The 142169-nt window shown below is 50.2% G+C and overlaps 1 protein-coding gene and 2 long non-coding RNA genes across 4 annotated transcripts; 1 reads left to right on the top strand and 2 right to left on the bottom strand.

The window, feature by feature from the left end:
• Positions 1-38625: 38625 nt before the first annotated feature.
• On the top strand, positions 38626-136059 carry BMP7 (bone morphogenetic protein 7). Of its 2 annotated transcripts, XM_024239121.3 has the most exons (7): positions 38626-39589; positions 76922-77114; positions 103329-103477; positions 122497-122694; positions 131509-131585; positions 133240-133350; positions 135444-136059. In XM_024239121.3, exons 1-7 carry the CDS (start codon positions 39172-39174, stop codon positions 135591-135593), a joined length of 1296 nt encoding a protein of 431 aa, XP_024094889.1. In that variant the 5' UTR covers positions 38626-39171; the 3' UTR covers positions 135594-136059. The 2 variants fall into 2 exon arrangements, with proteins under 2 accessions (XP_024094889.1, XP_054397863.1); XM_054541888.2 differs by lacking the exon at positions 122497-122694 and having other exon boundaries at positions 39032-39589.
• LOC129052162 (uncharacterized) lies at positions 89970-92487 on the bottom strand. Its single transcript, XR_008517035.1, has 3 exons — positions 91606-92487; positions 90886-91029; positions 89970-90392 (listed from the first exon to the last, which is right to left on the bottom strand). It is a non-coding gene; the product is annotated as an uncharacterized LOC129052162 (long non-coding RNA).
• LOC129052163 (uncharacterized) lies at positions 125714-127497 on the bottom strand. Its single transcript, XR_008517037.1, has 3 exons — positions 127204-127497; positions 126499-126583; positions 125714-126372 (listed from the first exon to the last, which is right to left on the bottom strand). It is a non-coding gene; the product is annotated as an uncharacterized LOC129052163 (long non-coding RNA).
• Positions 136060-142169: the final 6110 nt, after the last annotated feature.

Here is a 142169-nt window from a genome sequence, read left to right as displayed (position 1 = left end):
TGGGACATCTCTACATCTGTTCTACATTGAACCAGGGAGCAGTGGGATGTGGGTCAGAAAGCTGGGCTCCAGTGACCAACTGCCTGGGTTCATTTCTGGCCGCAGCACTTGGTAGATCTGTGACCTTGGGCAAGTTCTTCAGGTTCCCTCTGTGTCAGTTTCCACATTTGTAAAATGGGGATAATAGGAGTACCCATCTCGTTGGGGTATTGCCCAGATTAAATGAGGTCACACATGTCAAGCACTCAGACCCCCTGCAGGATACAGCCTGGATGAAGGCAGAGGTCACTAAACCCTTCGGCAGCTGATGAAGCAGGAACCATTAGGATGCCCATTAGCAGATGAGGAAATGAAAGAAGCTTGCCAAAGTACTCAGCTGGTAAGCATACGGGGCCTCAGAGGAGACCCATCCTGCCCTCCAGAAGCTTTCAGTTCAGCCTGAAAGAGGAGACAATTGCACAGATAATGATGCTATGCAGTGCACTTTACAAAAACGTCAAACGCAGACAAGGTGCTTCAATTCCACCACTCAGATCTCTTTTCTTACAGGACCAGCTCCAGGGCCTATATACCCCAGTCACAAACCTGTACTCTGTGACTTCCAAACGCCTTGAACCAACTCACCTGCCATTTCAAGGGAATCTTCGGTTATGCAAGGACGTGGGCTGGGATGGGACCTCAGTGTCATGTGGTGTTCAACATTTTACACAAATAGCAGGATTTTTGAAGAGTGTTCTGTGAATAGAAAAAGCTTCAATAATATATATCACAAACCGGTAGCATTCCCAGTGATGGTTGAGGGTGGGCATGCTATTCCAATTAATTAACAGGCTAAATTCATGATGGGACTTATTAGTGCCCTGTAGCAAATGTCCATGCATTGACTGCATATTTCTGCTGTAAGAGTGCTGAGCCTGGGGACCCAGGACACAGACACTGTGGCTCCCATGAGCTTCCTATTCCTTAAGCCAAACTACTCCTTGCAAGACGAGGCTGTTTGCTGCAACCTCACCTAAGGGAAGCTCCATTCCTTGCATAACAAGATGAAACTTGCCTTAGATTGAAGGCCCATTAGGGATAGTCATTAACTGGTCCTTGCTTTGAACCTTGCCAATGGTGGTAAATATTCTTTAAAACGGGCTGAGCAGGCAGGCATTTCATTGGGGTGGGCCCTGTTTGAGGAATTAAGTCATCGACTAACAGAGTCTGCAGATAACTTCACGGTGACTTCCAAGGAGCAGGCCAAGGTCTGGTAGCCTCTTTAGTGCTCAAGGTCACCCATGGCTATGAGCATCAGTGGTAGACTTAGGCTGTGTACTGGGGAGAGAAGGTAAAGATTTGCAATAGTAGTCAATGTTAATGAGTACTCCCTATGGGCCAGGCACACGTGCATGACTTAAACTCTTCATAAATAGGAATTATTATTATTAGTTTTGAGATGAAGTCTCACTCTGTCATTCAGGCTGGAGTGCAGAGGTGCCATCTCAGCTCACTGCAACCTCCGCCTCCCATGTTCAAGTGATTCTTGTGCCTCAGCCTCCTGAGTAGCTGGGATTACAGGCGCCTGCCACCACATCTGGCTAATTTTTGTATTTTTAGTAGAAATGGGGTTTCACAATATTGGCCAGGCTGGTTTTGAACTCCTGACCTCAAGCGATCTGCCCACCTCTGCCTCCCAAAGTGCTGGGATTATAGGCATGAGCCACCTTGCCCGACCATGAGTAGGAATTATTATCCCCATTTATGGAAAAAAGTCTGAGTCTCAGAGAGGTTAAGAAATCTGCTTAGGTCACGCAGCTGGAATACTTGATGTCTGATGTTTATGATGTCTTGGATGTCTGGCTCTAGATTGTACACTCAGATTCAACTTGTCTGCAAGTCTCCCTCAAGAGAGAAGACAGGCTCTACAGAGAAGAAGAGGGGGAAGAATGTAAGGGGAGAGGAGGAGAGGAAGAAGAAAGAGTAGCAGGTGTCAGGGAGCAAATTTGGGCAGCTGTGATGATTTGCCCCAGGTCCCCCAAAGGAGCCTGACCTGTTGGGCAGGAGGGCCAGCTCACAGCCATCTGCAGAACACCAAGGGCAAATCTAGGAGGTGTGGCTACTGGAGCAACTTCAAAAGCAGCTATGTGTATTTTGCCTTTGGGTATGAGTGAGACTCTAGGTTGCAAGTGACAGAAAACCTAATCAAACCAGCTCAACAGAAAAATAAACATTAGCTCATGTAACTGAAATGTGCAGAGTTGGTGGCTTCATTCAGGCAAGGCTGTGTCCAGGTGTTCAAACAGTGCCTTTCTCTGTGTTGTCTCCTTTCTCAGGCAGGCACTCTCCCAGAAAGATGGTGGTCTGGAGCTCCAGGTATGTTCAAATCTCATAGTAACCCCAGCAGAGAGAATTGCCTCTCACAAGACTTCCGAAAGGAATTCTGGGACTGAGTGGTATTGACTCTGATGAACTTGGCCTGGGTCAGGTGTCCATCCTTGAGCCATCGTTGACCCATGCTTGTCCATCCCTGCTCATGGGGGTGGGAGGATGCGATACTCTGTGCCCGGTTCACCCGTGGACAGAGCCAGGCTCAGCCCCACCAGACTATGTGGAGAGAGTTGCAGGGTTGGGTGGGGGTCTCTGTATTCGCCTACTTGGGCTGCTGTAGCAAAATACCGCAAACTGGGTTGCGTAAACAACAGAAATGTATATTTTCACCATTCTGGAGGCTGGAGGTCCAAGATCCAGGTGTCAAGATGGTCAGGTTCTGGCGCAGGCCCTCTTCCTGGCTTACAGACAAGCCGCCTTCTCACTGTGGCTCACACAGCCTTTCTCGGTGCGCACGGAGGTAGGGCATCAATGAGCAAACGCTCTGGTCGGTGTCCCTTCTAAGAAGAGCACCACTTCCACCACATCAGACCAGGGTCTCATGGCATCTAACCCTGGTCACCCCCCAAAAGCTTCATCTCCAAATCCCATCACACTGGGGGTACAAGCATTCAGTCTATAGTCTCTGAGGAGAAGTCCTAGAAGAAAGAAAAGATTAACATCCTGAGAAGAGAAGATAAAACCATCAAACGTCCTGTACAAAGATCTTTCTTAGAAATCTCTCATAGTGTTCCCCTTCTCCCTTTCTGTTGTCATGGCAGTGGCCCGAGGGGCTTTGGCTGTCACCCCTTCAACAGCTCCCTTGCTTGCAGCCCCGTGGCATCCTATGGGCAGAATGCTCTTCTTAAGAGGCTATTCAGGTGTGGTTCCCCCCTTTTAGCAATGTTTTCTTCCAGGGTTATAGAGTAACGCATGACATATTGGAAAATATAGAGAAAAAAATTGCCCACAATCTCACACTTGGAGGAAGCCATATTTCCCTCTAGCGCTTTTAAATGCACTATAGATATTTTTATACAATTGAGCTCATTGTACTCATAGAATTGTATGTGTTGCTGCTTCACTTAAGTGGAGTAAACTTTTCCCTGCATCATTAAAATACCTTTGTAAAGACACAAAACCATGGTGGCCAAGGGCATGAGGCTGCGAGTCTTGTGCCTCACACCATAGCCAGGAGATCTGGTCACAGGGATAGGCAGCTGTACCAGGACCACGGTGGGAAAGCACACTGGGAAAAAGCAGTTCCCCTGATGAAGAGAGTGGGTCTGTTTTACAGACAAAAGAATACATGTTTGTACTTAACCTTCTTCCCGCAGGCCTACCTCCATATCCAGCTTCCTGCCGCCTGGCCAGAAGACACAGTGCGCACTCAGCCTCTCCCACTGTGTCCCCGGCTGCCCCATCCCTGTATTTCTCCAAAGCTGGGATCATTGTGATGCCCTGTGTTTCCTGGCTGGGAGCAATCTCACACCTTCTCCTCTCTTCCTACAGACATCATGTATGGTGAGGACTGCCTGTCTCAGGGCTATCTAGGCCCAGTCCTGTCTTCCCCCAGGGCTGTTCCTTACGCAGTGGTTACTTAATAAGAATCTATGGGGGTGGGCACTGCTGTGGGCTGGGGATGCCATGGACAGCCAACAGGCATGGTCCTGCTCTCCTGAAGTTACAGTCTCGAGAATCAGCCTGTATTAGTCTGTTCTTATGCTGCTAATAAAAACATACACAAGACTGGGTAATTTTTTTTTTGGAGATGGGGTTTTACTCTTGTTGCCCAGGCTGGAGTGCAATGCGTGATCTTGGCTCACTGCAACCTCCGAGTCCTGGGTTTGAGTGATTCTCCTGACTTAGCCTCCAGAATAGCTGGGATTACAGGCATGCGCCACCTCACCCGGGTAATTTTGTATTTTTAGTAGAGATGGGGTTTCACCATGTTGGTCAGGCTTGAACTCCTGACCTCAGGTGATCCACCCACCTCAGCCTCCTAAAGTGCTGGGATTACAGGCGTGAGACATCACGCCCGGCCGAGACTGGGTAACTTATAAAGAAAAGAGGTTTAATTGACCCTCAGTTCAGCATGTCTGGGAAGGCCTCAGGAAACTTACAATCATGGCGGAAGGGGAAGCAAACACGTACTTCTTCACACAGCAGCAGCAAGGAGAAGTGCTGAGCAAAAGGGGGGAAAGCCCCTTATAAAGCCATCAGCTCTTATGAGAACTCACTCACTATCATGAGAACAGCATGAGGGTAACCACCCCCACAATTCAATTACCTCCCACCAGGTCCCTCCCAGGATACATAGGGATTATGGGAACTATTAATTATCTTAATACAATTCAACATGAGATTTGGGTGGGGACACAGCCAAACCATATCACAACCACACAAATAACAATGTGACCGGTGCCCTAAACCTTGAGGGCATCCCTTGAGGAATTCCCCCTTGGGGAATCAGGGATGGCTCCATGGAGGAGGTGATGTCTGAGCTGAAGTCTGACAGATGAGAAGTTACCTGGTCTGAGTGGCAGAGAAGAGAGTTCCAGGCAAAAGGGACTGCAGGTGCGGATGTTCCAAGGAAGCATGGTGACCTCAGAAGTGGGTGAGGCTGGACAGCAGAGGGGTATCGGGAACAGGACAGGAAATGGGGAGAGGAGGCTGGAAAGGACCGTGGAGTGGAGCAAGTAGCACCTGCAGGACTGGTGCGGGTGTTGGTCCTTGTCTAAGAGCAATCATGAGGTGGGGGTTGAAATGACCAGTATGCCTCAGGCATCAATAGTGGATGGCAGTGGATCAGAGCTTAGAAAATAGAAGCTACTCTAGGTACTCCAAGTTTGTAGGGTTTAATCGAGGAATTGGGGGCTTTTGCAGGAGCAAAGGTAGTGAAGGATGGAGATGTTGCCAGGAAAGATCATGGTCTGCTTCACAGAGGGCTCAAGAAGAAGCTCCGGGTGTGTGGTTGTCAGGAGATCACTGGGAAGCCCCTGGGAATCCTCAGGTCTCCCGCGCCTGGCTGCAGCTGCCTCGGAGATCAGCGGCTCCTTCTTTTCTTCCACTGTCCAGGTTTCTCACAAGAACCTCTCCTTGCAAAAACTGACCTGAAGCCCATGAAAGAAGGATCCTTGGAAACACAGATCCTGCCCCTGCAAAGCCACTTTAGCTGGACATGGACGCAAAGAGCGCCCCAGACATTCTGTGTGCATGGTGTGTGGTTCACAGTAGGTGGTTTGGAATCTGACGATTTGGGTTCACATCTTGCTACTAACACTTTTGAGATATGGGACTTAAAGCACGTTATTTATCGTATGGGTCTCAGTTTCCTCTTCTGTACCATCTGCCATGGGTTGGTTAAGAAGCTGAAATGGGCCGGGCGCGGTGGCTCACGCCTGTAATCCCAGCACTTTGGGAGGCTGAGGGGGGTGGATCACCTGAGGTCAGGAGTTTGAGACCAGCTTTGCCAACATGGTGAAACCTCATCTCTACTAAATATACAAAATTTAGCCTGGCATGGTGGCGGGCGCCTGTAATCCCAGCTACTCGGGAGGCTGAGGCAGGAGAATCGCTTGAACCTGGGAGGCGGAGGTTGCAGTGAGCCGAGATTGTGCCATTGCACTCTAGCCTGGGAGGCAGAGCGAGACTCCATCTCAAAAAAAAAAAAAAAAAAAAGGCCAGGCACGGTGGCTCATGCCTGTAATCCCAGCACTTTGGGAGGCCGGGGCGGGCAGATCACAAGGTCAGGAGAATGAGACCATCCTGGCTAACATGGTGAAACCCCATCTCTACTAAAAATACAAAAAATTAGCCGGGCGTGGTGGCGGGCGCCTGTAGTCCCAGCTACTTGGGAGGCTGAGGCAGGAGAATCACTTGAACCCAGGGAGGTGGAGGTTGTAGTGAGTTGAGATCATGCCCCTGCACTCCAGCCTGGGTGACAGAGTGAGAATCCATCTCAAAAAAAAAAAAAAAAAAAGTTGAAGACCAAAAAAAGGAAATAATAATAAAAAAAGCAAGGCGAAATTCATATAACATATAATTAACCACTTTAAAATGTACAATTCAGTGGCTTTTAATATATTCTCGCTGTGCATGCATCACCACTCTGCAGTCCCAGAACACCTTCATCACCCCAAACAGAAGCTCTGCACCTGTTACCTAGTCAGTCCTCATCTCTCTCCCACCAGCCCCTGGCAATGACTCATCTTTCTGTCTCTTTGGATTTGCCTATTCTGGACATTGCGTATCAAGGAAATCATAACAGTGTGTGATTTTTGTGTCCACCTTCTCTCAATTAGCATGTTTACAAAGTTTATCCATATTGCATCATGTATTCGAACTTCATTCCTTTCACGGCTGAATAATATTCCGTTGCCTGGCTATGCCACAATTGTTTATCTATTCATTTCTGGATGGACATTTGGGTTGTTTCTACCTTTTGGCTATTAAAAATAACGCTACCATGAACATTTGTGTACAGATATATGTCTGGGCCCCTGTTTTCCATTCTGTTTGTTATATACCTAGGAGTGGAATTACTGGGTCATGTCATAACTGTTTAACCTTTTGAGGAACTGTCAAATTGTTCTGATGAATTCTTTTTATTTTTATTGTATTATACTTTATTGTTTTGAGACAACGTCTTACTCTGTCACCCAGGCTGGAGTGCAGTGGCATGCTTATGGCTCACTGCAGCCTCAACCTCCCAGGCTCAAGCGATCCTCCCACTTCAGCCTCCCTAGTAGCTGGAACTATAGGCATGTACCACCATGTCCAGGTAATTTTTTTTTTTTTTTTTTTTTGTAGAGACAAGGTTTCATCATGTTGCCCAGGCTGGATTTTTTTTTAATGGAGTTACAACCTTTACATCAAGTACACACATTGTTAGATAAATAGCTTGATGAATTTTTCCGTACATATGGAATAAGAGATAGAACATTTCCATGACCGCAGAGGACTTTCTTGAACCCCTTTCCAGGCAGCACTTCTCCCCATCCCAGCGGAAAGGTGACCACTGTACCGAATTCTCTCACTGCCGATTAGCTTTGGAACTTTATGTAAATGGAATCATATAGTAAGTTCTGTTTTGTGTCTGGCTTCTTTGTCTCAACACAACGTCCATGAGATTCATTGATGTTGTCGTCGTTATTTTTCATGGCTGTGTAGTATTCTACTGATGAATATACCATTTTTTTTTTGTTTTTTTTTTGGAGACAGAGTCTCGCTCTGTCGCCCAGGCTGTGCAATGGTACAATCTCGGCTCACTGCAACTTCCGCCTCCTGAGTTCAAGCGATTCTCCTGCCTCAGCCTCCCGAATAGCTGGGATTACAGGCACACGCCAGCATGCCCGGCTAATTTTATTGTATTTTTAGTGCAGATGGGGTTTCACCATGTTATTCAGGCTGGTCTTGACCTCCTGACCTTGTGATCCGCCCGCCTCCGCCTCCCAAAGTGCTGGGATTACAGGCGTGAGCCACCGCGCCCAGACTACCATAACTTATTTATCCATTCTATTTTTGATGTATATTTGAGTTGTTTCCAGTTCTTGGCTCTAAGGAACCAAGCTGCTTTGAGCAGCCCTGTGCTTCTCTTTGTGCCGATGTGCGTGCACTTGTCTTGCTCGTGCCCTCAAGAAGAGCGTGCACTTAGCTTGAGTAGGTGCTGCCCGGTAGCTTCCAAGGGGTGCAGCCCATGGAGCACCCACCCTGAAAGGCAGGAGGGTTCCAGCTGCGCCACCTTCTCATCAATACTTGGATTTTAAGCTTTTGGTTTTTTTTTTGTTGTTGTTTTTTTTTTTTTTAGCTGTCCTAGAAGAATTTCAATAAAATTCAACTAACAGAATTTCAATAAAAATTATTTAGCACTTTGAGCGGGTAAAACATTCAGACAGCTTCTAGTTCGAAAAGTATGTAAAAGTTAACAGTAAGAACCCCCCTCCCTCCCTGCCCCCGTCCATCCACCCCAGTTCCCATCCCAATAGGAAAGCCCTATTAATAGTTCATTATTTATCCTCCCAGATATTTTTTATAGATAAAAGGCAACGCAAATATATATATATATAGTCCCCATTTTAACACAAAAGGCAAAATATTATGCACACTTTTCTGCATCTTGCTTTTTCCATAGAGCCATCTTTCAAAACTCCTTTCACTTCAGCACATGAAATTCACGAGTAGATGTGCTGTGATGAGGTCCCCTTGTTGGAAATATTTAGGTGGTGGTTGATCATTTTCTTCTACAGAGAGAATTGCAATAAATAACCTTGTATAAAAATGATCTTGGTCCTGCTCAAGAGCAGATCTGACCAGGCACGATGGCTCACGCCTGTAATCCCAGCACTTTGGGAGGCCAAAGCTGGTGGATCATTTGAGCCTAGTAGTTCGAGAACAGCCTGGGCAACATAATGAGACCTGTCTCTACAAAAAATAAAAAACTTAGCTGGGTGTGGTGGCACAGGCTTTGTGGTCCCAGCTGCTTGGGAAGATGAAGTGGGAAAATTGCTTGAGCCTGGGAGGCCAAGGCTGCAGTGAGCCATGATCAAGCCACTGCACTCCGGTCTGGGTGACAGAGTGAGACCCTGTCTTAAAAAAATTATCATTCATATTTACTTACTCATTCTTTCATTCATTCAGAAATACCAGAAATATCACCTGGGGTCCTTGCTAGGTGTCAGGCACTATTTCAAGTACTAGGAGGAACTGGTCACAGTGGCTCATGCCTGTAATCCCAGCACTTTGGAAGGCCGAGGCGGGCAGATCACCTGAGGTCAGGAGTTTGAGACCAGCCTGGCCAGCATGGTGAAACCTTGTCTCTACCAAAACTACAAAATTAGTCGGGCATGGTGGCATGCGCCTATAATCCCAGCTACTTGGGAGGCTGAGGCAGGAGAATCACTTGGGCTCAGGAGGTGGAGGTTGCAATGAGCTGAGATTGGACCATTGCACTCCAAACTGGGCAAAAAGAGTGAAACTCCATCTAAAAAAAAATAAATAAATAAAAATAAAAGTACTAGGAGGCATCTCAGGACCTAGAACAATTGGACAGTATGCTGTGCATAAAAGATGCTCAATCTAATATTTGTTAGGCAATGAAATGAGTCTCTATAGAGCTTTCCAGCAACACCATTCTTGTTCGCTGGTTGGTTGATTTATTGTTTATGATGGTTTCAACACAAAATCAATTGAAATTCCAGGTTTTACAGTTTGTGAAAATTGTAATCTGTACAAAAAAGTGCACAAATTTGTAAGATTTCCAAAATCTACAATTTATTATTTGTGTGACTTGGAAAAAACTATTTAAATTTCTGAGCTTCAGGCTCTGGACTGTACGAAGGGGGATAATAACATAACCCACAGGCTTGTTCAGGAGGTGGAAGAAAATCTGCCTTAGAAAGTGCTTAGTGCGGTCGGGAGCAGTGGCTCATGCCTGTAATCCCAGCACTTTGGGGGGCCGAGGCATGTGGATTACCTGAGGACAGGAGTTTGAGACCAGCCTGGCCAACATGGTGAACCCCATCTCTACCAAAAACAGAAAAAAATTATTCGAGTGTGGTGGGGCATGCCTGTAATCCCAGGTACTCGGGAGGCTGAGGCAGGAAAATTGCTTGAACTCGGGAGGTGGAGGTTGCAGTGAGCTACGATTGCGCCACTGCTCTCCAGCCTGGGCGACAGAGCAGACTCTGTCTCAAATAAAATAAAATAAAATAAATAAAATAAAACAGTGCTTAGTGCACAGTGCCTGCCTGCAGAAAGCCCTCAACAATGCTAGCACTGGTTATGCCTAGGACCTGGACAGCTCTGTGACATTTCATGAACCCAGAATGGCTGAGGAAGAAGCCGTGTGCAAGGAAGACAGGGGGAAAGGAGGACTGTGCCACCTCAGCCTTCCGTCCCCCAATCTGCTCTTTCCTCTTCCACTTTGAAGTGGCCACATCCCAAGGAGGGAGAATCTCATCTGTTGCCCCTTAGATCAAAGTCTCCCTGGTCTGAGCAGCTGGCAGGTCTCTCTAGGTGTCCCGAGGGGGCTGATGGAGCATGGCAGGCCCCACTCCTTGTCTGCCTGCACCTCTGATTAGCAACATATCCCCTAGCACAGCCCTCGGGTCACCTACCTAAAGTCACACTCGATGCCCTGAGATTCCTTTTGCAAAGTATGTGACAGCCCTTTCCAGGTCACTGCAGTGGAATTTGACCTCTGGAACTGGGCTCTCCCCCTTTCCAGAGTCACAGTATTCCACGATGTGTTCCCACCCTCCTCCAAAGACAGCAATCATGGCCATTTTCATTTTAATGTGCACTTCTTGTTATGGCATTATTTGTCGATTACAAAAGTCTTATATTCTCATTATAAAAATACAGAAACATAAACGGAGAAAGTGAATCCTTTTCTCTAGAAATGAGCAGTTTGTGAAAATTCCTTTAGAATGCATTTGCCTACCCTGACCATATTTTTTAAACTAAAATGGTATAACTGCATATTGTGTAGTCACCTTCTTTTTCTTGTTTCCTTTTTAACTTTAGGCACATGTTGGACATTATTCCAAATAGAGTCATCCTTTTTTAACCGCTGCAAAGAATCCCATCATATGGATGATCTGTAACAGGGGTCCCCAACCCCTGGGCGAGGACTAGCACTGGTCTGTGGCCTGTTAGGAACGGGGCCACACAGCAGGAGGTGAGCGTTGGCAGAGAGCGAGCATTACCATCTGAGCTTCGCCTCCTGTCAGATCAGCAGTAGCATTAGAGTCTCACAGGAGCATGAACCCTGTTGAGTTGCGCATGCGAGGGATCCAGGCTGCACACTCCTTATGAGACTCTAACTAATGCCTGATGATCTGAGGTGGAGCAGCCTCATCCCAAAACCATCCCACCGCCCCAGTCCATGGAAAAATGGTCTTCCATGAAACTGGTCCCTGGTGCGAAAAAGGCTGGGGACAGCTGATCTACAGTATATTGTTCCCACCCCATGGGTTGATATTTAAGTGGCTGCCAATTCTTTGCTATTACAAATAGCTATGCAGCAACAAACAGCATTATACGCATATTATATGACACTTGAGGAATTGTAAAACTGAAAGTTGGAGTTACAATTGTAAAAATAGAATCTGGGCCAAATAATAGCTGTAATATCAATCAAGTGCCCACTGGATCCAGGCATGGTTTAATGCGCTTCCCGTTTACTAATTAATTTGATCCTCACAGCGATCTATGAATCAGGCACTGTCAGTCCCATTTCCAGGTGTAAAAACGGAGGCACGGAGAGGTTAAGTAATTGAGATCACGTGGCTGGTAAGAAGTATGTTTCGCCTTCTGACCCACATTCCAACACTGACTTCCAGAAAGAGTGTATCCAGGTGTGCTGTTGCCAACTCGGCCTTCCTCCACTACAGCAGAAGCAGAACACAGAGGCCTGCAGCTCACAATGACCGAGCACTTCGTGTAGATTCTGCCATTGCAATCCTTACAACCACCCCATTAAGTAGGAACCCTCCTTACCCCACTTTACTGTTGGGGAAACCAAGGCACAGAGCTTCAATGTTCACTTGTGATCAGCCTGCTGGCATAAGCAGATTTGGAATCATAATCTGTTGAATTAAAGAGAATTCACATGAAAGTGGTTTAAGAAGTTTATGGGCACCCAAGACTCCTGGTCCACTAGGTGACCCCTCTCCCCCAGGCATTCCCTTTGTACACCATTGGTGGATTTGGTGTCATTTGTGGATGGCAGTGACAGTGCCCTTGGAGACCTATGGGGGTGGCTGGGATGATTTCGGCACAGATGTCAAAGCTGAGCAGGCTTCCATCTGTGAGAGGGCAGAACTGTCCTCCAGGCGAGGGTTTGATACCACTTAGTGGGAAGGGAGGGAGGGCAGAGATTCCCCCAAATGTGAGGAAGGGAGATGGGAGGGATACCTTGCTCTGAGATAGCCTCCAGGTGAGTACCTCCTGGGGCAGCCACCTGTGTGCCCCTCCCCATCCGCCGTCCCCTCCCCTGCACACTGGTCTGGGCTCCTCAGCTTCACTCTGTGGCCTCCCGGCATCCAGCCCCAGGTGCAGCCTGGGCCACCCACAGCTTAGTGCCAATTGCTTTACTCAGCTAATTAGATCAGCACCTCAGCCTTCTCAGGTGCCTCTGGATGTCCAGATGTGGGCCTGAGGCTGGGGAGAAAGAAGGACAGGTTCCTTCCCTCAGGGCTTATTAGGAAGGAGACAGACTAATGTCTAAGGAGAGACAGCACAGGCCTGGGTAGAGTTGGGGGTGGCCAACTGGTAACGTGGACAAAGCTGTCTCCGGGAGGGACCTCCGAGGAAGAGTGAGACAGGAAAGAAGGGGAGGGGATGGTTTCCTGGCCACTGAGGAAGGACAGTGGGGTGGAGTCAGCCCCCAAGGGGTAGCCTAGACTACTCAGATCCCCCACCCACCCCCCGCCGCTGCAAACACACATACCAGGGGCCCACAGAGCCCTGGGGCGCTGCCTTTCCTGCTTGGAGAGGGCTGCCCCAGCTGGGATGTGACCTCAGCCCCTGTTCATGAGTCTGGTCCTGGGACCCTGGCTCCTCTGTGGAGTCTTTGTATGTTTGTGGATCCTTTGCTCACTCCCTCTCCACTCTCTTAGAGTGAAGACAGCCATCTCTGGGGTGGTGAGAGGGCCCTGAGAGAACCTGCCTTGGTCCCCCTGGCTGCAGCATCGTGTGGTTGCCAGGGCCTGGTAGCCCCTTTTGTCTCCTGCTTCCCCTAGGGCCCCCTCACATCACCTCCCACAGCTGCACAATGGACACGGGATTTCTGCTCTGAACCTTTGCACAGGATGCTCTGTCTGTCCCAGAACACATTTCCCCGCTTCTGGGGTGGGGTAGGGTTATCATCCTGGGGAACCTTATCCATCCTTCAGATCTGAGGTGACATTTTCCCTGCCTCCCCTACTTATTCTGGGTGGAGTCCAGCTGCTAGCCATGGGTGCCTTAGCTGGGTTTTAAAAAGACGCCCTTGTACCATGATTATGCAAGATGCTAACGTTAGGGGAAGCCGGGTGAAGGGCACATAGGAACTCTGCTGGTTTTGCAACCTTGCTGCAAGCCTGAAATTACTTTCAAAACACAAATTAGTAAGCAAAGATGTCCATTCCTCCCGACAGTCTTAGTGGGCTTGATCTCAGCTCCCACTTTTCACATGCGCAGGGCAGCCTGTGGATCAGACCTACTGGTCCTGTGGGTTAAGGTCTCCCCTTTGTGTGTCCCCCATTAACACAAAGCGTGGCCAGATGGGGTGGCGCCCCAGGATACACACAGGTGCACTCACCTGTGCACTAAGCCCCTGGTCTTACCTTCCACAAGCGTCAGCACAGGATGTTTGACTCCTAACCTGCTGTTTGAAATCACTTTGCTAAATGTCTTTGCATTAGAGCAAGTTTCCCTGAAGCAGACCCAGAATCACTGATTCACACGCTCGTGGTTTATTGGGGATACGTGTCCAGGAGAAACCACTATTGGAGTCAGGAAAGCAGAACCGAGAAGGGAAAACATCAAGGAAATCTGTGTGATTTTAGGCACAATCCCAGCCTCACCTGATCCCAGGGAGTTCTGGGCTGTGAACGACACCTAGAGCTTGGCCTGCCTGAAGGCAGGGCTAGGCTTTCAGTCTCTGGCTACAGGCTTCGGGAAGGTAGGGACCAGGTGTGTCCTGCTCCCTGCACCTGCAGGGGGAGCATCTGTGGCACACAGCACCTGGCGCCAGCTGTGGAAGTTGGGAGGAGAGCACAAAAGCAGAAAGGGGGACCCGAGGAGACCTGGGCAGGTCCAGATGCATGGAGTCAGGAGAACAGACAGTTGGAAAAGGAAGGTGGATGCAAAATGGGGAGAGGAGGGAGAAGCTGGAACCGATGGCACGAGCTGGTGCCCCGAGGACAGACTGAGCCCCGCATCCGTTCTTGTTGCCTCTCACCGTGGTGATGAGGATGTCACCAGCACTGGGCCCTTTATCACGAAGCTGAGCACACACCTGGACCTGGAGAAGCTGTAGGAGGAGCCAGGGCCAGGTGGAGCAACAGCAGGCTGGCAGCTGCCCCGGGCCGTGCAGTGTGCAGTGGAGAGCGACCATGTGTGTGCACGTGCTGCAAGGGGCTGAGGTGGTTTCACCCTCCAGGTCTCACTCGAGGGTCTCTCTCCCGGCCTCCTTCTCATGGGTTGCATCGTATCCCCCAAAAGATATGTTGAGATGCTAAGCCCCAGGATCTCAGAATGTGACGTTATTTGGAATTAGAGTCATTGCACATGTCATTAATTGAGGTAAGGAGATCATTTAGAATAGGGTGGGCTGCTGATCCAGTAGAACTGTCCTTATAAGGAGAGGGAAATGTGGACACAGACCTGGAGAGGGAAGACGACAGGAAGACACACAGGGAGAAGATGGCCAGGTGGAAATAGAGGCAGAGATTGGGGTGATGCAGCCACAGCCAAGGATGCCTGGGGCTACCAGAAGCTGGAAGGGGCCAGGAAGGCTCTTCCCCCAGAGGTCTGGAGGGAGCGCTGCCCTGCTGACATCTTGATTTTGGCCTCCAGGCTTCTGGAACTGTGAGAGAACACATTTCCGTGGTTTTCAGCCATCCAAGCCTTCAGAACTTTGTGACAGCAGCCTCTGGAAACAGCCTCACAGCAGAAACCCACATGGAAGGCAGTTCTGGAAGTGTGGCTCAGCCAGGCCCCGCAGGAGATCAGAGCCACCCCAGCCTCTGAGATGAATGTCTCCTCCTCACGGAGTTTTGCCAGGCCCCCTCCCTGAACCAGGGAGCCAGTCCTCTGCCCGGCTGCTTCCTGGTGCCAACCACAGTGGTGATTGCGTTGGGGCCCTGGACAGCCTTGCCAGGCTCCCTCAGGAGCCCGTCACTCTCTGAGGACAAGGGTACCGTCTGTTTCCTCTTTTGGTTGCCCCGGGATTCAGCAAAGGGCCAGATTCCTTGTAGGGCCTTTTGTAACTGATGGAGAGGGTGGGGAGTTGCAGGGAGAGAGAAGTGCCCATCCCCAGGGTGGCATTGCAGCCACAGGGGCCCGGTGGGCAGGAGTGGTGCCTCCCTGATCTACTGCACTCTGTTGCCCAGGCTGGAGGGCAGTCAGCTGGTCAGCTGATGACCTCGGCTCAAAGAAAACCCAGCTTTTCTTTCCTGTGGGACAGACAGCTCCAAACCCTGGCCCACCAGCTTTCTCTGAGTGTTAATTTATCAGGACAATAATAATCCTCCTATGATTTAGGGTTTGGAGGGATTACCAGGCTGTGGTGGTACAGCTGATAGGCGTTTATTACCTACTTAACCATTTAAGTAGAACAAAAAAGAAAATCCTTGTTGCACAAAAGGTGATGAATGTTTTTGTTAAAACACTCTATTAAAATGATTCATTAACATGACAAAGAATCGCCCGGTCTCCAGGCGCCCTTGAGGAGGTTGGAACATCTGACCAGACAAGCGTTTTTGGGGAACTGCAAGAATTCAGGATTTGCTTCTACTCTGCGTGGGGTGGGGGGTGGGGAGAACCCCCCACCCCATGCAGAGGATGCCCCGCTGCTTTGTGGGATGTGGGTTTTTTTAAGAACCCAGACCCGTGTTCTCCTATGACAGCGCTGCTGCAAACCATATTGCTAAGGGAGCAGCTATGAAGGAGTCCCAGCAGGTTTCCCAAAGTCTGCTACGTATTAGGTCATTTGCTCTCCTTTCCCTTTTAAACAGCAAAGGTGTCAGCTTGGCACGTCACTCCTGTGCCGTCCGATGATAGTGTTAGATCACTCAGGGGCTGACGCACAGTAGGTGGATTCTAAACTTTTAATGAATATAACATGGCAGGAAGTGGCTACCCTGGAGTGATGGACAGCTGGGTCGGGAGGTGGGCAGGGGTGCTTTGGACTGGCCTCGGTTTACATCCTCACTGCCCCGCCCTCGTGTGTGACCTTGAAGAAGTGACTTCTCTCCAAGCTTCAGTTTCCAGTCTGTAAAACGGAGCTCACACCTAGACTTTGTTCCTAGGGCTGTCGCAGGGGTTAAATGAGAGCACAGTGGCAATGTTCTTGGGCCAGTTCCTGGAAGGAACGTAGCACATTGCCCGGCACAGAGGAAATGCTGAGGAAAGTCACTTGGGGCTGTCTTCAGGCTGGATCAGAAAATTCCTCTTTCAGCAAAGACACCATCTGGCAAGCGCCCTGCAGTCTCCGCCATCCTCTGTAGTTCTGCCAGCTTATTACTGTTTTGTTTTGTTTTAAAAATATAGATGACATTTATCGAGTACTCACTGTTATTTCTCCCTTAATTCTCTCCACAGCCCCATGAGGTAGGTGCTGCCATGAGCCCTAGTTTCCAGATGAGGAAAATTGAGGCTTAGAAACAGTTAAGTGGCCCATCCCAGATCACATGGCCAGTAAGTGACTTGTGCCCAATTTGAACCCTAATCTGTTTGCATCTTTGCCTTCGGTATTTACAAATGTGTCTTGCCAGTTGGGAGAGGCAGGAAATGGGCAAGTGTTTCTTCAGGAATCACGAACCAGAATCTTCCGTGCCCTTTGTGTCATCGACGCGCCACGGCAGCACTTCAAAGTAGATGTTTTATTTGTTTTGATTTATGGCTGCTTGCTCATGAGTGTTATTCCTTTGGTGAGGAAGGAGAGGTCTTGGGAGAGGCAGGCAGGCTTTGGAGGAAAAAATGCATTTGGGTTCAGCTTCATGATGGAGCTGTGTGACCCAGGGGATGTTTCTTAACTTCTCTGTGTTGCAGCTTTTTCAGTGGTAATCTTGACACCTGCCTTCTAGGGTGGTCTGAGGCACAGTGTCTATGAGGGGCTATGCCAGTGCCTGCCCACTGTCAGGGCTTGGTAACTGTTGGCTGAGATGATCTGGCAGGACCATGCTGGCCTCCCTATCATTACTCAGTGGATGGCGATGATCTGTGGGGTTTCCACCACTGCACACTGTTCACACCAGTCTGACCGCTGATAACTCCTCTACTCCCAACAACAGATCTCCCTATTTTCCTTTTAGTTGAAGATGAAATTCATATTTCTATTATCTACTATAGGTGTGTCTGAGAGCAAAAAGGGAAAAACATGTGATTTAAAGCCTGGAATTCAAACCCCTCAAATCTTTGAAGCTACAGCCAGCTGAAAAAAATTGCAGTCAACTGTAGTCATTCATGTTTATCAGGGGGAGAAAAAAAAAAAAAAGGTTCACTCCAAACAAAAGCCCTTACCAGGGAGAGGGAAAATATGAGAAGTATTTGGTCGGACGCTTCATTTGCTCCAGAGCCCGCCTCTGAGCGGCTTACCCAGCAAGGCATTCTGGCCACTGCGGCTCGACCTGTCCCCCACCCCAGGACGTTATTAAGTTGGAAATAATTAAGGTTGCTAAGTGACTTCACCCCTTGTGAAACTGCTAGAAAGGAATCCAGTCATTGTTTAATTAAAAAATGAAGAAAGAGAGGCTAAGAAGGGCAAAAGAAAAGGGAGGAAGGAAGAAAAAGAAGGAAAAAGGGAAGGAGGGAAGGAAGGAATGGGGAAAGAAAGAGAGGAAAGGGAGCTGTGTGATGTACTCAGGGAATGGGCTCAGAGGCTAGGTAGGGGCATCTCTTCCTATCACACAAGACTCCATCTCCTGCTCAGCCGCACTGCGGTCCCTGCCTTTGCACGCCCCCGTGGCCATCATCCCTCCTGGCACCTCTGTTTAGGCAGCTGCCTCCTCCTTGCCACCAGGGAAGAACAAAGTGAACCTGGAGTTCTCTTGGCGTCAGACGCCAGCTTCTAAAGGCTCAAAGGGGCCCAGTTAACACACTGAGCAGGAGTTCCAATTCAAGAGTGGCTCCTGCGCTTCCCAGCCGTGTGGCCTGGGGAAACATCTTTTAACCCCAATGAAGCTGCCATTTTTCTAGGTTAAAACGGTCAGATATCAGCAATTCCATAAGGTCCCACCTGAATTGCTTAAAAGGAAAGAGCGTAGGAGTGCTTTTCAAATGGGCAAATGTCGTCTTAACTAACAGGCAGTAACGCGTTCCCCACGCAGTCACCGAGTATCTCTGAGATGTCAGCGTGGGGCCAAGTTGGTACGTAGTGTGGACCTGCTTAATCCTTGTAGCAACCCCCAAAATGGATGTGGCTGTTTCGCCATGTCGTAGATGAGGCAGCTGAGGCTCAAACAGCCCAAATCTCATGCCTCAGGATGTTCTACTAGAATGTGAAGCAGCTAGGATTTGAACCCAGGTAGTCTGGCTTCAGAGCCTGGGCTCTTCACTATTAATTAGTCAACCATCAATTAATTAAATCAATACATTCCTTTGTTCAGGATATACTTATGGAGTTTTCTTTTAATGGACCATGTACTGTTCTAGGCATTAGAAATGCAATGATAAGGAAGAAAGAGACTCTTCCATGGAGAAAGAAAACATGTGGCAGATAAATAAAAGGTATTACAGACAATGGTTGTCCCCAGGGGGAGAGATTTTGCTAGGGTGGTCTGGGTGGTGATATAGAAGGAAGAGGCAGGGTAGCTGGAACATCTGGAATGGGGCAAAGTGATACTGGCAGGGAGCAAGGTGAGGGGGGGAATTGTGGGCTGTGGCATGGACTTTCGGGGCCACAGTCCAGGCAGATGTAGCCTGGACCCAGGGCAGAAGTGGGTAGGGTCAGACTCTACCTTGAAGGTAGAAGCAGCAGGACCTGCTGATGACTTAGATGCGTGGGAAAGAAGAAGGCTATTATTTTTGTTATCCCAAGTCCACAGCTAGTAAGTTTCAGAGCAAGGACTGGAAGCCAGGCTCTTCACATGGGGCAAATATTCCCTTTGCCATTCATTACACAAGCATTTACTGAGTTTTGTGCCAGGTGCTGAGACAGCCCTGTTCTGCCCTTCCAGAGCTTCTGTTCTCCAGGGGAAGGCAGACTCCAAGCCACAAAAGTCATTGGGACCCATACAATTAGGTAGGTGCAAAGAAGCGGGGTGCCCCAACACACAGCAAGGGGATGGACCCCCATCACTCCAGGCTTCCTGGAGCCTGCAGAGGGGCAAAGTTGGACTATAAAGGTAGCTGGCTGGGCGCAGTGGCTCACGCCTATAATCCCAGCACCTTGGGAAGCCAAGGTGGGTGGATCACAAGATCAGGAGTTCGAGACCAGCCTGGCCAACATAGTGAAACACTGTCTCTACTAAAAATATAAAAATTAGCCGGGTGTGGTGGCATGCACCTGTAGTCCCAGCTGCTAGGGAGGATGAGGCAGGAGAATTGCTGGAACCCGGGAAGTGGAGGTTGCAATGAGCCAAGACTGTGCCATTGTACTCCAGCCTGGACCACAGAGTGAAACTCTGTCTCAAAAAAAAAAAAATAAAAAAAAAAATAAAAAAAAAAAAGCCAACACCTTCTGATGCTTCCCAGAGGCCAGGGAGTATGCTGAGACGTTTACATCCGTTATCTTATGTCAGTCTTTATAAGAACCCTGGGAGGCTGGGTGCAGTGGCTCACACTTGTAATCCCAGCACTTTGGGAAGCTGAGGCAGGTGGATCACTTGAGTCCAGGAGCTCGAGACCAGCCTGGGCAACAAGGTGAAACCCCATCTCTACAAAAAAAAAAAAAAAAAAAAAATTAGCTGCACATGGTGACATACACCTGCAGTCCCAGCTACTTGTGGGGCTGAGGCGCAAGTATTGAGCCCAGGAGGTCAAAGCTGCAGTGAACCGTGATTGCACCACTGCACTCCAGCCTGGGTAACAGAACAAGACCCTGTCTCAAAACAATAACATCAAGAAAAACAACCCCCAAAACAACAAAAGCCTAGGAGGAGGAAACTATTTTTACTTCCTCTTTACAGATGAGAAAATCCAAGTTTTGGGGTGGTGGGGGCAGGTTGCCCAAGGTCACACCGCTGGCAGAGCTGGGACTCAAACCTTGGGGCTCAGATCCTAAACTTCACCCCTTCCCTCTCTGCTCAAAGTTCTCTGATATCAGCCCCTTCTCATCACTTCCTAGAGACAAAGAGATGTGATTAACAAATCCATATGTCAAATACTAAGCATGTTCTACCTCCAGACAGTCTCTGGTGATGGAAGCAGGTGTGTTTGGAGGCAGGATAGAAGGTTTGAGCTGAGCAAAATTTGATGAAAGTCCAGAATTTTGCATGGTTTTTAATTACTTTCAGATTTAATAGAATATCATTCAGTGTGATTTATTCTACTCAAAGATTGATTAGTAATACAACTTGAATTGTATTCCATTTCCCCCACACAATTTAAGATGATTTAGTGCCAAATAAAGACTAACCCTAAAACCTGTTTCTTTAAAGAGCCCCGGTTGCCCTTGTTCTCATGCACTTGGGAAGGACAAATTGTGCCTCCGCCAGTCAGACAGCAATTTGATCCTTCCTGAACTCAAACAAATGAGGGTACTTCCCATCTCAGCGGCAGTGGGTGCTTTAATGGGGTCTGAGTCACCTCCTCCTAGCCCAGGGTTTCTCGACCTCAGCACTATTCTCTTCTGGGCTGGATCCTCCACTGTTGGGGGGCCCACCCTGTGCATCAGAGGGTGTTAAGCGACATCCTTGACCCTCAGCCACTAAATGCCAGTAGCACCCCCTTTCCCCAGTTGTGACAGCAAAAATGTCCCTAGACATTGCTCCATGTTCTCTGTGGGGGCACAATTGCCCCCTGCTGAGAACCACTGATTGCTTTTGTGGGGAACCAGAGCATGTTCTTCAGAGGCAAACTTAAAATCTCACTCAAAAGTGGAGAAACTCCCTCTGAGGGATAAATCACAGCTTTTCATTTTTTAGAGACGGGGTCTCGCTCTGTTGCCCAGGCTGGAATGCAGTGGTGTGATCATAGCTCACTGCAGCCTCAAACTCCTGGGCTCAAGGGATCCTCCCACCTTAGCCCGAGTAGCTGGGACTACAAACGTGTGCCTCCAGGCCCAGCTATTTTTTTTTTCTTATTTGTTCTGTAGAGAGATGAGGTTTCACTACATTGCCCACGCCGACCTCAAACTCTTGGGATCAAGCTATCCTCCCACCTCGGCCTCCCGAAGTGTTGGGATTACAGGCATGAGCCACCGTGCCCAGCTTGTTTCCTTGTTTCCTTTGTCCCTGTTGCTACATGGACAGCATCCTTCAGGTGCCACTGGGGGACCCTCAGAAGACTGACACCTGCAGATGTCAGGGCTTAAGAGGGGTGCGGAGCAGGCAGCTACTTGTGCCCTGGCAGCGGTTGGCATCTTTCCATCTGTTTCTTCCCTTCTGTATCCTGGATTCTGCATGAACTAAAGGGCCCCCTGAGGCCTCAAGATGAAAAGTAAAGTGGTCAGAAACGTGCCTCCCTTAATGCAGTTGGAGTTCTTGGGCTGGGGAACACATGTTGTTCCATTTAGTGGATTTGCTCTACCAGCTTCTGGGTGTTCAGCTTTTGGGAACCCCTATCCCTCCAGGATGACGTTTGATGTTACTGTGTGTGTGTCCCTAACACTCTGCAGGCAGTAATTATAGAAATTTGCGGGACGGTCGTCGTCTCGACGACCCCCTCCCCCTTTTCCATCTCAGACAACAAATAAAACAGCCCAGCTCTCCTTTGCGGCAGGACCACCACGGCTGAGCAAAGGGCCGCCGGCCCCTCCCCAGAGTCCCTCGCGCTCCCCACTTGGCTCTTTCAAGGGCGTTTCAATGAGCGGCCTTGTTGAGACTTCCACTAGGGCCCAGCCTAGAAGGGACCATTAAAAACAGTTTCATCAGAACAAAAGAGGTTCTGTTCTTATTGTCCCCCTGGCTGCAGTTTGGATGCAGCAGCTGAAAATCTATCTGGACCGAGCAACAAATCTGGACTCAACCACGCTGTGGAGTTCACCCTCAGTAGGGATTTCTGGATGGATCCTTGGAGCAGATAATTTACAGCTAAAGCAAAACACAAGGAGAAGCTTTTTATTTGGCACAAATGTTTTCTATTAAAAGCCTTCGGAAGCCCCGGTAACTGGAGCTCTCTTCTTCTTACACGAGCTTGAGGTGATTGTATTCCTGCACACAGAGCCCCTCAGAAGAATTCCTGGTTTGAATGCCAGTCTTGTCTGCGAGGAAGAGTGTGGAGCTGCGCTATGAAAGATCGCACGGAGCCCAAAGCATGTGGAAGGGGAGTGTCTTTGGGTTGATTTTAAATGCTGGCCCTGGAAGCTTTGTGGTTGGTGATTTTCTGCTGCTGAGACGCACCAAACAGGCAGGGGCATTTGTGGTCTGGACACAGGGAGAATTGCCCCAGAGTGGAACTGTTTGTCTGTCATGGGGGATGGAAACTTTTGTGGCCAGCTTTCTGGGACATCATATGAGGTCAGTGCCACCAATTCCACGGAATGGACTGCCTAAAAGAAGTTATTTTAAAATTTCTGTTTGTTTTAAAGAAGTTATTTTTAGGCTGGCTGTGGTGGCTCACACCTGTAATCCCAGCACTTGGGGAAACCGAGGCCGGTGGATCACCTGAGGTCAGGAATTCGAAACCAGCTTGGCCAATATGGCAAAACCCCATCTCTACTAAAAATACAAAAAATAATTAGCCAGGTGTGGTTGTGGGCACTTGTAATCCCAGCTACTTGGAAGGCTGAGGCAGGAGAATCGCTTGAACTCAGGAGGCAGAGGTTGCAGTGAGCCGAGATCATGCTACTGTACTCCAGCCTCAGTGACTTAGGGAGACTCTGTCTCAAAACAAAACAAAACAAAACAAAAAGTTTTTGAATTTTTTTTTTCCTGTATTGCCAAAGATGAAATTTCGAGAGATGACTAGTTTCAGCAGCTTATTTAGTTTGACCTCTGGAATCCTCACGCAGATTTCCAGAATGGTCATTTTCAAAGCTGCCAGTTAGTGTCTGTATGCAGGGCCTAGTGCAGCTCAGAGCCACTTTCATTCGGGTCATGAATTTGTTGAAATAGAGGAGTCGCAGGAGCCAGTTTTGCTGTTCTGGATTCTCAACTCCAGGAAACACGTCCCTGCAAGGCCCTGAGGACGACCCCCAAGTGCAAACAAGAACCAGCCAGAAAGCTACAGGCCAACAGGTGTATCCCAGCATTTCTGAGAATTCTATATCAGATGGACGTCAGCAATGTTGCTTTCCCTGTGCCCAACAACCAGGATATTCCTGGAGTCTGTTTTTCTTTCTCCCTTGAGGAATTCAGAAGTGCCCTCCTGAGGAAATGTCAACTGCGAGGCCAACATGAAGAGTGGTACTGGCTGCCAGTCATTTCTTTCTTTCTTTTTCTTTTTTTTTTTTTTTCTGAGACAGAGTCTTGCTCTGTTGCCCAGGCTAGAGTGCAGTGGGGGTGATCTCAGCTCATTGCAACCTCTGCCTCCTGGGTTCAAGCGATTCTCCTGCCTCAGCCTCCTCCTGAGTAGCTGGGATTACAGGCACCCGTCACCACACTGGACTAATTTTTGTATTTTTAGTAGAGACAGGGTTTCACCATGTTGACCAGGCTGGTCTTGAGCTCCTGACTTTAAGTGATCTGCTCGCCTCGGCCTCCCAAGTGCTGGGATTACAGGCGTGAGCCACTGTGCCCGGCCAGTTGTCATTTCTTAAGTTGATTTTGTGTTAGGCACTTTCCATGGATTATCTCATTGGTTCTTCCCAGGAATCTGAGGGAGACAGATGAGAGAAATAATTCTGCCCATTTTACAGATGAGAAAACAGAGACCCAGAAAGGTTTGGCAAATTGTCCAGGGTCACATGGTGAGCAAATGGCAGATTCTGATTCAGGAGTCCTGGGTGGGCTGAGGTCCTGCTCCTGGTGGTGCTGAAACCCCATCTCTACTAAACAGACAAAAATTAGCCAGGCATGGTGGCAGGTGCCTGTAGTTCCAGCTACTCGGGAGGCTGAGGCAGGAGAATCGCTTGAACCTGGGAGGTGGAGGTGGCAGTGAGCCGAGATCACATCACTGCACTCCAGCCTGGGCAACAGAGTGAGACTCCATCTCTTAAAAAAAAAAAAAAAAGGAATGCTCTTCCCCAGTGATGTGAGCGGCTCCCTCCCCTCTGTCCTCAGGGGTCTCTGCTCAGATCCAGGGCTTTTCCTGATTACTATAGCTAAAGTGGCATCCTTGTCCCTCTCTGCACCCCTGCCCTGTGTTACTGGGCCCCGTCTAACAGCGCTGTTAGGGTAAAAGTCCCATGTGCGGAGAAGTTTAGTCCATGTTGTTCACTACTGTACGCACCACGCTCAGAACAATGTCTGGCACATGGTAATACTCACTAAATAATTAATGCAAGAGGATAGAATGAACCCCTAGAAGAATCTATTCAAAAAGCAGACAAAAGGAGTTTAAAATTCAAAGTAGGAACAAAGACGGGCACAAAAGCCAACACATAAGCAAAACCCAGCAGCAAGCAACGGCCGCTTCCTGACTGAGCAGCTGTGTTGAGTCCCCGCTACCTGCCAGGTGTTGAACCAGGAGGCAGGAGCCTGCAGCAGATGGTCTTATGACGGAGGTGGATGAGAAGTCAGGAACCACACTGGACTGAGTTAGGGCTGCAGCTGAAAAAGGGCAGGGGATCTGTGAATTCCTCTATTGATCAAGTGTTCATTGAACACTGACTGTATGTAGAGTCCCGTGTTAGACACAGAAAGTACAAAACAGCATATGCGGCATGTCCTCTGGAAGCTCACAAACCAACGGGCACGTGGCACCCAGTGCTAACGACCTGCAAACCCATGCCAGCGCAGAAATTCAGAGCTGGATAGGTCGTTGTCCGGGGTAAGCGTCTGCTCCCCAGGGCCTCTGTCTACAGAGCCCCAGTTCAGCTGGGTGCTCGGCCATCAAGGGGGGTTTTTGATCGAATTTTCTTTTCTTTTCTTTTCTTTTCTCTCTTCTCTTCCCCTTTCTTTCTTTCATTCTTTCCTTTTTTTGAGATTGCATTTTGCTCTTGTCGCCCAGGCTGGAATGCAATGGCGCCATCTCAGCTCACTGCAACCACTGCCTCCAGGGTTCAAGTGATTCTCCTGCTTCAGCCTCCTGAGTAGCTGGGATTACAGGGGCCCGCCACCACGCCCAGCTAATTTTTGTATTTTTAGTAGAGATGGGGTTTCGCCATGTTGGCCAGGCTGGTCTTGAATTCCTGACTTCAGGTGATCTGCCCACCTCTGCCTCCCAAAGTGCTGGGGTTACAGGTGTGAGCCACCATGCCCAGGAAAATTTGGTTTCCTTTTTACTGACCCAGTGTCCCTTCCTGGATTCAGGTGACAGCATCCCCCTGCTTTGGGAAAATGGTGCCTGCCCTACGATATGGGTCTCTGGTGGGGCTGACCCAGTGCCCTGACCTCCACCCTCACTCAGAGGTGAGCAGGCGAGGCTGGGAAATCCAGGTGCTCCCTTCCCCATTTGCCATTACTGGTGTGCAAGGTGAGCCAAGACCTGGACATTCTCTCCTGGGAGCAAGAGGCTCTCTCTCTCTCTTCCCAGGGTCACCTGCTGGCCTTGACATATGGCAATGCAGAGGAAGCCTCTCTGTGGCAGGAAATAATGAAGCTAGCATTCAGATAGATGCCGAGTTGAAAGATGGAGACAGAGAGAAATGGACCCCAGAGGCAGAGATCACTCCATGAGCCGCCCGGCACAGCGTTGATTGATAGGACTTCCCTGTTAGGGACACCACTCTGAGTTGGGCATTGAGCCGTTTTGAGTTGGGTTTCTGACACTTGCACATGATAGATCTCTGACTTAATATAACAGCTTGTGAAACACTCTACCCTCTCCTCCCTAGTTAAAGACTGAGAATGTAATTCCAGCACTTTGCGAGGCTGAGGCGGGTGGATCACAAGGTCAAGAGATCAAGACCATCCTGGCCAACATGGTGAAAACCCATCTCTACTAAAAATACAAAAATTAGCAGGGCGTAGTGGCGCGTGCCTGTAGTCCCAGCTACTTGGGAGGCTGAGGCAGGAGAATCGCTTGAACTCAGGAGGCGGAGGTTGCAGTGAGCTGAGATCACGCCACTACACTCCAGGCTGGTGACAGAGCAAGACTCCGTCTCAAAAAAAAAAAAAAAAAAAAAAAAAAAAATTGAGAAGTCCTGCAGTGAAGAAACATGTTTCCCTTTCTGGAGCCCATCGTTTCTTAAACTTACTTGACAGAAAGTCATTTTCCCTCACAACATGTGCAAACATTTTGGTGAACTGGAGAAAGAGAGAGGGTCCTCCATGCAGTGAAACATTGAAGGCGTGGAGGTGATATTTGCAACAGGAAACTCCTCTGGAAAACGGGGCTTCGGAGTGGCTCCTTGAAGCCAGACATAGAGAATTATCTAGATGAAGCCTTCCTGTGCTGCTGTAGAACTTAGCTCCTGAGTAAAGAATTTTGTGTCTACATGGGGCCATTTTCCCAACACGACTTTTTTGAGTCACGTTCTGTTGTTTTATCTATAAAAATTCTGCCTCGGAGACAGGCCTGCTTTTTAAACACAGGGTGGTTTTATCTGCTCAGCCTGTTTATTGCTTCATGCCAAGAAGGCTTTCTGAAGTCACAGATGCCTTGAACCTCTAAGCAAGGGACTCAAAATGTCCACACTAGATTGATTTCTTTTCTCTCCTCAAAAAAATGGAAATAGAAGAACCAAATGTCTGTAAATTGAATTTTCTGGTTATAATGAGGCTTTTAAACCCCTGTAAATCATCCTTTTGTTTCTCTGGTTCCCACCCCACCCCGCCAGCAAATTCCTACATGGCATTTGGGGATGAAAGAATATTACCCCATAAAAACAAAATCAGGGCTCCAGTGCCAGAGATGTGGAGGGTTGTAAGGAGCCATGGATTACGGTGGGGTCCAGGGAAGGGAGGTGGTGGTGGCTTGAGGTGCAGGGTAGCTTCTACCCTTCACTGGAGCCCTACAGAAAAAACCCTGGACTTGGTATCTAAACAGCAGCCTCAGGAAATGGTCTGGGTCTAAGGTGACCACAATCTTTTGCAAACTCTTTGATGTCTGGGAACATCATGTTTCCCGGCTTTGCAGATGCAGGCAGCTCACTGGGAGCTTGTTGGGAGCAGAAAAGGGTGGGGCAGAAGTCTGGCTGAGGAGGGTCACTGAGCCTTAGAAGAGGAGAACAGACCAGGGCCAGCAATGCCCATGTCTGGAGACTCTGTTCGGGGACAGGGGCCCCAGCTGGAAGTTGGGTCAGAGTTCTTTGGGCTGTGAGAGTTAGGCACCGCCTCGAGCCACCCCAAGGAATGTGGTGGGATCATAAAGACACCTGTGTCTGGGGACCTGGGCACAGGGAACCATCAACTCCAGGAAAAGCTGGAGTTAGGAGGGGCTTCTGAAGCCAAGCATCCCAGATGCTCTTGTGGGTCACCACAGGGCCTTTGCACCCACCGTTGCCTCTACCCACAGTCCCCTCCCCCTACTCCTCCTAGGCCCAGCTTTGGAGACCTCCCCTCCTCAGAGAGGCCTTCCCACCCTCTGCTCTCAGCCTCTCGCTGGGCTTTCTTTTTCTCCATGCACTTGTCAGTCACTCCTGCTTCTCGTCCATCTCCCCTAACTAAAATACCTGTGTGAGAAGTCTTGAATATCTTTTCACTGCTGCTGTCTCGTGGTCTGAAAGAGACTGTCACATGGTGGGAATAAATTAATATATATGTGAATGAATCAATGAATGAATAAAATTCCAGGGCTGCTGGGTACAGTTGCTGAGAGTGTGTACTGCACAACTCCGGAGGTCACCGTTCTCAAAGGCAAGAATAGGAATGTTGATCCCAGAGTGCACAGTGTACAACCTACACTACCGGACCCCAGTGGTCTGAGCTCCTTTATAAGGCCAGCTTGCTCACCACCCATCATGGTCACACTTTGTACCTCTTGACCTGGCCTCACTCCTGTAACCTCGTTTTCTCTGGATTTCCTATTTCAAATACCCAAGGAAGTGAATCTGATAACTCTGGATAGCTGTCTTTCCTCAAGCTAGGTCATTGGTCACTCTGGGCAGCTTGGAATAATGGCCTTCACATGACATCCTCTATCCTGATTATTTCTGGCTGGGGGGAGGGCAAGGTTGCCTGTGGTGGCCACCTGTGTGTGCAGCCTGCCTGGACCCATGCAAATACTTCATACACAATGTCTCATTTTATCCCCATGACATCCCAACAAGGCAGCACATTTATTTATTTATTTATATCTGAGATGGAGTTTTGCTCTTGTTGCCCAGGCTAGACTACAATGGCACAATCTCAGCTCACTGCAACCTCCTCCTCCAGGGTTCAAGTGATTCTCCTGCCTCAGCCTCCCGAGTAGCTGGGATTACAGGCATGCATCACCACGCCCAGCTAATTTTGTATTTTTTAGTAGACACCGGGTTTCACCATGGTGGTCAGGGTGGTCTTGAACTTCTGACCTCAGATGATCCACCCACCTTGGCCTCCCAAAGTGCTGGGATTATAGGCGTGAGCCACTGTGACTGGCCAGGCAGCACTATAATTATACCTACTTTACAGGTGAGGAAATGGGCTCAGAGACTGCTATCAGGCTGGCTGAATTAAAACATGGTTCCATTGCTTTCTGGCGGTGGAACTGATTAATCTGAGCCTCAGTTTCCTCATCTTTAAAATGGGCACAAAAATATCTATTTCAAAAGAGTTGTGAGGATGAAATGAGGTGATGCAGATAACCGGACCAGACGTCTAGACTATTAGCCGTCGTTGGTACTGATGTCTGTTGGTGTGCTGTCCTTCCCTCCGACTCGGAAGTGCTTGATGCCACTGTCTACAGTGATGCCAGGGGTGGGAGGAGCTTGCATATGCTCTGAACACTGGAAAAAATTGTTTTTGAGGGTTTGTGTTCCGAGGCTCAGTTGTCTGGGGCACGAGTGCTTGAAGGAGAAGAGAAGAGAAAAGCACACTGGAATGCTTGCACACGTGCTCCGGCAAGTTTGCATCTGACTCTCAAGGCTGTTTTGTCACCTGATCTCCCAGTGACTCTGAGATGTGTGATGAGTCCGGCTCAAGGAGTGGGGAGCTCAGGGGCATGCCCACTGACACTCAGAAGGTGAGTGACAATCTCAAGTCAGGCAGTATTCCAGACAGAAACCAAGATGTGCTCGCAGAGAGTTCATTCACTCATTCAGCAAATATTCACTGAGTATCAACTACATACGGGACACTGCTCTGGGCTCTATTCACGGTAGTGAACAAATCAGACCAAAACACATGCCCACATTTCCATGGCAGGAAGGAGAGAGACAATGAACAAATAAACATGTAACTATTGTATTTCAGGTGGTGGTGTTAAGAGAAAAAGAAACATGGGTTGCTTCTGAGAGACGGGCAAGGGAAAGCTTTAATGGTGAAATATTTCAGCAGAGACCCAGAGGAGGTGAAGGAGGTGAATATCAGCATGAGCCTTCCAGGCAAATGGCACAGCAAGTGCAAAGGCCCTGAGGCTTTTTGCAGAACCAAGGACACAGCTGATGCTTCTTGCTTTATGCGTAAAAGCCCCTTAGTGTAGAATTGCCAGACAGAATACACCGTGAAAAGTTAAGTTTGCATTTCAGATAAACAAAGGCTCATTGTTAGTGTAAGTATGTCCCGTGCAATTTGAGACATATTTATTCTAAAAAAATTAGTCATTATTTATCTAAAATTCAAATTTAACTGGATAGCCTATATTTTTTATTTGCCAAATCTGGCAACTCAGCTCAGTGGTTTGTTATCATGTGAGCTATGGAAATAAAAATCTCAGGCTGGCTTTACAGGGGCAACTGGCTGGGTGAAATAGGGGATCAGAATTGGGTCATCCAGGTTTGAATGCTGGCTTTGTCATTTGTTAGTCATGTTTCTTGGCCAAGTCCTTTGACCCCTGGGCCTCCAGATCTTCATCTGTGAAATGGGAGATACTGCATCCAATTTCAGGGCGATTAGAAATGAGAGCTAATCAGCAAAGCTTGGACATCAGATAGCTGTGTCATTCATGCTAACTCTTATTAGTTGTTGCATCATATGGAAGATGAGCTCAAATCTGTTAATCTTTCCATATGATCTTTTCACATGAGTTGGGACTAACCTGTTATATTTAGAGTAATGGTTTACCAATGGGGAGGGAATAAAGATAAAACTCAAAGTAAAAGAATACAATTTTTTAAATGAGCAGAAACACAGTGAAAGAGGTGAGAGAAGGAAGAAAACAACAGAGATGGAGAGAAGCACGACGTGGGATGGTGAGGAGTTCCCAGGACTCTGGGAGCAAGGAGCCCAGTCTAATCCCAGCTCTGCCCTCATTCACTGTAAGACTTTGGGTCCAACAGTTTCTCTTTGGGTGTCAATTTCTCTGTCTTCAAGATGAAGGAATTGAACCACGTGTCTGCAGGACTTTTGTTGTAACTGACTGGAAACTCAGTACACAATGGCTTAAACTGAACAGTCCTGGGTGGGGCTGGCTTCAGGGATAGTGGGCTACAGGGGCTCAGTGATGCTGTCAGTCTCCTGCCTTCTCTTGTTTTACTGTCCTGTGGCTTCTCTCACAGGGCAGGCTCTCTCTGAAGGGAGGGAAGATGACGGCCAGCAGCAGCCCCTGACCTAGCAACCCCAGTGGGAGGAGAGACCCCTTTACCGGTAGTTCTAGCAAAAGTTCTAAAAGTTGAATCTCATTGGCCTGGATTAGGTCACATGACTGTCACTGAACCCATCGCAGGGGCATCTCTGGTTGACCAGGCTGGGTCATGTGCCCAGTCTGAATTTTAGAGAAGAGGATAGTTCAACCTGAAATACAGGGACTGACAGTGAAGAAGGGGCATTTCCACTGAGGAAAACAGAGGAAATCTTGGCCAGGCAGAGTGGCTTATGCCTGTAATCCCAGCACTTTGAGAGGCCAAGACGGATGGATTGTTTGAGGCCAGGAGTTCAAGACCAGTCTGGCCAATGTGGTGTAACCCTGTTTCTATTAAAAATACAAAAATTAGCCAGGCGTGGTGGTGCACACCTGTAATCCCAGCTACTCGGGGGGCTGAGGAGGGAGAATTGCTTGAACCCGGGAGGCAGAGGTTAGAGTGAGCTGAGATTGTGCCACTGCACTCCAGCCTGGGAGATAGAGGGAGACTCTGTCTAAAAAAAAAGAAAAAAAAAAGAAAAGAAAAGAAAACAGAGGAAACCTTTGCAGAAGAAGGAGAAAAGGCAGGGGTCTCAAATTAGGTGAGCTTCCACAGTGTTTTCTGTGGAACCCTGGGAGCAGAGAAAATGGTATTGAAAAGAAACCAGGCCTGGGGACTCTGGGCCCCTGCTGGGATCACCTGATAACAGGCAGGGTGTCCAGTCTGATTTGAACTTCAGATAAACAACGAGTAAATTTCAGTATGAGTATATATAATATATATACTCCAATATAATGGGATATATTCATACTAAAATTCATTCATTGTTTATCTGAAATTCAAATTGAACTGGACACCTATTTTTTTTGCCAAATGTGGTAACCCTAGTCCCTCCCCTGCTCTGTGTAACCAAAGAAGCTCTGTTTCTGTTTTCTGTGTCGAGCATGTGTGAAAAACTCCTTGACCAAAAGTTTTAGCTGCTGAACAAAAGAGAAGGCCTGTATCCTTTTAACTGACATGATTGCCATGCCCTCTCCAGTTCCCCAGTGCTGTATCCAGCAGGGCTCCTGGCTGCAGGCAGCAGAAAGCAGCTTGGGCAGGCTGGTGCAGAAAAGAAGACCACTAGAGGATCTTGGGGGCTCACAGAACCCCTGGGAAGGCCAGAGAACCAGGCTTGGGGGCTCTGTAGTTGGGACACGGCCCCAGATCACTCTGCAGAATAGTTTGAGCCTGCACTGATAGCTTCTGGGGTGGGTGCCTCTGACTGGCTGAAACTTGGTCACCTGTCAGGGATCTCGCTGCAAAGCAGGCTATTCAGTGCGTCTCTGGATATACACCAGATGGGGCAGCCTCAACCATAAGAGAGGGCTCAGATCTAGCTGGAAGGAGGGAGATGCTGAAAAGCAGGAGCAATGAACACTCACTCCTGCTCTTGCAGATGGAATTCTGGTTTTTGATGTTTCTGGGGAGAGGGGGAGTTTATCAGATCAGTCACCAGGGCCAAACAGCAGAGTTCTGCTGGGAAGGGACTCTGGGGAAGGTTAGGGTCAGATTTTGCCTAAAGGGGCAGACAGCTCCAGCCTTTTCAACCACTGGCTCAGTAGCCCTCGAATCATGAATTCAATGGAGCTGTCTTGAAATGCACCATCCTTGGTGGTCCTTTGGTTTGGGTGATGGGTTGGGGGAGGCTGGGCACATCCTCCAGACACAGCAGAGCCCTTTATGAGGCCAGGGCAAACCAGATTCATCGAATCTGACTGGTAGATGTGGCTTCTTTGGTCTAATAACCAAAATGAGTTGAATTAGTTGCCAACAGATAAACATTGAGAGATGTCACATTCAAACTCAAGTTTCTAGCTTCTCTGGAAAATCAGAACTTTCTGGTGATGTTGGAATCAAATTTCTGGATGGCATCACCCATGGGCATGTGGTTTCCAGTTCACCCCAGTCTGCACCCTCCTTATTTATTCAGGCCAGTGTCTCCTGCCACCTGTCACCGTGTCTGTGCTCATGATTGCCTTCCATTAAATTAAGAGGTAGAGAAATATTCCTTGAGCCTCATGTTGCATCTCTGTATTTATGTTACCTGGTTGGTGCCCGTTGGCTTTTGAGTGCATGACTTCTGCAATAAAGGAAGAATTGAAGAGGGGCTCAGGGGTATGTTCCTCAAACACTGATAGGGCATCTACTGTGTGCAAGGCCTCCATGGGTACTGGGAGGTCCCTACAGGACCAAGACAAACCCTGTGTTTTGGTGTACCTCAATGTTTAAGGACTTAAGTCCTGGAACAAGATAGCCGGCGTCAGAATTCTGATTTTACCATTCACTCACCATTGGTGTGGCTTTGGACAGGTTCCCTCAAGTATTCGAGCCTCAATTTCCCCATCTGTAAAATGGGGATAATAATAATAATAACCATATAAGGTAGTTGGGAGAATTAATGAGTTAATTTTAAAAGACACCTGGAATCACAGATATTAAAGTTTTAATTTGAAGCCCCAATTTGTCAGCTATAACTTCAGAAATCTAGAGCCTCGATCCTCAACATACAGCCTGAAGACCACAGCCTCCAAGCCCCCAGGAGCTAGTTAGAAGTGCAGAATCTCAGCCCACTCAGACTGACTGTGGGAATCTATGTTCTAACAGACTCCCAGGGGATTCACATGCACAGTTGGGTTGGAGAAGTGTTGCTTTAGGTTAAAGCAAGGAAGGAAGGGGCTGCTCCCAGGTCACTGAATGTGCACTGATGCTTAAAGGCCTGGGCTGTGTAGACAGATGTGGCTTTGGATCCTGGCTCCATTACAGATTGGCTGTCTGACTCTGGACAAGGTGCTCTCTGGATGTTGGTCCTCCTTCTTTGCAATCTGAGGAGCAGAACTAGCCTCTCCATGCAGTGAGGAGTTGCGGGTGATGTGGGCTTGGGCAGTGCAGGCTTAGCAGGTGTCCAGCAGAAGCAAGTGCTCCCAACAGGTGACAGGTTGGCCGCTCCCCTGTCACGTTTTGGAAGGAGGAAAGGGCTATCTCTAATGCTGAACCAAGGATAGTTAGTGCTCAAAACCATACCAGGCTTCCTCCAATCAAGGAAGAAATAACAGCCCTGATAATAATAAACAAAACCACTGCTTCCCCCTAGCTGGCTTCCAGATCCTAGAAATCCTGCATAGTATCAGCTTTCTCTAGAGTGTGTGTGTTGTCTGTATTTTCCATTTGGAACTGTGGCCACTGCCATGTGTACTTAAGACTGATGGAAGACGTTTAATCTCTTATTCTGCTGCTTTTAAAGTTGTGCAAAGAAAATCTCAGAGTGTGCAAGCGTGAGGAGTCCAAGCCTCCCGTGCAATAAGAGATCTGCATGGGAGACAAAATTTCACCACAGGTGTGCGCTAATAATTTCCTCTGCAGGGTCCACCTCTCTGCACACAAGGATTTTCAAGCCTGTGCAGGAGGCAGCTCTTGGCCCTCTATTCCTTGTTGGGGTTGGAGGTCCAGGTCATCTGGCCTTAGCCAGGTGGTGTGGACAGAGAGAGAGAGCGGCCCACTGGCTTCCTTGGTTGTGCTCCCCAGGGAGCTCCCAGGCCAGCTGAGCCTCCTCTAGGGCAGACAGATGAAGATGAGGTCCCCACCTCGCTGAACAATGTGTGTGTCAGCAGAATTCTTTTCTTCTTTTTACTGCCTTAGAGAGACATGCTGACTTGGTCAAAATCGCTTCGGCAAGATGTGACTGATGATGTAGGAAATGAAAACTCCTGGCCCAGCACTGGGAGGCCAGCAGGCGAGGGGCGCGGATACTGGGTCGGGGCCGCCCGACACAATAACACCCCTTACAATTCCAGGCCGTCTTTCATCCAGGCAAAGGCGGCCCCAGGTGTGGAGCAGACTGGGGCAGATCGGATTACGGTCCTGGAGCCCAGTGCTGGGTGCCCTGGCCAGGGGAACCACAACTGGGGGTGTGTGGGTTGGGGGCTAGCTGCTGGGGAAATGAGATAGGCCCCAGGGAAGTCCCTGGGCCCCAGCTGGCCTGCAGTGGGCCTAGGCACAATGTGAGGATCGGAATGCAGTGATGACCTTTTCATCTCTCATGTTCCCTTCCACTTCGCTCTCTCTTTTGCTCTGGTACTTTTGCTCTTGCTCTCAGAGTCAGGATACATTTGCTTTTCTCTGCTTGGCCAAAAAGCAGACCATCATGAAAAGTTTTGTTGTTATTTTGTAACTCAGGAGGCTTTCCTGTTCATATTTTCCTTTTCATCCAGATGGTAACATAATAACATTTATCAAAGGTTTTCTCTGTGTCCCAGGCACTGTGCAAAGCCCTTTCTATGAATTAACTTCTGAAACCTCACAGCGATCCCAGAAGACAGGCGTTATCAGTCCCCCCATTTTACAGATGGGGGAACTGAGGTGTAGAGAGGTTAAGTCCCTGGCCCACGGTGCACAGCTGGAAGAGACAGAGCTGGGGTGTGAATGCGGGTGGGCAGGCTTCAGTGCCCAGGCTACCTCCTCCACACAAGACTTGCCCTCAGCAATCTCAAAGCCTTTTCTGGTGGTGGTCTCAGCTCCCAAATTGGCATCAGATGCACTCCCAGCCAGATATTTCTTGCTTGCTGGTTTTCATTCATTCATTCATTCATTCATTCGGCATTCACTGAGGGCCTGGTGCAGTCTTGGGGATGCCTCTCAGGGAGGAAACAGGGAAAAGAAAGACCCCCCCAAGCATGGACCACAGGAAAGAGAAGGCTAAATGGGGGTTTGTGGGAGTTCAGAGAAAACCTTATATCTTGAGGTCTCAGATATGAAGGGCATGTTGTCTCTTCCTCTTGCATGAGAAAAGATGGCATCTCAGAGGAAGGGTTGCTGGGGTGAGGGATCTGGGAGATGCCTTAGCTTGGCGCCTGCACTGGCGCCTGCACAGTCAGCCCTCAGTCAACCGGTCTCTTTAGGTATTGGCTGTGCTTATTACTATTCATTCAACAGGTACTAATTGAGCACCTGCTGTGTGCCAGGCTCAGAATAGGCTCAGGTGAGATGCACAAAGAAGGGTAAACTAGAATCCTTGCTTAGACACTGACAGATCAGTTGTTTCATATGTAAATTGTAGCACCAAGACCTGCTGCCCCTGCCCCCAGCCTCACCTGCTTGTGAAGATCCCTCCAAAAGATTTGAGAGTAGAGAAAAAGCAGAGACTACTGCTGAAGAACAGGGCTGCTTTGGCTACTTATTATTTCAGACTTTGGAAGAAAATGACCTCCTTTCTCTCCACTGGCACTGGAGGTGGCATAGCCTGCCCCTAGCAAGCCAGCGCTGGAGGGCGTGTGCAGGGCTGGGGACCGAGCCTGGTTTCTGTTCCCTGCTCTGCAGGACTCAAGCACTTGCTGTTCCTCCACCTGGGATGCCTTTCCCTGGAAAAGCCTGTCTCTTGTCTTTCAGGACTCAGGTCAGTGGCATCTCCTCCAAAAGCTCCCCTTCCCACCCTCCATCACCTCACATTGTTTATCTGTGCCCCCGCCCCCACTGCCTGTCACTTATCACAGGCTGAAGTGACCCAGGCTCTCCAGTTGTACACTCTCAGATGGACCCTGGACGACTGTGGCACTCCTGCAATTTCCCCAGTCACCCTGGGGTAGGATTCCTGCATCGTGGCGATGCCCACCTTTCCTCCTGCATGTCCCCCTCTGCCTGGCTTCTCAATTGTTCCCAGAGAGAGTGATGGACAAGACCTGCCTCTCCTCCAGTCCCTGAATCTTATTTAAGGCTCTTGCTTTGCTTCCCTGGCCTGGAGGCTGGCTCCTTGATGGAGTCTACCATGTGGGTTCGCTCATGGCCGTGTCTTTCTGCCCAGCATTTTGCTTGGCCCTGGGACTGGCCACATAATATCTGGGCCAGGTGCAAAATTAGTACGGGGCAGGGGGGACTTTGTTCATAGGTGATTCAGAACTGCATATGGTGACCCCAGAGTAGGAAACCAAGAGTAGGACCCCAGCTTAAGAGCTGGGGGGCCCTGTATGACTGTCCACATTGCAGGCGCCACAGCTCCCCCCCTGATATCCTGTGCTCCACGCTTGTCTGTTGAAGGAAGGAGTGAATGAATGGATGAAGAGCAGGTGTGTGTGGGGGGGGGTGGTTTGAGGGCCTTGCCTGGTGGGTGGGCAGAGGCCCCTCCCTGGCATGGGGCTCAGGACCTGTTCCATCCCACAGCCTGGGGCCTGTGTGTAAATGGCCAGGACCTGCAGGCTGGCATTTTTCTGCTCCTTCCCTGGCCTCTAGCCTCCCCTTTCTCCACCCATGTGGCCCCTCAGGCTGCCATCTAGTCCTAAAGTCCCCAAGTGAGACCCAGAGGGCCACTTGGCCAAACTACTTCTGCTCCAGAAAACTGTAGAAGACCATAATTCTCTTCCCCAGCTCTCCTGCTCCAGGAAGGACAGCCCCAAAGTGAGGCTTAGCCAGAGCCCCTCCCAGACAAGCGCCCCCCGTTCCCCAACCTCAGCCCTTCCCAGTTCATCCCAAAGGCCCTCTGGGGACCCACTCTCTCACCGAGCCCCAGGAGGGGAAGGAGACAGGATGAACTTTTACCCCGCTGCCCTCACTGCCACTCTGGGTGCGGTAATTCCCTTGAGATCCCACACCGGCAGAGGGACCGGTGGGTTCTGAGTGGTCTGGGGACTCCCTGTGACAGCATGCATGGCTTGGTATTGATTGAGGGATGAATGGAAGAGGAGAGACAGGAGAGGAGGCCGATGGGGAGGTCTCAGGCACAGACCCTTGGAGGGGAAGAGGATGCGAAGACCACCAGCTGGCTCCCCAGGCACTGACAAGGGGAGGGCTGATGGGAAGCCCTAATGGTGGGGCTGGGGTGTCTGGTCTCAGGCTGAGGAGTGGCTGGAAAGATACAGGGCCCCGAAGAGGAAGAGGTGGGAAGAATCCCCCCCACCCCCAGCTCACACGAAGTTCACTTATTCACTCAACAAATCGTGATTGCGCAGCTACAGTGGCTACCAGGCGCTGGGTTCAAGGCACTGTGGGTACCAGAGGTGCGGAGAAGATCGCTGATCCGGGCCCCAGTGCGCTGGTGTCTAGCGTGGGTAAGAAGGCAATAAAGAAGGCACGGAGTAACTCAAACACAATTCCAGACAACAAGAGAAAGTACAGGAAAGAAAACAAATGTGCGAGGAGCGAGGCGAGGAAACAACCTCAGCTTGGCAGGTCTTGGAGGTCTCTGGGAGGAGAAAGCAGCGTCTGATGGGGGCGGGAGGTGGTGAGCGGGGAGAGGTCCAGGCGGAGGGAATGGCGAGCGCAGAGACAAGCTGGCAACGGCTTCAGGGAGGCGCGGAGGGGTCAGCGTGGCTGGCTTAAAAGGATACAGGGACTGAGGGGCAAGATCGGCTCGAGGGTCACCGCTTCCAGGAAGCCTTCTATTTCCGCGCCGCCTCCGCGCTCCCCCAACTTTTCCCACCGCGGTCCGCAGCCCACCCGTCCCGCTCGGGCCGCCTTCCTGGTCCGGACCGCGAGTGCCGAGAGGGCAGGGCCGGCTCGGATTCCTCCAGCCGCATCCCCGTGACGTCCCGCCAGGCTCTAGGCACCCCGTGGGCACTCGATAAACATTTGTCGAGCGCTCTAGAGGGAATGAATGAACCCATTGGGCACAGCTGGGGGGAGGGCGGGGCCGAGGGCAGGTGGGAGGCCGCCGGCACGGGAGGGGCCCCTCGAAGCCCGTCCTTCTCCTCCTCCTCCTCCTCCTCCTCCGCCCAGGCCCCAGCGCGTACCACTCTGGCGCTCCCGAGGCGGCCTCTTGTGCGATTCAGGGCGCGCAAGGCTGGGAGAGCGCCCCGGGGCCCCTGCTATTCGCGCCAGAGGTTGGAAGAGGGTGGGTCGCCGCCGCCCGAGGGCGAGAGCGCCAGAAGAGGGGGAAGAAGGAGCGCTCGCCCGCCCGCCTGCCTCCTCGTTGCCTCCCCGGCGCTGGTTCTCTGGACTCCTAGGCTTGCTGGCTGCTCCTCCCACCCGCGCCCGCCTCCTCACTCGCCTTTTCGTTCGCCGGGGCTGCTTTCCAAGCCCTGCGGTGCGCCCGGGCGAGTGCGGGGCGAGGGGCCCGGGGCCGGCACCGAGCAGGGGGCGGGGGTCCGGGCAGAGCGCGGCCGGCCGGGGAGGGGCCATGTCTGGCGCGGGCGCAGCGGGGCCCGTCTGCAGCAAGTGACCGAGCGGCGCGGACGGCCGCCTGCCCCCTCTGCCACCTGGGGCGGTGCGGGCCCGGAGCCCGGGTAGTGTGTAGAGCCGGCGCGATGCACGTGCGCTCACTGCGCGCTGCGGCGCCGCACAGCTTCGTGGCGCTCTGGGCACCCCTGTTCCTGCTGCGCTCCGCCCTGGCCGACTTCAGCCTGGACAACGAGGTGCACTCGAGCTTCATCCACCGGCGCCTCCGCAGCCAGGAGCGGCGGGAGATGCAGCGCGAGATCCTCTCCATTTTGGGCTTGCCCCACCGCCCGCGCCCGCACCTCCAGGGCAAGCACAACTCGGCACCCATGTTCATGCTGGACCTGTACAACGCCATGGCGGTGGAGGAGGGCGGCGGGCCCGGCGGCCAGGGCTTCTCCTACCCCTACAAGGCCGTCTTCAGTACCCAGGGCCCCCCTCTGGCCAGCCTGCAAGATAGCCATTTCCTCACCGACGCCGACATGGTCATGAGCTTCGTCAACCTCGGTGAGTAAGGGCAGGCGAAGGTAGGCGTCTCCTTTCGGGGGCACTTTGAGACTGGGAGGGAGGGAGCCGCTTCTTCTATGCAGCCCGCCCAGCTTTCCGCTCCTGGCTGAAATCGCAGTGCCTGCCCGAGGGCCTCCCACCCACAGCCCTATGACTCCCAAGCTGTGTGCGCCCCCAGGTTGGGCGCGCTGGGCTCGGTGGGCCTGTAGGGGTTACTGGGAAGGAGGGATCCTCCGAAGTCCCCTCCATGTTACGTCGCCGGCTGCATCTCTGGAGCTGGAGGCAAGGGCAGTTCAAAGCGCGGGGCTCGGTCATGTGAGCTGTCCCGGGCCGGCGCGGCTCGCGCTACCTGGATGTAAAGGGCCCTTCCCGGCGAGGCTGCCTTCCCGCCCAGGCTGCCTTCCCGCCCTTCCTGGGCCCCTCTCAGCCCTGCCTGGCCCTGGCATCGCGGTCGTCGCACTCCCTTACCCGCCCTGTCAAGCCCTACCTGTCCCCTCGTGGTGCGCCCGCCTTAGCGTACCGCGCGCTCCGAGCGCCTTGGGGCCCCTCTCCGGGCCGCCGGATGCCCCATTCTCTCTTGGCTGGAGCTGGGGAAGAAACGGTGCCATTGCTAGTTTTCTTTCTTTATTTTTTTCTTTTTTCTTTTCTTTTCTGTTTTTTCTTTCTTTTTTCTTTTTTTTTTTTTTGAGTCGGAGTTTCACTCTTGTCGCCCAGTCTGTAGTGCAATGGCGCGATCTCTGCTTGCCGCAACCTCTGCCTCCCGGGTTCAAGCGATTCTCGTGCCTCAGGCTCCCGAGTAGCTGGGATTACAGGCATGCGCCACCACGCCTGGCTAATTTTGTATTTTTAGTAGAGACAGGGTTTCTCCATGTTGGTCAGGCTGGTCTCGAACTCCCGATCTCAGGTGATCCTCCCGCCTCAGCCTCCCAAAGTGCTGGGATTACAGGCGTGAGCCACTGTGCCCTGCAGCTAGTCTTCTATTTTAAATATTTAGTGGTAGGTCCCGGGCCAGCAGAATCTATTTTCAGCGTTTATCACGTGTGGCGCGCAAATCACAGGTTTTGGCGATTGTGTTGCGCGGGATCTCCGAGCTGACGCCGCGGGGGCGGCTGGGGGTCCCGGTTTCCGACTGGAGCCGCGACGACCCGGGCAACGCGAGCCTGGGGCTGCGGCGAGGGCCGGGGAGCTCCCCCTCCATCTGTGCGCGCACATTCTCCAGACTTGCTCAAACTAACCCCCCGGCAGCGCCAGCGCACTGCGGGACTGATGATCAAATATTTGGTTTCCGAGATAACACACCCAGATAGCGCTGTTTCCTGAGCCGCTTTCATTCTACTTGTGTAACTTGCTGCGAAAACCCGAACCAAGTCAAGACAGCAAACTCACGCCCACGGGCGCTGTGTCAACATGGAAATAATGATACTGAAGCCCCACGATGGGCACCTGGGGCGTGGACTGGGGGCGCGGGGGAAGCGCAGATCCGCCTTCATGCTTCCCCCTCCTGATAAGGTCCCTGGAGTTCCCGGGAGGCCATTGTCTGTACTTAATAATAACTAAATCCAACTAGTGAACCAAGCTTCAGCGAGCAAGGGGTGGGAGGTTTAGATGCCAAAATACCTTCAAGAAAGTTTAAATTATACTAAGCAGCCAGTTAAGAAGGAAGCAGCAACATATGACCTGATTTAGAACCATCTCCAAGATGTATGAGGTGGAAAGAAGCAAGGTGCAGATGAGTGGGCTGCATGTGTGCCTGTATATCATCGTGTCCTCCTGGAGGAAGACACCAGGAACTGGAGAGAGATTTTACTGGAGGGGTAGAGAGGCGGCGGCACAGCTGGGGCTTAGGGAGTGGGAGCTGGGGTCTGATTTTCGTTGTCTGCACTTCTGTATTTGTGATTTTTTTAAAAAACAATGTGTATTTATTAACTGTACCAAAAACTAAAGGAAAATTCCAAATACATACACATAAATAATGAACGCAGAGCTCTCTCGCCCTCCTGAAGCCTGGGGTTAGCCAGGGCCCTTTCTCTGGTGGGTACCCCGGACTCCCACTGAATATGCAGGTCCCAGTGGCTGCCTTCAGAGCCTGGCTGGGATCATTAAAAAGGTATTTGTAATCTCTGGCTTCTGTAGAAGGCCCTGCAAACCAAGAGCAAAAAAGCTGCCAGTGCTTATGGGCCGACAGTGTGGGCTAGGCCCCGGGGCTCCCTGTCCCCCAGAGAAAGACCAGGTTGCTCGGAGGGTGCCTCTGGGAACTTTGGTGCGGGCTATTTGCTCCCCCCATGGTGGCAGGAGCAAGCTGGAACTTGTTTGGGAAGGCCACAGCTGGGTGGTTTTCCTCCTCTGGCTGTACACACACCTTTCAATCCATTTCTTTCATCTTGAAAGGACAAAGACCGGCTTGTCTGAGCCTCTTAATCAGTCAGGCTGGCTTTGGGCTTTGTGGGACCCTGACTTTCTCAGGTCTAGCTTTCTGGGACATCACTCCAAATTAGATGGCAGAGTGGCTTTTAACAGAGCGCACTGACCTTGTTTTCTTTCTCTCTCTGTCCCTAAACTCGAGGTCGTTAGTTAGGTGAAGACCTGGGCTGCAGTTTGGCGAGACGCTTCCTGTAGATGCTTCTAATGTTGGCCTTTAATTTCTGCTAAGCAGCAGCACAGGAATAAATTGCCTGTCCCTTCTATTCTGTTGTAGCTTGGAATTTCTCCATAGGAGGGACTTGGGGTGGCAGTAGGGTTGGAGAGGGTTGGGGGGAGGTGTAGGAGACTTGTCTGGCCACTGAGTTTGCAGAGAGAACACTGCTATACTGTTTTTCCTTGGATTGCAAATCATGTTGATCTGTAGTATTCGAAGTTTTCTAAAGGTAAGTTTATTCTCACAATTTACATAAGAGTGAGAAAATATCACTTGGACATATCAAACTATTACTTATTATTATGGTGGGACTTTGGCGCGGGGGCGCATGGGTGAGGATCTTGGCAGCCTCTGCTGCCCCTTCCCCCTGTACTGCATAGCTCTGCTGTCTTGTAGGCAGGCGGCCTGCGTGCGCTGGGGGTGTGGGGGGGGGGACCCCTGCCTGAATTCTGAAGGCTTTTGCAGACCTGGTGCGTTTATTCTTCCCTCTGTCTGCCGCCAAACTGGTTTTTGTTCCTATAAGTCGTTCTTGGAATTCAAGTTTTTTGCCAGGCTGAGCGGGATCTAAACTAGAGGGGAAACTAGAGGGGAATTTACGACAAAACCAGGTGGTGGGAATGAGGACTAAAGGCTGCACCTTATGACAAAGCCCAGCCTGTACCATAAAGCCCCAGGCAATGTGAACTGAGCTGCCTGAGTGAGACTCCCATCTTCCCAGCCTGGGCCCCTTAAGTTCAATGGCAAGATTTGTAAACTGGTTTGGATTAACAACCCCAACTCCTCTGTGTAGACTTAATTTTGGAATTCAAAGCAGCTACCCTCTCTTAAATAATCCCCAGGCAATGGTGATTCTGCACACTGAATCTAGCCATAGCCCGTTACCATTCTTTCTTTGGGAAGATCCAGCGGCTCTGTTAGGAATCTTCTAAAGTAGCCGGCTGGCACTAGGGGAGCGGAAGTCATGTTTCTCTCTGGTCCAGGTAATGAAGGCATGAAATTTGTGTAATCTTTGAAGCTAAATTGAAAAGAAGAGAAAGTTGGAAACCTATCATTATTGGAGTCAGCCTATAAAAGCGGCTTTTGTTAATGTAGCTGAAGAGTAGGGAGAAGGCCGTGCAGTTTGATTTTTGCTTTATGCCATCTGGCTGTCCTTTTTGTTGACAAGTGTTTGGCATTAAGACCTCTCCCATTGCCCCTCAAGAGCAGGCCCTACCACTGTAGAGTATTAGAAAAAGATTCTGTTACAGTTTAAAAATTTCCTTCAGGGAGTGCTTCGCAAAGGGGAGCGTGGACTGCAGGCATTTGCAGCTGTAACCTGGCTTGTGTTAAAATTTGGAAGGGGCTGCTCCACATTCCAGCACTCGGAGCGCCGGCCCTCACTGGTGAGCAGCCAAAGGTTAATATAGATGTCACACAGCTCCCCCCTTCTTTCTTTCTTTCTGCAGAGCGCCTTTGCTATAGGAGTGTACCAACAGCTGTGTTTTTCGTAACCCTTTCAAAATCACTTCTTTTAAACCTCATTTTCCTGCTTATATAAATCAAAGATTTTCCTCCACTTTTCCCAAGCATGTATGTGACCCAGCTTTGAACTTTTTTCATTTTTTATGTATTTTCCTTCTGGAATCAAGGCAGGGTAAGGCTGAGCCCTGGATGCCAACTTGGGTGGCTGTTTTTGGTTCTGGTTCCAGGGTTGTCATTCGGTTGTGGAGCGGTCCCCATGGAAGGGGTAACAGAGATGGCCCACTTGCAAATCAGTTTCAGGGCAGCAAGGGGGATGATTCTCTGAATGCACAGACAGAAGAAACCACTTTTGAGATGCAGCCCTCTCAAGCTACGGTTTGGGGCTTTACCATGGCGTAGTAGGCTATCAAGCCTTTGCCGAGATAAACACAGCTGGTGCGTGATCCCCTGACCACCGGAATACCTGCGATGTGAGCGAATATCACATGTCTGCTGAACTCAGAGACAACTGATGACTTCATTCCAGGGAGAGTCCCATCTAAGTTGATTGATCACTCCTATCGCTTTAATATCTCCCCCTCATTTGGTAAGGTCATATTTGGCCCATTGCAAGAATCAGCATGTCCTAAGTCTCCCCCGTCTCCACCCTTCCCCGTCTGCCCATCCGTGTAACAGGCTGAATATTTTGAATGGGGAGCCCTTTGCACCATGCTTCTGGCCACATTAACTCTTTCACGCTCACTCTTCAGTCTTAGCGGGGGGGCTGTCGGCACACTGGTTTCTTGGCAAGCCACTGCAAGGCTTCGCCTTAATGCACTCTGGCACTGTCACCGGGGTTAGGGCACAGGCAGGGATGTGTGGGACCTGTCATGTTATTGTCAGAAGGAATGTGCGGATTAGCCTTTACAGCATCGTGGTGGGAGAGCACTGCAGCTGTGTACACTTATTATAAAAGATTTAAGTCCCACTGGTAAAATCAATATATTGAATTGCACAACCCTCTGCTTTTAATTAGTTTAAATCAAATGCTCCGGTGCCATTTTGCCTTCTCTCGCCTTCATGGCGTGAGGAAATACCAATATTTACATAGAAACTGTTAATTTGTGGTGAAAATGATAACACATTTAGCTTTACACACTCAAATTGCTCCAACTTGATGGATCCCAGATCAACGTGGAGTTGAGCTGAGGAGATGACGTCACCAGGAGCGGGGAGGAGACACCCGTGATGTCTGTTGCTTGGACCCTGGATTCCAGATGCAGGTGGACATGTGTGTAGAGGCAGTGCCTGGGGTTGCTGGTCCTTCAAGAAGAGAGCTGGTTCTTTCTATTGCAGGTCAGAAACAGTGAGATTTACCCACATCATCTAAAATCCTTTCTCGGAAGCATTCTTACAAAATTGCGAAGTGGGCACTTGCTCTTGGGTCATTTTGAGCCTGTTCTCACAGCATGCAAGGGTCATTTGTACTGGGCGGCTCAAGGCACAGTACTTTGTTTACTCCAGAGCTTCACATGCTTTTCTTTCCAATCCCTGTAACGGTTTATAGAGGAAGGGGGTTTGTTCACTGCAAATGATCCCATGTACGACCGTGGCTATTATGTGAGCCGTTTGGTATTAGCTGTGTGTTCAAGCTGGGATTGAATTCCGGGTTTTGCAGCAAATGGCATCTGACAAATAATATTTGACAAAAAATGTGACTTGGTATTTCTTAACATGGAACAGATAGTTCATTTAAAGCTTCCCCGGCAAAAAAAAATTGCTCAAACCCAAACTGAAACAGCAATGCCAGGGAATACCAGGACTGCTGCTGTGTATTTTTTCCCTCTCCAAAGTAGAGTGTTTATGATTTGGGGGGATATTAGAGTGCATGAAGTTTGACACTTACTTATGCGAAACTCAGGCAAGCATGTGCAATACCGCCTTTTCAACATTTGTGTCGGAAGGCATTGTGGGGAGCCGCGCAAAGCCTGTGCTGATCCGCGTGGAGTGGATTGAATTAATGACAACTCCGAGAGCACCAGCTTTAGGGTAATTGCTTTATTGTTTTGGAGCCAGGGTGCTTATAATCCGGTTCCTGTGCAAACATGTTGAACGTGTGTTAATGCATTTCCAAACCAGAGCCTCTCACACAACCCTGCTTTTCATTAATTGATGTCGGTAGCATGGTACAGTATTTCAAAGGGCTGGCCAAGTATAAACTGTGTTTCCAATTTCCTTCCTTTCCTGTGTTTGGAATGCCAATGTTAATTTGTTCCCATGCAGGAGCGGGGGCTGCCAACCGCGGCTTTCTATAAAGGGCTTCACAGTGAAGGCTTCCAGCCCTCGCTGATGCTTGGGGCTGCCTGGCCAAGTCTCCTGACACTTTGCAGCTAATCCTGGGTGATATATGGAGTGGGGGGTTGGGGGCTTCACTGCCGTGTAACGGAAGTTCTCGGTGACAGCAGTGGGTGTGACTTGGCAAGGGAGATTGGAACGGCATCCACAGTGATTCTCTGTAGACACAGCCTAAACCTATGTGTCTGTTTCCACTATGACTGCATATTAGCTGTGTGACCTTGGGCAAGTTACTTAACATCTCTGCATTTGTGTCCTCATTTTATAAAGGCTGCAAGAGAATCTCTTCCTCAACAGATTCTGAAGAAACAGAAATCATATCACCCATGTGCAGAGGCCCTCACCTAGTAGGTGTAAAATAAATGGTAGCTCTTGTTTTTATTGTGTTGGCCAGATGAAGATTTACATTGGTATATTAGTCCAAATTTCAGTTTTTAAGTACTTAATCTTAAAATACTGAGATTAAACTGCCCCTGTTATTTTAAGTGTCAAGAAAATGGTCCCCAGAGTGTGAATATGTGCGCGCCCCCCTTTCAGAGATCAATGGAATTTGAATGAACGCACCAAACTTATTTGAGGATGAATAGAGTCTAAGGCTGAATCTTTCCCCCAATTTTAGCATCTATGATTATTTAATGATTTTACTACTTGGGAAACTGGAACTCAGTGAGAGGGTATACCGGAACTCTCTGTAGTGCCTTTGCAACTTTGAATTAAAAATTAATTTCAAAATAAAATGTTTCATTTAAAAAATTGCATTACTGAAGTATTTCTTCCCAATCCTTTCTGGAAGACGGTCAAAGTACAAATTGTCTTTTCCTTCAAGGGAGTGACAAGCCCAAAGCATTCATTAACAGAACTGCACAACTTCCCCACTTTTTATTGGAGCAGGTGCAAGGCTGCCCAAGGCTCCCGCAGCTGGGGTTAGGCTGCAACAACAAAGCCCTGTGTGGATTCAGTGTGTTTAGAAGCCTCTAGAGACCAGAGGACGAAAGAGAATGGCTCCAGGGCCAGATACCGAGGGGTGGCATTTCCCATTCAAGACTTTCCGTAAATTCCCTTCAGCTCTTTATACTGTTTGAAAAATCCGACTTACCAAGTATTAGGTTTCCCTGCATCTCTGAGGTCACATGTTCTATCACATCTTTATCTCCCTGGAGTAGCTTTCAAGTTTCAATCTTTTGTTGCCTGGCTTAATTAAATTTGGCCGCGAATAAAAACTTGCACCATTTCCAAAATCGAGGACTTGCGTGTTTCTAAGCATTGGGTTTAGGCCTGCCCTGTCTTGTGCTTCCAGCCTCTCTTCTGCTTTCATGTAGTTTGGACTACATAAAAAAAAGAAAAAGCTAAGCTCTTAGCATGACAGTTGGCATATAATCGTCCAAGTGCTCATCCCCCTGGCAACTTACACACACAAAGGCAGGCAAGTTTTTTTTTTTTGTGGCTTGTGTTTTGGCCTTCAATAAAGGATACTTTTCCTGTTTTTTTTCAGACAGCCTTATTCTCCTGCCCATGCACAGCCTTGCAGAATTCTCATGGCATAGAAGGTGCACAGATATTGGTTGTTTCTGTGCACGTATGGCATGAAGACATTCTAAGCAGTCTCTTCTAAATGCTTTTGATCTCCAATTCCCACTACTACCTTTTCGGGTACATACCCTAAATATTAATAAGTTGTATAACTACTGCAGGATAGCTAGGATAGCTTGTGCTTCATAAAGCATAGACAAAAATAGAAATTTAAGTAGGAGACACTAAAGCTAAAAGCAATACAAAATTTTGGTGTTTGTTAATTAATACAAATTTTAACTAATGAATCATTTTAATTTTAATTGTTAACACAATTTTAATTAACAATATACATTTAATTAAAAATTAAATTTTAATATAATTTAATTAAGTTTGCAGTCACGAAAATTTGCAGTGCAATGGACTGTTCTTTGATGTTTTCAAAATCATGATTTAACAGTTTAGGATCACTGATCTAAAGGCCTGGTCCCAAATTTCGATGACCCTTCATCTGGTCAGTATAAATGAAGTTATTGTGTGTGAAGAAACTCACAATCTTGGTGCATTAAAAATTCCAGAAGTTTGTTTTTCATTTGTATCACGTTATAGCTCTATCGTGGGTTCAGGGTGGAGGCGTGGTGGAGTTCTGCACATTGGTGGCAGCAGAGTCCCTGGGAGAGGCTGAGGTCCTCAGAATGTCACGAATAAGGTGCCAGAAGGAAAGACAATGTGAACTGTGCGTTGACTTTTAATATTTCTACCTGGAAGTGACTTTCTAACTTCAAAAATTTCTGTTTTTGTCTGTTTTATGAAGTACAAATGATCCTAACTAGTAGTTATACAACTTATTTCTTTTTTTCTTTCTTTTTTTTTTTAGATGGAGTTTCGCTCTTGTTGCCCAGGCTGGAGTGCAGTGGTGTGATCTTGGCTCACTGCAACCTCCGCCTTCCGGGTTTAAGCGATTCTCCTGCCTCAGCCTCCCAAGTTGCTAGGATTATAGGTGCCCGCCACCACGCCCGGCTAATTTTTGTTATTTTTGTTATTTTTTATTTTTAGTAGAAATGGAGTTTTGCCATGTTGGCCAGGCTGGTCTCAAACTCCTGACCTCAGGTTTTATCCACCTGTCTTGGCCTCCCAAAGTGCTGGGATTACAGGCGTGAGCCACCTTGCCCGGCCACAACTTATTTCTATTTAGGGTATGTACCCCAAAATTTACTCATCCACCTGAAAGAGCTTCTGCTCACATTTTATGGGTCTAAGCGAGCCATGCGGCCAAACCTGACCCAAGGTTGGCAAGGAGATGACGATACCACTGCTTGCTCAGAAAGGCAAAGCACCAGAGAGTGTCCAGGAAATGGCACAGATGACACCACGCTATCTTGACTGAAGCATGTCTCACAAGATTCAAAGACAGAAATGTGAGAAGTAAGTTGTGGGGTGCGTTACTGAAACCAGAGCTTCATTTTTCAACCCCACCTGTCAATTATGCAGATATTTTTGTTGAAGCTAGTGAACTCCCATGATTGTCAGTTGGAATTTGCTCAACAGTCATAGTTGTAATATATCTTTCCCTGACTCCCAATGGGTTCCTCTTGCCTCCTCCCCTTTTGCGCTCCATTTTGGAGACTGATGTTCTGGAGGCTTCCATCTCACTGAAGTACTCAATTGGTTCAACAAGAATAACATCTCTTTCCATTCCCACTTGTAAAGTGACTTCCCTGTTTATGACTTGTCTTTCAGCAAAGGCAAGCTTCAGCTTTTGTCCGGTTCACTATCTAGAGAATTAAGGAGCATTACTCTGCTCCTGGCTAATGAGGTAACTGCTGGTGTTTCCCCGGAAGGTGCAGGTTATCACTTCGCCATGAAATATTGTCCACAATGGAAGAGCTGCTTGCTTTCTCTCCTGGGCCTTAGAGACATTCCTTTTTCTTTCTTTCTTTCTTTTTTTTTTTTTTTTTGAGATGGAGTCTCTCGCTATCCCCCAGGCTGGAGTGTAGTGGCATGATCTCCGCTCGCTGCAACCTCCACCTCCCGGGTTCAAGCAATTCTCCTGCCTCAGCCTTCTGAGTAGCAGGGATTACAGGCTCCCACAACCACGCCCGGCTAATTTTTGTATTTTTAGTAGAGACGGTGTTTCACCATGTTGGCCAGGCTGGTCTTAAACTCCTGACCTCAAGTGATCCACCTGCCTCAGCCTCCCAAGGTGTTAAGATTACAGGCGTGAGCCACAGCAAATGGCCCCTTAGAGACATTTCTCAGTCCAGGCAGGATCTTGCATGGCTGAATCTAGACATTAAATTCAGAGACCCCTTCATCATCTAAATGCATCACTGAAATGGATTGTAGACCTCAGAGGGCTAAGATCTTTCTGTGTAGCAGCAATGGATTCAGAGTAGTCATCTTTATGGGGCCCTCATGCAGTTCTCTCAGTATTCTGCAGGGTAAGCAGTGTCATTTCCATTTTAGAGAGGAGGATGCTGAAGGGGCCCAAACATGCACAGCTAGGAAGTATGGGGCCGATGTGTCTGTCCAGCTCTTGCTGGGTGCAGAGCTGCCCATTCTTTCCTCCTGAACCTGTGGGGTATCGAATAGGTAGCGGGGAGCGTGGAGGAGATGATGTTGAGACCATTAAAACAGAAGCCGAGCCCATGGCCTTGACTCTGTGGTCCCGTGTTCTGATGAGTGACATAGAGATAAGCAGGCACACACCTTTCCCTTCTGTTATCCACCCTGCTTGTGATACCTCCCGTCTCCTCGGTCTTTATGGTTTAAAAATAATTGTCAGGGCATAGGGCCCTGAGTGCCTGTGGAGGGCACCTACATGTACCCCATACCCCCTCCATGGGGAAATTCCATAGCCAGCCAAGGATTGGTATTTTAATAGCAATTCCTCAAGATGCTATATAAAAAAGACCACAGAAACAGTTTTTTCCGTATATCCCAGCATGCCTTTGTGTATGGTCTGTAATATTGTAAAGTCCCCAAAATCAAAATGTGCATGAACAGGGGATTCGAGAGAGAAGCAGGTGTAGCTCTGGGAGGGGATATGCAATAGTCGCCCCAGCGCAGGGACTTCTTTTTTTTTTTTTTTTACTGTATCAATGTAGACGGGAAACAATGTCAGAAGGAGAAAGCAAGTAGCTGAAGGATGTTTAGGATGTAACCATTTGTTAATTACACACATAGGCACCCCCGCCCCAACCTCCCACACAAGGGCATCAACTCATAAATTTATTGTTAGTGGGTTCATACACATTGCAGTAATACCACGGACACATGGGCAGGAAGGACTCCCTACCTTCAGGGTGAGAGCTGCCCCTGGGGAGGAGGGAAAGGATAGTTTCGATGAGAGTTTCAAATAAATCTCACCTATTTCTGTCAAGTTTTCTGTCTTTTAATAAGAAGAAACCAAAAGAGGCTGGGCGCGGTGGCTCACGCCTGTAATCCCAGCACTTTGGGAGGCTGAGGTGGGTGGATCACCTCGGGTCAGGAGTTCGAGAGCAGCCTGGCCAACATGGTGAAACCCCGTTTCTACTAAAAATACAAAAATTAGTGGGGTGTGGTGGTACACACCTTTAGTCCCAGCTACTTGGGAGGCCGAGGCAAGAGAATCACTTGAACCCGGGAGGCAGAGGTTGCAGTAAGCTGAGATCACGTCACTGTACTCCAGCCTGGGTGACAGAGGAGCAACTCTGTCTCAAAAAAAAAAAAAAAAAAAAAAAAAAGAAAGAAAGAAAGAAAGAAACCAAAAGAAAATACAATGTGGTGTCCTGGACTGGATCTTAGACCAGAACAAGGACATCTGTGGAAACACTGGTACAGTCTGAAACAAATCTGGAGTCAAGTTGACAGTTACACAGCAATGTGAATATCTCAGTTTTGTCAAATGCCCTGTGGTTGTGGAAGATGTTCACCCTGGGAGGACTGGGTGAAGGGCACTCAAGTATTCTCTGTACCAGCTTTGCAATGTTCTTATAAGGTTATTCTAAAATAAAAAGTTTATTTATTTATTTTTTTAAAGGAAGCAACTATGATGCTACCTCTCATCATTTCTCTGTTATGGGTGCATGGATGTCCACGAGCTCAGCCACCAGCTGCTCTTTGTGGTGGTCCTGCCATTTCCAAGGCTGGGGGCAGGAGAGCCAGTCCTAGAGCCTGTTCAGTATGGTGCCCTGAAGGCCAATAACGAATCAATCTATGGACCCATTAACACGACAGGGACTCAGCAAGTAAAAGAAAAACCCACAGGACAGTGCCCTGAGAACTTTAAAACTCTCTTCTCCTCATTCATAAGGTGCCCGATATAAAGCAGCTGTTAGTTTATGCTCAAGAAAGAGGGAGTAGGGTGGGAGGAGATCTAAAAGATCTTTCGATTTTCTTCTTGGTCCTGAATTTTGTAAAATGCCCCCTACTCCATTCCCCAATCTTCCCCCTTCTCAAGTTTCAGTTTTTGGCTGACTTGACCTAACATTTCTTGAGAGAGAAGCCCTTAAAAATGGCAGCAGGGCCTCAGAACCTTCCAGGCTAGTAAATGTTTATGGGATGGAGGCACTGGTTGGTCATTTCCTTTAGGAGGAAACAATAAATGAAGCTACTTGCCTTATGCCTACTCAGACCCTGAGCTCCTAATTATCTTAATATACTGGCGGGAAGTGGGGATGGAAGGGGGTGGGGACCCAGAAATCTCTGCGCCTCTGAAACTTGGAAGTGCCCTTTTTAGTACGTTTAGTGTGCAGTTTCTCAGCCTGGGCACGACTGGTGTGTTTAACCAGATCGTCCTCTGCTAGGAGCTGTCCTGTGTATTATAGGATGTTTAGCAGCATTCCTAGCCCTTCCCCCAGGATCTGACAACCAAATGTATCTCCAGACATTGCTAACTGTACCCTGGGGGGCAAAGTTGCCCCCAGTTGAGAACCACTGGTTTAGGGTAACTTGCCTCAACCTTGGGAATTCATCTGGGAGCCTTAGCCTCAAACCCATTGACCCACAGTGGTAAGTGGGAAAAACAGCATTTCTAGATGGACGGGTTATTTTCTGGCTGAAAGGAGTACAGATTGCAATCAAAACTCGAGCCTTCTCCTGGGAACACAGCTCTACCTGGCTTTGAAACACCCTGGAGACTGAAATGGAGCTCAAGTCTCTAACGAGCAACCATTGTCTCCTGGGAACCAAAATACTTGACTGCACCTTTTGCTCGATGATGCTAAAAGTTTATTAAACACACATTGAGGACTGGCCCCTCTTTTATTTTTATCTTCGGATGTTCCTCAGAAAGAATAGGGCAGATCTCTCTCTTACCTTGTTCCCCTCTCTTGGCAGGTAACTTACTCGGGGGTGGGAGAGGGAAGGTGAGCACAGAAGCTATATTTTCCCGTGTCTCCCTGTAGCTTAAATGCTGCTTGGAGCAGGGAGACCTGCTTGCTTCAGACCCCAGCCTGCGGGCCAACTCCAGCCCACCGGCCAACTCCAGCCCACAACCTGTTTTTGTACAGCCTGCGGGCTAAGAACGGCTGGTACATTTTTAAAAAGTGTGATAAATAAGAATCATATTTCATGACACTAAAATGACATGAAATTCAAATTTCGAGGTCTATAAATAGAGTTTTATTGGAACACATCTATCCACTTACGCATTCGCTCTGACTGCTTTACTGCCGCTGTGATGGGGTTGAGCAGTTTCCACAGACATGATGGTGACCGAAGCCTACAATAGTTTCTGTCTGGCTCTTCATGGAGTTTGTTGATCCCTGCTTTCCACAGGCTATGTCCCCTACCTGGGAAAGCGCAAAAAGTAAAAAAGCCTGAGTTTTGTTTTGTTTTGCTTTGTTTTTTTGAGACAGAGCCTTGCTCTGTCACCCAGGCTGGAGTGCGGTGGCGCGATCCCGGCTCACTGCAACCTCTGCCTCCCGGGTTCAAGCAATTCTCCTGCCTCAGCCTCCCGAGTAGCTGGGATTACAGGTGTGCATCACCATGCCCAGATAATTTTTGTATTTTTAGTAGAGACAGGGTTTCAACATGTTGGCCAGGCTGGACTCAAAGTCCTGACCTTAAGCGATCTGCCTGCCTCGGCCTCCCAAAGTACTGGGATTACAGGCGTGAGCCACTGTGCCTGACCAAAAGCCTAAGTTTTTTATCTGGCCCTTTTGTCCTTCTGCAGACAGTGACTCAGCCACGCTTCCTGTCCCCCTCCATGTTAACTGGAGCTCCTCTGAGTCTGCGAAAGCTCTAGGTTAAAGGATGTCCCCTCGGAAGACTCCTCTGCGTCTTTAACGTGAGGCATGTGCTCTGAGTCCCCACAAGGGTGATGTCGAACACAGTAAGGCTTTTCCTGCATTTGCTTGGTCCCAGCACCCTGTTCTCCTGTGTTCTGCTTTTGAAAAAATTCTGAAATGTCTCAGATGGTAGTTAAGAATTTGGGTCTGAGTCAGACCATCAGACTGCAGAGCCCCCACCGCTCTGCCCCCACCTGCCCGACTCAGGTAGGTTGTTAAACCCTGGGTCTCCTGTTTCCTACTCTGGGGTTAATGTGGGTGCCTGTCTCCTGGGCTGCTGTGAAGATCTCATGTGGGGAGACAGGAGGAGGGCTGATCTCGGGCCGCCTGCAGCTGGTGCCTGGGGATGCCAGTGGTAGGTAGCGATGCTGTCATTTGCTACACCATAGCCAATCAGGAACCCACCGTGCACGGGACCTGCCTGTGCCCTCAGCTCAGCTGCCCTGTTACGCACCGTGGTGGGATGTGCTGCTGGTTTGTGCTGGGATCCAGAGCAGGGAGTGGGCACGGTGGCCCCCAAGCCGTGTCTCCACAGGACTTGGATCAGGGCAACTGGCCTTCTCTTTGTGATGATACCTCAGCTGAAATGGGAGGCTTGTCGGTGTCGACTGGGCACAGGCAAAACAGGAAACTGGCTGTATTTTGACGAATCCTGTTATACTAGAAAATTGCCTCCTGCTGATTAAGATCTGTGTTTATTGGTGCAGAGTTTTAAGGAGACACCCAGATCTGCCCACCCTTGCCAGCTGGGGGCACAGGCAACCTGTTGGGTTTAGACAGTTGACTGTGGGCTGGCCTACTCCAAAAAAAGCACATAAATAAAACTTTCACAGTAAAGTTGTGTATTTTTCTTTTATTTCTCTGAACACCATTCATGTCAGATTTAGTGGGGTGGCATTTCTGTATTTCCCCCACTTTTTGATATGGGCAAATGAATTTCTCCTTTTTTTTTTGAGTCAGAGTCAGGGTGACAGGTTCTGTCATCCAGGCTGGAGTGTAGTGGTACGATCTTGGCTCACTGCAGCCTCTACCACCTGGGATCAAGTGACCCTCCCACCTCAGCCTCCTGAGCAGCTGGAACTACAGGTGTGTGTCACCATGCCTGGCTAATTTTTGTGTGTGTGTATATATATATCTATATTTAATATAGATATATGTTTATATATTATATAAATATAAATATATTTATACAAAAATATATTTATATAAAAATATCTATTTTTTTTTGTAGAAATTGAGTTTCACCATGTTGCCTAGACTGGTCTTGAACTCCTGGGCTCAAGCAGTCCTCCTGCCTCGGCCTCCCAAAGTGCTGGGATTATAGGTGTGAGTTACTGCACCTGGCCCATTTCTTCATTTTAAGTGAGGACCTGCCCATGCCAGATGTTCATTAAATAGCATGATTTCAACATTTATTTTTATGTATGTGAAAATGGGATCAGGAATGACAAATTACTCACCGAGCTTTGGGGATGGCAAGTCTGTCTGTCTTTGGGTCCAGGTCACTGTTGTGTGTCCTCAGGCAAGTTACTGAAGGGGTTGGAGTGCTCTGGGCCTCAGTTTCCCTCTCTGGTGGGTGGCTCAAGGCTCAGGACACTGGGATTAAGTGAGGTCATGGCAGGAAGGGGCTCAGTCCTCACCTTCAGGGAACTCTCAGTAAACAGGGCTGCTCCTGGCTGCCTTGGGGGTCCAGTCTTGCTGCAGAGCCTCTTCTAGGCTCATCTGTGAACATAACAGTAGACCAATATCAATGGAGAACATGACAATGGCCTGATGATGTTTTAGTTCAGCAGCTGTAATTCACTGGAGATGCCTGGAAGTTTGTGACCAAATCCAGCCCTCATATCCAAGACTATACACTTCCCTAAGTACCTTCACATTTCAAACATTATATGTATCTTATTTACTCAACTCCCATCATAGATTTTGAAAAGAATCCGGGACATTTGAAAAGTGTGATGCAGTCACCCCTGCATCAGGGGTAGGCCAAAGACAGCAGGTAGAACAGACATTGGGCAGAGTGGGAATTACCTTTGAATTCCCATGGGAAGCTGTTTCGTTATGCAGTATCTCCGTATGGCTGAGTCCCTTCTCCCAGTTTCTCTTCCAGTGTTGCAGCAGATTGCTGCTTCTTCCGTTGCACATGGGATGAAATAATCTGCTTGAGTGTAGGACCTGTATCGTACCAAAATACTTACCTTCAAACACTAGAAGGTAAGAAGTTTGGTATGATACAGGTCCTACACTTAAGGACCCTCTGGGTGTTATACTTACACTTAAGGACCTATAACACCCTCTGGGACAGCAGATACTATAAGAGATACACATCCTAATGGCCACTACCTGCTTCTGTGGAGAGGAATGGTGTTTCATTTAGAACTCGTTTAGCAGTCGGCCAGGCGCGGTGGCTCGTGCCTGTAATCCTAGCACTTTGGGAGGCTGAGGCAGGCAGATCATGATGTCAGGAGATCAAAACCATCCTGGCTAACACGGTGAAACCCCGTCTCTACTAAAAATACAAAAAAAAAAAAAAATTAGCTGGGCGTGGTAGCGGGCACCTGTAGTCCCAGCTACTCAGGAGGCTGAGGCAGGAGAATGGCGTGAACCCAAGAGGCGGAGCTTGCAGTGAGCCAAGATCACACCACTGCACTCCAGCCTGGGGGACAGAGTGAGACTCTGTCTCAAAAAAAAAAAAAACACACAAAAAAAAAAACAAAAGAAAAACAAAAAAGAATTCATTCAGCTGCAGTTCACAGAACACCTGCCTAGCATGGCTTCAGCACAAAAACATGTCATTATCTCCCCTAACAGCAAGTCTTCAGGGAGACAAGTTCACGTTTGCAGGGGCAGCTCAGTGATACTGTCTAAGCATCCATGAGCTTCCCACCTCCCCCTACCACCATCCTCAAATTCCTCGTGTCTCTTACCTCATGCTTACAAAATGGCTGCTGCCACCCCAGCCAGTTCATCCTCATGCAATCTCACATTCAAGGCAGGAGGATGGGGAATGGCACAAAGAGCTCTCCTTGCCTGCCTGCCTGCCTACCTCTTGGTTTCCTAAAAGTTGCTTGGAAGACTTCTCCTTGTCTCTTGGGCTAAACTGTGTGTAAGCCCCCATCTTGTTGCTTCAAGGGAGGGTGTGAATGTATGTAGCTGGCATCTAGCCAGCACAGTGAGAAGCAGGGGAGGGAAAAGTGGGTTGGCAGTGGTTGTTGGGTGGCCACGTTCAGATGACTGAAATGGTTTCTCTCTCCCTCTTTGTTGTTGTTTCCTGTGTTGTGTACAGTTAGATTTACAAAAGGTATTTGTACATGTGATGTGGCTCCACTGTATGCACATATAAATAGAGGCCCTAAGCAAGCTTCCAAAGCCTCCCGATGATAGTGTTCCACTGTGAATATATACAGAAGGTTGGTTGCACATCGACATTAATTTAACCAGACCCTCTGTAGCTCATAGAGAGATTTTAGTTATTCTTTAAACTCAAACCTACCCTCAAGTAGGTACAACATTAGCTCTAACTTTGAAGACTATATAGAACTATATAGGAGACTATAGAGAACTATATAGACTATATAGACTATATAGAACTATATAGAAGACTATATAGAACTCTAGCCAACAGCCAATTGTTTGCTGAAAACAAGCTTTGTTTTATTAACATAACCCTCCTGATCTCCTGAGATAGGGGCAAAATTTCTTGAAAATGACCCGAGGAGGTCAGGAATTATTGTCCCCTGGGAGGAAGCAGAGGCTGGGGTGGAGCTTGATTTGAGTTCTGCTTGTGGGACAGGCAGCTCCTGTTTCCCCTGAGTGGAGGATGAACACAGCAGGAGACTCAAAGCATTTTAAGAATCTGTGTCAGTGTTTGTTAGCCAAGGGTGGAGAGCTGCTTGAAAGAACCGCCTGCCTGCCCTGGTGAAATGGTGGAACCTCATGCTTACACTGGGAGCCTGATCAAATGTTTTCTAGTAAAGGGTTCTGGGCACCTATATTCCTTCTGCTTATTCCCGTGGGAGACTAATGTGATAGGGTCTGGGTGCCTCCTTAAGCCCGTTGGTTGGAGGAGATGATTAGGCGAGAAGCTGAGAGGTGGTTCTGAAAAATATTTTGCTTTCTAATAAATGGCTGCTGAGCAAATGGAACTCTCTGTTCTCTTCCCCATTTTCTTGCCTTGAATTTGGTTTTGTGAAGACATGTTGCTTGGAGCCACAGCAGCCATCTTGTGACTGTGGGACAAGAGACCTAAGAATTAAGTCAACATGCAGACAATGATGGAGCAAAAAAGACAGAAGAAATTGGGGTTCTTAGTCATATGTTTGAACTACTATATTCAACTACAATTCTTGGGGAGAGTCTCTTAAGCAGTTTGAATCACATGTTCACTCATGAATCAGTTGGGTCTAGAGGGTAGACCAGGCTACATCAACACAGTTGCTGGAGTCAGCCTCTGGCCCTTTGTGCCTGGGCTGGGGTGTGGAGGTATGTCTACTATGTGATTACAGCTATGTTAGCCATTGTAATAATCATCCCAGTAGCGAACATTTGTCGAAGGCTTACAATGTGCCAAGCACCCTTTGTCCTCTTTTGGTTTTTTTTTTAGATGGAGTCTCGCTCTGTCACCCAGGCTGGAATGCAGTGGTACAATCTTGGCTCACTGCAACTTCTGCCTTCTGGGTTCAAGTGATTCTCCTGCCTCAGCCTCCTGAGTAGCTGGGACTACAGGCACGTGCCACCATGCCCGGCTAATTTTTGTACTTTTAGTAGAGATGGAGTTTCACCATGTTGACCAGGCTGGTCTCGAACTCCCAACCTCAGGTGATCCGCCCACCTCGGCCTCCCAGAGTGCTGGGATTACAGGCATGAGCCACTGCACCCAGCCTGTCCTCTTTAGTTGATATTAACGTATGTAATTTTCATGACAGCCATTTCAGGTGGGGCAGTTATTATCACCCCTATTTTACAGAGCAGATAAATGAGCAGAGAGTGATAGTTGGCCCAAGACCACATACCCAGTTAAGCGTCATTGGATTTGGAGATCCAGTTCCTGGAGCCTTCCCTGTTACACTTGATCCTGAACTGCTTCTCAAGCCTGAAGGATAGGTTTGGAGCAGGCCAGTCAACAGCATTGCTAATTGGAGAGTCTCACATGAGGGCAGGAGGAAGCCGCATAGGGGTTTTACAGTTATGTGTGTCAGGCCTAATGCCCCGTATCTTTGCTTATCTAAGTTTCTGAAAACCAGGATGTATTTAAATTGATTAAGATATTGGTATCTTTTCCCAAAGAGCTTCTGTTGAATTGATTGTGCCTCTTAGTATGGTGACAAGCGTGTGTTGAGTAGAGCTGGCAATGGGTAAAGCTAACGACACTTATTATGAATAAAACTGCTAGTTGAGTTTTAATGAAACTGCTTATTGAGGTTTAACGTGTGCACAACAGCACGGAAATCAAGAACACTTGTGAGTGTTTACAAGGCAATCACACAGGGTAACCAGTGTGTAGATCAACAAGCAGAAGCGACCAGAACCCCCTCGTACTTGTACCCAGCGGTAACTATTGTCTTGTTTTCTAATAGCATAAATTAACCTTGCCTGTTTCTAAACTTTATATAAATTTAATTGTACAACAATACTGTTACATCACTAACCACCAGGCGTGGTGGCTGACGCCTGTAATCCCAGCACTTTGGGAGGCTGAGGCGGGCGGATTATGAGGTCAGGAGATCAAGACCATCCTGGCTAACACGGTGAAACCCCATCTCCACTAAAAATACAAAAAATTAGCTGGGTGTGGTGGCGGGCGCCTGTAGTCCCAGCTACTCGGGAGACTGAGGCAGGAGAATGGCATGAACCTGGGAGGCGGAGGTTGCAGTGAACTGAGATGGTGCCACTGCACTCCAGCCTGGGCGACAAAAAAAAAAAAAATCACTAATCACAAGAGCAATGATTTGGAAAGAAGACCCCAAGTAGAACTTTTTGGAGTCTGTTTGCAACTCTTCCAGTTACATTTCATATAGGATACAAAATGTAATTTAAAAACCATTCTCTGGGCCCCGTGGGGTGCCTCATGCCTGTAGTTCCAGCACTTTGGGAGGCTGAGGCAGGAGGATCACTTGAGCTCAGGAGTCCAAGGCTTCAGTGAGCTGTAATTACATCACTGCACTCCAGTTGGGGGTGACAGAGTGAGACCCTATCTCTATAAAAAATAAAAATTAAAAAAAAACACCACTTTTTTGTTTTGATCTCATATTCTCCTGCTTCCTACACCGGAAAGAGGTTCAAAGGACAACCATGCAATTTGAAGGGTGTTTTGATCGTTTAGCTTAGGGATTTAAGTTCGAGTTCTTACAATGTGAACTTGAAATGAGTGAGGCTCTCCAAGATTTCCAGTTCCCACCAAATCTCCCCCATCAGCCCCTGGGGCAGCTTTTGTACATCTCTGCACCTTCCTGTTTTCAGAAATGAAGCCGATTACTCTGGTGCAGGGACAGAGTGTGGCTTTAAAGAAGACTCTTATTTTGAAAGGGAGACAGGGGCTGGGCATGAAGGAAAAAGGCAGAACCATCTTTTCCTTCACTGCACCTGCATCTCCTGGGCCTAATGAGTTTAGGCTGATGGAACCCAGGCCTCAGGAAGGATTATAAATTCTCATTTGATTTGATTTGCCTCTAAAATACCTTAAACCAGCTGTGTCTGCCCAGCTGACCCAAGCCTCTCTGGCTGCTCTGCGGGGAAGGTCTGAGCAGGCCCCTCCTGTCCTGGGGAAGGGAGGGAGGACGGCAGCTTCACTTCCCCCATCTGGCTGCTCTTGGGGCCTGCTCTGGCCTGGCTGGGAGCAGGCAAGGCACAGGTCTCAGCTGCCCTCCCTAGTGGCCAGCCTCCATGTCCTTGAATTCTCCCAACAGCCCCAGAAGTGGGGGCCTCTGTCTGTCGCCATTTTATAGAGAGAAAAAGTTGAGCCTTCCAGAGGTGGGTTAACTTGTCCTGGGTCACTGCTGGTGATTGGCAGAGCCTGCGTTAACTTGTCCTGGGTCACTGCTGGTGATTGGCAGAGCCTGCGTGTGAACCAGACCTCCAGGCCCCATGGCCGACGCTCAACCCCAGTTCTCTCCTGCAACCTGGGCTGAGTGAGGCTAAGGAGCGGGTGTCTTCCTCCTGATTTGCTCATGGAGAGAGTTTCAAAACCCACTTCACTAAGTCTCCGGAGAAGCTGCTGAGTGCCCAGCAAGTGAGCGTGGGAGGTGGTGTGTGAACAGTGCTAAGCAACAGAGCAATCATAGCGAATAGCTTCCAAGACTATTACATGTGCCAGGCACTCCACGGACACTCTCCTTTCCTCTGGTTCTCAAAGTGGGGTTTCTAGACCTGGATTATCACCATCACCTGGGCATGTGTTAGACATTCGTGCTCTTGGGCCCACCCTAGATCACCCACCTTAGACATGCTGGGAGTGGGGCCCAGTGGCCTGTGCTTTAATAAGCTCGCGTGTGACTCTGGGCATCCTGAAGGTGGAACATGCCTGGTCTACTTTACTCCTGGGCTTTAATTGGCAGCCCAGTGGAGTCAGTGCTATTACTAGCTCCACCTGCATTTTACAGAAGATGAGTGACGCGCCCTAGCAAGTGGCAGAGCCGGGACTCGCCCTCTCGCCCAGCTCTGCTCTGGAAACCTCCTGAGTCCTGCTCCTTTGCTCAGTTCTTACTTCCCTGGAGTTAAAATCTAGAAGAGAGGACAGTGGAGAAACAGGTCAGCAGGCCTCTCACCAAAATAATCCCAGTAGTTAGACTATGGGAGGGAAATGAAAGGGGCTGAGAGGGAAGGAAGCCCAGGGAGAGTGTCAGTGGGGGTGAGACCAACTCAGCCGTGGGGAGGGGCCGCGGTGCCCGGGCAGGCCTGGAGCAAAGCCTCTGCGGTCTTGAACTTGGCACGTCTGACAATTACCAGCAGGATACCATTCGCCAGGTGCTTGGTGGGGAGTGTTTGCTCCCTAGGTGACCCCATGAGCAGAGTGAGGATCCTCGTACCTGTTGAACAGCCCCCATCCCAGGCCTCGAACCCACAATCAGGAGTTAAATTCCTGAATTTCTCACACTGGGAACACCATTTCATTATTTTTTTTTATTATTATTTTTTTAGGGCAGAGTCTTGCTGTGTCACCCAGGCTGGAGTTGCAGTGGTATGATCTCAGCTTACTGCAACCTCTGCCTCCCAGGTTCAAGCGATTCTTGTGCCTCAGCCTCCTGAGTAGCTGGGACAACAGGAATGCACCACCACGCCTAGCTAATTTTTGTATTTTTAGTAGAGACAGGGTTTCGGCATGTTAGCCGGGCTGGTCTCCTGGACTCAGGTGATACACCTGCCTTGACCTCCCAAAGTGCTGGGATTACGGGCGTGAGCCACCAATCCCACAGTTTTAAAGAAAAACTTTCTCCTACATCTCTGAGAACATAGTCGGGGATCCTCATTTGCAGTGGCCCCCTGCAAACCCTTGGTGCTACGAAGCAGTGTGGGCGACAGCACCTCTGCAGTGATGGGGATACCTGCGATCTGGACTGTCCACTAGGAAGGCTATGAGCCACATGCAGCTGTTTAGATTTTATTTTATTTTTTTGAGATGGAATTTTTGCTTTGTTGCCCAGGCTGGAGTGCAGTGGCACCATCTTGGCTCACTGCAACCTCCGCCTCCTGGGTTCAAGTGATTCTTGTGCCTCAGCCTCCCAAGTATCTGGGATTACAGGCACGTGCCACCATGCCTGGCTAATTTTTGTATTTTGAGTAGAGACGATGTTTCAGCATATTGGCCAGGCTGGTCTCAAACTCCTGACCTCAAGTGATCCACCCACCTCGCCCTCCCAAAGTGCTGGGATTACAGGCATGAGCCACTGTGCCTGGCACCTGTTTATATTTAAATTAATTACAATGAAATACAATTAAACATTCAGATCTCAGTCACGGGAGCCACATTTCAAGTGCTCAGTAGCCCCACATGTCTCAGTGTGCCTTACCAGACAGCACAGATAGAGCCTCCAAGCTGCCCCGAGGTGTTGGGGTGAACCGCATACAGGTCAAAACTGGTAGAGTATCAGCAGCTTTACATGGTACAGTCTAATAGGTGAGAAAAGGGACTTCAGAGAAATTCAGTGCTTTCCTTTGTTATGGGAGGAAACTGAGGCCCAGTGAGCCTGGGGTTATACCAGCCAGCTCACAGCTCAGATGAGGCCAAACCCCAGGTTTCTTGACCCTCTTGAGCTCTGCCTGTCTGTCTGTTCAGATCAAGGACTCTCAACTCAACACTAGTCACATTTGGGGTTGGATGGGGGGCCATCCTGAGCATTGTGAAATGTTTAGTGGTGTCCCTGGTCTGTACCCACTACATGCCAGGAGCACCCCCTCCTAAGTTATGACAACCAAAAATGACTCCAGACATTGCCCAAGGTGCCTTCATGGGAGTGAGGGGAGGACAAAGTCAGCTCTGGCTGAGAATCACTGGTTCTTTTCCCTCAATTTCAATGAGCTGAGGTTGGGGTTGGAACCCAGACATCCCTGGAGACTGCGTTCCTCCCTCTGGGAGGTGGGAAGCTGTAGGCCAGGGGGCTGCCTGGGTCTATAGTAGAAACAGCAACATGTGCTTGCAGCCCATTTTTCTTTTCAGCTCTACGGGCATCTGGGTCTTTTTAGGCAAAGAACTGGCCTCAGCTCTAGAGATAATTAAACCCATCTTTTCTCCCTCTCCCTGCCCCATCCCCTAAACCCTTTGGTTCATTCAATTCACAATGATAACATTGTTCAAGCAACACTGCACACATGTTGACATTGAAGTGTTTAATCTTGTGGTACAGTCATTCCCTCTGGCCCCTACCCCAACATCTGTGCAGGCTGCAGGCTCAGGGTTCATGACAAGAGGATGGCCGGGGAGATGCCTGCCTGTGGTCTCGCCTCCAGGTCTCATGTCTCTGGACGCAGCCCCCCAGCACCTAACAAGGAGGCAGTATCTCCAAAGACCCTCTTGGAGAGCCAGGCGGGTAGGACTCCAGGTGGTATAGCTGGCAGCTGAAGCATTTGGTGGAAAGTTCGAGAGTTGAAGCAGTTCACGGACAGGGGAGACAATGCTGCCTGTGTGCCCTTTGCCAGGCAGGGCCCTGCCCCCCAATCTGGGGGCCTGGGGAGGGGTGACGAGGAGATGGGTGAATGCTACAAAACCTTCAGGCTGTCAGCCTCCCTCCCTTAAGGACTGGCATTAGGCAGGAGCAAAATTTACAAGCCTGAGAGGGAGCTGAGTCGGATGCAGAACCTTCACTTTGAGTTTAGCTTTGGAGATTTATGTGGCAAGCGCATCGAGTGTGCCAGGAGCAGAGCATGGTTCAGCTCAGAGCTGTCCTTATCGAATCGTTGCCACAGCTAAGAGGTCACTGGCAGCTCCCATGTGAGGAAGAGAGTTGGTATGGCTGAGTGGGAAAGAGTACGGGCCTTTGAAGATTCAGATCAGCTATGTGACCCTGGGCAAGAGTCGGTCTGAGCCTCAGTGTCCTCATCTGGAAAGTAGGCATGATGTGTCCCCCTGCCTCTGAGAGGGGTTTTCATAAGGATTCAATGAGATGATGTACAGGACATGTGAAGTCCCGGCTGCCCACCTCACAGCCATCAGGATGGTCACTGATATGGTTTGGCTGTGTCCCTACCAAATCTCAACTTGAATTGTATCTCCCAGAATTCCCACATGTTGTGGGAGGGACCCAGGGGGAGGTAATTGAATCATGGAGGCCAGTCTTTCCCATGCTGTTTTGGTGATAATGACTAAGTCTCACAAGATCTGATGGTTTGATCAGGGGTTTCCACTTTTGCATCTTCCTCATTTTCTCTTGCCGCTGTCATGTAAGAAGTGCCTTTCACCTCCTGCCATGATTCTGAGGCCTCTCCAGCCATGTGGAACTGTAAGTCCAATTAAACCTCTTTATCTTCCCAGTCTCGGGTATGTCTTTATCAGCAGCATGAAAATGGACTAATACATTAATTGGTACCAGTAGAGTGGGGCGTTGCTGAGAAGATACCCAAAAATGTGGAAGTGACTTTGGAACTGGCTAACAGGCAGAGATTGGAACAGTTTGGAAGACTCAGAAGAAGATAGAAAAATGTGGAAAAGTTTGGAATTGCCTAGAGACTTGTTGAATGGCTTTGTCCAAAACGCTGATAGTGATATGGACAATAAAGTCCAGGCTGAGGTAGTCTCAGATAGAGATGAGGAACTTGTTGGGAACTGGAGCAAAGGTGACTCTTGTTATGTTTTAGCAAAGAGCCTGGCGGCATTTTGTCCCCACCCTAGAGATTTGTGGAACTTTGAATTTGAGAGAGCTGATTTAGGGTGTCTGGCAGAAGAAATTTCTAAGCAGCAAAGCATTCAAGAGGTGACTTGGGTGTGTTAAAGGCATTCAGTTTTAAAAGGGAAACAAAGCATAAAAGTTCAGAAAATTTGCAGCCTGACTATGTGATAGAAAAGAAGAACGCATTTTCTGGGGAGAAATTCAAGATGGCTACAGAAATTTGCATAAGTAGCAAGAAGCCTAATGTTAATCCTCAAGACCATGGGGAGAATGTCTCCAGGCCATGTCGGAGACCTTCATGGCAGCCCCTCCCATCACAGCCCTGGAGGCCCAGGAGGAAAAAGTGGTTTCATGGGCCAGGCCCTGGGTCCCCCTGCTGTGTGCACCCTAGGGACTTGGTGCCCTGTGTCCCAGCCACTCAAGCCATGGCTGAAAGGCGTCAATGTACAGCTTGGGCTGTGGTTTCAGAGGGTGGAAGCCCCTAGCCTTGGCAGCTTCCACGTGGTGTTGAGCCTGTGGGTGCACAGAAGTCAAGAATTGAGGTTTGGGAATCTGCACCTAGATTTCAGAAAATGTATGGAAACGCCTGGATGCCCAGGCAAAAGTTTGCTACAGGAGTGGGGCCCTCATGGAGAACCTCCACTAGGGCAGTGGGGAAGGGAAATGGGGAGTTGGGACTCCCACACAGAGTCCCTAGTGGGGTGCAGCCTAGTGGAGCTGTGAGAAGAGGGCCACCATCCTCCAGACCCCAGAATGGTAGATCCACCAACGGCTTGAACCGTGTGCCTGCAAAAGCCACGGTCACTCAACATTCGACGCCAGCCCATGAAAGCAGCTGGGAGGGAGGCTGTACCCTGCAAAGCCACAGGAGTGGAGCTGCCTAAGACCATGGGAAGCCACCTCTTGCATCAGTGTGGCCTGGATGTGAGACCTGGAGTCAAAGGAGATCATTTTGGAACTTTAAAGTTTGACTGCCCTGCTGAATTTCGAACTTGCGTGGGCCCTGTAACCCCTTTATTCTGGCCAATTTCTCCCATTTGGAATGGCCGTATTTACCTGATACCTGTACCTCCATTGTATCTAGGAAGTAACTAACTTGCTTTTGGTTTTATAGGCTCATAGGAGAAGGGACTTGCTTTGTCTGAGATGAGACTTTGGACTATGGACTTTTGAGTTAATGCTGAAATGAGTTAAGAATTTGGGGGACTATTGGGAAGGCATAGGTGGCTTTGAAATGTGAGGATATGAGATTTGGAGGGGCCAGGGGTGAAATGGGTTTGGCTGTGTCCCCACAAAATCTCAACTTGAATTGTATCTCCCAGAATTCCCATGTGTTGTGGGAGGGACCCGGGGGAGGTAATTGAATCATGGGGGTGGGTCTTTCCTGTGCTATTCTCATGATAGTGAATAAGTCTCACAAGATCTGATGGGTTTATCAGGGGTTTCAGCTTTGCTTCTTCCCCGTTTTCTCTTGCTGCTGCCATGTAAGAAGTGCCTTTCACCTCCCGCCATGATTCTGAGGCCTCCCCAGCCATGTGGAACTGTAAGTCCAATTTAACCTCTTTTTTTTTCCTGGTCTCGGGTATGTCTTTGTCAGCAGCATGAAAACAGACTAATACAGTCACCATCAAACAAAACAAAACAGAACAGAAAGTCACAAGCGGTGGTGGACATGTGGAGAAATTGGAGCCCTTCCCGACTGTGCGCGGGAAGGTGAAATGCTATAGCCACTGTGGACAGCAGTGTGGTGCTTCCTCAAAAATACTGAAAATAGTACTAGGATATGACCCAGTGATTTCACTTCTGGGTATGTCCCTGAAAGATTTGAAAGCAGGGTCTCCAAGAGGTATTTGCACACCCGTAGTCACAGCAGCATTACTCACAATCACAAAAACGTGGAAGCCGCGTACCATTCAGGGATGAATAAACAAAACGTGGCCCATCCATACAGTGGAATATTATTCAGTCTTAAAAAGGAAGGACATTCTGACAGGCTACAGCACGGATGAAACTTGAAGACATTTTGTTAAGTGAAATAAGCCGGTCACAAAGGGACAAATACTGTGTGATTCCATTTATAGGTGTTGCCCAAAGCAGTCAGATTCATAGAGACAGAAAGTAGAAGGGTGGGTGCCTGGAGCTGGAGGAGGTAGGAAGAAAGAGGAGTTAGTGTTTAATGTGGACGGAGTTGTGGCGTTGCAAGATGAAAAGAGTCCTGGAGACTGGATGCGCAAAAATGGCATCCCGTGTGTTTAAAGTGTCTGAACTGTACACATAAAAGTGGTTAGGATGTTAAATTGTATATTCTGTGTATTTTACCATAATTAAAAATGAAAGTTTTAAAAAATGGTGGCTGTTTACGTGGCTTAGGGGTTCCATAGGTTGTCAGAGCTGCAATCTAAGTGAGCTTCTATGAACTACTCTGCTACGGTACACCTGAGGGCTCTCACGTCCATGCTGGGGCAGCCAGAAAGCCCTTGTTGAATGAGTACAGTGGAGCTGTTATCTGAACGATGTGTATCATTGTCGACTTCTAGGCGATGCTCTGTTTCTCCGGGCATAGAGCATTCTCCTCCCTTCTCCCAAGAGCTGTGTGTGTCAGTGTGGCCTCCCCAGAATGCTCATGTTATTAAGAGAACATTTTCCTGTTAGAGTAGTCAGGTATGTCTGTTCCACTTTCCAGAATTCCCAATTTATTGCATGCCTCTGGCGGCTTTTTCAAGCTCCTTAATCTTGCCATGTAAATCTTTGAATGAATGAATGAAGAGCCATCATCAAATTTCACATCCCTGAAACTGCGGGCTGTAAACTGCCTCCTAACAGCAGCCGGGATAAGTCAGCTCCAGTGAGTTCTGGTGTGTGCCAGAACCTTCCAGATGAGCTATAGCCCTCCAGGGAAAGAGCGAGCCAGGGTTGGTAGTTTCAGAGTTAAATGGGTACCCGGGACGTTCTGGGATATGGGGCCCTAAGCAGTCCTTGGGTCTGTGAAAACCCAGTTCTGACTTCTGGTTATAATGTGGACTTCAATTAGTTCTTTTAGCTCCTTGAACCTCATCCTCATTAAAGTGGGGTGCAGGGGTCTCTCGCCGGCCCCTAACTGGAGCTGAAGAACGCTTTGGACTAGTCTGTGCTCACAGAAACCGGACTCTGAGTGAGGAGCATGGAATTCTAATGCTTGACTTGTGGTTTTTGCCTGGAAAGCATCCCTTTGCTCATAAAATATTTGTTCCTGCCTTGTAGTTTAGCGGCATCTTTGGGGGCAGTGAGAGGACCGCATAGTCTGGAAGGTTAACCAGATTTTTTCTGAAGATCATAAAGTTTTGGAAGGAGCTGCTGGGTGATTATTTACTATCCATTTATCAACTCTTTCCAGCCCTGGCTGGGAGAGCGGCTTCAGGAGGAAACGAAGGCGGCTTTGCCTGGGCTGACGGTTCCCCTTTTCATGGATACAAATATCTTTCATATGCAACTGGCCACAGTCTTGCTCATCAGGTGTTTTTTTTTTTTTCTGCATGGCTGTCCCCATGAGAGCTGCTTCCTGAGGTTTCTGAGCAGCCAGTGACCAAATACAGTGAATAGTCCCTGGAAGAGGGATCTCCCTGCCCCCTTTCTCTGAATCTGGCCACTGTTGCGCCGTCTTGCCCTGCCAGTCCTCTGGTCCTGCCCTTCCTTTGGACCAAGTCCTTCTGGTGGCATCGTTCTCCCCCTCCCAGGTAGGCCCCAAATATTGCTCCAAGGCCATGCTGGTCTTTCTCATCATAAATGCATTTTTCCTGCATAACTTTATCCATAAACCCAATTCAACAGCTCCCAGCTTGAGCATTCTTGCCAGGGTTATCTAAACCTCTTTTTCCAACTGTCCAGTTGAACTTTCTGCAGGTCATCTCAAGTTTCACCTGTGTGCAGCCACACATGTTTTCTTCCCTACCACTTCACCTCCTGAGCGCTGTCTCCTGCGTTGATATCTACTGATGGTGTCATCGCCCTGCTAGCATTCCAGGCCAGCAGTGGGCAGCATCCTCTAGTTCCCCCTCTTCATATGCTTGCTTGTGATCAATTGTCTTGTCCCTTCCCCTAGAGAAGCACTTCTGGTCCATTACACTTCTAGGGTCCTGACAAGAGATGGAAAATGCTGATATCTTTTCTCTTGAGCCAGTCAGGATTGATAGTGGCTGCCTGGGTGCCAGAATTAAGAAAAGAGTGTTGCCATTGTTCAGTGATGCCTACCTCGGGTGCCAGGAGGGAGGAGGACGGTGCATGTACTGGGTATGCATCATCTGTGATCCAGAGCCTCCTCTGAGCTCTCTGCCTCTGTCCTCACTCCCTGTAATCCACTTTCCACAGGGTCCTCTATCTAAAATAGATCTGGTCAGGGCACTGCTTTGTGTCTAACAAGGGACCAAGCCATCATGGTTGACGACATCAATGATCAACCCCTTAGCTTGACATTCAAGCATTTTCCCAATGAGGAATTTGTTGCTTTTTTCTTGTCGTTCTCAGCAAACTTCTTACCTAAACTCCCCAGCATGCCCTGTTTCTTGTCTCTTGGGCCCTTGATCATGCTGTTGCCTCTGCCTGCGGTGCCCTTCCTTGTCCTCTGGGACTAGTGGGCCTCCGTTCTTCCTTAAGAGTCCATTCAGCACCTCTCCTGGGAAGAACCCTCACCTGCAGAGCTGCCTCCCACCTTCCTCATACCTGAACACAGGCACTGAGATTTGCCAAAATCAACAAAAATGAATGATCTCTTTAGGGACTGTGTCTCCTTTGGCCTCATACCCTGTTTCCCCAAAATTGTTGACATGGAAACAGTCAGATGTGGAACTAAAGCTGAATGTGCCTACCCTCTGACCCAGAAATCCTGCTTCAAGACATTTACCCAGTGAACACGTGTTCACCAAAAGCCATGCACAAGAGTATGCATTGCAGCACAGTTTGTCTCAAACTGTAAACTCCCCAATGGCTCAAACTGGAAACTCCCCAAATGACTATAAAAAAATGAGTGTGTCCTATACATATGATGGGGTTCTAGATAGCAGTGGGAATGCATGGACCACTGGTACACAGAACCACATGAGTGAGGCTGTCGAAGGCTGCAGACACAGAAGAGAACATATTTGTGATTCCATAGGCAGGTGTCATGGAGGCAGAGCCAGTCCGTGGTATTGGGTGTTAGGAAGGCAGTCAGCCTTAGGGGAGGAGGGACTGGTGTTTGGGAGGGGCCCCTATCGGGACGACTTTGGAGCTGGTAATAAATGTTTTGTGTCCTGCTCTAGGTGTATTCACGTTGTGGAAATTCATCACACTTTATGAATGCTTGTCTGTGTGCCTTACTGTGTGTACGTTATCAACAAAGTAGTTTACTTAAACTAGAAAGGAGTTGCGTGAAGAGTAATGTGTTCAATGCAGAAGATTTATGAGACCCTGCTAAGCATCAGGCTGTGGAGGGCGTGGGATCCAGAGCTGAGACAGTCATGGGCCCTGTTCTTACAGAGCTCAGTCAAGGGGGATGCCTTACATTTGGGAATGATCCAAGTCTGAAGAAAGCAGTTTTCATGGTGAATGGTCATCTGGAGAGAACACAGCTACCTGGGAGTGTTTCCTGCCCATCCATTTCCACTTCTGGGTGTGTATACAATTGGGCTTGTGTGTGTTTTGCTCAGGACTGCCTTGGTTGCAGTCAGGCAGCAGGCTGACTAGAGTTAGCTTAAAGGGGACTTCTTTGAAGGATCTCAACATAACTCATAGACTGGAAGAGCTGAAACCCCAAACTTCAGGAAGGGCAGGGACTACCAGACCAGGGGATCAACCCAGCAGGTCTCTCTCCTCAATTCCAACCTCAGTCCTCCATGCTTGGAAGCGTCTTTCTCACAGACCAGCCTTCCTTGCAGGGTGCTGGCAAGGGGCTTCTCAGAGCACTGGATTACATCCTTAGAGATCAAGGCGGGGAGAGCGAACAGGGGCTCTTTCATACCAGGTTCCAATAAAAATAAAAGAAGGCCTATGTGTGGCCAAGGTTAAGGCTGGCTTCCTCCCATCCCTCAACTGGGGAGAAGAGGGTCATGGAACAAGATGGTGGCTCCCTTGGAGTCCCATGGCTCCACTGGGACAGTGATGATGGACTCTCCAAGAGAGACACACGAGGGATGGGAGGTGGGGGTGGGGGGACATGGGCAAGGCTCCTTAACAGTTGTGCATCACAGTGAGCCATGCCCCAACTTTGCTCATCCTGATGAGCTATGCCCAGCACAAAATGATCCCTCAGGAAGCAGGAGAAATATATCTTCTGTATCTGTTTTCTCGTGTTTGTAGCAATTTATTTAGTTTTGTGTATTATGATGTACAACTGTACATATGCATATATTTGGGTTCATACCCCTAATTTTTAGGGTGTTAAATACTGTCCCATAAAGCACGGCTCTGAATACTGCAGGTTCTGTTTAAGCACGAGCTGCCCTTTGCAAGTCTACAGAGTGGGTTGCCAATTTCTTTGGTTGTGGCCCTCGCTTTGTATCAGACAAATATAACTTAGTGAGGGGTTTGCCTGAATATTTCTCATAACTGTAGGTGGGAGGAAGAACCCCAGATGTTAGGGAGAGGCAAGGTACTCCTGAGTGATGCCAGGGGCAGGTGTGACTCCCGTCTGGGACAGAAGTCTTCCCTGACATGGCAGAGGATCATGAAGTGGGGGCACCCAGGTGGGCTGCCTCTTGTTCCTACCTGTCTCTAACCCATTATTGACACCCTCCAGCCCAGAATTTCCCCTCTTAGGGCCAGTTTTGGGGCTATTTTGGGTTTTTGTAAAAGAAAGACACTGGACTTGTCTTTGGGACAGTGATGGGTCTCCTTGCTGTCAGGATGGTGTTTTCTGGAATCCATTTTCTTTGGACTTATCTTTTGGTCTTGGGGTTTTAGGCCCTTTTAATTTTTTGAAGATGAAAGTCCTTTGTTAATGCCTGTAAGCCCTCTCAGCCCTTGGGGTGCTGGGATGTAACTGGAGGTAGAGGGAGGAAAAGCTGGAATCCTAGGCTCTGGGCTTCCTTAGGAAGCTTTTCTCTGTGGGCATGGGGAGATGTCAACTCTAGACATTTAGTTTAAAACTCAAGTCTTGGGTAACCAACTATATGCAGTAACTTTAGAAGAAAGTATAAAGACATATTTTCACCTGAAAAATACATGCAAGCTTCTACCTCTTTTAGTGGTAATAATTCAGTTGTCTTGATACTTGAGTTGAAATGGTGTAGATTTCACACTGTGGAGTGGCTTCCATAGAAAAGGGAAACCTTGGAAAGATGAGATTTGGAATTTGGTTTGGACTTTGAATTATCCACTGCTTATTTGTGTGTGTGTGTGTGTGTGTGTGTACTTCATGACTGTTCTTTCTTTGATAATGGATACAAAATTATTTTCAGAACATGTGACAATGTGGGTTTCAGGGAGAATAGAGTAACATTGTGGTTCCTGCTTCTCATAGTCTCCAACTAATTAATGAAGGAAATCCTGTCAGAAAGCCATACCAAAGAGCCCACAAATGTTTGCAAGAAATTTAGTTCCTCACTTTATCCCTGAGTTTCTTTTTAGAAAAGAACCTTGTAACTCTGATACCTTAACAGTTAAGATACAGTTCATCTTCTATATTAAAAACAGTTGTACCTGCAGCTGTTGTAACAAACCTTGTGTTTATGATTATGTGTCAGTGTTTTCTTTCTTCATTGAGCGTGACTCTAATGATTGTACCTGTGTTTATGTCGTGCTTATTCAAACATATCTTTATTGTTCGGTCTATTGCACTTTTTTTTCCAATGTATTCATAAATGCACTGTGTAAATGCCCATAGCACATGTTGCTTCTTCTGCATTGATTGTCATTCTTCTGGCTCATTGTTTTAGAGGCCCTGTAACAATGGCGGACTCAAATGGCTCACCTGTGGTTTTCTCCTGTCAGCAAATGGCTTCTGTGATCTTCCCAACAACTCCATGAGAAAGGGCCATTGTTACTATCTCCGGGGGGAGGGGAACACACAGGGATTAAGTAGCCTGGGGAAGGTCGCACAGCTGGTAAGTGACACAGCCAAGATCAAACTCAGGCCACCTGGCTCTAGAGAGTGTGAAGGTCAAGAGGGTGAGCTTTGGAGTTCAGCCGCTCACCTGACTTGTGACCTTTGAAAGTTACCCGGCCTCCCTGAGCCTCAGTGTCCTCATCTGTAAAATGGGGATCAATCCTGCGTCATGGGGTTCCATCAGATGATGGCAAAGAGTGCTCAGTGCAGGGCTCACAGAGTAAGAACTCCGCAAACGTGCGCTTTGTACTTCCGGGCTCTTCAGCCATCCTCAGTTGTACATCCTCAGATGTTCCCCAGCCCCTTTCTCTGCTCAGGCTGATTGCATATCTGCCAGTGGGGCTGTTCTGAAGCTGGGTTCATCCAGCGCTGGGAGCAGGGAACTGAGGTTTGCTGGAGACCCACTGTGTTCAAGGCATTGGACTTTGCTCCTGTGCATGATTGTGGGAGCAACCCTCTCTGCTGAAAGTTGAATTATGGCACAACTCAAGGGCTCTTCGTGGTCTTTGGAGGTCTGGCTGTGCTGCGGTGGAGAACAGAGATGGTTGGAACAAGACTTCATCTGTGCTTCACCTCTCCTGGTCTCCTGGAGAAAAGCACTAGAGAAGCCATGAGTTGTCCCAAGACTGTGCCACCTCCTTCAGGGGGCAGACCTGGCCTCTTCCACCTCTCTCCTAGCACACTCTTGAAAACCTCTCAGATGCAATGCTTTGGGAGAACAGCTTCCAGGGTGACTAAAGCTGCACATGCACAATTCCACTTCTAGGCATGAAACACATGTTCTGTGATGTTCATAGCAGCACTGCTTTCAGAGCCCCAATTTGGAAACTCCCTGAATGCCTATGAACTGTAGAGTGGATACATGAATTGTGGTCTAATACAACGATGGACTATCATATGACAATGAGGATGAATGAACATGCACGGTGACATGGATGAATTACACAAGCACTGTTAAATGGGAGAAGCCAGATACAAAAGATGATATAGTGTATGAGGCCCTGCAGGGACTGTTCAAAAACAGGCAAAGCTAACCTATAGTTTGAGAAGTCCAGGGAGGGAAAGGGGATTGGTAATGTTCTGTCTCTTGACCTGGAGGAATCTCCATGACTGGGTTTACTTTGGTTTACACACACGCTACACGTATGCAACAGTGCAGTTGAAAAGTTCTAGCAAATGGCCAGGCACGGTGGCTCACACCTGTAATCCCAGCACTTTGTGACCACCCAGCCGAGGTGGGCGGATCACGAGGTCAGGAGATCGAGACCATCCTGGCTAACACGGTGAAAACCCCATCTCTACTAAAAATACAAAAAATTAGCTGGGCATGGTGACGGGAGCCTGTAGTCCCAGCCACTTGGGAGGCTGAGGCAGGAGAATGGTGTGGGCCTGGGAGGCGGAGCTTGTAGTGAGCTGAGATCGCGCCACTGCACTCCAGCCTGGGCGACAGAGTGAGACTCTGTCTCAAAAAAAAAAATAAATAAATAAAGTTCTGCAAACAAGCAGAGGAATGGCCCTTGCTGAGCTGTTCAGCTGCTCATGCAGCCACAGAGATGCATGGTGGTTCAGGCCTCTGGTTTGGGCGGGACCTGGGCTTGAATCCCAGGTCTTTGGCCCTGGGGAGGTCACTGGACACCTCCTGGGTCTCAGGTGCATGCCTCACCTACCTATGTGGGATTGTACTCACTTCCTCGGGCTGCTCACCTTTTAGGGCTGGCATGAGGGTGGACTGAGCTGGAAAGGTGACAGAGGACTGGCCGGGGGTAGTCCACGGTGACAGTCAGGCCCTTTGCCCCGCCTTCCCACCTGGGGTCACCTCCCGAGGCTCACTTGGTTCCCAAATTGCTGCTCTTTACGGAGACTCCTGCCTTCTCTGTAAATCAAAGCGGGGGATTGGTGACGTCCCCAAGGCCTTCTCTCCCATTCACCTGTCCTGTCCCATAGATTGGGTCAGGAGGGAAGGGTTCCTTGTGGGCGTGAGGGGCGTGTTGTGACAAGCAGAGCTGTCATCTGGAGGGACCCACCCACAGTTTCTGGAGAGTCCTTCCCTCCTGCCAGCTCTCCATATAGGGCCCAGGATTCTAGCAGCTGTGGTTCAGAGGTCATCTTCCCGAGGTCTCTCCAAAGACAGGGATGCTCCTGTGTCCAGCCAGAGACCCCAGCCTCCGGGACTTCATTTGCCCCTTCTTCCTGAGAGGGAACAGCCTGAGCGGGTAATTCCCCCATGCTCCCTGCCCTCACCCTGCTGTCTTTTTGGACTATTGTTAAGGTTTAAACCAGATTGTTTTTAATGGAGCTGCACAGCTAGGGTCTTGGGGCTGCCAGTGCTGTGAACTTCCTCAGTGGTGTTCCCATCCTGCTGTCCCACTTGGAACCAGGCAGCCATAACCCAGCCTGGAGCTGAAGCTTGCTGATCGTATTTCTCCTTTCTTCTGACCAATCTGCCGGCCAAACTGGTTCTGCTCTTTCTCCCTCTCTCTCCAGTTCCCCACCCCCAGACAGGAAGTGGAGATGGGCTTGTATTTTCCTGCAGATGAAAGGTGTCTGGAGGTTCTTCTCACTGGCCTGAGTGTGGTCATTCTGCCCGTTCCAGCACTCTGTGGCTGCCAGTGTCATTCCTGCTCCATGTTGGTCCAGAGGGGGCATGATCCACAGGAGCCACAGGTCCCCACCCAGAAACACCATCCCCGGGCTTTCATCTTGGTGCTTATCGTCTATGAAATGGACATGACATCTTAGTCTAATATCTCTGCCAGGAAAAGGGAGAAAGGTGGAGGCCTTTTGCCTTATTTTGTCCTGAAGTCACTTTCAACCCCCACCCCAACTCTGCCATTCACTCCTTTTACTGCTGTTAGTCTACTGCTGTGACTGTAAACCTTGGCAACTCATTAGAAATATCTGGGGGTGCTTTAAAGAGATGTGGATTCCCTTGGTTCAGGAGGGGGTTGGAGTAGCTGTGTTCTGGAGCCCACTGGGTGCTTCTCTTCCCATCCATGTCCAGCGACCTCACATTGGTAGCTTGAAATCTGCCAAGATGGCAGTATTTACACTGTGGAGTCAGGGTGCTTCAGATCAGGTCCCTGAGAGCCAGTTGTTAAATGTTTACCAGCCCACACCTGGGCCAGGACATCAATATTTTCTAAAAGTTTCCACGGTGATTTTCATGTGCATTCAGGGCTGAGAACCCCTGGTCCTAGAGACATCTCATACTAGGCACAGTAAGGTTTATGCTTACCAACAATAGCTAACAGTTATCCAACCCTAGCAGATGTTAAACTATTTGTGAGAATGAGATCATTCAACCCTGACCATAACCCATGAAGAAGGATTACAATCCCCATTTTTTAGATGATGAAATTGGGTTCCATAGAGGTTTTCTGTTACCTTATCTAGGGCCACTCTGTTGGTTAGTGGCTGAGGCCAGATTCCAACCCAGGCCTGAGCCCCTGCGACCTGAGTCTGGCCAGGACCTCTTGGATGGCTGTGGTTAGTGCCCTACTTTTCCCAGCAGTTTGGACGCAGAATCATGCTCTTGTCGTTCAGGATGACCATGGGGACCATGGGATCTGAGCCTGTGACCCTCCAGTCTGCAGTGTGTTGGTGCGGAAGGAGCAGTTGTCACTGGGGTCACTGGCAGTGGGCATGCCTCCATCTAGCTTAGGCAAGATGCTTGGACTCAGAGCCAGAGAGTGAAACCCAGACACTAATGAGCTGTCGGTGTTGGTGTGTGTTCTCTTCCTCTTCCAGTGGAACATGACAAGGAATTCTTCCACCCACGCTACCACCATCGAGAGTTCCGGTTTGATCTTTCCAAGATCCCAGAAGGGGAAGCTGTCACGGCAGCTGAATTCCGGATCTACAAGGACTATATCCGGGAACGCTTCGACAATGAGACATTCCGGATCAGCGTTTATCAGGTGCTCCAGGAGCACTTGGGCAGGTGAGTGCTATACGGGTATCTGGGAGAGGTGCTGAGTTTCCTCTGGGGGCAGAGGAAGAAGGTGGTGAGGGCCAGAGGATGGGTCAGATTGGCACAACCACGTGCCAGGCCCTGTACCAGATTATCCCTTCTAAAGAAGGTGTATGGTGTATGTCACTTTCTTAAAACCATGACCAACAACGAATTCAGGAATAGTAGAAGGCCAGGGAGGCCAGGGATGTGTGGCGCCTTGTGGGTTTTTATAGGCAGTATAGATCTGGCTGGGTGCTAAGGGACATAGAAGTAAAGGGGAAGGGGAAGAAACATTTTTGAAGGGCTACGTCTCTCCCGTTCCTCACTCTGAAACCCAGTGCACGATGTCAGGCAACCAATTAAGGTGGCCATCTAAAATAAAATGCTAGGGGAAGAAAAAACCCAAACCAAAATAAACAGAGAACTCTTAGCCTTCCAAGAATCACTAGGTCAGAAACCAAACGTGTGTGTTGAAAGTCTTTAATTTATTGAGATCCATTAATTTCAAGGTCTTGTGAGAGGTAAGGAGGCTAAGAAAAAGGGCTGGGACATTTAGCAGGTGCATTCTATTCAGACAGTCCCGACGCGGAAATGACCAAGGTCCTATTACTCAGTGGCGGGGTTGCTGGACCCCTCAGCCTGTCAGACATCTACTGTCCCCACTGGGCAGGGAAATCAATGGAAGAAAGGTGGTGTGGGCACCTCCTTGTGATGTGCAGGCCTAGCATCTTCAGCTAGAAAGGGGACTTGCTACCATAGACAGGGACAGAAGAACCATCACAGCTACGTTTGCCAAGCACTGCTATTTGGTGGGGGGGTGGGCGGCGGGGGCGGTCATCTAAGTACCAAGAAAACAAAAGTGTTCTTGAGCGTTTGCACAGTGTTTTGCACTCGATATCTTGTTTCATATTCACAGTAGCCTTCAGAAGTGGTGGCTCATCCGTAAAATGAGGAGAACTAAAGGGACCTGAAGCCAAAGAATGAGGCTACCCAGAGAGAATGTGGCCACATTAGGATGTGAGCCCAGGTTTGCAAAGCTGGAGCCCATGCTTGTGAAAGATACTTCTTTCAAAAATTTGTTTTTAGGCCTGGTGTGGTAGCTCACGCCTGTAATCCCAGCACTTCGGAAGGCCAAGGTGGGTGGATCATTTGAGGTCAGGAGTTCGAGACCAGCCTGGCCAACATGGTGAAACCCCGTCTCTACTAAAAATATAAAAATTAGCCAGGCATGGTGGCGTGTGCCTGTAATCCCAGCTACTTGGGAGGCTGAGGCAGGAGAATTGCTTGAACCCAGGAGGAGAAGGTTGCAGTGAGCCAAGATGGTGCCACTGCACCCCAGCCTGGGTGACAGAGCAAGACTCTGTCTCAAAAAAAAAGTCTTTGAGTAGGCAAGACATGTTCATGGTATAAAATCAAAAGGAAAGAAAAGGAACCACGGTGAAAATGAAGGCTCCCAGCCCCCGCTGAGGCGGCCCCTGATGCCAGTTTCTTGAGTCTCCTGAAATCAGCAAAGGAATCTGTGTTGCTGTTTTCACCTGTGCAGCCCCACAGTGCACTCACTCCTGCCCCTGGCTTTCATCGTTGGATGATGAACCTTGGCAGCCCTTTCCAGTGGTTCACGCGGGGTGCCCTCGTCCTCTGAGTCACCTCACTGTTCCACGGCATGGGTTGTGCTGTGTTTCATGTGTGCACGCTGGCTCCTCTGTTCTATGATGGACAGTGCTGCAGGGCAGGTACCCTTGCTGACATACGTGTTCATGTCTATCAGTCAGATAAAGTTCTAGAGATAGAATTGTGGGGTCAGAGGGCCCACACATGGGTGGCTTTGGTAGACACTGCTGAGCAGCTCTCCTGGGAGTTGACATCGACATCTACTCCCAGCAGCCAGGGAGCTTCTTGCTTAGGAAGAAACCATAGCCTCAGTGTCTGCGCTGTTATCTGGATTCTCCACTCAGCTCCGGCAGCTCTTGGTCCTTCCTGCTGGCTTCATGGGCACCTGGTCCCATCATGGTCTGAGGTGCCTCTGCTGTCTTGCCTGAGATCCATGGGGTTGATCCTGAGGACTTGCAGGGTTGGGCAGCAGGCCTGAGCACTGTGTTTGGAGGAGGGATGGACGTTCCAGGCATCCTCTCTGCCAGGCTGCCGGCAACAAGCAACCTGGGCTGGGGGTGCCCATTCTAGTGCTGGGGTCCTGCTCCTGGGGACTTCTGGGCTGCTGGGTGACTGAGTCCCCCCTCAGCACAGGTACCTGCTGCATGCCATGCCTGAGGGCATCGACCAGAACGAACTAGACATGAGTCCCTGCCCTCTGGAAGCTCACGTTCCAGCAGAGGAGAGGACACGGCAGGTGGGAGCGTTGAGCAGGGAAGGGAATAGGGTGAGAAGCAGTGGAGGGAAAGACGGAGCTACTTTCTTTAGGTTTCTACACATTCTTCCTGTGCCTCCTGCAGCAAAGCCTCCATTCTTCAGAAGTTAAATGGTTAAATTAAAAAAATATATATTATTTATTCATTTTTCTGGACAGGTTGTTTTGTTTTTGAACCTAGAACCAAGATACCCCTATTATGTAATTCCCCAGCTATTAAGAGCATGGATTCAAATCCTGCCACCAGCTACCCGTGTGGCCTTGGGAAAGAGTCATCGCTCAGAGCCTCAGTTTTTCCCTCTGTAAAATGGGGATAATAATTGAATCTCCCTCCCAGAGTTGTGCTGTGGATGAAAGGGGGTGACATACTTACAACAGTGTCTTACACACAGGAAGTGCTCAATAAATGGTCACCTGTGTTAGTATCATCGTCATCACAGCAGGAAGTGGACCAAGACCTCTTTAGGAAGACAAGAGCCCTGGGTGGTGGCTGTGGCACTGCCTTCCCGTGTATGTCCACCGAGCCAATTCCCCTAATTCTGCAATCTCCCAGTGGGAACAAAGCCCTGAGCTTGAAAATGCTCTTCAAATCCCCCCAGCTTCCTCCAGCTCACCTGTTCAGAGATGGGGCTCTTCTTTGCATGTCCCCAACCTGGGCCTGCACAGCTTCTTCCAGCTGAAGGCCTCCTGCAGACCTCAGCCCCGGGGGAGCCCAGAGCCTGCCCTGCTGTCCCTGCCATGTGGCTGCCTCTGTCTCTGTGCCGCCAGCTGCCCAGCTGTGCAGGGCTGGGACATCTGACGAGCTGTGCCTGAGCTCCAGGAAAGCCCCGGGGGTGCCGAGGATTAGCCGGCTTTGGGTCAGCCTCAGCGTCTCTCCCCTTGTGGGAGTTACTTTCCACTGAGTCCTCTTGATCTCTCGGAATCCAGATTAAATTCCGATAATGAGCCGAGCTGGAGGCCTTCCATAGCCCTGCGGCTCTGCTTAAAGCGCGGCCCCAGACAGCTGGAAAGACATGTTGGGGCCGCCCTTGGCGGGCTGTGGAGCGAGTCGGGGCTCAGAGGCAGGTCTGGGGACAGTGGCCTTGGCTCCAGAGGCCTTGCTGGGGCGAGAGGGGGCTGCGAAAGGATCGGAGTCTTATCCTCCTTTTCTGAACCCCAGGCCTGAGGCCAGGCCAGCTGGGGCCTGGCTTTCAGGAGCTGGACTTGCTCCTGTCCCCGTTGGTGCGGTCTTTGGTTCCAGGTGGAGGATATTTGGGGTAGGGGTCGTGCTGTTTGCCCTGTTTCTGCTGTGGAGCTGGGACCTGGCATCTTCCATCCCAGCCTTCCCCGTCTCTCCCTGAGCATGTCCCAGGCTTGCCCCACTCCACAGCGCTGCCCCACATGTAGGCGACACACTTCTGCTTTGGGAGCTGGCCTCTGAGAACCTCCCTGGGAGGCCAAGGCCAGCCGGGGCAACAGAATCTGCTCCAAGGGAGTCGGCCGCCACCAAGGTCGAGATGATGTCGGCAGCTGGATGAAAATGTCCCTGGGTTCATCTCAGTGATTTTGGCTGCCAGGAGGGTGACCTCAGCTTGGTCTCCAGGGCCAAGATTTGGATCAGCTGCAGCCTGAGTCACTCTGAGGAAGAGGGAGCTGCCCCCTGCCTGTCCCCACCACACAGGATGGATTGGCAGAGGAGGCCTGGGCTCAGCTTCCTGGGTCCCTTCAGCCCAGGCAGAGGCTCTTGCCCTCGAACAGCCCTGGGATGGGGGCCCTGAGTTTCTGCCTTTCTGAGAATCTCCCTGGGGACACCCTGATGATTTTGGTCCATAAACCTGAGAAGGTAGATGGGGCTGGATGTGGTAGGAGGAACGATGCAGCCCCCTCACAGGGCGGCCCTCGGGCAGTGGGCCAAGGGCTGTTTGCCCAGTCGTCTCCTGGGGATGCTGGGGTGGCGGCAACTTGTGATGTGCGGATTCATGACTTGGTAGCAAGACTCTGGGCGGGTTTTGCCCTGCCGTTAGGCCCCATGAGCGTGTTTGGGCAGAGAGCCATGGTCACGTTCCAGAGCACATCTCCACCCTGTGGTTGAGGCTTCTTGTTGCGTGGTGCTTACTGTTTATGACTGTGCTGGACACTTCAGCTTTGTTTCATGCCTTGGAAAGGTTCCTATGAAGATGTATCATCCCCAGCAGAGCCTGGCTCAGAGGTGGGAAGTAGCTTGCCCAAAAGCACACAGCTACAAAGTGGCAGAGGTGGGACTCGAACCCAGGCTCTTAGATTCCAGCACTCACCATCTTAGCCATGGCCACGCGTCAGTGATTCCCATAGTGCCGATTCCCTCACCTGGGACTCAGATGGGTGCATTGATGAGTCCTGAGCTGGTTTTCAGCCTTGGCTATGCATTAGAATCACGGAGGCTTTTAAAACTCCTGATCCATAGGGGTTGAACTATCATTGGTGTGCTTTAAAAGCTCCCAGGTGATTCCCTGTGTGCTGGGGTGTGAACAGGTGGCTAAGATCTCTCTAATTTCTCACTCATGAGCTGTTTTACATGCCCAAGAGGAAGAGAAGAGATTCCTTTTTTTTTTTTTTGAGATGGAGTCTCACTGTGTTGCCCAGGCTGGAGTGCAGTGGCATGATCTCAGCTCACTGCCACCTCCACCTCCCAAGTTAAAGTGATTCTCCTGCCTCAGCCTCCCAAGTAGCTGGGATTACAAGTATCTACCACCACGCCTGGCTGATTTTTTTATTTTTAGTAGAAATGGGGTTTCACCATGTGTTGGCCTTCTGTGACACATTCCATGTTCCCTTCAGCTTGGTGTCTCAGAGAAGACTGTTTTTCTTCTCAAGAGACTGAGCCCAAAGTGTAGTCCAGACCACAATTGTCAGTCTCAATGGCACAGGAAAGGGACTGGCTAAGGGTGAAGATCCCTTTGGACTCTGACTCCAGAGGCTTCTGGAAGCTTCCGGAAGCCTCTGGAGCTTCTTGCTGCTCCTGAAGGCTACGTGCCTCTTTCCTCGTCTCCTGGCTTCTACCCCTTGCCACTACACCTCAGCCCCAGGGCATGAGCTCTGGTTTTGAGCTGCCTTCTCAGGATGTGCCAGGTCAGCTTCCTGAGTAGCCTTTTCAGAGGGCAAGGAGGATTCCTTCTGGCTGCTGGGAACTTCCAGGATGTCCTGGAAGGTCAGAGGAGAGCAGCCCTCATCAAGGAGCCTTGGCATTTTTCCTCGCAGTCCCTTTCTCTGGGCCCCACTCCAGAACCCAGACTGAAGCTGCCTGAGCGGGAGTGGCAGGCCCTTAATGCCTTTGGTTCCACTTGGGGTCCTCTCATGGATCTGCAAGGATCCCTCTGGAAAAAGCCACCCAGCTGGGCAGAGATGGCAAACCACTTGTTCAATCCAGTTAATGCCAGAGACACGGCCAGCATCCCCTACTCAGCATCCGGGGGCCAAATGCCCGTTGGCTTCCTGTCCTGTGGCCTGAGGCCATCTGGTGGGCCTTGGTGGCTTTTTTGTTTAATCTCTGTCCCTGTTATTTCTTCCCATAATTCATTCCAAGCCTGGCTTCACAGGGAGCATACGGGTGGTGGCTGGGAATCGATGGCAACAGATTCCGTTCGCTGAGTGTTTGCGGTGGGCGGGGGCTCAGCAGGTTGCCCACATTTTCCCTGATTCCCCGTAGGTGTTATATCATCTGCAGTGAAGCCGAGCGGGTGTCCCCATGAGGTGGTCAGTCCTGCCCCTCTTGTAGACCATCTGTGGGAAAGGTCTGCTCCCTTTACGTTTCCATCGATTTAGCCGGGTCCATAATGCGATCTTGGAGCCTCCTCTCTCCCATGACACTTGTCTATACTGGGAGAAGGGATGGCTGCCTTTGGGAACAGTCATGATGACAAAAGCTAACTGCATGCAACGGGGACTCTTTACTGCTTCCCACAGCAACCCCCCATAGAGACACCCTTATCCCTGCCCACCCCTCTTTTTTTTTTTTTTTTTAGAGATAGACAGGGTCTTGCTCTGTTGCTCTGCTGGAGTGCAGTGGAGTGATCACAGCTCACTGCAGCCTCAACCTCCTGGGTTGGAGCAGTCGTCCCACCTGAGCCTCTCAAGTAGCTAGGACCATAGGAACACACCACTATGTCTGGCTAGTTTTTTACTTTTGTAGAGATGAGGTCTCACTGTGTTGTCCAGGCTGATCTCAAACTCTTGGCCTCAAGTTGTTCTCCTGCCTTGGCCTCCCAGAGTGTTGTGATTACAGGCATGAACCACCGTGCCTGCTCCCACACCCTCTTTCACAGACAAGGAAATGAAGGCACAATACTGGGTTGGGGATTAAGGATGAGAAGCTTGCATCTTTCCCCAGTCACATATGTTTTTCTTCTTTGGCTGGTGGATACACTTTTTTCTTTCTCCTCATGGCAGTCCAGTCCTGTAAATTGGGAAATGGTGGGGCAATTCGTATTTTCCACACAAGGAAATTGAGGCAGAGACCAGTGACCTGCCCAGCATGTCCCAGTAGTGTGTAGTGAGGCTTTGCAGACGCACCTGGAGCCGCCTCTTGTTCCACTCCTCGGAAGTTGCACGGACTTGGACAGCATGTGGACCCTTGCTGAACCGTGTGGGGCTGCATAGTGAAGATCTGAGTGGGATCTGAGTGGGACCCAGCAGAGACAGTGACAGGGGCTCCACAAGGGGAGGAGTTTTGTTCGTTTTGCTCACTGTGGTATCCATTTTGCCTAGAGCCTGGCACATAGTTGGTGCTCAGTAAGACACCAAATGCACGAAAGGATAAAAGCACGACCCGGCCTTCCCTTTGAAGATGTGGGCTCTCTGAATTCACAGACTGCATGGTCTGGTCCTGTGTGCCTGAGCGCATGCACAACAGATGCCTGCTGGATGAGTGAGTGCCGGCCGCAGTATCTTTGCCCTAGGGCTAGTCCGTCCTAGCAAATGCTCCAACGTGCTTTCTCTTCCAGAATTGAAACTCGAGAATGCCTTGCTTGCAATCTTTCTTCAGCATCTGAGCCCAATTTCCAAAAAGTGAAAATTGCCTGTAATTATGATACTTTTTGATCCTATGGATGTTTCCCTGTGATGATTATAATTACGTTATTTAGAGCTGTGTGCCAGTGGGTGCCCAAGGGTAGGTCGGTTCTTGTTTGCAAATAGGGGAGACATCAGCGTGTGTGCGGCAGCCTGGGGTTCTTTACACTGGAATGCATTTGGGAAGAATGGGCTTTCGTGGAGGCAGCTCTCTGGATAACTTGATTTGGCACTTTGATTCGAAAAGCACTTCATGCTTGGCCCTGGGCCTCTGCTCGCATATAGAAGCTCATTTTTCCAAATGTATTAACATCTGTGTTTCGAATCAGGATCTGTAATTGCTTTAGCCTTTTTGGCAGGAGACAAAGAGAATTAATATTTTTCAATTTGGTCACAAGCAGTCATCTGTAGCTGGGAAGAAAAGTGTCTGCTCAAATATTAACTCGAAGGGTGGGGAATACAGGCTTACCAGGAAAGTGATGATGTTTTAAAGGAGACAACCACAGTTAATGAAGCTAGTTCAACTTCAGATTGGAAGTAGGCATGTGGGTAAATACTCAAGGTTCTTCCAAACCCTGCTTCTTCCTTTGTCTTCCTATTGCAACCTCTGTCGGTGCCATATTCTTCTTTCTCCTCTGCAATGCCCATGGCTTTCCATTTTGCCACCCCAAGAAAGAAAGAAGGAAAGCTGACACCTGGTCTTGCATTCCGGCACGCATGCCACCCTTCTCCTCCTGGGACCAAGGCAGGCATTGCTAATGGATCCCTTTCCCTCCCTTTCCCTGGATCCTTGGTACAGGTCTCTAAATAAGGCAGCCACTGCCAGTTGAGTGAAGCTGCCATCAAGTGCAACCTGTTGGCCACCGGTTTCAGGTCAGGTTTCTCCGAAGCGCACCCTCAGCTGAGGATTGTGTGGCTGTGAGAGTGAAGGATTAGAAAATGTTTCCAGGAAAGGCCTTTAGGAGCACTAGGCAGTGGGGAGATGGGGAGGCCAGGTGAGGGAGCAGTGCTGCGCAGAGCACCCCGAAGGGTGACTTTGGCTCACTCTTCCTGCTAGAGGTTCTGGAGACAAAGTTGCACCCTCACCCTAGTCCCGTCAAGAGAGCTGAAGTGTTTATACCCTGTCATTTGAGGCAGGGTTTTGGTTTCTGAGCCTCCGCAGTAGTGACCTTTGGGTGTGGCTCATTCTCTGGGGTTAAGGGCTATCCTGGGCATAGTAGGGCATTCAGTAGCAGCCCTGGCTTCTGCCCACCAGATGCCAATGACACATCCCCACACTCAGTTGTGAAACCAAAAATGTCACCAGACATTGTCAGGGTCCCATCTTTAAAAGGGCCTCTAACTAGGCCCTGGGGAAGAGTTAGGAGACGAGGGCAGAATGGCCCTGACTGAGAAGCACAGGATGGAGGGAGGGATGTCAAGTACCTCTGGGTGACAGCCGAAGCTGAACATACTTAAGTGGGAAGTCCCTCGCCCACCCTGTCTTCTTCCCACCTTCCCACTTACCTTGCTCACTGCTACCTACCACCAAACACCAGCTACCACCAAACACCAGCTACCACTGAACAAACACCAGCTACCACTGAACAAACACCAGCTACCACCGAACAGCTACCACCGAACACCAGCTACCACCAAACACCAGCTACCACCGAACAAACGCCAGCTACCACCGAACACCAGCTACCACCAAACACCAGCTACCACTGAACATACACCAGCTACCACCAAACCAACACCAGCTACCACTGAACAAACACCAGCTACCACCAAACACCAGCTACTACTACAAAACACCAGCTGCCACCGAACACCAGCTACCACCGAACACACACCAGTTACCACCGAACACACACCAGCTACCACCAAACAAACACCAGCTACCACCAAACACCAGCTGTGCAGCTCCTCACACACATCTGTCCGGGGTGGTGCTCAAACTCAGCTGTTGTCAGAACCTCCTGGAAATACATTGGAAGAGAAAAATACAGGTTCCCATGTTTAACCCCAACTAGTCAGGTGTAGGGGCTAAGAGTTTTCATCATGAATGTTTAAAAACAAGCTCCCAGGACTGGCTGTGTCACTTTTGGGGCCCAGTGCAAAATGAAAATGTGTCAAAAATGTATAAAGGATTTCAAGACAGCAACAGCAGAGCATGAAACCAAGCTCGGCGTACTTCTGTGTGTCGGGCCCTGTGTGACTGCACGGGCCACATGCCCATGAAGCCGGCCCTGGCCTTGCCATCTCCCTGGATATAGATGTCTGTTGATATCAGTGTTGACAGATATCTTTATACAGATATCTTTCAGCCCCAGCCTCATTTCCAGCTGTCTCCTGTACATGTAAACACATGGAAACACAGACAGATCCACAGAAACACAGACACAGACACAGCACACAGACACGCAGACATGCCTGGTTTCCCCTATTTTAACACCTTACATCAATAGGGTACAGTTTTCATAATTAAGGACCCAGCATCTGCATTTTTATTAATGGAAGTCAATCATTTATTCCGGACCCCTTTGCTTTTACTTCTTGTCCTTTTGTCCTGTCCAGGATGCCACCTACCCTTCAGTGGCCACATTCCCTGGGGCTCCTCCTGCCTATGTGTTTCTCCGGCTTTGCTTGTTTCTGAAGGTGACAGTCACCCAGCGTTTGGAGGGAGTTGATGCAGAGTCCTCTCCCAGTATCGCTCGGTCTATCTCAGCCCCACCTATTTTAAAATTCAACCTGAATCCTTATGCTCTGGCTGTGGCTTGATGTCTTCTGAACTTGAGTGACCTGGGTCACAGCCACACGAGGTCCCCAGACTGGAGTCCTTGTAACCCCTGGGCTTTCAGCTATGGCGACCTCGGTGCCTGTCACAGAGCACTCCATGTGGCTTTGCTTCTTGAGTGGAAATGAGATTATAAGAGCCTTTTTGGGGTAAGGGTTCTTTGTCTCCTAACTCTTCCCCAGGGCCTAGTTAGGGGCGCTTTAAAGATGGCACTTGAGGTGTCCTCAAAAGCAGGCTCTTTCCCCTCCATGCTGTGGGCTTAGGGAGTGGGCTCAGCCTTTTGCTCTGGGGTTGAACCCACAGGTCCCGGAAGTGGGAGAGGGTGGGTGGGGTGGTTTGGGAGTCAGGTTTGCAAGTGGGATTGAGGGCTGGAACCAGGAGCCTCCCAACAAACCTGTCATGGTCATTCTCCTTGGAAAGCTTTCTCCAGCTGAGTCCTGCCTCCATCCCTTTCCCCTTGGGTGTTCCACATGCGGGGGCTCACGGTGCAGTAGGAAAAGCATCTCTGAGGCCCTAGTCTTGCTCCTGGACATAAGAGGGATCCTCCAGCTTCCCCAGCATCGCTGGTGTTTGAGTTTTTTCTCTGCAGATGCCACCACAGGTTGTCCTGGCGGGGGTCCCTGCCATGAGTGTAGACAGCATTTCTCCTCCAGCCCATGTCTGGCTGCTCAGGCAGTGATTCCCACCACGTCAGCCTCACCAACTGCCACCTTGGACAGGGCCTCCACTCCTCCTCGGAGAGATGGACCCGCTGAGCCGCAGACCTCGAGGCTTCCCCTCCCCACACACCTTCTCCTGTGTGGGAGCTCTGCTGGGAACTTTCTCTGACCCACTGAGGAGTCAGAGTCGAGGTCTGTGGAGAATTCCCCAGCCCCCTCACCCTCAGGAGACAGTCCCTCACCCTCAGGAGACAGCCCCTCACTCTCAGGAGACAGCCCCTCACCCTCAGGAGACAGTTCCCTTCCCCTCAGGAGACAGGCCCTCACCCTTAGGAGACAGTCCCCTTGCCCTCAGGAGAAGGCCCCCTCACCCTCAGGAGACGGCCCCTCACCCTCAGGAGACGGCCCCTCACCCTGAGGAGACAGCCCCCTCGCCCTCAGGAGACAGCCCCCTCGCCCTCAGGAGACAGCCCCCTCGCCCTCAGGAGACAGGCCCTCACCCTCAGGAGACAGCCCCTCGCCCTCAGGAGACAGCCCCTCGCCCTCAGGAGACAGCCCCCTCGCCCTCAGGAGACAGCCCCTCACCCTCAGGAGACAGCCCCTCACCCTCAGGAGACAGCCCCTCGCCCTCAGGAGACAGCCCCTCGCCCTCAGGAGACAGGCCCTCGCCCTCAGGAGACAGGCCCTCGCCCTCAGGAGACAGCCCCTCGCCCTCAGGAGACAGGCCCTCGCCCTCAGGAGACAGCCCCTCGCCCTCAGGAGACAGCCCCTCGCCCTCAGGAGACAGCCCCTCGCCCTCAGGAGACAGGCCCTCGCCCTCAGGAGACAGGCCCTCGCCCTCAGGAGACAGCCCCTCGCCCTCAGGAGACAGGCCCTCACCCTCAGGAGACAGCCCCTCGCCCTCAGGAGACAGCCCCTCGCCCTCAGGAGACAGCCCCTCGCCCTCAGGAGACAGCCCCTCGCCCTCAGGAGACAGCCCCTCACCCTGAGGAGACAGCCCCCTCACCCTGAGGAGACAGCCCCCTCGCCCTCAGGAGACAGCCCCCTCGCCCTCAGGAGACAGCCCCCTCGCCCTCAGGAGACAGCCCCCTCGCCCTCAGGAGACAGCCTCCTCGCCCTCAGGAGACAGCCCCTCACCCTCAGGAGACAGCCCCTCGCCCTGAGGAGACAGCCCCTCGCCCTGAGGAGACAGCCCCTCGCCCTCAGGAGACAGCCCCCTCACCCTCAGGAGACAGCCCCTCGCCCTCAGGAGACAGCCCCCTCACCCTCAGGAGACAGCCCCTCGCCCTCAGGAGACAGCCCCCTCGCCCTCAGGAGACAGCCCCCTCGCCCTCAGGAGACAGCCCCCTCGCCCTCAAGAGACAGCCCCCTCGCCCTCAGGAGACAGCCCCCTCGTCCTCAGGTGCACCGCTCTGGAGCTGCTCCAGGAGGTTCTGACGGGCTTAAGTCCCAGGCCCACAGTGTTCTGTTTTGACGATCTCCAAGCCTGCCTTACTTCCTTCCCTGCCCTCTCCAGATGGTTTCTGGGGTCACCTCTCAGACAAACTACTTGCATTCAAGTCCTTGACTCAGGATCTGCCTCTGGGGTCATTGAAGCATGACAGAGGCCAAGTGTCAACCACACAGGGCAGCCGGGAGGGCTTCCTGGCAAGGGGCAGCTTTGGCACCGGCACAGCTTCTGGGACCTGGTGAGGGTCTACTAAGTGCAAGCTGAGGTCCTCAGCCTGACCCCTTCCTTGACCCCCTGGCTTAAGGATGCTACCATGAGAATAAGTCTTAGAACACCCCGCTCTGGCCTTCTCTAGATGTTCCAACCCAGCCTCTGTTTTTGAGAATGTTGACTTTGGAAATTGCGTCACTTGTTTCTGTCTGCAAAGCACTGTCAAGTTTCTTTCCTCTTGTCGCCCTGCTTTGCTGCACTTTTTCTGTCTCTGGGTTTGGAATCTTAAAACAGCCTGCGGTTCTCTTAAAAAAAAAAAAAAAATGAGGTTGGAAAGATGACCCAGCCCGAAGACTGTATTTGTGGTGCTTGTTTATTCCTTGAGTGTGCTGCATGAAAGGGGCTCAATTTACCTCATTCTATTTTGGTCTGGACCTGGAGGCTGGAGGAAATGCGGTCCCCAGGGGAAGTCTAGAAAGCTGAGTCTCCCCATCCTCCATGGCTGCCCGCCCACCTCCTCAGTGCCAGATGCAGGGAGCTGCCCATCTGTTTGGGATTTCCCCCAGAGCCACGTCAGAAGCTCTGCAGTGCCCCCCAGGTTTTTCTGGGGGGACCCCCCAGAGTTCTTGATGTTTCACCAGAGTTCTTGGTATGTTCTGTGAGCTGGAATCCAGCTTGCGGCTCAGTTCCGCTGGGTTTCTGAATGGATCATGCCTGTGTGGAATGGAACGGTATAGCCTCCAGTTTTCCAGAAATTCTGGGGCTCAAACCCTGGTATCTTAAGCAAAGAGGGACAAGAGTCAGGTCCAAAAGGAAATGTGAGATGTGCTTTCTTCCCAGCTGCTGCTCTCTGCCCGCCTGAGTCCTCTTGATTTTTGCCTGATATGGGGAAAGGAGGTGGCTCTGAAGAGGTGACGGGGACAGGAAATGGGGGCACTCAACCGGAAGCCCATGCAGCCTGGCAGTTTCCAGCGAGGGGTCAATTGGAGGTAATTTGACAGCCCCCTGGTTCCATAGCCAGGCCTGTGAAGGTGGAGGGTATGGAGGCGCCCAGGGGCTAACGAGGGTCTCCCTTCAACTAACATGTGCAGCTGGATGCCCATGGCCTGGGAGTGGGCGCCCAGTGGGGCATAGGGCAGGCTGGGTGGGCTACGGCCCCAGTGAACTGTGAGTCAGAGCCATTTCTGGAGCTACCTGAATAATCTGAAAAAGTATTTCCCATTTCTCTTTTAATAATATAAACTATTGGAAGTGAAACCAGAAAACCTTACTGGCCATAAGGATGCAGAGGATACCAGCACATTTATCCAGCGTGCATCTGAGGCCTGCTTTGTGCTAAGCTGTGTGCTCGGTGGAGAGGCTGCTCCAGGGCTGAACAAAATAGGGCTGGTTCTTGCTGACAAAAAGCTTAAAACCTGGCAGGAAAAGAGGAAAACCCAAAAAACGATACAAACAAACTGAAACTCCAGCCCAGATGGCGCAGGGGAGAGGACTTGGGCTTGGAGGGTGTCCGACGTGGATGCGCCATTAGGGCATCAGTGGACACTTCCCTGGGATGCTCAAGAACAGGCAGGTGTGAGGGAGGTGAAAAGGCAGGGAATAGTGTTGCAGGCAGCGGGAACAGCATGTGTGAAGGGCTGTGGTGGGCTGGAGACTGGCACAGATGAGGGCTGGGTGGGAGGAGACTGTGGAGACAGGGGCCGGACCATCCAGGGCCTTACAGGTTGGATGACCTGGAGTTGACAATAAAGCCTCCTCTCTCTCCCCGGTTTCTCGGTTTGGACTGTCACTTCCATAGTCTTCTTTATCACAGAACACATTAGAGAGCTTTGGGTTTTTATCCTAAGAGCTGATAAAGGGTTTGAGGCAGGGAAGTTAATTGCTCAGCCCCTGCAAGCTGCTGGGGCAGGGGGAGTGTGGGGTGAGAAGAGTGGAAGGGGAACCCTCAGGTTCTCTGGGTGGTAGCTCTCCCTCCACCATCAAACCATTACCGTGCAGGACTGACACTTGGCTGGAACAGGGCTCTGGGCTGGCTCCATTCACTGCCAGCATTTCTCTGAGCCTCAGTCTCCCACCTGTGATAAGAAGACTACAGTGCTTGCCTCTCAGGTACCATAGGGTTCAGTGGGCTCGCTCCGTGCCTTGTTCTAAGATGGTTCCATCTTGAGTTGAGGTCAGCTCGCTTCAGCTGTGATCTTGCTTTAAAGCCAAGACAGCTTGAATCCCATGGTGGAAGATTCACACTGACATTGAGGTTTGCTCCAACCAGCTGGGAGCCTTGAGTCTCTGGCTTTGCGCTGGCATCTCGAATATATCTTTCCATTTAACTCATTCTCAGAACAATCCTCATGGCTACCTCCATTTTACAAATAAAAGAACCTGATGGACAGAGGCTGACTTGCTCAGGGTTACTTCACTGAGATTTAATTCCAATTTTCCTCAACCCAGAGCCTGGAGCCCTACAGCCTACATCCCTGAGCACCCACTGTGGGACTCAAGGACCACCCTGGGGATTTCATCACAGAGAGGATTCCGGGCCTCTGACCCCCTGATTGTCTCTGCTGGTGGCTGTGTCTCTAATGAGGGAGAGCCTTCCATTTGTCGCCGTATTTCTCTTCCCTCTTGACCCCCTGGCTCTGTGACCCACACCTTGACACAAGTTTGCACGGCTCGTTACTGCGCTCCATTGCCGGAGCAGACATTTCTTTGCAGCAGGACTTCTCAGAGCCTTTAAAGAGCTAAGGTGCATTATGACATCTCTAAGGAGCAATGTGTCGTGTGGCGCTTCCCAACCTTATTTCACCACAGAGCATTTTGGATTTTTGACCCTCTCATTTTCCTTTCTTAGCTATCCTATTAATAAGTTGCAGTTTTTGAGACCTTGATAAACTCCAAACCCTTTGTCTTGTGGATGGAGAAACCGAGGGCTAGAACATAAGGGCCACTGACTCGCTTTCTGACTGTGGCAATGCTGGCCTCCGGGTGCTGGACGGGCATCTTCCTGATCTTCCCGTGAGTGGCTGGGTTGGTGCTGTCTGCAGTCAGCTGGCTCTGCCCAGAGGGAGACAGACAGCTGGGGTGGGTGAGAGGGCTGTGGGTGGCCACCCGAGCTCTGTCTGGGGCAGGAGGATATTGCGCCTCTTTGTGTATTTTTCCACCTTACTCCCCAAAGCTCTAATTTTAGTCTTCCTGGATATGCACCGTCTTCAAGAAAGTGTATTTTAAAAAAGCCTTGGACCTCCCTGACTTCATCTTCCCGTCTCGGGGATGCCAGGGACTGTTCTATGATTTGGCAGGAAAGCAGGGCATTCCCTGAAGCCGAGGTGGGGGAGCCTGGGGCCCGGGCTGGGTCCTCCCCAGCCTGCAGCTCAGAAGGGGCACCCCTTGGACCCGGGAGCTGGCTGCCAGGGTGGGGCCGGCTTCCTTCTGGGCTCCTTTGATCTCCTTCCCGGGCTTCCCTGCAGGCTGGGGTTGCTGCTGGGCTGACTCCAGGTGCACGGTGGGTTGCAGTTTCCCGGCCTGACTCACCGCAGCCGCAAGCCTGTGCTCCCTCCATGACATCATGCTAGCCTGGGAATGCTCTGGCCGTGCTCGCTGGCTCGTTCTCTTGCTCCTTTTCTTCTGAGGAATATCCTTGCGGCCCAGCAACCGTTCACAACATGCAGGCCTTCAGAATGTCCAGCCTGCAGTTTTCCAAAGAGCAGCAGAGTGAGGCGAGGGTGAGGGTCAGACTAGGGGTCGGGGAGCGAGTCAGCTGGGTCTGCGAGTGGCAGAGCCCGTTATCTCCACTCCTGCTTAGAACTCCTCCCGGCTTCCCAGCGCTCAGCAAGACCTGACCTCCCGCGGCCAGAGGCCCTGCAGGGGACATCCTGCACCTGTGCCCTCTCCTCACTATTTCTCATCATGACTTCCGCATTCGGTTCTCTCTGCCGGGAATGCTTTTCCCTGCCCTTTTAGCTGTGTTAGTTCTGCTCATCCTCTGACCCGCTTCGGGAGATGTTTCTGTGGAATGTCCTCTCCGCACACCCTCACACCTCACATCTAGTCCTTTTCTTTTGTCTTGCTCACCCAGAGGCCTCTTCCCTCCTTCACGCCACTTAATTAGGGTTTGAATGACCCTCTTTTGTGCTACACACGCCCAGCCTCTGGACCCAGAGCTCCATCTCTGGCTGCCGCTGTGTCTCTGGCTCCTAGCAGAGCACCTGTGGAGAGGAGGCGTTTCAGCGTGGGTCTCAGGAGAGAAACTGTATTCGTTCCTCTTGCTGCTGTACCAAGTGACCGCCAACTTAGTGGCTTAAGACAACACACGTTTATTCTCTTAGAGTTTGGGAGGTCTAAAGTCTGAAATGGGTTTTACTAGGCCCAAATCAGAGGGTCCATAGGGCTGCATCTTTTCTGGAGGGGCTGGGGGAGGATCTGTTTCCCTGCCGTTTCTGGCTTCTAGGAGACAGAGCCCCCTTTCTTGGCTCAAGGTCCCCAGCCGCAGTCACACCACACCACCCTGACCCCTGCTTTCGCTGTCACAGCTTATTCTCTGGCCTCCTGCCTCACCTGTTATCAGGACCCTTATGATTCCTTTGGGCCCACGAAGATAATCCAGGATAATCTCCCAACTCAAAAATCTTTCATAGCATCCACAAAGTCCCTGCTGCTGTGGAAGGTGGCATACCTATAGCTTCCGGGATCAGGACCTGGAAGGTGGCATACCCACAGCTGCCGGGGTCAGGACCCGGGAGTTGGCATACTCACAGCTTCCAGGGTCAGGACCCGGGAGGTGGCATACCCACAGCTTCTGGGATCAGGACCTGGGAGGTGGCATACCCACAGCTTCCGGGGTCAGGACCTGGAAGGTGGCATACCCACAGCTGCCGGGGTCAGGACCTGGAAGGTGGCATACCCACAGCTTCGGGATCAGTACCTGGAAGGTGGCATACCCACAGCTTCCGGGATCAGTACCTGGAAGGTGGCATACCCACAGCTGCCAGGGTCAGGACCTGGAAGGTGGCATACCCACAGCTTCGGGATCAGTACCTGGAAGGTGGCATACCCACAGCTTCGGGATCAGTACCTGGAAGGTGGCATACCCACAGCTTCCGGGATCAGTACCTGGAAGGTGGCATACCCACAGCTTCGGGATCAGTACCTGGAAGGTGGCATACCCACAGCTTCGGGATCAGTACCTGGAAGGTGGCATACCCACAGCTTCTGGGATCAGTACCTGGAAGGTGGCATACCCACAGCTTCGGGATCAGTACCTGGAAGGTGGCATACCCACAGCTTCCGGGATCAGGACCTGGAACGTGGCATACCCACAGCTTCTGGGATCAGGACCCGGGAAGTCGCATACTCACAGCTTCCGGGGTCAGGACCCAGAAGGTGGCATACCCACAGCTTCTGGGATCAGGACCCGGAAGGTGGCATACCCACAGCTTCCGGGATCAGGACCCGGGAGTTGGCATACTCACAGCTTCCGGGGTCAGGACCCGGGAGGTGGCATACCCACAGCCTCTGGGATCAGGACCTGGGAGGTGGCATACCCACAGCTTCCGGGGTCAGGACCTGGATGCGTCTGAGGGAGTGTTATTCTGCCTACCACATCATCTGAAGTGTGTTTTCCTTTTTTTGATGGTGGGCCTAGGCCAGCCCCATCGTCTCCTGCCCTGCCTCCTGTAACTTCGGTGGGGCTCCTGGAGACGGCTTTCTGTGCTTTCAGTAACCTCTGGCCTGGGGCCTGTTGCTCCCAGCAGAGGCGTGTCCTGAGCCTCCCTGCCCCTCAGTTTTTGGTACAATCCCCATCCCCATGTAATAGGTGGTATTAAGGTGATATTAAGTGGGGATACGGATTGTACTGACCTCATTGGAGGAGGGAGGAGGAGGTGGGAGAGTGTCCCTTAAGAGCCTAGTGTGCAGTAGGTGCCCAGGACGAGGTGTCAGGGTGCTGAGGGCCCCCAGCCACCAGCCAGGTGATTCCAAATGCGGCCCTTCCAACGCTGGCTTGCGCCTGCTCCCTGAAGGTAGTGGGGGGCTGTGTCTGGAGGTAGCAGAGGGAGAGATCAGGCTGGCTCTCAGGCTGTGATGGCGAGAACATTTTTCATTAGACTGCCCTAAATTGTGGCCCAGAACTGGTGTCTAATCCTCTTTCAGCCACCAGCTGCCCATGCGCAAGACGGAAACTCTCTCATCTTTCCAAGCTGAAAATTAAAATGACCAGAATGGATTTCCAAGGGCCTGTTCTGCTCCTAAGACCCTGGATGGCTGGGCCCAGGGGCAGGAGGCTGAAGGAGCCCTGATGGTGGGCGCAGACAGGATGGGGACTGTCGCAGGTACCGAGACAGTGTGCACTGCGTGGCCATGTTGGAATTCGTGTTTCCTGTGGCTCCAACGCCTGCGTCGGTGCCTCAGGGCCGGAGAGATGCTCAGACTCCCAACTCCGCTCTGATTTGCCCTGGGGCAGTTTTAGGGCCGCCTTCTCTGGATCTGTGTTTGCGCTGAGGCCGGGTCCTGCATCCCACGGGGGAGTCGTACTCCCCTGGGAGGGGGGTAGTGGGTGAAGGCCCATGAGGATCAGTCTCTAAATAGCCTCTAGGTAGGTAGCCAGAGGCCAAAAAAAGGACTTCCTGCCTTCCCACGTTTGAGATTTTAAAATATCCCCTTTTCCATTGTGGTAGAACTTTCCAGGGGAAGGTGGGCTGGGAGACACTGGAAACGAGCCTTGGGATGTGCGGTTCCTCCTCCTGCTCCCTCTAGAATTAGATTTTAGCCAGTTCACCTGGGTGTCCTTGGGAGGAGGCACCCGAAAGCCCAGCAACGCGCTGTCCCCAGGCTGGTGGTTAAATATTAACGCCTCTCAGTGCTGCGGCATTGGGGTCACCAGCGGTTCATGCCTTGCAGAGCAGGGCTATGGGAGAACCCAGTTTCAGAAGAGAAGAGAGACGACTTTTGGAGTCTTGCTGTTTCTTTAATCAGAAACAGCCTGAGAAAGTGGAAGGATCATCAAGTTTATAGACAACAGACATGTGGCCTGTCCCCTGGCTCTGCTGCCTTTCTCTGAGATTAGAGGAGTGGGAAAAACTGTCTGAACCCAGGAAAGAAGGTGAGAGCCAGGCTTGCCCCCTCACCTAGGTTTGTTCTGCTGATCAAGTATAACATGGAAATATGTTATCCCATACAGATCTATCTTTTTCCAGAAATAGGGCATGCTTACTAAATTGAGACAATATTGATGTACATGTGTTAGCTTGTAAAGGGAAGCAAAATACTTCACAGTGAAGGGTCTTGCTCTGTTACTCAGGCTGGAGTGCGGTAGCATGATCACAGCTCACTGCAACCTCCGCCTCCTGGGCTCAAGCGATTCTCCTGCCTCAGCCTCTTGAGTAGCTGGGACTACAGGCAGGTACCACCATGCCTGGTTAATTTTATATATATATATATATATAAAAGTATATAAATATAGATATTTGTTTATTTATTTATTTATTTTTGAGATGGAGTTTCACTCTTGCTGCCCAGGCTGGAGTACAATGGTGCGATTTAGTAGAGACGGGGTTTCTCCATGTTGGTCAGGCTGGTCTCGAACTCCCCACCTCAGGTGATCCACACGCCTCAGCCTCCCAGAGTGCTGGGATTATAGGCGTGAGCCACTGTGCCTGGCCAATTTTTATATTTTTTGTAGAGACGGGGTTTTGCCGTCTTGCCTAGTCTGGTCTTGAGCTCCTGGACTCAAGCAATCTGCCTACCTCTACCTCCCAAAATGCTGGGATTACAGGTGTGAGCCACCACACCTGGCCCTACTTCCTGTCTTTATGGATTTGCCTATTTGGGACATTTCATAGAAATGGACTCATACACTATGCAATCTTTTACGTCTGACTCCTTTTTCTTAGCATAATGATTTCAAGATTCATCTGTGTTGTAGCCTTTATCACAACCTCATTTTTTAGTGCCAAATAATATTCTGTTGTATCAATAGACTGTATTTTGTTTATCTGTTCATGAGTGGATGGACACTTTGGCTGTTTCTACCTTTTTGGCTGTGAATAATCCTGCTATGAACATTGGTGTGTAAGATTTTGGGTGGACATGTATTTTAATTGCTTCTGTGGGTAGTCGAATTACTGGGTCACATGGTAATTCTACATTTGACCTTTTGAGACACCACCATACTGTTTTTCAGAGTGGCTGCCCCATTTTCCAATCCTACCATTAGTATATGAGAGCTCCACTTTCTCCACATCCTTGCCAGTAACACTAGTTATCATCTGTGGTTTTGGCTCTAGTCATCCTAGTGGGTGTGAAGTGCTGTCTCACTGCGGTTTCAATTTGTGTTTCCCTAATGGTTGCTGATGATGTTTAGCGTCTTTTCATGGCTCACTGGCCATTTGCACGTCTTCTTTAGGAAAATGTCTGTTCAAATTAGCCTTCTCTATTTTGGGAGTCAGTGGTGTGCTAGATTTACAGTATGGGTTTCAAACTCTCCCTCTTCCATATTCTTGATCAAATTATATAAGAAAGAATTATCTGTTGATAATTTGCAAAATCTGTGGTTATAAAACCAACTGGGGTATGGGGATGGGAAAGACCTTCCTATTTCAATTTCTTTTGGGCAAATCAAAATTTTCATTTCTTTTTGCACCAATTTTTGCATTTTGCATTTTCCCAGAAGTTTACATCCTACAAATTCTGTTTCTTAACACCTTCCTATCATATTTCCACCTTGTCAACAAGTGTAGATTTATACGGTCCTTTGAAGCGGCTGTGCAGGGCTCTGTTGCCTTGGATGTGTCATAATGTTTTTACCAGTCCCTCTCACTGGATGGTTAGTACTCAGTTTTTCTGTTATAAACAATGTGACTGTTGTTTGGGTTATCTGTCTCTGAAACTAACCACTCATATGTAGTGGCTTAAAACAACATCATTTTATTGCTCAGGAATTTAGGCAGGGCTTAGCTGGGTGGTTCTTCTACTGTTTCTGGTATCTGCTGTAGTCACTGATGGAGCTAGGAGCTTGACTAGGTCTGGAAGGCCCGAGATGGTGCCTCACTGGGGACTGGCTTGGTTTTTCTCTCTCTCTCTGGTTTATAGACCCTTATCCTCCATGGCCTGTGCCTCCTTCCCCTCCATGTGGTCTCTTCCTTCAGCAGTATAGTCAGATTTCTTCATTCAGTGGCTTGCTTCCCAGAGGGCAAAAATAGAAATGATAGGCTTCTTAAGTCCCAGTCCTGAGCCTGGCAGGGCCTCAGTTCCACTGGGTGCTCCTGGTCACAGCAGATCACATGGTCAGTCCAGACTTCAGAGGTGGGGAACAGACTCCACAAGTTTGTGGGACAGCAGCATGTGCGTACAGAGACAAGGAATTGTTGGTGGCCGTATTTGCAGAAAATCTAACACTACTGTGAACATAGTACACTTTTCTGACAAATTTTGGAGTCCAAGGTAGACATTCTTGGAACGGACATGTGGTCTGTTGACTGGAGAATCACGGGCAAGTCAGTAACCTCTGGGGCCAAGACATGGTAAAGTCCCCATCCTAGGATTTCCTGAAGTTTAGCAGAGAATAGATACCAACGCTGACATACCTTGTAATAACTATAGATGCTCTTCCAGGAGCGTCTTGGAGTTTGCTGCCAGGCTGGTCTTAACTTGGCTCTTCCTAATCATTGAAGAAGATGGCATTATTCTCATTTTACATAAGAGGAAACCAAGACACAGGAATTATCTGGTGTAACCTTGCCTTATCCCTTCTCTATCACCTGGGTTTCTTCCCCCTCTAGTATTTTCTCTGCCCCACACAATGCTGTGCTGACAACACGTATCATACAGGATTCGACATCTTCCTGTGTGTCTCTTATCCCCAGGTGAGTGAAGGAGGTGGCAGGGTTTAAGCGCTCAGGCTCTTGAGTTAGGTTTCCTGCACTGTCGCCTGGTTCTGCCACTTATCAGGTGTGTCACTGGAGACAATTGGCTTCATTTCACTGACCCCGACTTTTCTCATCTGTAAAATGGTAACAGGACTTTGATCATTTCATAGGGCTGGTGGGGAGATTCAGAGAACTGAAGCATGGAAAGCACCGAGATTCTCAGCAGTGGCGAAGGTGAAAGAATGCATTTAGGTTCCTCAAGACCTTTCACCCTGAGCCTTGCCTACCTCTTCTCTCACCTGGGCTGGGCCGGGGAGGCCAGTGTGTTCAAGGTAAATAAAAATGTCACAAAGGGCTCCTTCAGTGCTCTCCTGGTTGCAAGAACCAGTGTTCTTTTATGATGCTCAAGGCGGCAGCTAGAAATTCCCCCTCTCCGAGCTGTCAGACTGAACCTGGCTGCTGAGTAATTCCTTCCTTGTCCTTTCCGTGAGGTCCAACCTCATGCCTGGGCTCTCAATCTGAAAGCAAAGCCCGTGTTAGCATCTCACACTCGACCCACCTCAGCAAGGCTCCCATCTCCTGGTGCCTTCCAGTGAAGATTTGGCTCTCCTAAGTGTGCCTGGGACACTTTGCAAACTATGACTTGAAGGAGGGGAGTTGACGCATTCACGTTGATTCATGGATGAGTCAGTGCTGGCCTGTAGCATCTGGCCTCAGTGTCATAGCCTGCAACAAGAGAATGCTCAGTATCGTTTGGCGAGGCGTTCTCTGTTTAAAGGTCTCACTCTGTTCCCCTGGTTACCATTCATTGTTTTACTGTCCTCGAGGGCCTGTCCAGATATCTGGTCACATTTTCCTGCTAATAACAATTTTCCAGCAAAATCACCACCTGGGTTTGTGAATTCTATGCTGAGGTGTGGATATTTCCTACAGGGGACTTGGGAGCCTGATTCAGTAGAAGTTGTTTCGACTTGGAGTGGTGCTTCTTGTCTCATCTGTTAATTGTTGAGAATAGCTAATGGTTCATTGACAACCTTGGTAGCTTTTCAAAGCCAGGAAAGTCATCCAGGCAAACTGGAGATAAGACAGCAGGAAATTCTTGTTTATAAGTTTAAAATCTGTGTAGACATTCCCGAAGCCAGCCTGAAACTACCTCTAAAAGATCATGGGGAAGAAGAAGTAAATGAGTCATGAAAAATCATCTCATGATTTTAATTCAGTTTGGATGTGAAAGGTAAACTTAGGGTCTTCAAAGTCCTGTGTGGCTCTAAAAAGACTTCCTTGCTTCTGTCATCTCTCTGTGCTTGAGAGAGGAATGAGTCCTTTACAATCTTTAAAAAAAAACAAAAAAAAAACCTCATTCCTTATAGTCCTGGAGACCAGAAGTCCAAGATCTAGGCTCCTGCAGGGTCAGTGTCTGGTGAAGGCTACCCTCTGCTTCAGGATGACACTTTGTTGCCATGTCCTCACATGGCCGAAGATGGAAAAGCAAAAAGCGTCCAGACTTTCTCCCTCAAACCCATTCATAAAGACATCAATCCATCCCCAATGGCCTAATCACCTCCTAAAGGGCCCACCTCTTAATAATGATGCATTGGGGATTTTCAACGTGAGTCTTGGGAAGGACAAAACATTGAAACGACAGCAATAACAGAATTAAGCATTTTCTGAATCAGGTCCTGGAGGTCATTGAATATTACTTAAAAAGGAGAGTTTGAGGTGGCATGGGATGAGGTGACTCCTGCGCCCATCTGTGGTCCTGGTGATGCTGTCCATTGCTGTGGGGTGCCCACCCTCCCATGGCTAGGAGTGGGCACATAAATTGACTGGGCCAACTGGATTCTGTCCCCCAGAGTTTTGGATGGAGAGAGACCCAGAGGGAAAAGCAGCTCCCATTCGTTCCTTCTGTGCTTGTGCCTGAGAAAATTGCCCTGTGCCCTCGCACCTGCCTCGGTTCCTGTCTGTTTCTGACCCTGGTTCTTCTTCCCTGTGTAGGCTTCTCTGGGTCTGTTAATCTCCCAATACTTGCTAACATTACAGATCTGTTTCCCGTATGTCTTCTGTAAGCCTTGTTCACATTGATGTGCCTGACGAATGTCTAACATATTATGGCATGCAGCAGAAGGATGATCTAGCAGACCTCACAAACCTAGAGTTGTCCAGGTCAGACAGGAAGATAAATAGGGGTGGCTGTCTGCAGTGTTAGTAGGGAGAGCTGGGGGCTGGAGCCAACCAGAGATGTGTGCCTCATCAAAGGGACATGGGTGGCTCGGCTCCTGCCCATGGTTTAGTGGGTTACATTCCAACGAGGTTGACTGGTGAAAGGCTCTGAAAAGGCAGTGTCAGGAAGAACTGTCTTTGTTTACAGTTGCAAGCTTGGGCTTGCAGGTAGCCTGGTTGGTTTCCAGTCCTGCCTGGACTGTCCTAGTGGCATAACCCTGGGCAAACAACTTGACCTTTCGGAGCCTCAGTTTTGAGTTCTGCACAATGGCATGGGGAATATTATCTACCCCACAGAGTGTTGTAAGAAGTAAGTGACATGAGACTGGTCAGGCATTTCAACCCGGAGCCTGGCACATGGTAAGTGCTTCATAAAGGGTATGCCTGACATCTTTACGTGTGAGCAGAGAAGATTCACTATAATCACAGGTATGATAGAGACTGTTGTTGCCTTGGGGCAGGGACCAGTGTCATGTTGTTCATCATTATGCCTTGGTTTCTCATACAACACAGAGGTATAAATATTCTAGTTGACTATTAAAGGACTCAAAGTATTGAAATTTTGAATCCTTATTAAAAGTGTGCAAGAAATATTATAAAGATCTTTCATACTAGGATTCTACTATCCAGAAATGTAACAATCCACTTATTTACCCTCTTATTCATCTACTCGTCTACCCATTCATCTACCCATCCACCCATTTACCCATCCACTCATTCACCTACCTGCCCACCCATCTACTCATCCATCCATCCATCCATCCATCCATCCATCCATCCATCCATCCACTCACCCACCCACTCACTCATCTACCCATCCACTGACTTATCCATCCATCCATTCATCCATCCATCCATCCACTCATTCACCCACGTACCCATCCATTCACTCACCTACCCATCTACTCATCCATCCAACCACCCATTCACCCTCCATCCCCTATCAAGTTAATTATGATTTTACCCATTTTGCTACTGTAAAAAGTGAGGAAGAGAGAATGAAAGGATTTTCACTATTAATACCATCAGTCCAGAGATTCACCTCCTAACTCTTGGTGGGCTCATGAAGATGGTGCACGCCCTGGAAATGAAGAGTATCTGCCCAGGTAACTGGGCTGAAACTCCAGCTTGGCAACTTCCTGGTTAAATGACCTTGGGCAAATCATGGCTTTACCATAAATTGAGTGGAAATGATATTCCCACAACTTCGGGTTGTGGGAATTGAATGAGATAGTGTAGTGTTGAGCCTGTGGGACAGTATCTGGCACATGGTGAATAGTTCAGTCACTGTCAACTTCTGCTTTCTGAGACTCTTCCAGCAACACGGAGGCTGCGTAATCCCTGTCTTCCTGTACTCTGTCCCGCTGGGATGCCCTTAACAATTTGTGGGGTGAGATTGCCATGTAACAGCTGCCTTTTCCCTGCGTGTATCTCTTTGTAGCTCTTCTGCACTCTCTTTCCTCACCACAGCTACTGAGGGGTCTTTGTGCCTGGATCTTGGTCTGATGTTCCCACTTGTTGGGGACCAGTGGACTCTTTCCCTCCCCTCCCACCCCATGAGGCTCTGCTTCCCATCTGTTGGGGTAGCGGAGCTGTGACCTGGCTAACGCGAAGCCCGTGTCTCTCCTCTCTCGCAGGGAATCAGATCTCTTCCTGCTCGACAGCCGCACCCTCTGGGCCTCGGAGGAGGGCTGGCTGGTGTTTGACATCACAGCCACCAGCAACCACTGGGTGGTCAATCCGCGGCACAACCTGGGCCTGCAGCTCTCGGTGGAGACGCTGGATGGTGAGTCCCCCGGCCACTGCCAGTCCTAACGCAGCCTGTGCTCCTGGACTTCGGGAGGCTCTCAGCAGTGTTCATGCTTACTTCACTACAAACAGGCTTCCCCGCCCCTCCCAACAAGTACTCCATGTTCAGCCTTTTGATCCAAACCAGAAGCAGCCCCTTCCCCTCTTTTCACAAGAAGATTACATGTTTGGTCGTAGCAGAATTGGATAAGGCTTCATTACACAAAGGGTGGTCCCATATCAGCAGGGGTGAGGGCAGCCCTCTTATGAGAAATGCAGAATCCTGGGCCCACCCCAGACCTGCTGCATCAGAACCTGCACTTTAACTAGAGCCCCAAGGTGACACCACAGGACACAGGACATTCTGGACTGTTCCGTGCACTGCAGGGTGTTCAGCAGTGTCCCCGGTCTCTTACTCAATAGATGCTAGTAGCATCTCCCAGTTGTGACACCAAAAAATGTCTCCAGACATCACCAGATTGTGCCCTGTGGGACAAAATTGCCCTTGTGCAAGGCATTAGTCCCTTCCACATTAGAACCTGAATGTGGGTCTGACTCCCCAATTCCCGGAGAATCCATTGTGAGTCTGCCCTCCCCCACACCTCTCATTCCCACCACAGTTCTGCCTCCTTTGAGAAGGGAAGAAGGAAGGATGGTGAGTGGAGAAGTGGGAAGGATGGTGAGTGGAGAAGTGGGAATGGGCTTCTCTATGCTAATTTTTCCCGACCCCAAACAGATAACAAATGATACCTTGTAGCTTGACTTTGCTTAAAATTCGGTGGTGATGGTTTCCAGCTGTGTAGCTTCTTCCTTCTACTAGTTTTATGAAAAAAAAATTTTTTCATTTATTTTTGAATAAACACCTTCACAATGTTTGCCTTTGGAGCTATGAGCAATACATGTGTAATACTAAATAGTTTCCCTCCCACTTTCTTCTCCAGCTGCTGAGTTCCACTTCCCAGGGACAACTGCTGTTTCTGTCTTTTCAGAGATGCTCTCTGGGTATTTCAGCAATTACATGGAGATTCGGCTTTCTGTTTTTCCCCTCTCCCATAAATGGTGGCCTGGCATATACAGTGTTCTCCAGCTGACTTATCTCGGAGATTGGTCCTGTCAGCCATTAAAGAGCTTCCTTGTTCCATGTGTTTTGTGTCCATGTAGCTCTGCCACCCACACACTGTGACGTTGGACAATTTCCCTAACCTGTCAGAGCCTGGGCTTTCTCATCTCCAGCATGCAGGTGATGAGAGGGTTTGGGCCATTGGGTTGTTACAAGATGTAATGGGTTATTATGGGAAGAGTTTTTAAAAATAGTGCCTTAATGTACATAGGATTTTCCCGGGCATCTTGGTAAAATGCAGATTCTGATTCAGCTGGCCTGGGGCAGAGGAGTCTGTGTTTTCAGACAGCCACCAGATGACAGAAGCTGCTGGTCCCTGGACTGTGCTTTGAGTAATGAGGCTTAGAATAGGACCTAACCGTAATACACATGTAAAGGAGAGCATTCATCATCATCATCATCATCATCATCACCAAAACTGACTTACCCAGCTCTCCTGGGATGGATGCCTAGGTGTTTTCTAGTGTTTTGGTCTCACAAACAGGGCTTCAGTGGGAAACCTTGGTGTGTAGGTCATTTTTCATTTGAGTGTAGCTCTAGGACCAGTTCCTGAGGTGGCATTGTCTATTTGTAGTTTTATTTTTTTTTGAGATGGAGTCTCTGTCACCCAGGCTGTAGTGCAATGGCATGATCTCGATTCACTGTAACCTCTGCCTCCCAGGTTCAAGCGATTCTCCTGCTTCAGCTGCTTGAGTAGCTGGGACTACAGGCGCCCGCCACCACACCTGGCTAATTTTTCTATTTTTAGTAACACATTTCTGTGGACTTGTAGATGTTGGGGAAACCTTCCAACTGGGCCCCAGTGGGTTCTGTGCTTCTCTGTCTTGCCTGTTCTGCTGGCTCAGGTGATTTTCTCTTAGTTGACACCAGCCCTGTGGCCAGCTCCTCCTACTACCAGTCCTGCCCTCACCATTCCCCCAGACACAGCCCGAGTCCTTTTGCCCCTTTCATCTCCAGCACCTACTCCCCCATTGTCCAGGTTATGGAGAAAGGCTCAGCATTGGTGGAGGCAGTGCTGCCTGATGGTTAGAGCTCGGGCTCCTGAACCAGGCTCCCCAGGTTCAAATCCTAGCCCTGCTATTTCCGGCCTTGTGACCCAGGGTGAGTCACTTAATGTGTCTCATCTGGAAAATGGGGTTAATAATAGTTTCCATCTCCAAGGGTGGTTGTGAGGGATTAGATGAGCTCATGCAAGTAAAGAGTTTAATTGCTCAGTCTGTGGTTGCTACGAAGCACCACTGTCTCTTGTGATCGTCACAATTACCCAGCAAGGTAGATGCTATGGCTCACATCCCCGTGGTGCAGGCAGGAAATGGAGGCTCCTGAGAACCTGCTGGGGCTCCATATTTCAGCAGCCCACCTGAGACCCTCTCCGTTCCCTGCAGCCTGGTGGCCGCAAGTTGCTATCTAGAGTCAGATCAAGGATTAGATGCTGTGTCCCTGATCCCCTCTGACTCCGGGACACCATCTTTGCTCCTCCTGGGCAGGGCCCTGGGGGCCGGGTGTGGTGCCACCGCCCAGTGACTTGGCTTGTCCAGGTGCTGTGCGCGCCCAGGCAGCGAGTTTTGTGTGGTTGCCCAAGTCAGAGGAGGATCACCCACTCGGATTGTCAGGGAGGGGCAAAGTGTGTAATGGCCAGTTGGCTGTGTGGAGTTTTGGACCTCTTGGGGAAGAGCTAAAGAGCAAGTGAGTCCAGGATTTTTGAGACATCGTGGCTGTGAAAATGCTTTGTTTTCCCTACGGTGGAGGATCTCAAGCCTGGCATCCATCAGGGTCACCCTAGGGGGCAAACTGCACATGTGGGTGCCTGAGCTCCATTTCAGACCCACTGTGGGGGATCTCTGATGATGCGCCCAGGAATATGCCCTTTTTCCCCAGTAGCTTTAGGGGTACATGTGGTTTTGGTTCCATGGACAAATCATAAAGTCTGAGATTCTAGTGCTCCCATCAGCCAACTAGTGTACACCGCACTCAATATGTAGTTTTTTATTCCTTAGCCACCTTTTAAAATAAGACTTGGGTAACTTGAGGCCTGGCCCAGTGACAACACTCTGGCAAAGTCGTGCACGGTGCTTGGGGCAGCCTGTTTACGAGATGGTGCCTGGGCTGACAGGTGCCCCTCGGGTTCTGGGTCTCAACCCTCCCCTGCCAGATCCTACACGGGGAAGGGCAGCAGGGCCTGTGGGAGGCGGTGTGCATCCGACAAATCAGTGCACACCTGCTTTGTGCCTGGCCCTGAGCTGGCTGCAGAGACCCTGGTCCCTACCCTGGGGACCTCTTACTGATCTTAACTCAGAGGATATCCTGCCTGCACCAGCACCCAGAGAAGACAGGTGCCCAGGCAGCAGCGCCCACGTCATCATCTAGAAGGGGTAGAGACAAGGTCACCTGAACCTTGCAACCACTAGGCAGTTACACTGTGCCTGGGTGGAGAGGGGCCCCAGCAGCTGCTGGAATTTGGAGCCTGGACACCTCCTGGGGCCTTACTTTTCTCATGCACACAATCGGCATGTGGAGGATAGTAATTTGGGCCAGTGTGTTTCCATTCTAGTGGGGCGCAGCCATCACAGACCTTCTCTCAGAAGGCTGGTGTTTAACCCCGCGTGAGCCCCTGCCTGCCAGTGGTCTCTAAAACTCCAAAGCCCAGATGGCGCCCTCCTTCCCTCCCATCTGGCCACGGGTGGTGGGGGGTCTCGAGGTCAAAGTGCGGAGGTGCCCTTCTGAGACCACCCAGGAAGCGTGCGTCTGTTCCCTCTTCCTCCCAGCTGGGCCCTCCTGTGAGTCACCATGCGGAGCAGCCACAGCTGGGGCTCTGCTCCAGGCCAGCATGCCCTCGCGGGGAAAAGCCTATAAACTCCCAGGCACCTGCAGCTCATCAGGAGGAGGCCGAGCGGGGAGCCTGGTCTCATCTCCCTGGGGATGGGCTGGCGCTGCAGGAATGAGGGCTGGAGTCTGTTTGTCTTTCCCTTAGTACAGAAGAGAGGAGAGGCAGCCTCTCCACTTGTTCCAGCCCCCAGGCTGTGCTTCCCACCCATGGACTGGCTGTGTCCTACACCCCGCGCTGGATGCTGGTGTCAGGGACCTAGGGTGAATCTAGCACTGCCCAGAGCCCTGCAAGAAAGGAGAGGGTAGAGAGGAGAGCGAGAGGAGAGGAGGGGGGAGAAGATAGAGAGGAGAGCGAGAGGAGGGGAGAGGAGAGGAGAGGCAAGGCACCCTTGAGTGGAGGGAATCCTGCAGCTCAGGGCTCCTCCCACTTGTGGCCTTAAGGCAGAGGAGCCCTCCCTGCAGGCCAGGCCCTGAGCTGCCAGTGTGGGTGCAGCTTTTAGAAGCAGGATGGACTAGTAGCCGCTGCACATACATACTCTGGCACCGCTGGCCCTGTCATAGCACAGCTCCTCAGTCACCTTTGTGTGGTCTCAGCAGCTACTCCAACTTCTTGGGGTCTTGTTCCTTTGTCTGTTCTATGAACATAATAACATCACGGATTCTGTAGGCGGCTGGAAGAAGAAAGTGAGTTCACAGAACGTGCTGAATCCCAGGCCCAGCACCCTGTCTGTGCTCATGAATGTTAGACGTTCTAATTGTTGATTTATTTAGTTCTCACAATAATCCTGCCCGGGTAGCACAATTGATATCACCAACATTTTATATATGAGGAAATAGAAGCTGAGAAGGCTGGGGAACTTTTTCATGACTCCCAGGTGTAGACCTGGGCTTTGGCCAGAGGATTGTGACTCCAACCCCCTTCCTCTTTGCTGGAAAATCTTCCAAGGAATGTGTTCACCAGGCTGCAACCTCAGGATGGGGTTTGGAGGGGCAGATGAGCCCCTGCAGGGGACCCAGCCTGGCCGTCCGGAGGTAGAGACCCCAGGACCCTCTAACATGTTAGGTCTTACCTGGCTTTTCACCTGGGAAGGGAAGTGTTTCTAAAAAGCACTCAGAAGACAGTAGGCTTCTTGCAGGACTCACTGTAGGAGCCCCCTTTGCAGAAGTGACCAGGGCTGCCCTTGACTTCCATGGGCTCCTCCCTCCATTACAAAAAAATAAAATTAGGGCCGGGCACGGTGGCTCATGCCTATAATCCCAACACTTTGGGAGACTGAGGCAGGCAGATCACGAGGCCAGGAGTTTGAGACCAGCCTGGGCAACATGGTGAAACCCCGTCTTTACTAAAAATACAACAATTAGCCAGGTGTGGTGGTGCATGCCTGTAGTCCCAGCTACTCGGGAGGCTGAGGCAGGAGAATCACTTGAACCCAGGAGGTGGAGGTTGCAGTGAACTGAGATCATACCACCGCACTCCAGCCTGGGCAACAGAGTGAGACTCTGTCTCAAAAAAAAAAATTAAATTAAAAAGTATGTTCTATGGCCATGTTAATATCAAGATGAATATTATAATTCTGGGTGAATTAAAAATTAAGATTATTTTTGAGATGGGGTCTTGCTATGTTACCCAGGCTGTCCAGGCTCAAGCAATTCTCTAGCGTCGGCCTCCTGAGTAGCTGGAATTGCAGGTGCCCAGCTTTGAATTAAAAACCAAAACTTTCTTAGATACTAAAAGTTCATGTTTTATCTTCCAATTTTAAGAGATATTATAGCGTTTTCATGGGCCCTGCATCCCAGCATGGGGAGTGAATGATGAATGATGGTCTTCCCCCACCCCCGCATCTGGTTGTTAGAACAAGTTTCCTGCAGCAAACAGCCTCTCCACCTATGTTGGACGCACAGTTATTCACTCAACAAACAATGAGCCAAGGACCGTTGTGCCCCTACAATGAGCCAAGGACTGTTCGAAGCAGCAGGGGCACAGCCTGAACAAAATGAAGATTTGGCTGTTGTGTTGCTCACATTCTTCTAGGAGGAGGCCGACCAGGAACGAGAAACCATGTACTGAAGGGCAGGGGTGAAGCCATGCAGATGAGGTCTGAGGCTCTGAGTATGGTTCAGAAGGGCTTCCTGCTGCTCTGCAAATCAATACGCCCATTTTCCTTGTGCTGTCTTCTAGCCGCAAAGCCTGCTGCAGAGAGATGAAGACTGGTTTGGGCTGGGGAGACTGTCGTCCTTGCAGACATGGAAGCACCAGGTCATTTGTCCCAAGTAAGGGACTGCGGCCTTTTGTTTTGGTTCATAGTGTACCCCTCCTCTTCCTTGTTTGCAGAAGAAATCACTCACTCAAGACTCAGGAGGGCCATGTCAATCACCCTGCCTCTCAGATCCAAGAAGATGATCGGGGAGCCTTTGTCTGCCTCATATTATACTCCCTCGTTGGGGACCCATTTCTGCAGCTCCTGTGAGCGCTGGCTCTCCATCCCCTGAGCTCCAAGGCCATAGGGCACCTCTCTCCCTCCTGCACCCCATCTTTGCTTCCTGAAGTCTGCTGGGGGTCAGGAGCATGTGCATTTTGGCTATCTGCATGCAGAGAGCCCCGAGCGTCTCTCCTGTGACAAACAGCACGTGTCTCACTTCATGCTCATTCCAGATTGAATTGGATGGGATTGCAGAGCATTTAAAGGATTGAAGGGCATGTGCTGTCCAAGTGTGACGCTCAGCTGTGGCAGCTGAGGAAGGAGCCAGGAGGTGAGCCACTCGCCTGCGGCGGCTGCAGAAACTAAGCCCCACAAAGCCAAGGCTGGTGAGCGATGCCACCCATGGCGCAGCTGGCTCCAAGGGGCCTTCGCTCCACGCGATTGCTTCACATCCTGTTTGTCCAGAAGCCGGAGAGGGAGAGAAAAGAGAAGGCCTGATGACCCAGTGGCTCGGATCAGTCTTTCCAGGGCTGGGACGGCAGGAATGGGGAGGGCGGAATTGGGTAATCGGAGCAAGGCAGATGTCACAAGTGTTAAGTTCTCACTTGTCACTTGGGCCTTGGTCCACCCAGAGAAATGGCTGGAGTGAATGTGTTTTTCACAATTAATGAGAAACATTCTTGTGCTGTGGGCCTTGGAGGGGTAGCCTGTAGCCCTGGGCCTGGAAAACAAGCCACAAGGAAACCGAGATGCCGCCCCTGTGCGGTGTGGGTGGGCTGCATCCCCTCCTTTACCAAGGGGCCTCACTGTGCTCCCTGCCTGCTCTCCAGGATCTTTCCGCAGAGTTCGCTGGGTTCCTCGGGCTGGCCATGCTGATTTTGCTCAAGTCGCCTGGGGTTTGCCAGCGGTGTGAGGATGCACTGGCTGGGCCTTGTCCTCAGCTCACTCTGAGTCCTGTCTCCTCCAGGCTCCTCTTAGAAGGCCTTTCCCTCTATGCCTCAGTGAATCCCTCCTACCTTTGGGGTCCCCGTAGGTCACCTACATCCATGCCTGGGCAGTCTCTCTGAATTTTGGGGGATCCTTTTCCCTGCCATCGCCTGGACTCATTGGCAGATGGTTCAGGGGTCAAGCTCGCAGGCTCCAGTCGGCTGGGCCAGGGTGTGGACTCCATCTCTGCACTCCCTAGCATTGGGTCCCTGGTAGGTGACTTTGTGCCTGTGACCTTGCTTTCTTTCTTTGTAAATGTGGGGTCACAATTCTACCTTGTGAGATTCCAGCGAGGAGCGATGCGTGGAATGGGCTTAGCACGGTGCTTGGTACACATTGGTGGGTTTTCATTTTTGTGGAGAAGCAATGATGGAATCAACTGTACCCAGAATACTTATACTGGCAAATAATAGAAAATAATGATGTCTTATCTCATGAGGACACTGATGGTTTTCCCTACAAGTCTGGAAGTAAGTGGATCTAGGGTTGGTTAGAGTCAGGGTCAGCAAAGGTTTTCATTTTCAGTAAAGTACCAGAGAGTAGATATTTTAGGCTTTGAGGGTCAGACATTTGTTTTTGCCTGCTGTTTAGTGTGACAGTAGCCACAGATCATGTGTTCCTGACTGTGCATTGACTGTGTTCCAATAAAACTTTATTTGCAAGAAGAGGCAGTGGGCTGGATATGGCCTGCAAGCTGTAGTTTCTTGGCCCCTGGGCTAGAGTATCAACAGACTCAAGGCTTTTTCCCTTCCAGCCCCATCACCTTGACAGTGTTGATATTTTGTCCTGAGGCTCTCTCATCATGGTTGGCAGTGTGGCTGCCTCCATGTCCCCAAGCATGGAAGGAAAATGCAGTAGGCAAGGAGGAAGGATGTTTATCTCATCATGTGCCTGCCTTTTTTGGGGAGAAGACACTTCTGAGAAGCCTGCAGCATCCATCCCCAGCAGGAGCTGCAGGGGAGGCTGGAAAGGGTCTAATGTGCAGCCTTCGTGGATGGAGCAAGGCCAGGCATGAGGGGGCTGGGCATGGCTGTGGGGTCCACACCAGCTGCTTCTGCCTCACTTCCCTGCAATGATTGGGCGTTCTCCAGTCTGCTCTGGACCATCGGAGCAAAGGTGTGGTCAGACAGCTTTCCTGGCCTCTTCAGACAATAGTAGCTGTGATGCTTTGTGAACAGAGGGCGCCTACAGCGTGCAAAGGGCTGAAGTTTTGGCAATGTAAAGGACTCAATTTCTGCTTTACGTTGGAAAAATGCCAAGGTAAGTTCACCCCAAAACCTGCGCACGGTGTCTCTCATATGCGTAATCACCAAAGCTGGAAGCCACCAGATGGATGGATAAACAAATTATGCTACTTACATACAGCAAAAAGGAATGAACTGTTGAAACACGCAGCTATGTGGATGATCTCAAAGGCACTGTGCAGGTTGCAATAAGCCAATGCAGAAGGGTGCAGGAGTCCGTTGGTATGAAATGTCTAGAAAATGCAGTTATAGGGATGTGAGTGGGTCAGTGTTTGCCAGAGGCCGGCAGTGGGAGCCATGTGACTACAAAGCGGAGTTTCCCAGCCTTGGCACTGCTGGGTAGTTCTCAGTTGGGGACCGTCCTGTGCATGGTAGGATGTTGACAGCTTCCCTGGCCTCCACCGACTCAATGCCAGTAGCAACTGCTCAGTTACGACAACCAAAAATGTCTCAAACATTGCCACATGTCCCTTGGGGAGCAGCATCGCCCCGGTTGGGAGCCACTGAGCTAAAAGGCAGCTCAGAGAGTTCTTTGTGGCATGGAGCTGTTCTGTATCCCGACTGAAGCTGGGTACCAGCATCTGTACACGTGCTAGTGCTTACAGATGGGTATACCAAAAGGGGTCGATTTTACTGTACGGTAACTTAAAAACTAAGACTTCCAAAAGCAACAAAACACACCACAGAGAGACAAGCACTGAGTCCCAGTGAAGAAACCAGCAAAGCCATGACCTCTGGGCCCCTCTTCCTGCCTGTCAGGTAGGCCAGGCCCCTTTCCCACCTGGCTGCTGCAGCCTGCAGAGGGCTCAGTTATTACACCGCGGGAAAGCCTTTCTATCCCAACCTTGAGGAGAATCTCTTGGCAGATAGAATACAAGATGCCCAGTTAAATTTGAATTTCAGACGAACAACAAAGAATCGCTTAGTTCAGCATGTCCCTCGTATTGCAAACATTATATGTTTATCTGAAATTCAAATTCAATCAGGCACTGTTTTTTTTTTTTTTTTTTTTTTTGCAAAATCTGCTATTCTTGGGCAAATCTGCAGGCTTAAAAAAAAACTTATTAAACCTCTGCTAAAATATATTTTCCAACTTTCTCAAAGATACAGATTTTATGGTTAAAATATGATGCAGGTCCTGCTTCCCTGCCTACATCAGTTCATTCACTCACCTCGCCCCTATGCCTTACAGATGCCTTACAAGCCAGTGTGACTTTTCCGGGACATTTAAATACAAATAAAGTAAATAGTTACACGCACTGACTAAATCTGATATTTTATAACATAAAATGAAAAGGAATTGTTCTCCTGCAAAATAACCTTTTTCAGCCCTTCCTGGGGTATTAGAACAAAATAGATGTTACATCTGTACACAAGCACCTACGTTAGTATGTGCTTTATATATATATACATAAAAAATACATAATATATATGAATATATCTTCTATATTTTATATATAATATATACACTATATATTATATATTATAGTATATACACTATATATTATATATTATAGTATATACACTATATATTATATATTATAGTATATACACTATATATTATATATTATAGTATATACACTATATAGTATATATTATAGTATATACACTATATAGTATATATTATAGTATATACACTATATAGTATATATTATAGTATATACACTATATAGTATATATTATAGTATATACACTATATAGTATATATTATAGTATATACACTATATAGTATATATTATAGTATATATACTATATAGTATATATACTATATAATATATATACTATATAATATATACGTATATCTATGTATAAGTATATATTATATATAATATATAGTATAATATATGTATATATTATATAAATTTATAAATATAAATAAATATATAAATTTATAAATATTATAAATATATATTATATATAATATACCATAATATGCTATATTATATATTATATATACAATAATATACAATTATATATAATATATACTATATTATATGGTATATACTATATCATATATATAATATATACTATAATAGAAAATATATATAATATAGTATATTATATATTATAGTATATATTTTTTATATATTATATATAAAAATATATAATATATAAACATTTATACTGTAATATAAAATATAATTTATAGTATATTATATATATTATATGTTATAGTATATATTTTATATATTTTTTTTTTTGGGTGGAGTCTCACTCTGTCACCCAGGCTGGAGCACAGTGACACGATCTCCAACTCACTGCAACCTCTGCCTCCCGGGTTCAAGCAATTCTCGTGCCTCAGCCTCCCAAGTAGCTGGGATTACAGGCATGCACCATGACGCCTGGCTAATTTTTTGTGTGTTTTTAGTAGAGATAGGGTTTCTCCGTGTTGGCCAGGCTGGTCTCAAACTCCTGACCTCAAGTGATCTGCCCACCTCAGCCTCCCAAAGTGCTGGGATTATAGGTGTGAGCCACCACACCTGGCCGCCTACATTTCTTTCTTCCTAGGTGTAATCAGGCTAATTTGCATGCTGCTCCTCATTTAGTCGCTCATGGGAGGGAACTTTCCTTCTGTTGGCCCCACCAGAGCCTGGGCCTGTCTTGCTGCTGGATCACCCCAGAGCACACGGTAGTGCTGGACTCAGTACCCGAGGCATGAACACGTGTTCAGTAAATGAATCTTCAGGCACTGGTTGATGCTTCATGATGCGCCTTCTAAGTTCATTAATCTCTTCTTGATAAAGCACTACATTCTCTCTTGGGTTTTGTAGGTCAGACTCTGCTGCGATGACTCACCTTTACACATCTTCCTTTCTTGGCTTGTTTAGGGAGTGTGTCTGTACAGCCATGGCTCTTGACCAGGGACGGTTTTCTTCCCAGGGGACATGTAGCAATGTCTGAAGACGTTTTTGGTTGTCATGACATGGAGAGGTGCTACTGGCATTAGTGAGAAGAGGCCAAGGGTGCTGCTAAACATCCCACCATGCCCGAGGCAGCCCCGATGGCCACTGCACCGGAGTGGGCAGGCGCACCATGCTGGCTGTGGCCTGTCTGGTGAACAAGCTTTGGAGCCAGTGTTAGAGCTGGCTTCTGTGCAGGAGCAGTGGGTGCAGGAGACCATCCTTCCCCTGAGTTGTTGAGCTTGTTGGAGGAGGAGGGTAGTATGTGTGAGGGTCCCAGGGAGGCCGGCCCTGAGCATGGTGGGGCCTGGAGGAGGGGCGGGCAGGAGCGGACGTGCTTCTGGACCATCACTCTCTCTCCCAGCTCTGTTGGTTCCCCACACGGCATCCAGAATGGGTATCTGGCCACGTGACCCTGGCCACGTCGCCCCCTGCCCAAATCCCCCGCTGGGCTGGAAGACCCCACGTGACCCAGCCCCTACCCACCTCGGCTTCACCCCCTCGGGCTCCTCACTCACTCTCTCTCTCCAGCCTCACCCCCTCGGGCTCCTCACTCACTCTCTTTCTCCAGCCTCACCCCCTCGGGCTCCTCACTCACTCTCTTTCTCCAGCCTCACCCCCTCGGGCTCCTCACTCACTCTCTCCAGCCTCACCCCCTCGGGCTCCTCACTCACTCTCTCCAGCCTCACCCCCTCGGGCTCCTCACTCACTCTCTCCAGCCTCACCCCATCGGGCTCCTCGGTCACTCTCTTCAGCCTCACCTCCTCGGGCTCCTCACTCACGCTCTCCAACCTCACCCCCTCGGGCTCCTCACTCACGCTTTCCAGCCTCACCCCCTCTGGTTCCTCGTTCACTCTCTCCAGCCTCAACCCCTCTGGTTCCTCGCTCACTGTCTCCAGCCTCACCCCCTCGAGCTCCTTGCTCACTCTCTCTGGCCTCAGCCCCTCTGGTTCCTCGCTCACTCTCTCCAGCCTCACCCCTTTGGGCTCCTCACTCACTCTCTCCAGCCTCACCCCTTTGGGCTCCTCACTCACTCTCTCCAGCCTCAACCCCTCTGGTTCCTCGCTCACTGTCTCCAGCCTCACCCCTTCGGGCTCCTCACTCTCTCCAGCCTCACCCCTTTGTGCTCCTCACTCACTCTCTCCAGCGTCACCCCTTTGGGCTCCTCACTCACTCTCTCCAGCCTCACCCCATCGGGCTCCTCACTCACTCTCTCCAGCGTCACCCCTTTGGGCTCCTCACTCACTCTCTCCAGCCTCACCCCATCGGGCTCCTCACTCACGCTTTCCAGCCTCACCCCCTCTGGTTCCTCACTCACTGTCTCCAGCCTCACCCCCTCGAGCTCCTTGCTCACTCTCTCCAGCTTCACCCACTCTGGTTCCTCGCTCACTCTCTCCAGCCTCAACCCCTCTGGTTCCTCGCTCACTCTCTCCAGCTTCACCCCCTCTGGTTCCTCGCTCACTCTCTCCAGCCTCAACCCTTCTGGTTCCTGGCTCACTTCTCCAGCCTCACTGGCCTCTTCACTGTGCTGAAACACACTGTGTATTTCTCATGAACCTGGCACGTGCCATTCCCTCTGCCAGGAACATTCCCTCCCCAAAGCCTCCCATGGCTCGCTCCGCCGTGTACACGGTGCCCCACTGTCGTGTCCCTGCCAGCCTGTCCTGGGTTCTTCCTAGTCCTTGCCACCATCAGACACAGCACTGTATACCCCTGAGCTGATCTCCCTCGCCAGTCAGCTCCCAGGGTGGTCGCGTTCTCATTCACCGATGTGCCCCAGCCCCTGGCACACAGTAGGTGCTCAATAAATAGTTGCTGAATGAATTAATCAATGAAAAAACAAGTTAGTTGTTCAAGCCTGGGACACAGAACCTACGTTAGGAGAAGAGGACGAGGCAAAGGATGCTTCTGTCTCAGTGTTTCCAGATGCGAAGCTCCTCTGTGGCCACCAGGGAGGAGGTCAGTGTGTGTTTCGTCAACGTGGAAATATGTCTGCAATATATTACGTAAAGGGCAGAGTGATATGCAACAGGATTGACGGTGCAGTCCCAATCACGTGGAATCGCACCCTGTCTCTGTGTCATGCGCGTGTGATGGGGCCAGCCTCACGGGTGTGGGTGAACTTAGAAGGGCCCTGCGCTGGGTTTGCTTCTGCTGTCCCAACCTTGAAATGATGAATCACTTTTGAACAAGAGGTCCCGCATTTTCATTTTGCACCGGGGCTTGCAAATTGTATAGCCGGTGCTGGCGCCTGGGGATGGATGGGAGGTCGCTGCCCGCAAATGGGCTCTGAGCAAGATGTTCCAGGGCCTGCATTCTTCTCTGTGATTTCCTCTGTTTGCAGTCATCAGGTATTGTTTTCAGAGCCCCCTGTACCCCAAGAAAAAGTCAGATAACTGAGTTCAGAGTATTTCAGTCCAATTTCTTCCAAATGACTATAGTCAGGCATTTGACATTTCAAGGAATAACAGGGACAAAAAGACTTAGCTGTTGGGAGAAGTTGTCCCCTCCCCACCCCTGGGGTGCTGACATCCAAGCTCATGTGTAGGCCCCACCCCCTTCTGGGGAGCCTTGACCCTAGTTGAGTACTGACTGTAAACCCAGACGGAAAGGAGGCCTTGGGTGTGTTTGCAGTACGAGGGCTTGTGGTTGTCGTGGCAGAGCATGTAGGCTTTGGTTTTGACAGACCAGGGTTCGAATCTTGGCCTTGCCATGGACCAGCTCAAAGGCCTTCCTCACTCAGAGTCTTGTTCCTCCTTTGCAAAGTGAGGTTGCGGTATCTGCCCTGGGGCTGTGTTGAGGATGCGGTGGGCCTGAGCTCCCAGTCTGCTGCTGGTGAGGCAAGGCATTTATTCATTGGGTAAACAGCCAGACACTGCGGTAGGCATCCTTACTGTTTATTCATACAAACTGTCCCTCTAAGGCACAGTGAGTGGGTCATTCCCACCCCTGTTTTGCTTTGTAGTTTTTTTTAAAAATGTGAGATCTAATTTTCCTAACATAAAACTCACCATTTCAAAAAGTGCAATTTGGTGATTTTTTTTTTTTTTTTTTTAGTATATTCTCATTGTAGTGCGGCCATCCCATTGTCTGATTCTAGAACATTTCCATCACTCCAAAATATCCCTTAACAGCCACTCCCTGCTCCCCCAACCCCTAGCTCTAGGCAACCAGTAAGCTACTTTCTGTTGCTATGGATTTACCTGTTCCGGACATTTCACAGAAATAGGATCATTCAATGTGTGGCTTTTGTATCTGGCTTCTTCCATTTCGTGTAACGAGTTTAAGGTTTGTCCGTGTTGTAGCATGGATCAGAAAATGACTCCTTTTTATGGCAAACAATAATCCAAAATATGGATTCACCATATTTTGTTTATCCATTCATTAGTTAATGGACATCGGGTTGTTTCCACTTTTTAGCCATCATAAATAATGCTGCTGCCAACTCTCATGTACACGTTTTTCGTGTGAACCCGTGTTTTCAGTTCTCGCAGGTACACGCCTAGGAGTGGAATTGTTGGGTCATGTTAAGACTACATATTAAATTTTTTTAGGGATTGCCAGTGTATTTTCTGTATCCATTTGTTGTTGTTGTTGTTGTTGTTGTTGAAGGGTGAATAAGTGTCGCTGTGGTGTTGTTCAGCCTTTAGGTTAAAAACCTGAACCTTTTTCCAAACTTGGTGACAAAGGGGAAGATTCCATACCTGCCCTCAGAGCACCTGTTCCATGTCAGGTCCTAGATGGCTGGCACCATGCTCCCTGTCCCCAAGTCTCTAGGAAAGGGGCAAGAACAACCCAAAATACCAGTTCAGACTAAGCAATCGAAGGGTTTTTCATCTTAGTGGCTGGGGTGAGAATGCGGGCTTCAGGGCTGGCTTGATCCAGTGACTTAGCAATGTCAGGAGAGACCCGGTCTCTGTTCTGCCTTCTACCAGGGTGGCCTCTTTGGAAACATGGTCACCTGTGGTTGCCAGATGGTGGCTGTTTCTGTGGCTCCATCTATCCCTCCTCCCTCAATCCTGTTGAGGGAGGGTGGGGGGGGGGAGAGAGAGAGAGAGGGCAGGCTTCCTTCTGGACACTAGAGTGGGAGGCTTCTTTTCCAGAAACCTCCAGGATACCTCTCCTTCATTTATTGGCCAGAATGTGTCATGTGCTCATCACTGAACTAATCACTGTACCCAGAGAATTAGTTGCCTTTTATTAAACCACAGGCCCCACCTCTAAGGCCAGGGTGGAGGCTACGTAAGGCACAACTGCCTGAATGAAAATCTGATTGGCTATCACGGAAAGGGGGGACAGATGAGTTTCATGGCATCATCCGCATTTTACAGGTGAGGAAATTCAGACCCCAGCATACAACTTGCCTCTCTCAGCCCACACAGGCTGGTTAGTGGCAGATGCGGGTTTAAACACCCTTGAGACCCACTTCTTGCCCCTCTGTCCTGACATTTCTCAGCTGAGGCTGTGGCTCCCTGGATGTGGCTGTCCTGACAGCTGCCCAAGGCAAGCCAGACACCTTCGCTCAGAGTTGCAGAGAGACTTTTTGCAGCGCGTGGATTTAAGGTATCTGGAACAGCATCAGCTTTTCAGGCCAGGCATTTTAATTTTACCCTAAAAGCTTTCTGGGGGGGAAACACAATTCCTAGGGGCTCAGCTTTAATGGTTTCTTTTATAGAACCATTCAAATTATAGATGGGTGAACTCCGGGAAACCCCGCTCAAGAATGCAGGAAAGCCAAACGTTAAAGGGGGTTAAGGTAAAATAGCGGCGGGTGGGGGGAAATTTGTTGTTTTAAACACTAGTTGTTAAAAAACCAAAGTGAACCCCCTGGTGCCGATCTGGTCCTGGGAGGCTGGGTTTCTTGACTTCTGGCCCGTCTGGGGGACTCCAGGTGAAGTTAATTCCAGATGTGAACGGGCCCATCGCTTTTGCTGGCCTCTGACCCCTCCCACCTAACTTGGGGGCACCATATCTGCAGAGGCTCAGCCTCCCAACTCCCCGTCATCCTCATCTGGGTTCAGATTCTGCTTTGTTGCTTCCAAGCCGGGTATCCCTGGGTGGGTTATTCAGCTTCTCTGAGCTTGTGCTGTCATGAGTAAAACAGGCTTTGTTTCCACTGGATGCTTTATTTTTGGCTTTGAAATACTCATCACCCCCAGACATGGTATTACATATATATTTGCCAATGACTTCATCATTGTCAAAGCCAGTGGATAGACAGTGTATTCTTAAGTCCATCTGCAGAGCACAGGACACGGAGTTTGCTCCCTCTACTTCTCCCCTGTTTTCCGGGACCCCATACCCTGTTGGTGTCCCCATTCTTCCTGCCCAAGCATCTTCCAGATCCTTCCTTACCAGGTACTCCTGCACAGTCTCCGTTGCATTCCCCTGACCTCTCAGTGGAACACAGAGGCCACCTTCACATTGCTTGTCAGGCTGTACACACGTTCCCCAGGCGAGCTCATCCGGTCTTCTGGCTTTAAATGCCATCTCTATACTAGGGATGCCCAAGCTTACATTACTGTCTGGACCACTGCCCTGAGCTAGCATTTATTGGGCACTTAGGGTATGCAAAGCTCTGCCCTGAGCTAGCATTTATTGAGCACTTAGGGTGTGTAAAGCTCTGCCCTGAGCTAGCATTTATTGAGCACTTAGGGTGTGCAAAACTCTGCCCTGAGCCCCAGCTGTGCATTAAGTGACAGAGGCAGTGCTTTGAACCTGCCTGGGCCCGGCTCCCTCCCTCACTAGCCCAGAGCTCATCTCTTCCAATTGATCAATTGATCAAGCCTAGGCCAGACCTCTGACACCTTCTGCCCACCTGACACCTTCCTTTTGGTGTCAAGTAGGGATTTCAGACAATATCTGCTAAACCAAACTGCATTTTGTCTTCCACCCTCTATTTCCCAGCTTATGCTCCATTGCCTTAGTTTCCCTACCTTGGTAAACAGCCCCTCCCTTCTTCCAGGGGCTTGGACCAAGAGCATGCCAGTCTCATGAGACTCCCCTTTTTCTCACACCTTTTATAATACCTTCCCAAATTCAGTCCTAAATCTGCCACTTTCCTGGTTTGGAGGCTGTGTTCTTGTTATTTGAGACGTCACCTTTGGGGGAAACTGGATGAAGGGCACTTGGGACCTCCCTGTACATCGACTTTCAACTTCCTGTGAATCTATAATCATTTCACAACAAAAAGTTAAAACCAAAATAAATTCTAAAGATGGATTTTAAAAATGAACTCTTGAGGATCTGGCCGTTTCTCACCAGCCTCCCTCCCCACTGCCCTGGGTCCAGTCTCACGTCACCTCCCACGTGGACCATTCTGTTGCCTCCACTTGGTCTCCCTGCTTCCAGGTTGACCCTTGCAGTCGGCTCTCCAGGGGCAGCCTGAGTGGCCTTATAGAAACCACTGAAAGTCCTACCCTAGTGGTTCTTACTTCTTGCAGAGCGCCTTGGTGTCTGACCAGGGCCCTGGATGCGAAGTTCCACTCACTGGGTGGCTTGAAACAACAGGGCTTTATTGTCTCACAGTCTGGAGGCAAGAAGTCTAAAGGCAAGGTGCCACAGGGTTGTCCTCTTACAAAGGCTCTAGGGAGGAATCCCTCCTTGCCTCTTCTGGCCTCAGAGGCTCCTGGCAATCTTTGGTGTTTCATGGCCTCTGTCTTCCCCGGGCTGTCTGCATCCGTGTCTTTACGTGGCCTTCTTATGGGGACACTAGTCACTGGATTAAGACTCATCCTAATCCCGTATGAGCTTATTTTAACTGATGACAGCACATCTGCAAAGACCCTGCTTCCAAATGAGGTCACATCCTGAGGTTCCGTGTGTGTGTGAATTTTAGGGAACACCAGCAACGCAGGACACTGGGCTGAGGCAGGTGCTCATGTTGCCCATAGGACCCGACCTGACTCGTGCCCCTACTGCCCCTCCCAGTTGTCCCTGCTACTCACCCCTGCCCCTTGAACCCACCCTCCTTGCTCCTGCCTCCGGGCATTCACCTCTGCAGTTCCCTCTGCCTGGAATACACTCTTCCCAAACATCTATTGGGCCCCCTCACTCACTGTTACCCAGATCTCTGCTCAGATGGTCCCTGTAGTCATTAGGGTTGTTTGCAGTTGCTCCCACCTTCCCTGGCATGGAGCAAGATTGCCCCCCAACTCCCTGAAATTAGGCAGATACCACGACCTGCTTTGGCCAATGGAATGTGAATGGCACTTATGGGGTTCGCTAGCTTGCCACCTTCCGCAGCCCTCAGCCTGGTTCCCCACCCCTTATATTTCCTGCCTGCCTTCCCCACTTGCATGGAAACCCAGAGAATAGGATGTTTTCTTGGCTGCTTTCGCAGTTGTGTTCCAAGTTCTTTAAATGGTACCTGGCCTAGAGTGAGTACTTAATAAATACTTACTGGATGGAGGAATAAGGAGTTCATGAATGAACCGGGAGACATAGCATCTGTGCAGCCCTGTCCCGCTCATGGCCCTCCTGTAACTACTCTTCTGTGCACTTGGCTGCTTCCTGTCCAGGGCAGAGCATCAACCCCAAGTTGGCGGGCCTGATTGGGCGGCACGGGCCCCAGAACAAGCAGCCCTTCATGGTGGCTTTCTTCAAGGCCACGGAGGTCCACTTCCGCAGCATCCGGTCCACGGGGAGCAAACAGCGCAGCCAGAACCGCTCCAAGACGCCCAAGAACCAGGAAGCCCTGCGGATGGCCAACGTGGCAGGTACACCCAGGTGGGAGGGATTACAGGAACCCAGCAGGGCCCCAGTGGGACCCGGCAGGGGACTGACTCAAAATCCATTCAGGTGCTCACCAGATGGCTCTGGAACAAATATAGCAGGAAGAAAACCCCCAAATCCCCCCCTACACAGAACATCTTAATTCTGTAAAAGTAATAAACTAGCTTAGAAATGCAAGTAGCAAAGCATTCGTATAACACAATGCCAAGCATGTAAATATTTAAATGAACAGAACAATGGCGGCACTTGCAGCTACACAGAGATGAAGGAAGACCCTGAAACATGGATGGGAAGACCCCCGGGGGGCCTACCCCATGGAAGGGAGGGGGAGGAAGAAATGGGGAGGTAGAAGAGTTTGCTGTATCTTTATTTCATAAATGAAAAATATTTTAAATTCATGGCAAACTTTAATACTTGATATATATATACACACTTTTTTTTTTTTTTTTTTTTTTTTGAGACGAAGTCTCACTCTGTCACCCAGGCTGCAGTGCAGTGGTGCGATCTTGGCTTACTGCCACTTCTGCCTCTCAGGTTCAAGTGATTCTTCAGCCTCAGCCTCCCGAGTAGCTGGGACTACAGGTGTGCACCACTGTGTCCAGCGAATTTTTGTATTTTTAGTAGAGACGGGGTTTCACCATGTCCATCAGGCTGGTATCAAACTCCTGACCTCAAGTGATACACCTGCCTTGGCCTCCCAAAGTGCTGGGATTACAGGCATGGGCCACTGCACCCGGCTAGGTGGTAGGTTTTTTAAAAATACATGATTTGCGATACTTTTCAGTTTGTTTGAAATGTTTATTTACGATAAGTTTTAAAAAAAAGATAATATTTTCATTGCAAGCAAATCAAACATTAACAGTAAATATAAGTAAAGTTAATGCATTGTGCGAAGGAGACTTCCAGGAGGTCGCGCTCTGCAGGTCCTCTAGAGCAGACAGCTTTTAGCCCATCACGTTGTGTGGTTCTTGAGGCTCTGAGGTAGATGGCCTCCCACTTCACAGAGGGGAAAACTGAGGCTCAAAGAGGGTAAGTCATTCGTCTAAGGGCACAGTGTAGGTAACTGGCAGCCCTGGGATTGGGCCCCTGGGGTCTGCGTTGTCCCTTGCCCCAGGCCCTCTTCCCTGTTGGGCATTGCCGGGGCCATCTGCCTGGCCTGGATGAACTTCGATGTCCCCAGCAATCCCATTGGGTGCTTTCTGACAATTCACCAGGCATTTGTGGAGGCCCCACAGGAGCCTGGCTTTGTCCCGGGCACTGGGGCTGTGGCTGGGGTGCAATCCCTTTTCCCATAGGCTGATTGGGAAACCGACATTGACAGCCTCTGGTGGCCTGGGGGTGCTGGGATCCCAAGAAGGTGCATTCTGGTTTTGAGCTTTGGAGGTGGGCTGGCCTGGAGCAGCCCTGCTGGCACCGTGGGTGTCTGTGGGCAGCCCTCCCACACCCCTTGCCTGGCTCACGCCCCCTGCACATGCACTGTCAAGTCTGCCGGAAGATGCATCTGGACCCCTCCCAGACTAAAACCAAAGCTTCAAATCAATGAACCTCACAACAAACCATTTGCCAGTGGACTGGAGGGGTGACATCCCCCCAGATCCAAGGAGCCCAGTTTGCTCCCTATCCCCAATCCCATCCCACCGGCCAGGGAAGCTGCTGCCTGGGGGTGCCGTTTCTCTGGCTCTTCGGGAAGCCATTTGCAATGAGCAGGGCAACAGCCTCTCCAAGATGCCAGTGTCTTAATCTCTGGAACCCGTGAATGTGTCACCCTCCAGGGCAAAGGGGAGTTACGGCTGCCCTTGGAATCACAGGTGCTAATCAGCTGGGCTTCCAATATGCAGGCTCTGTGTAGCAGGGTGGTCCCATCAGTCCTTATAGGAGAGAGCCTTTGTGAGCTGTGGTTGGAGCCATGTGAGCACAGACGGGTGGAGATGAGCGGGGCCACCAGCCCTGGGATGCGGGTGGCCTGGAGAAGCTGCACAAGGCAAGGAAGGGATCCTCCCCTAGAGCCCCCAGTTACATTTACCTGCTGAGACTGGTGCTGGACTTCAGAGCCACAGAGCTATAATCCGTTTGTATTGTTTTGATAATTTGCTTGGTTAATTTGTTAAAGCAGCGATAGGAAAGAATACATCTTTGTTGGCAAAGTGATTTTCTTTTTCTTTTCTTTTTTTTTAGAGACAGGGTCTCACGCCATTGCCCAGGCTGGCGTGCAGTGGTGTGAGCATGGCTTACTGCAGCCTTGACCTCCCGGGCTCAAGCAATCCTCCCGCCTGAGCCTCCCAGGTAGCTGGGACTATAGATGGATGCCACCACACCTGGCTATTTTTTGCAGAGACGGGGCCTCCCTATATTGCCTAGGCTGGTCTCGAGCTCTTGGGCTCAAGCTATCCTTCCACTTTGGCCTCCCAAAGTACTGAGATTACAGGCATGAGCTACTGCCCCCGGCCTCCTCAGAGTGCTTCTGTCATCCTGCTAAGGAGCTGGGACACAACCATCTGGGAGCCGGCTCAGGAGTTGCAGCCTTCTTGGCTCCAGGCTGATCACAAGGCAGAAAAGGGTCTGAGGTGCAAACCTGCCCTGCCACCATGTGGGAAGCTATTAGCTGCTTATCAGCTCCGGGGCCTGCGGTTGGTCCCAGGAAGCACCCAAGGGGAGCAGGGGGCTATTGAGAAAGGTCCTGGCGAGGGGACAGCAGCAGCCCCACCCCCAAATTAACCCTTTAGTGCCAATAGCTTCTTCCTCCTCACCTAGCCTAGCTTGAAATTTATGTTCATTTTACTTTTCAAGGGAGAAGGCAGGTCAGCGGGGTTGGTGGCCTTTTTAAAGACAAGGCTTCCTGACCCCTGTTGGGTGTCCTGGGGCCCCCAGATGGACCTCAGTGGGTCTGCGTGGCCCAGAGTGTGTAGGGATTCTGTGTATTTTCTTTTCTGGCAGTGGATCCATTTTTCCAGGTTTCTCAAAGGGGTCTGTGATCTCCCAAATCAAAAACCAACTGAATTCCTTCATTTGTATTTGAAGCCTCTTTTATGCTGGACTCTTGAAGGCTGGGGTTCAATGCCGAACACCCACACAAAGGCTGCCCTTGGGGGTGTTAATTTAGGACAGGAAGGAGGGGGTTGCCATTCACATCCATACATAGTAACAGGCCCAGAGTCAGGGTGGTGCCTAGGGAATGCAGCCCATCCCGAGGGCCGCAGACAAGATTTCGTGGCGAGAGAGCTGAGAGCTCTGGGCCCAGTGGGTGCCCACGAGGCCAGGCTGGTCCGGAGAGGATGCTCTGGGCTGTGGGACCTGCAGGGGCAGAGGCCTGTGCTGTGGGGTTTCCTGGCACCTTTGGGGAGTGGGGAGGAGGCTGTGGGGGCTGAAGCAGGGGAGGGGAGTGAGGGTGCGTGGGTCAGGCATTCTCTTGGGAGCCACATCTTGAGTTTGAACTTCATGCCAAGCATGTTCAGAAGTCTTTGCAGAGATTCAGGGTATGGTGTGGGGTGTAGGTGATAAGATCATTCTGGCTGCTCTAAGAAAGGTGAGGAACAGGGTGGGTGCCCAGGGGGTGCTTGGAGCCCGGAGACTCCTTAGAGGATGTTACAGATCATCCAGGCAGGAAGTGCAGGCAAACTGCATCCGGCAAAGACTTCCGTGTCTTGGAGCTCCATCGGGTGCACCTGGATAATGAAGGGGTGAGGAACTAGGCCTCGCTGGCTTAGAATTCAATCTGATTTTCCCCACCGCCTCCTCATCAAAGCCCCACCAAGTCTCCATTTACACAGTCCCCAGGACGGGGCTCTCACTGTTTCCCGTGGCAGAAATTCATTGCTGGGAACCTGCCTCCTTCCCGCGGATCGCTCGTGGCCCTGTTTGAAGTTCTTCTAAAACCTGCCTGGAAGTTAAGAAAAAAATAATAAAATAAAAATACCGAGGCCTGGACCCCACCCTAGGCTTAGGCCACAGTCCTTCAGTGTGAGTGTGAGTGTGTACGCCTGTGTGCCTGCCCCTTTGAATCGCTCGTCCCCCCGGTTTTGGGCTGGAGCCCTGCCGTGGGGCCACACAAGTTGAATCTCTCAGCAGCCCTGTGTGTGCTGGGGCGGGGGCACATGCTCCGGCACGCCACCCCACTCGGAGCTCGCTTTCCTGCCCGCCAGCCCCCTACCCCGGGGCTTCACGTGCTCTTCAGATGGTGCGGTTTGGGGTTGAGAAACTGGGTCCCTGCACTTCCTTCTCCCCACCCACGTTTGGACCCAGCTCCCTGGTAAGCAGCCGCCTTTGCCAGATGACCCTTAGGGGCGGGAGCTGAGCCTGAGCACCAGTCCTGACTTGTCTGCGGCCCAGGCAGGGGGTTGAGGAGGTGGATGAATCCCGGTGCTGGCGTCCGGGCTGTCTCCTGCTCACTTTCTGTTGCTTGGGGGCGGGTGGGGCAGGCTTGGAGGGACAGGGGAGCTGGGAGTCTCTCCTTCGTTTCCTTTCCTTGCTTTCCTGCTAATAAGTCCTAAGGATACACAGGAGCTCCGGCCACTTTCTGCTAGGACAGCCATGATCAAAGAACCCTGGAAGCACAGAGCAGGGTCTGGGGTCCCTGGTGGCAGGGCCAGTGCCCACGCTTCACTCATACACCACAACTAGCTTCATGAGCTGTGCTCGGCCTTGGTCTGTTTGGCCTTGGGTTTGAACTAAGTTACGCCAAATGTCGTGGCTTTGCTTTAAGACAGGGTTGGGGAAAGTAGCACTCAGGCCACTCCTTGCCCCTCCTGTGCTCATGACAGACATTGCTAATAGATCATGGCCTCTCCTGTGCTCATGACAGACATTGCTAATAGATCATGGCCTCTCCTGTGCTCATGACAGACATTGCTAATAGATCATGGCCTCTCCTGTGCTCATGACAGACATTGCTAATAGATCATGGCCTCTCCTGTGCTCATGACGGACATTGCTAATAGATCATGGGACTTCCTTCTGATGGAGCCTGAACACAGCTTCAGAATCCTCCTTGACTCCAGACACCAAGGAGTCAGCAATGTCCCTGGCTCGAGCTAGCAGCTTCACCCGACACATCCCTGAGCTGAGGGGATGTTCCTTCTCCTCTGCCCTGCCTTCTGCCTCCCCATACGGAAGAGGGAGGAGGCTTGTGGAGGGGCATGGCTACCTGTGGCCCTGGGCAATGCCACAGCCATGAAGGCTATCTTAGGTTTCTGCTTGGTGTCGTGTGCTCTAGAGGGCAGGCTATAGAGTCCAGCTGTTTGGGCTCCTCCCTGATGGTTTCTTGACCTTGACCTTCTCGTGTTGAGGACACCCTGGCCCTGGGGAGGTTCCTGCTGCCCCAGAGCTGGTTCTCTCTCTCTCAGCCCAGCTACTCCACCACTGAGGGTGGGGACCAGGGGCCTCTGGGCTCCCCCTGGCTGCCTCCATCCACTCTGAGCACCCCGTTGCAGCATTGAGCCTTGGGGCTGGTTCCAGCCGCGCAGATCTTCCCTCCGCCCATGCTGTCTGCTGACCCAGGCCCCAACTTCCTCATTCCTTGCCGGGCTCAGTACCTGCCTCTGATCCTCTGTCCGATGCTACTCCAGCGGCCTCAGGCATGGAGGGCGCCTCGTCCCCACTGCTCAGCATCCTCATTTAAGAATGCCTCGCCCTTGGATTCCTCCCCCTCCCCATCTCACTTCCTTTTGGTTCTTACCCACATGTCACCTCCTCAGAAGAGCGCCTGCTGGCACCCGCGGCAGCATGCCCACTCACTCCAGCTTCTCCTGCCTTGTTTTCCTCTGTAGCTCTCATCTCCATGTAAGTCATGTGCACTCACTTATCTATGACCCGCCTCTCGTTCTGGAAAAGCCCCTGAGTGGCAGGGCTTTGCTGTCTTACACCTGGGACTCATCTCATGCCTGCACACCAGGAAGCAGCCCCTAGCAATGGCTGAATGAATGAGTGACTCCACAAGGCATGCAGGCCGCGAGGGCAGGGCACCCAGGGGCAAGCGCTCCTGCCCCACAGCCTGGAGCCCACCGGCCCCGCCCTGGCCTTCACCGAGTTCGCTTCACAGAGAGTCTCGAGTGTCTCCTCAGGACCAGGTCTAAACACACATGTGATTCAGTTATAATCAATTAAATGTAATTTCCTTATTGGTGTGCATATGTTTCCACATTGCTTTTCTGAACTATAGATAAATTTTATATCCGTATAAATAGATATATTCAAAAATGGCATTTTGGGAGGCCAAGGTGGGTGGATCACCTGAGGTCAGGAGTTTGTGACCAGCCTGGCCAACATGGTGAAACCCCGTCTCTACTAAAAATACAAAAATTAGCTGGGCATGGTGATGAGTGCCTATAGTCCCAGCTACTCAGGAGGCTGAGGCAGGAGAATCACTTGAACTCAGGAGGCAGAGGTTGCAGTGAGCCAAGATTGTACCACTGTACTCCAGCCTGGGCAACAGAGCAAGACTCTGTCTCAAAAAAAAAAAAAAAAATTGCTGATGAAAACCAAAGCCGCCTGCTTTTCAGTCCCCAGCAGGGAGCATGATGCTCCTGTCTCGGCCTGAGCCTTGGAGGCCGGTTCCTGACTCCTTCTGTGCTCTCCATGCTATTCTCCCCTCTCCTGCATCCTTCCTCCTCAACCCTCTTCTTTCTCCTTCTTTCTGCTTTCCACTCTTGGCTCACTGCCTCCAGCCCATTTCATTCCAGAATTGTTCTCAGCCGTGGGGTAGCTAAGGCACACTGAAGGTTTCTAGGACCAACAGAATGTCCAGTCTGTGTCTGAGGAGGTGTCCTAGTTTGCAGTGTATGGTCCATGGGAGGCTAGCTTACTGCACCACTCCTGTCCCACCCATTTTACACATGAAGAAAGTAAGGCTCAGGGAAGGGAGTTCAGCGATGTCCTTCTTATCTCACCATTTCTCATCATCCTAGAAGCCATGCAGGTAGAATTCTCATGAATCAGAGAAAAGCCAAAAATTAAGTGGTGTTCCACTCTTTGACATATACCCTAATGGCATGTAGTGGGTGTGGAGGAAAGAGCCATGCATTCAAACAGTTAACAGGTGTGTGTGTGAATGGAGAATGTGCGTAGTTTCAAATTTCCCTAACAAGTGGGCTAGAAGAAGAAGAATAAAATATGAAACTGCCATGAACACTCAAGGCTACCCCAGGAGGTATAGGAGCTCTCTTCATTTTGCAAACCAGGAGTCCAAGATCTAGGAGAGCTGGGGTTTGACTCCAGAGCTGGAGCAGTCCCCAGGACCTGGTCTTGACTCACGAGTTATACTCCACTCAGAGGCTGACTGTGCTCCAGGGTCTACACCTCTAAGGGTGACACCTGGGCTCAAGCGGACTGCCGTTTTCTATGTGGGATGAGCCTTCACAGGGCGGCCAGCTGGGGTGGGTTGAGGGTTGGCTGCAGATATCAGAAACCCAAGTCAAATGCGCTTCAACCAGTAGAAAATTCATCAGCCCGCAGAGCCAAGGTTGGGTGGACATTAGGGTTGGTTGATCCAGGAGCTCAACAGTGTCCTCTGAGCCCCAGCTCCTTCTGCCCCACCCCACCATCTTCAGTGCTGCTTCCTCTCAAGGCCGCAGCTATAGTTGGCCATGGGGGCAGCCAACGGGGGCTTCATTATTTTTTGCTCCTGGGCAGTAGGAGGAAGAGAATGAATGTCTCTCCATGGGTCTTTCTTAGGAACGTGGAAACTTTTTCCAGAAGTCCCCATGTCTTTTAGTTTGTGTTGGGTCACTTGCCCTTCCCGAACCACTTCTTGACTCCTGGACACGATGTGCACTGATGAGCTTAGCTTTGGGGATCTAATAGTGACTTTACAAAGCCTCTTTGAGGAGGTGACATTGGAACTGAGGCTTGAGCCAGACACAACAAAGATTGCAGGAAGGGGCATTGCAGGTGGAGGAAACGGCACATGCAAGGGCCCTGCGGTGGGAGTGAGCTTGGTGTTTGGTCAATCAGTTGTCAGAGCACACCCGGCCCTGTGGGCCACAGGCACAGCCTGGGCCCTGCTCTGAGTATGACAGAGAGCCCCTGGGAAGTTGTAGGTGGAGGAAAGACAGGTCATGACTAAGAAAAAAGCAATCCCTCTGTTGTGGGGTGGAAGGAAGGTTGCAGTGTGTGTGAGAGAGAGACAGACAGACAGACAGAAACTTCTGCAATGTTTACAAGTGCTCAGGCCCTGACCCAAATGCTTACAAACTTACATAGTTCTGGAAAACCCCAGTGTATAATTTTCACTACTCAAAGAAACCTTGGGAGTGTTTTTTTTGAAAGGTCATCAGGTTTTGACTCTCTGCTGTCTCATTTCTTCTTGCTGGTGGTGGTGATGGGTGCTTGTCCCAGGCCCTGTCCCGCATCCTCTTGCCCCTGCAGAGGGATGAGTGTGTTGGGGCCTCACAAGTTGAGGTTGTTCATAAGCAGATCTCTTTGAGCAGGGCCCCTGCAGTGGCCTTGTGTGAGGTGGATGGGGTTTGATTCCCTTATGGAATCCAGGCAGATGTCAGCATTTAAACAACACACGTGTATAAAAGAAACCAGTGTCTGCAGAAGGCTCCAGAAAGTATTATGGGATAAGACTGTGTGAGAGAGGAATGGGGGCATTGGCACCTCCCTTAGTAGGGCCTTTGCTGGGGGTAGAAATGAGTTTTAAGGCAGCTAGACTCTTGAACTGCCTTTTGAATCAGGAAATTTACCCCCCAGCCATTTGTGCTTCGTTGCTGTTCACATCACTGCCTAAGATGGAGGGAACTTTGATGTGTGTGTGTTTCTTTCTCCTCACTGGGCTCTGCTTCTTCACTTCCTTGTCAACGCAGAGAACAGCAGCAGCGACCAGAGGCAGGCCTGTAAGAAGCACGAGCTGTATGTCAGCTTCCGAGACCTGGGCTGGCAGGTAAGGGGCTGGCTGGGTCTGTCTTGGGCGTGGGGCCTCTGGCGTGAGCTCCCACGAGGCAGCGGGTCTGTGCTTGGTCCTGTTTCTCATCTCTGCCAGTTAAGACTCCAGTATCACGTGGCCTCACTAGGGAAGGGGCCTTGGGCTAAGGATACAGGGAGGCCTCATGAAATCCAAGAGCAGAAATGTGGTTGAGACTTGAACTCGAACCAGGAACCCAAACACTTTGGACTCTGAACCCCATTCTCTGCATGCACCTCATTCCCATCCCTTGGCTGGCTGCTTCTCAAGATGATGCCGGGCCGTGTGTTTGAATGTAGATACCTGGGGAGCCATCTCCCCCTCTGCCCTCTGTCTTCACTTACCCCATTCCCATTCCCACGGGAGGGACGGGTCTGCCCAGCTTGGTTCAGGCGCTTGTTCCTGAACCAGTCAACTGTGTTAGGGGTGGGGTCATGTTACTGGCACATGGCTGCCCCCTCTGGAGCCATTCGCATGGAGTGAGGCAAAAGGCAGGGGATGAATCCTAGGAGAAGAGTGAGGGTCATGTGATCCACCTGCCATGAGCTCTGGTGTGATTCTCATTCAGCAGTCGTGCAGCATCTGCAGCGTTCTGGGCCCTGTTCTAGGTACTGGATTGGAGATGCAGCGATGAACACTGCAATGTGTCTGCCCTGTGGGGCTCAAATATCCCTGGAGAGGGTATTGTCATGAGGTCATCAGGGCAACTGGTGTTATTCTACCCTCAGGGAGCTTGTAGTTCAGTGGGAGAGTCCAGAATCTTCCCTGGGGATTATGCCCAGACACACTCAGGGCGTACATGCGCACAGCCAGTTCTGAGCCTTCCTGTGAGCCTGCCCTCAGGACTGATGACCATATCCACCTGCTGCTGGGACAGAACCCAAACTCCAGGGGCCTCTGCTGGAAGATTCCATGTGCTTAAGCATCACTGAGGAGTATATTGATTATTGGGCAACATTTCTGTGCCACCCAGACCATAGAGGCAAGGATGATACATGGATCCCTTACTGACCAGTGTACATACCTATCTACACTGTCACTGAATTCTCACCTGGAGCCAGCATGGGTGATGCCATTATGAGTTATTAGCCTCTCTGGCAGGTGGGCACACCGAGGCATGGAGGTTTGTTTAAGGTGAACTGCCAGTGTGTGACCACCTAGTGGGAATAGAGCTGATGATTGCCTCACACTGGAGGCTCCTTCCTGTGCCGCGTTCTGTCCAGAAGACACAGCCACGGATGTCCATTTTAGGATCAGCCAAGCCCCGTGGGGCTTTCCTTCATTTTTATTTTATGTTTTTTTAGAAATGGGGTCTTGCTCTGTCACCCAGGCTGGGGTGCAGTGGTGTGATCATAGCTCACTGCAGCTTTGAGCCGTCTTCCCACTCAGTGTCCTAAGTAGCTTGGACTATAGGCCAAGACTATAGAGTGGTCCTCCTTTCCATTCTTTTGGGACCATGAGAGGCCACCCACGTTTCCTGCCCCTGCTGGGCCCCCTGCTGCTCAGAAGGCACGGTCTGAACCTTCGACCTTGGGTCGTGAGCCTGGCGTGGTGGCTTCTGGCCAGCATGGGGGTTGGGATGCTGTGGCTCAGGCCTTCTGCATGGTTTCCCACACTCTCTTCTCCTCCTCAGGACTGGATCATCGCGCCTGAAGGCTACGCCGCCTACTACTGTGAGGGGGAGTGTGCCTTCCCTCTGAACTCCTACATGAACGCCACCAACCACGCCATCGTGCAGACGCTGGTGGGTGTCACGTCATCTTGGGGTGTGGTCACCTGGGCCGGGCAGGCTGCGGGGCCACCAGATCCTGCTGCCTCCAAGCTGGGGCCTGAGTAGATGTCAGCCCATTGCCATGTCATGACTTCCAGGGGCCCCTTGCCCCATTAAAAAAAAAATCAAAAATTGTACTTTATGACTGGTTTGGTATAAAGAGGAGTATAATCTTCGACCCTGAAGTTCATTTATTTCTCCTAATTTTTAAAGTAACTAAAAGTTGTATGGGCTCCTTTGAGGATGCTTGTAGTATTGTGGGTGCTGGTTACTGTGCCTAAGAGCACTGGGCCCTGTTTCCTTTTCCAGTAGAGGAAACAGGTAAAGAGATGAGAAATTTCAGTAAGGGGCAGAGTGATCAGAAGCGGGCCAGCAGGATAATGGGATGGAGAGATGAGTGGGGACCCTTGGGGCCATTTCAAGTTAAATTTAAGTGGGGTCACCAAGAAGATTCCATGTGATAATGAGATTAACGTGCCCAGCACGTGGCGACACTCAGTAGGTGTCATCCCTGCTCTGCCAACAGCAACCATACTGATAAGAACGATAGGGATTTTGTTCTTTTGCTTAGAATCCAAGGTTCAAGGACCTTGGTTATGTAGCTCCCTGCCATGGACATCATCTGAACCTTTCCTGCCAACTGATCATCCACCCTGCCTTGAATGCTTCTAGTGACAGAGAGCTCACTACTGGGACTACTCCCTCCTTTCATTTAGTAATCTGCCTCCTTCTTTTCTTGTCCCTGTCCTGTGTGTTAAGTCCTGGAGAAAAATCTCATCTATCCCTTTCATTTGGTTCTGCTCTTTGAGGGCAGTGGTTTTTGTTTGTTTGTTTGTTTTTTTAAGCGTTGGTTTTCCAAGGCCCTCGCTCCCCTCCTCAATTGTAAACTCCAAAGCCCTGCTTGGGATTGAAGGTCCTTAGGCTGGAAACAGAAGAGTCCTCCCCCAACCTGTTCCCTGGCCTGGATGAGCTGTGCTGTGCCGGTATCCCCTGGAAGGTGCCAGGCATGTCTCCCCGGCTGCCAGGGGACACATCTCTATCCTTCTCCAACCCCTGCCTTCATAGCCCATGGAACAGGAGCGCCATCGCCCTGTGTGCACCTACTTCCATCAGTATTTCACCAGACATCTGCAGGATCAAAGTGAATTCTCCAGGGGTTGTGAAATGATGCAATTGTGGTCATGTTTAAAAGGGGGCAACTGTCTTCTAGAGAGTCCTGATGAAATGCTTCCAGAGGAAATGAGCTGATGGCTGGAATTTGCTTTAAAATCATTCAAGGTGGAGCAGGTGGGGAAGGGTATGGATGTGTAAGAGTTTGAAATTGTCCATCATAAAATGTGTAAAAAGCATGCTGGCCTATGTCAGCGGTCACAGCCTGGAGGCTGTGAACAGAGTGCCAGTCACTGATGCTCTTGCCTGGCACCTACAGTTGCTGGAAACCCAGAAGTTTCACATTAAAAACAACAGGACAGTGGAGTCTCTGGCCTGTCTTGAACACATGGCAGATCTGCTAACACTGATCTTGGTTGGCTGCCGTCAACTTAGGTTGAGTGGCGGCCTCTTCCCTTAGTTTGCCTTAGTCCCCACTATTCCCTATTGTCTTACCTCGGTCTGCTTTGCTCATCAGTGGCACTCATGTGGCACTCATAGGCGTTTGAGTCGGTATGTCCCTGTCCCACATCCTCTGTAAGGTGCAGAGAAGTCCATGAGCCAGATGGAGCACTTCTAGTGGGTCCAAGTCAGGGACACCATTCAGCATTCTACAGTGCACAGGGCAGTTCCCCAACAGAGAATTACCTGGTCCTGAATGTTGGATCTGGCCCCTTCCTTCCCCACTGTATAGTGTGAAGACCTCTATGCTTTGGTTCCCTTGTCTGCAAAACAGGGATAATCCCAGAACTGAGTTGTCCATGTAAAGTGCTTAGAACAGGGAGTGCTTGGCTTGGGGAGTGTCACCTGCAGTCATTCATTATGCCCAGACAGGACGTTTCTTTATAGAAACATGGAGGCCAGTTAGAAGGACTCACCGCTTCTCACCACTACCCATGTTTTGGTGTGTGTTTCAGGTCCACTTCATCAACCCGGAAACGGTGCCCAAGCCCTGCTGTGCGCCCACACAGCTCAATGCCATCTCTGTCCTCTACTTTGATGACAGCTCCAACGTCATCCTGAAGAAATACAGAAACATGGTGGTCCGGGCCTGTGGCTGCCACTAGCCCCTCCGAGAATTCAGACCCTTTGGGGCCAAGTTTTTCTGGATCCTCCATTGCTCGCCTTGGCCAGGAACCAGCAGACCAACTGCCTTTTGTGAGACCTTCCCCTCCGTATCCCCAACTTTAAAGGTGTAAGAGTATTAGGAAACATGAGCAGCATATAGCTTTTGATCAGTTTTTCAGTGGCAGCATCCAATGAACAAGATCCTACAAGCTGTGCAGGCAAAACCTAGCAGGAAAAAAAACACGCATAAAGAAAAATGGTTGGGCCAGGTCATTGGCTGGGAAGTCTCAGCCATGCACGGACTCGTTTCCAGAGGTAATTATGAGCGCCCCCGCCAGCCAGGCCACCCAGCCGTGGGAGGAAGGGGGCGTGGCAAGGGGTGGGCACATTGGTGTCTATGCGAAAGGAAAATTGACCCGGAAGTTCCTGTAATAAATGTCACAATAAAACGAATGAATGAAAATGGTTAGGACGTTACAGATATATTTTCCTAAACAATTTATCCCCATTTCTCGGTTTATCCTGATGCGTAAACAGAAGCTGTGTCAAGTGGAGGGCGGGGAGGTCCCTCTCTGTTCCCTACAGTTTTCATTCTGAGGCTTGCAGAGGCCCAGTGTTTACCGAGGTTTGCCCAAATCCAAGATCTAGTGGGAGGGGAAAGAGCAAATGTCTGCTCGGAGGAGGGCGGTGTGTTGATCTTTGGAGGAAAAATATGTTCTGTTGTTCAGCTGGATTTGCAGCGGCAGAAATGAAACTAGGTGTGTGAAATACCCGCAGACACTTGGATTGGCTTTTCAGCTTGCCCCAGTGGTAGTAAATCCATGTGAAATTGCAGAGGGGACAAGGACAGCAAGTAGGATGGAACTTGCAACTCAACCCTGTTGTTAAGAAGCACCAATGGGCCGGGCACGGTATCTCCCACCTGTAATCCCAGCACTTTGGGAGGCTGAGGTGGGCGGATCATTTGAGGTCAGGAGTTCGAGACCAGCCTGGCCAACATGGTGAAACCCCATCTCTACTAAAAATACAAAAATTAGCCGGGCATGGTGGCACGAACCTGTAATCCCAGCTACTCTGGAGGCTGAGGCAGGAGAATTGCTTGAACCCGGGAGGCGGAGGTTGCAGTGAGCCGAGATCGCCCCACTGCACTCCAGCTTGGGTGACAAAACAAGACTCCATCTCAAAAGAAAAAAAAAAAAACAGCACCAGTGAAGCCTAGTTCTCCACGGAAGTGGGGTGAGCAGGAGCACTGCACATCCCCCCAGTGGACCCTCTGGTCTTTGTCTGCAGTGGCATTCCAAGGCTGGGCCCTGGCAAGGGCACCCGTGGCTGTCTCTTCATTTGCAGACCCTGATCGGAAGTCTCTGCAAACAAATTTGCTCCTTGAAGTAAGGCGGAGATGGCATAATAGGAGGTCTGATGGGTGCAGGATGTGCTGGACTCACATTGCAAATAGAAGCCTTGTTGAGGGTAACATCCTAACCAAGTGTCCCGATTTGGAGGTGGCATTTCTGACGTGGCTCTTGGTGTAAGCCTGCCTTGCCTTGGCTGGTGAGTCCCATAAATAGTATGCACCCAGCCTCCGGCCACAAACTCAAGGCCTCGGGCAGGGCTAGAGTTTTCTGCATCTGTAAAGAAAACAAGGTGATCCAAAACTGTGGCCATGTGGAACCCGGTCTTGTGGGGGACTGTTTCTCCATCTTGACTCAGACGGTTCCTGGAAACACCGGGGCTCTGTTTTTATTTTCTTTGATGTTTTTCTTCTTTAGTAGCTTGGGCTGCAGCCTCCACTCTCTAGTCACTGGGGAGGAGTATTTTTTGTTGTTTGGTTTCATTTGCTGGCAGAGCTGGGGCTTTTTGTGTGATCCCTCTTGGTGTGAGTTTTCTCACCACTTACTGACCCAACCAGCCTCTGGTTAGCATCATTTGTACATTTAAACCTGTAAATAGTTGTTACAAAGCAAAGAGATTATTTATTTCCATCCAAAGCTCTTTTGAACTCCCCCACCCCTCTAATCTCTCGTTCAGGACGACGAGCTTGCTTTCCTTCAACCTGTTTGTTTTCTTATTTAAGACTATTTATTAATGGTTGGACCAATGTACTCAACGGCTGTTGCGTCGAGCAGTCCTTAGTGAAAATTCTGTATAAATAGACAAAATAAAAAGGGTTTGACTTTGCAATAAAAGGAGACGTTTGGTTCTGGTTCTTTGGCCTGTGTCTGTCTGTGTGTGTTGTGTTTTTCTCTCAGTTCTTGGACACTGAAGTTCTCTCACACTGCTAAGAGCTCCCTGCCTTCACCTCCACCGTGAATGCTCTGTTTAGCATCCAGGCCTTGGGGGGAAGTGGCCGCTCGTCAATATTTGGTGCAGCTGTGTGGGGCTCTGGGCAGGAGAGATGGAACCAAGCAACACATGTGAATTTGGTGGGCTCGACTACAAAGGTCCTTGATTGAATTACAGTGCAGCTGTCAGCAGCTGTTTCAAAGAGGCAGGGGGTAAATTAGCTGTGTTTACTGCTAACATAGTTGAAAGATTTAGTCATCCCAATAAAATAGAGGCACCACAGAGAGAAAAAGGGCAGGAGGTGCACGCCCAAAACTTTAAAGCGGTGCCGGCCCCAGAGCTGACACTGTCCAGTGCAAATGATTGGGGCAGTTGGGGGCAGCTGCTGGAGCGCGGCTGTGGACGTGGATGGCCCCCAGCAGGCCTGGCGAAGGCGGCCAGGGCCCAGTGCCTCGCCAAGCATGGAGCAGCACTCGGCCGTGTAGCGTGGAGCAGCATTTTGGACGCCTTTCCTCTTTGAAGTGCACACTCAGGTCACCTGATGGCTGTTGTTGGAATCCCAGCCTGATACTTGGACAGGCCGCCCATTCTTCCCCTATTGCTCGGAATAAAGCGGCTGCTCCTAACAAGTCCCAGTCCTTGTGATTTCCAGACCCTCCTGCCATTGTCCAGACGAGCAGTTTAGCGTTTGTTCCGTTTTCCAGGCTGAAGGCCACAGCCACACACTGGAGGTCTAGATGTGGCCTGCACACGGGTCTTATTCCCCCGGCGTGGTGGTGTTTATCCATGTCTTAAAATGTGGATTCATTGCCAACATGCTTTCGAATATCAGAAGATGGGGGTGAAGAAAAACTCCCCAAATCTGGCTTCTCTTGAGAATCGGCAGGCCTGGCCACTCTGGGCCCCACACACACATGGCCACTCTGGGTGGCTGCAGAGGGACAGCTGGTGCCCAGTCTCCACTGCTCCCTATTGCCTCTCTTACAAAAGGGTGAATGTCAGTTGCTGTTTCTAAAATTGTAGATGCCTATTTATGTGCATCCATGTCCCTAATGTCCCTATTAAGAGCAGGAAAGTAAAGGCTAGCCTGGGAGAGCCAGGCACTTTGGAAAGGACAAACATTCTTTTGTTATCGCTGTCCCACTTTCCCCTTTGGCCCTCTGGGCAGGCCCTACAGGCACGTGCATCTGTGGCTGTAGCACCACAAATGGCCTCACCTTTCCTCTTCATCTTCCCCCCCTCCTGTTTTCCACCTCTCTTGCTCATTTTCCCCCTGGAGCATTTTCTCGTTGCCTCTCTTCTCAGTCCCGCTCACTGTCAGGCACAGAGAGGTGAAGGAATTTACTCAAAGTCCCCCAGCTAATAGTTACTGGAACTGAAATTTAAACCTCAAAACCTGGGCTCAACCCCAGGCTTTCCTGAACTGGAATCTCCCAGGGCTGCTGGAGAAACATGGGGATTCCTGGCCCACAGCTCCGAGCCTGCCAGTGTCCGTCCGCAGTCCTGTGTGTCGGGCCCTGACGACTGAGTTCCTGGACCATTGCTCAGGGCTCGGTCTCCCTCCTGCTTCCAAACTGCCCGAGGGCCTTCCTCTGTGCGCACCAATGCTGAGTGTTAGCTTCCCTGGTGGGTGGGGCCGATGGCCAGCCTGCTGTACCGTGGACGCTGCTCACGGGTAGTCCTTTCCCTCTGTCTTCTCCTCCATCGCCTGGTGACAATAGTGTGTGGACCGTGCTGGGGGGCTGGGAGGGTTAGCAGTGATCACCGGGGCCATCTACAGAGTGGACTCTCACAGGCATGTTTTGAGTCCTGCCCTCTGTTCAGATCTTTTGGAGACAGTGAGCATGTGAGTTTCCTGGGGCTGCCATAAGAAATCACTACAAACTGCTGGCTTAAAACAGCACAGATTCCTTCCTGTGGGTCTGGAGGGCAGACGTCCAAAATCCGGGTGTCAGCAGGGCTGTGCTCCCTCTGGAGGCTCTCAGGGAGGACCCTTCCCAGCCTCTTCCAGCCTCTAGTGGCTCCAGGTGTTCCTGGGCCCGTGGCTGCATCATCCCAATCTCTGCCTCTGTCTACACATGGCCTTATCCATCGATCCTCTGTGTGCCTTTATTTATTTATTTATTTATTTATTTATTTATTTATTTATTGAGACAGAGTCTCGCTCTGTCAGCCAGGCTGGAGTGCAGTGGCGCGATCTCGGCTCACTGCAAGCTCCGCCTCCCGGGTTCACGCCATTCTCCTGCCTCAGCCCCCCGAGTAGCTAGGACTACAGGCTCCCGCCACCACGCCCGGCTAATTTTTTGTATTTTTAGTAGAAACGGGGTTTCACTGTGTTAGCCAGGATGGTCTCAATCTCCTGACTTGTGATCCACCCGCCTCGGCCTCCCAAAGTGCTGGGATTACAGGCTTGAGCCACCACGCCCGGCCCTCTGTGTGGCTTTGATAAGGACACCTGTCATTGGATTTAGGGTCCACCCAGATAACCCAGGATGATCTCCTCCTCTAGATACTTAATAATATCTGTGAAGACCCTCTCTCCAAGTAAGGGCACTGTCACAGGTTGCAGGGATTCAGACGTGGGCATATCTTTTTTGAGACCACCATTCAATCCACCACGAGACCCTCTCCCTTTCCCACCACAGGGCTCTCAGGCCTCACAGAGCTTCTCCGTCCAGCCTCAGTAGGTCCTCACTGTTCCTGGTTGGTGCCACTGCTGCCACCCATGCTAGGCAGAGTGAACTCTGGAGCTCCCACGGCTGGAGCCCAACCTCAGCTTCCCACCAGCTCCAACCCTTCTCACGTGCGCTGCTGGGGGCACTCTCTGCGAGGGGGCTGGCTGCTGGACGGGGGCTCCAGGCCAGGGTCCCCCATCCAGGAGCAGGTGGCCATAAATAAGGATGACCACGTTGGCTTGGGGCAGCCAAACTGTGATGTGATGCCCTTTCTAGGAGCAGGGTGGGCTCTGGGGACAGCACAAGCTTCCTCTTTGGCGGGAAATGTTCATTCTTCATCTGCTCACTCACTAATTCATCATGTGTCCACCGTGCACCAGGCACCATGGCGGGCAGTGGGTACAGGTAACAGGTGTCTGTGCTCGGGGGAGTGGGTCCCAATCAGGGGATACGGCAAACAAACAGGTCCCAGCCCCATGCCAGGATGGCTGTGGCCCCTCCTCCATCCAGAAATAAGACAAATTGTTATTTTTGACTGTGTTGCCATAAAGGTGAATATCAACCAGGAATAGTTATATTCATTTGTTCTCACTTTAAAAGACATTAAAATATGTTTGTGGGCCCCTGAAAGTCCCATGGGCCCAGGCACTCTGTCTACCTTATTTAGTGGGGAAGCCAGACCTGATCGAGCCATTTAATGCCAAGGAATGACATGTGTCGGGAAGCCACAGCGTGTGGGGGGACAGGGAGGACAGGGTGGTCAGGGACAGACCCTGAGGAAGGCCCTTTCAGCTGAGACCTGAATGCAGGCCACGTGGGCTGTGACAGGGGTGGAGGTACTGCAGGGAAGAGCTCTTCCACCTGAGGGAGGAGTGTGTGCAAAGGCCCTGGGGTGGCAGGCAGGAGGAACAGCGGGAAAGCCACATGGCTGCAGCACAGGGAGGCAGGCAGGACATCAGCAGAGAAGGAGCAGGCTGGTTGTGCATGGCATTGAGGACCACGGAGGGACCCTGGGTTTCATCCAAAGTGCACCAGGGGCCATTGGAAATGCGGAGACCAGGGGAAGCCACAGTGGGGAGGGTTAAGGGTACCTGGAGGAAGCAGGGTTCCAATCCCACCTTGCTCCAGTCAAGCTGCTCCCCCTTCCTCCTCCTCATCCTGGGAGGTTGCTCTGCAGAGACTGGCCGTGGGATGGGCGCACAAGCCCACTCTGTCTGGTGTTTAGAGTGGGAAGTGGCACCCAGTCAAGGTTGCATGTGGAGGCGGCTGAGAGGACAAACACTCACTTGCCCTGGGGAAGACATCTGCTGCCTTCTTACTTATCTGGGACAAAGGAGAATTCTCATGCCACCAGGCAAGAGGCAGCACGTGCTGGGCAGAGGGGCCAGGGTTGGCTCCAGCTCAGAGCCCAACCCAGTTACTTAGTCAGCTGTGGGACCTCCATCTTGGGCAACTTATCACCTTCTCTGTGCTTCAGTTCCTTCATCTGTGACATGGGTATGGTGCCTACCTACCTATACTTAGGATATTTAAGAGCAGCTGCATATAACAGAAAAACCCCAAATAATAGTGGCTTAAAGAAGATAAAAGTTTTTCTCTCATCTAAAAGAAGTCTGA

Source organism: Pongo abelii, chromosome 21, assembly GCF_028885655.2.
Source record: "Pongo abelii isolate AG06213 chromosome 21, NHGRI_mPonAbe1-v2.0_pri, whole genome shotgun sequence".
Classification (NCBI taxonomy): Eukaryota; Metazoa; Chordata; class Mammalia; order Primates; family Hominidae; genus Pongo; species Pongo abelii.
This window is presented reverse-complemented; position numbering and strand designations above follow the sequence as displayed.

Bases quoted from the DNA above. Each gene is read 5' to 3' on its own strand.
- BMP7 (XM_024239121.3), top strand. From the start codon at position 39,172: ATGCACGTGCGCTCACTGCGCGCTGCGGCGCCGCACAGCTTCGTGGCG. The intron at 122,695-131,508 runs GTACACCCAGGT...TTGTCAACGCAG, and splicing joins GCGGATGGCCAACGTGGCAG to AGAACAGCAGCAGCGACCAG. The intron at 133,351-135,443 runs GTGGGTGTCACG...TGTGTGTTTCAG, and splicing joins ACGCCATCGTGCAGACGCTG to GTCCACTTCATCAACCCGGA.